The following is a 144,179-nucleotide window of genomic DNA, read 5'->3' on the forward strand; positions in this document are numbered from 1 at the left end:
TTTGCATCAGTACATTTGCAAACTCGCCCCCACGTTGTTTCACAACTCGGACAGCAGGACATAATGCATAGAGAATTTGTGTAATTTTTCCATCATCATGTAAAACTTTCATTAGCCAGTTTATCTTCAATGACGATAGAAAAACTCTCACGTTAACCATTTTAAGTCCCCCCTCTTCATATGCCTGATACATGGAGGTTCTTTTAATTTTGTCAATTTTCCCGTCCCAAACAAAATTAAACAGTAGTTTCTGTAGATTAGCTAGAAAATCCTCATCTGGGTCCGGCAAATTCATAAATAGGTAGGTAAGTTTGGACAATGCCAAAGTCTTAATGACTGTTATTTTTCCGAAAGGGGTTAAATTCCTTCTGGACCATGAGTTGAAAATTCTCTTAATCTCCACAAACTTATTTTCATATAGTTCATATTTAGATTTTAAAGTAATATGAGATACGTTGCCTTGACGTATAAAAACAGTTTTATACGTGATCACGCCCGTATCAGAAGCACGCACAGCGATCGACATTGGGAATACCCGCAGTGATAGGGGTGTAGTATGCACGTAACGTGGTATCTAACGCTCAAAAGTTGTCAAAAGGAAGGTCACAGTATTCACGTATTATCGAGACACCGACACATTTACACTAAAATCCATTCTAGGGGAGCTTTTCCATTATTTTTTCTACCGGAGGGATTGCATTCATTCCACTGAACAGATTTAACTACAAAATACATTTGAACGAGCGGTATTTTGCTTTCTGTGTCTGCTTTTCGAAGTGAATCGAGGCGAGCACACTCAGAGCGAGTTTTCGCGAGGAACAGGGTTGAGCTACGGTAGGGTCACTGCGCATGTCTGTTTTTTTTCTTCGCGGAAACGCTGTTGGGTTGTGTCCAGTCGCGTCCCTTGCAACAAGATGGCGACAAGCGCGTTACGGATTTACTGTTGTGGAGAGTTGATGGACGACGATGATGAACAAGCAGTACTGTTTTATTGTTGATGTGAATGTAATGCCAAAACATCGAACTATCGATTCGAACGTCAATGAAGAAGTGAGCGTGAAAATCGAGCGCAAAACAGCCGGGTAAAAGTTCAGGGCGCTAAAGTACATTTGAGCCGAAATCGCACCCAAACTCCTGTTGACCTCATTTCTTCCCAAAATAAACATCACTGCTAAAATAAAATGCATTAAAACCAAGACAGTATCCAACCCAGTATCCTTAATTTTTGAAAGGCTAAGTGATTTACAACAAATGTCTTCTCACAATCCGTAACTTTGTCAAAAAATATTTGCAGAAGTTTCTCACCTCGCCTTGGCAGCCATCTTGGAACTGGAGAGACCCTACGCAGGAAGCAAGGTTGAAAGTTGGTTAACCGGTGACGTCACTCCAGTCGTACCGGACCGAGTTTTTGCGACCTCCGGTTCGACTCGAGTCACCTTAGTTGACGCTAAAACTCGCTCACTATAGGCCCACAGAAGGATACGCGACGTAAGTCTCAGCGCCTTGTCGTTCGTGGGGTCATGCTCTTGACACATCGGCGACTACGATGTATACAAACCAGAATCAAGTTATGAAATATGGACTGAAGCGTGAAGGAAAGATTCCAGAAAATATTGAGCATCCTTACACCCTTCTCGGATGGTTGGACTTGATATAATCTGACATACGTTGCGCTGACGTATGGAAGGGTTTGCTACGTGAACACGTACCTATATAATCACCACACGCAGCGCGACCCGCATGTGAGATACGTGTCCTGGTAGGTGACGTAGCTGATAGGTGACGCAGTTTCTAAACCTTAATATCAATGACACGTGCAGCATTGACGCTGTGTGTGCGAACTCAGGTACACGTAGCACGCATGCATCATTACCTCAATAATCTGCATTGCGTGTGCGACCCTGCTGTCACAGTTACATAGGTGAGTGCCCCTTATCGTCCGCTGCGATCCGCAATGTCCGCACTTAACACGGCGTCTGCACGCGGCCGACTGAACGCAGTCATACGTTGGCAGATCGCCGCCATCCGCTGTTTGATCCGCGGTGTTATCCGCCATCAATCCACAGCGAATCCGCGGACAACACGGCAATACATGTAGCACGCAATCAGTGAAAACGCGGCTGTCTGCGGTTCACACGTGCTCCGTTGTTTATAGCCACGTCCGCAGTATTGTCACAGTTCCTGCGGAGGTCCGCGGATCGCCGTCCGCAACTGCCCGCCGTGCCGACTGCGTCAGTGCGAATGGTATGACGGCTTACTTGTGCCAAAACCTAGGGTTACCATTTTCACGTGAAAAATAGTAATTACGCAGTGGCTACACTTACGCCGCCCGTAACTTTTCCCTTCTTTGCTTTGATTACGCCACAAAGCATTTCCCCGCCAGGGCCGCGCTCTACTTCCGGTTTGATCCGGTTTGGGCGGCCATTTTAAAGCGTGGGTCGAGTGAGGACAGACGTGTTCAACAGTCCGCATTACTCACTAGTAGTGGTTGTGCGTTTCTACCCGTATGCAGGCCGGTTTACTTTAGTCATGGATAGAGGACTTCACAGCGAAGCAGTTTTGACAGTAGGAAGTACGTTCGAGTCCTTCGACAGGTTGCAAAAAGTTATCTCTGACTTTGAAACGAACGCGTTCGTCCAGCTCTTCGTCCGGTCGTCGCGAACCCTGCAGGTGCAGCGCAAACGAGCCCCCAGAAAGACTTTCAACGAAGCATTGCAGTTTGGCGAGTTGGACTATGCCTGCATCAATGGAGGACGAAACCATCTGATGCAAACAAACAACCACTACATTTTCCCTCCAATTAATTAACCTGTACGCATAGTACACATACGGGAACAATAACCCATAGTACATTCAGTACAGTACATCCTAGTAGCCTACACACCATGGAGGAAATTCCACCACAAATCATACACAAATGATTCCTTGTTTGGAGAAACAAAATAACGGGATGGGTTGAACAAACAACTACTTCACTCCCCACAGTCACCTGTACCATTAGTACAGATAAAAATACGGAATAAACCCGTTAAAGGAACAGTGAAATCTATAATCACTGAGCCTCATATAAGCCTCGAGAGGATATCTGGAAAATCAACCACCAGTACATACAAGTATGTCCTAACAAGGGACATGAATAATAGTGAGCGTGTTGCGACAGTAAAATGGCGTCATGTCGTAACTAGAGAATGTCCGGGTAGGATCACGCCGCCCCGTAATCAAAGTCGGGCCGAGTGACTCTACGACTCGTGGAAAAGGTGTAACCGAAGCCTGCAGTGAGCGGGTTACGACAGTAAAATGACGTCATGCCGTAACTATAGAATTTCTGAGTCGAATTACGACTTGAAAAAGGCGTAACAGTAGCCCCTATCTAGTAATTAGCAGTGTTAATTACTAATTTTCATTTTTGCCTCGTTTTCGGTCACAGTAGTCGGACTTTAAGAGTCCGCACTGAGAGGCTTCAACGTCCGGCAAACATCACTCTCACACTATTTCTGAAATATTTTTTAATAGAAGACCTTATCGAGCAAGTTATCCGACGGGGCGATGCATGTCACAGTTTTCTGCAATAGCGCTTGTTGTTCTGGGTATTTTAGAAAGCTGAATAATCGACCCAAAAAACTTTTGAATCGATGCTGTTTGTAGCAGACGGACTTTTGATCGGCTGTGGTCTCACACTTTCACAGATATCTTTCAATATAATTCCTTATTCGACAAGTTGTCGAGCAGACAGCCGTACCTCATATTTGTTTCCACTACCACACTCATAAATGTGCTTTGTAGTGTATTAGTGAAGGACAATCGGTCCGAATATGTTCGAACCGAGAGAGGAAAAATCAGTGGCGGCCTGCCGGACATGTGCTAAAGGGCCGACCACTAGCAGACGGATCTCTTCGGTCGAGACTCACACACTTTCACAAATATCTTTCGATAGAATTCGTTATTCAACAAGCTGTCGGACAGACAGCTGTATATCACGGTTATCTACACATGCGCTCAGCTCTCAAGTTATTGTTAATTTGCATCGGATTAAAGAACTATGGACCAGAAAAGTTTCGAATCGAAGGATGTTTCGCTCTGGCCGGTGTAACAGTCGCGCATGCGCATTGAGCCCCCACAGTCACGAGGCACATGAAAGTTGGTAATTAACGCGTGAAAATTACTAATTTTTAGTTTTGGCATTAGTAAGCCGTCGGGAAGCGAGCCAAAACTGAAAATTAGACATTAAACACTTGAAAATTAGTTATTAACACGTGAAAATTAGTAATTAACACGTGAAAATTAGTCATAATTGTAATTTTCTCGTGAAAATGAGTAACTTTCACGGGTTAATTACTAATTTTTAGTTTTGGCGCTAGTAATGGGCTCAGTTTAAGATCCATTCAAGTGATCTATGTCATTTAATGTTGTTGAGTGCTATTGCGAAAGGTTCCATCGTTCTGTAAACCTGTGAGGCGGAGTGGTGCTTTAAAAAACCAATTTATTTTGGTGCAAGAGCTCAAGAAACATGTCGTCACAGTCTTTTGATGCCGTCGTAAAGTTCAACGCGTCATACCCGCCAGCCAATCAGCGTTGACTGCAATAACGCAGTAATCTAGTGCCTAACGCAAAACCTCGCTGCCCGCAGCGCAAAAGAGTGCCTTTTTTTACGCTGGCTGTAATTCGCCGCGCGCAGCGTATCTTCGTGCAGGGCAACCTTACACAACACAAACACACACACGCCCGCCCGCACGGCCCCCTTTTGTCTCTCCATGTGTGTGTCTGTGTGCCTGTGTGCCAGTGCGGGTGTGAGTCTGTGTGTCGTGTGTGTAATTCCCATTTGCTTTCTATCGGTGTGTCTGATATATGTCTTGCGCCAAACCTCCCCTCTCGAAGCTGACCCGTCCTGTTACTGGGTCAAGACAACACCTCGTGGATCGATTCTGTGTTCTGTGTACTGTGTGTGTTTTCACCGCTGAGTCCAGGACAGGACGTAACGATATTCAATTCTATGTGTGTATGTGCCGGTGTTCTCTGCAGCTGCGATGACAACACAACCATACACATGTGCTCAGCACACCAGGTAAGTATTTCAGCCAAAGCCCAAATACTGCACGACAATATCAACCGTTCATAGTCCACATACTGCACGACAATAACAACCGTTCATAGTCCAAACTCTGCACGAGTGTGGACTATGAACGGTTTTTATTGCCGTGCAGTGGACTATGTACGGTCAGAGACTATAGAGTATACACAGTCTCTGGTACGGTTCTTATTGTCGTGCAGAGTGTGGACTGTGAACGGTTCTTATTGTCGTGCAGAGTGTGGACCATAAACGGTTCTTATTGTCGGACAGTATGAACTATGAACGGTTCTTATTGTCGTGCAGAGTGTGGACTATGAACGGTTCTTATTGTCGTGCAGTGTGTACTATGAACGGTTCTTATTGTCGTGCAGAGTGAAAACTATGAACGGTTCTTATTGTCGGGCAGTGTGCACATACTATGTACAGTGTACTATGCTGTGCAGTGTGTACTATCATAGACCTCTTATAGGTCCCTGGTACTATAAACGGTTCTTATTGTCGTGCAGTGTGAACTCTATGAACGGTTGTTATTGCCGTGCAGTGTGTTAACTATGAACGGTTGTTATTGTCGTGCAGTGTGTACTATGAACGGTTCTTATTGTCGGGCAGTGTGAACTATACCCCCCGCGGGTTAGGGGGAAGAATTTACCCGATGCTCCCCAGCATGTCGTAAGAGGCGACTAACGGATTCTGTTTCTCCTTTTACCCTTGTTAAGTGTTTCTTGTATAGAATATAGTCATTTTTTGTAAAGATTTTAGTCAAGCAGTATGTAAGAAATGTTAAGTCCTTTGTACTGGAAACTTGCATTCTCCCAGTAAGGTAATATATTGTGCTGCGTTGCAGGCCCCTGGAGCAGATTTTTGATTAGTGCTTTTGTGAACAAGAAACAATTGACAAGTGGCTCTATCCCATCTTCCCCCTTTCCCCGTCGCGATATAACCCTTCGTGGTTGAAAACGACGTTAAACACCAAATAAAGAAAGAAACGGTTCTTATTGTCGTGCAGAGTGTTGACTATGAACGGTTGTTATTGTCGTGCAGTGTGTACTATGAACGGTTCTTATTGTCAGGCAGTGTGTACTATGAACGGTTCTTATTGTCGGGCAGTGTGAACTATGAACTGTTCTTATTTTTGTGCAGAGTGTTGACTATGAACGGTTGTTATTGTCGTGCAGAGTGTTGACTATGAACGGTTGTTATTGTCGTGCAGTGTGTACTATGAACGGTTCTTATTGTCGGGCAGTGTGAACTATGAACTGTTCTTATTGCCGTGCAGAGTGTTGACTATGAACGGTTGTTATTGTCGTGCAGTGTGTACTATGAACGGTTCTTATTGTCCGGCAGTGTGAACTATGAACTGTTCTTATTGTCGTGCAGAGTGTTGACTATGAACGGTTATTATTGTCGTGCAGAGTGTTGACTACGAACGGTTGTTATTGTCGTGCAGAGTGTTGACTATGAACGGTTGTTATTGTCGTGCAGTGTGTACTATGAACGGTTCTTATTGTCGTGCAGTGTGTACTATGAACAGTTCTTATTGTCGTGCAGTGTGTACTATTAACGGTTGTTATTGTCGTGCAGTGTGTACTATGAACGGTTCTTATTGTCGAGCAGTGTGAACTATACCCCCCGCGGGTTAGGGGGAAGAATGTACCCGATGCTCCCCAGCATGTCGTAAGAGGCGACTAACGGATTCTGTTTCTCCTTTTACCCTTGTTAAGTGTTTCTTGTATAGAATATAGTCATTTTTTGTAAAGATTTTAGTCAAGCAGTATGTAAGAAATGTTAAGTCCTTTGTACTGGAAACTTGCATTCTCCCAGTTAGGTAATATATTGTACTACGTTGCAAGCCCCTGGAGCAAATTTTTGATTAGTGCTTTTGTGAACAAGAAACAATTGACAAGTGGCTCTATCCCATCTCCCCCCTTTCCCCGTCGCGATATATATAACCTTCGTGGTTGAAAACGAGGTTAAACACCAAATAAAGAAAGAAAGTGTGAACTATGAACTGTTCTTATTTTCGTGCAGAGTGTTGACTATGAACGGTTGTTATTGTCGTGCAGAGTGTTGACTATGAACGGTTGTTATTGTCGTGCAGTGTGTATTATGAATGGTTCTTATTGTCGGGCAGTGTGAACTATGAACTGTTCTTATTTTCGTGCAGCGTGTTGACTATGAACGGTTATTGTCGTGCAGAGTGTTGACTATGAACGGTTGTTATTGTCGTGCAGTGTGTACTATGAACGGTACTTATTGTCGGGCAGTGTGAACTATGAACTGTTGCCGTACAGTGTGTTGACCATAAACGGTTCTTATTGTTGTGCAGAGTGTGGACTATGAACGGTTGTTATTGCCGTGCAGTGTGTTGACCATAAACGGTTCTTATTGTCGTGCAGAGTGTTGACCATAAACGGTTCTTATTGTCGTGCAGAGTGTGGACTATGAACGGTTCTTATTGTCGTGCAGAGTGTGGACTATGAACGGTTCTTATTGTCATGCTGTATATATGTACAATGATCCGTTGATATTGTCGTGCAGTGTGTTTCCTATGAACAGTTCTTATTGTCGTGCAGAGTGTGGACTATGAACTGTTCTTATTGTCGTGCAGTGTCAGGCAGAGGACAGTGCCGGTGAATGTGGACTATGAACGGTTCTTTTCCAAGTCAGCCGCTAGGAGGTGCCCCGCTGCTCTACGCCAAACTGCTGGTAATCATGTTGTACACCGTCAGTTCGCTTGAGTGCATGCGTGCGTGAGTGCGTACTATCGTGCGTGCGTGCGTGTGTGTGTATTTGCTTGTGTAGTATAGTGTTGTGTAGTGTATGTGTAGTGTAATGTAATTTATTCCCCCCTCTGCTTCTTTACCTCTGTAAACTTGTAGGGGTAGTTATTTTTCGATAATGACCCAGCAACCAAACAAATAACGACCCAGCAACAGCCTGAATCCTCGATAGTGCAATGGGTTGAGAAGTTGTTCTGTTTCGGTACTACTTTTTGCGACTGAAAAGTTCCGAACGCTCTAACGTACGAAGTATACATCTCTGGAGCAAACAATACAAACATACCGCATTTAAATTAACAACTACAGGCCTGAACACATGAATCTTCATATAAAATCCATGAGTTCGGTTGTTTTCTGAATCTAGATTTGCCGTGCTCAAACGTTCATCACAAGCAATTTCCCGCAAGGCAAGTAACTCATACTTTGTCTAGCGACAAGAGTAGTTCCCCTTCTTTTCACTCAGTTTCTTCGACAACAGACTGCAATCCGACGGTCAGTTTTCAACAATATTTCATTTAATAAACAGATCACACGCAACCAAATGCATACATCTCATCAATTTAAACAACATAAAGCGGTTTCATACACTATTTTCCCCAGAAAACTGAACTTCATACAGTTTTTAACGTTGGAACACGGGTGCAAAAGTTCGTCTGCTAGTCCCATTTGACGAAAGAACATTATCCTAAGCGATACCAAAACATATACAGAAAACACAATATCTGCCTTTGCCGCCACAGCAGAATCACAGCATATCTGTGTACTTGATTTTAGTCCAAAATAGGAAAACTGACAAGAAGTGTTAACAGAATGGAATGATTTGCACGGAACTATACAACCGCGCATTAATCGATCGCCTGCGCAGGTTGACTGGTTGAGTGAATAGGATTCGATCAAACTTTCGCAAAAAACCTCCTCTTTTCTTTGAATAACTGAAGAAAGGAGGAATAAAGAGGTTACACACCTCGTCTCAGTGATTATAAAAAATAATGGTCTCAGTTCGCGGTCATGAAAAAGCTCGCTAAAGCTCGCATTTTTCATGATCCGCTAACTTCGACCATTATTTTTAATAATCACTGAGACTCGGCGTGTAACCTCTACCTAGTGTGGTGTTTATAGTGATAATAGGGGGTTTATTGCACAGGGTAGTAGGTTTGTTTTGTGAGTGTGCAGAACATGATTTTGTATAGTTAAGTTCAGGGGCAGATAATTTAACTAGCAGAACCGTTCAGAGCTTTACTGGGACGATTTATTTCGATGTTCCAAAAAGTGTGAGGAGCATCATTGCATTGCGTTGTCTGGTGTCAGTATACAGTTGTGTGCATCATACTATGTAGAGGTTACACGCCGAGTCTCAGTGATTATTAAAAATAATGGTCGAAGTTAGCGGATCATGAAAAATGCGAGCTTTAGCGAGCTTTTTCATGACCGCGAACTGAGACCATTATTTTTTATAATCACTGAGACGAGGTGTGTAACCTCTTTATTCCTCCTTTCTTCAGTTATTCAAAGAAAAGAGGAGGTTTTTTGCGAAAGTTTGATCGAATCCTATTCACTCAACCAGTCAACCTGCGCAGGCGATCGATTAATGCGCGGTTGTATAGTTCCGTGCAAATCATTCCATTCTGTTAACACTTCTTGTCAGTTTTCCTATTTTGGACTAAAATCAAGTACACAGATATGCTGTGATTCTGCTGTGGCGGCAAAGGCAGATATTGTGTTTTCTGTATATGTTTTGGTATCGCTTAGGATAATGTTCTTTCGTCAAATGGGACTAGCAGACGAACTTTTGCACCCGTGTTCCAACGTTAAAAACTGTATGAAGTTCAGTTTTCTGGGGAAAATAGTGTATGAAACCGCTTTATGTTGTTTAAATTGATGAGATGTATGCATTTGGTTGCGTGTGATCTGTTTATTAAATGAAATATTGTTGAAAACTGACCGTCGGATTGCAGTCTGTTGTCGAAGAAACTGAGTGAAAAGAAGGGGAACTACTCTTGTCGCTAGACAAAGTATGAGTTACTTGCCTTGCGGGAAATTGCTTGTGATGAACGTTTGAGCACGGCAAATCTAGATTCAGAAAACAACCGAACTCATGGATTTTATATGAAGATTCATGCGTTCAGGCCTGTAGTTGTTAATTTAAATGCGGTATGTTTGTATTGTTTGCTCCAGAGATGTATACTTCGTACGTTAGAGCGTTCGGAACTTTTCAGTCGCAAAAAGTAGTACCGAAACAGAACAACTTCTCAACCCATTGCACTATCGAGGATTCAGGCTGTTGCTGGGTCGTTATTTGTTTGGTTGCTGGGTCATTATCGAAAAATAACTACCCCTACAAGTTTACAGAGGTAAAGAAGCAGAGGGGGGAATAAGGGATGCTACTGTACAGTGCTATTCATAATTCACTCTGTGCTTCATGTATTATCTAACGTCACAAGTGAATGAAATACTACAAGAGTAGACATCACTGTTCATTGACTCTATCGACGCCCGGTTTTAACCGCTTGCTTCCCTTTGTATAATGAACCGTCCATAGATCGTCGTTCTCCCGAACTAAGTCCTTAGTATGTCATCGAGAATAGAGGATTTTGGGTAGGGAAATCCTTTCATGCAATGACGTCAGCACCTTTCGGCGATTGGTCAATGCATTTCGTAGCAATAATATCGGTCACGCTTGAAATTATCGCTATTTGATATTGCTTTCCAAACTTATACGAAGTGACCGGGAGCATAGGGTCAGTTATTAATTGAACTTGATTTGCCTCGAACAGTGAGATAAAGAGAACAGTACAGAAATACGAACGGAGAGACTCGGAAACTCGAGTCGTCGCCACACTCGAGAACTCAATTGTAATATATGAAGTTAAAATCTCCCTCGCCTACAGTGCGACAGAATAGCTCAGTTGGTAAAGCGCCCGATTGTTCGCTATTCCTTACTTTTGTGGTCCCGGGTTCGATCCGATTCGACGGCAATTTAAAAAAAAAAAAGTTTTTAACTCGTAATTCTTGTATATTATTATTGAGTCACTTGAGAAAAAGTGACTCTATGTAATCGGTCAGTGTTAGTCTGTCCGGCCGGCCGTAGACACCACCTTAACGTTGGACTTTTCTCGGAAACTATCAAAGCGATCGGGCTCATATTTTATTTAGTCGTGACCTCCAATGACCTCTACACTTTAACGATGGTTTCGTTGACCTTTGACCTTTTTCAAGGTCACAGGTCAGCGTCAAAGGAAAAATTAGACATTTTATATCTTTGACAAAGTTCATCGGATGTGATTGAAACTTTGTAGGATTATTCTTTACATCAAAGTATTTACATCTGTAGCCTTTTACGAACGTTATCAGAAAAACAAGGGAGATAACTAGCCTTTTCTGTTCGGCAACACACAACTTAACGTTGGGCTTTTCTCGGAAACTATAAAAGTGACCGGGCTCAAATTTTATGTGAACGTGACTCATTGTGTTGTGAATAGCAATTTCTTCCTGTCCATCTGATGCCTCATATAATATTCAGAACTGCGAAAGTGACTCGATCGAGCGTTTGCTCTTCTTGTTTTGCTTCATTCCAAACGGGTTGAATGATGTAATGAATCGAATTTTTTTTAAAGTTGCATAATTATTGAGTTCTTCCAGCGGGACAATTTCCCCAGAATGTCCCATACAATTTGTTTTAGTGACCTCAGCTTTGGTGAAAATGTAATGCCCCATAGGTAACACGTACCGCGACTACGTGTAATGATAACAAGAAAACGTACAAATCACAAATACGAACGGGGAAACCGACTAGTCGACTAATGCTCGATCGAGAACGTGACCCGGGCACGTGGAAGGTATGTTTTCAGTTCAAGAAGTAGTTTTCGCGCTTAAGAATCGTGAGCCTCCGTGGCGGCAGATCTGGCGGTCTCGAGTTCGAGTCCCATAATTGGCAAGTCTTCTGTAAAACATTTTTTCTCTATTTTTCAACTTTTTTTTCTTCATTTCTATACTCTATATACTTGTATTTTTACATTCAGTCAAGTTTTGACTAAATGTTTTAACGTAGAGGGGGAATCGAGACGAGGGTCGTGGTGTATGTGTGTGTGTGTGTGTGTGTGTGTGTGTGTGTCTGTCCGTGCGTGTGTGTGTGTAGAGCGATTCAGATCAAACTACTGGACCGATCTTTATGAAATTTGACGTGAGAGTTCCTGGGAATGATATCCCGGGACGTTTTTTTCTTTTTTTTTCGATAAATACCTTTGATGACGTCATATCCGGCTTTTTGTAAAAGTTGAGGCGGCACTGTCACACCCTCATTTTTCAATCAAATTGATTGAAATTTTGGCCAAGCAATCTTTGACAAAGGCCGGACTTCGGTATTGCATTTCAGCTTGGTGGCTTAAAAATTAATTAATGACTTTGGTCATTAAAAATCTGAAAATTGTAAACAAAATTATTTGTTTTGAAAACGATCCAAATTTACGTTCATCTTATTCTTCATCATTTTCTGATTCCAAAAACATATAAATATGTTATATTCGGATTAAAAACAAGCTCTAAAAATTAAAAATATAAAAATTATTATTAAAATAAAATTTCCGAAATCGATTTAAAAACAATTTCATCTTATTCCTTGTGGGTTCCTGATTCCAAAAACATATAGATGTGATATGTTTGGATTAAAAACACGCTCAGAAAGTTAAAAAGAATAGAGATAAAGAAAAGCGTGCTATATCCTTCTCAGCACAACTACTACCCCACTCTTCTTATCAATTTCACTGCCTTTGCATCGAGCGGTGGGACTGACGATGCTACGAGTATACGCTCTTGCTGTAAAAATGCAGTGAGTTCAGTTTCATTCTGTTAGTTCGACAGCTTGACTAAATGTTGTAATTTCGCCTTACGCGACTTGTTTCTATTTGATTTATCCCAAAGGTTTTGAGTCGTCTATTGAAAATCGAATATAGTGCGTAAGTGTCCTTGAACAGCTTTCCATGAAGCCTGTATTCTATTTTTAGTACGGGATATCCCCAAGAAAAGGTCAAAGGGCATATGTATCACCGCGTGTCCACTGCTGGCAATAGCAGTAAAGTACTTCTAGCATAATAGACCTCTGCTAACGTGTATACTACATTCGCTTGAAAGTTGTGTGTTGACTGTGTATTTATTATGAACATACATATGTAGTGCTTAAATACTACATTCTGAAGATGGTGCAGTCAGTGTTAGTGTCTGGACATTCTGCTCCAACGCAATACGTTCATTTCATAGCACATCAGTGTGTAAAGGGAATAGCTGTGTCCTCAGTGTACATGCACAAGGACGGGTACATCAAGATGGGTGGAGGATTCCCAAACCCCCTCACCTTCCCTGTCGTGGGGGCTGAGTTCAAACTCAGGTGAGTAGACACTAGGAGTGTGTGTGTGTGCGTGTGTGTGTGTGTACGTGTGTGTGTGTGTGCGTGCGGGGGAGATAGCGAGATAGAGAGAACGAGTGTATGAATGTATGTGTGTGTTGTTAAATGATATGATGTATGTGTAGTATGACACTCACACACATACACAACACTGTGAAGGCGTGTATAGTAATGATTACACTGGTGGGTTTTTTCGACATCATATTTTATGATTTTATCATAAATTAATTTATGTTCTAAATATTTTTTGGAGAAAGACCAGAGCACAGCTTATTGAAACACACCCCCAAGCCACTCGCATTACACAATTTAAATGCACAACTTACACGCATCTTGCACACCCTTGTTCTCATCACTTGTTCAAAACACATTCATAACACCTAAACATTGATGTTTCTGTCGCTGAAGTTTATTTTCAGCGACTACTGTTTTTGATAGAGCAAAAGCTCTACAACAGTAAAATCATAACCAAAGAACATATGTGTAAGTTTTAGTGTACGGGTTGACTAGATTTTAAAATGGACATATCAGGGCCTAATTTATCTTTCCCGTCACTAAAACACCAAAATACAAAGTAAGTTTTAGTGTACGGGTTGACTAGATTTCAAAATGGACATATCAGGCCCTAATTTATCATTCCCGTCACTAAAACACCAAAATACAAAAATACCTGTACATTGAGACCACGACATTGGCAGCCGTGGATGTTATCCATACATTTGTCAAGAGACAATATTCCAGTACACAAAAAAGAAGCATAAAACTGGTTCAAATGCGGCGGTAAAACGCCGCGTCCAGAATGGTTCAAATGTGGAACACAGCAAAAAGTATAAAAAACGGTTCAATTGCGCCCTGATCTCTCCCAAAAGATGCAAGAAAAAGAAATGTAACACTGTAAAACGCAAACAAAAATTTTGTTAATAAAATTTTGAACGGAAGGTGGGGTGGGAGGCGGAAATTTCGAAGAGCTGTATTTTCACTTGTTGCTGCTTTCGAGTAGTGGGCGGAAGTGCCTTTTATGATTTGCATCTTGGTTATTCAATGAAAACTTGGATTGGATATGGATTTAACATCTTACTGCTTTTCATCCTAGAATTTAAAACCCCCATCAGAAATAATTTTTCACATAAATTATTTTGATTTTCACCAAGGAAATAACAAATCGGATAACAATGTAAGCTTAAAATGTGAAAAAAATAGATAAATAAGGGCTAGGTATAAAAAAAACCTGAGAAACAAAACAGTTTACGATTTACGATGTTCATTCTCTATTGTATGCGCTTGCTACTTTCATCTCTCTACATGTCTCTATCGTTCTTTCCCCTGCTATAGTTCTGTCTTACTCTGTGTTTGGTTTACTTTGATCCTGTTTTTGACCAGATAATGACATAGTATATATTAGAATTTTTTCTGTCCGACATCACATTTGTATTATCCACCATTTGTGTATAGGGCATGTAATAATAAGCGTTCGCTTGAGTTCGTGTTCCTATTATTTCTTGTTTTACTACTGTACCATGTCTATAACTGAATAAAACCTAGTTTAAACCAGAAACAAAACCTTTAAAAAAAAAAGGAATAATCAAAGCTAAGAACCGATTTCGCAGACAATGTCCTTTTGTCTTCTACTGTCAGCGCAGTCATCGTGTGATCACTGTGTGCACTTCTGGCACTGTATCATGCCCTCAGGGGAGTTGGTGCCACACATGAAGCAGTACCACGAGATTTTGCAGCTTCGTTTGTACCCCTCTTCAGTTGACAAATATATAAAAGGGCTTCTTGCCCAATTGACTAAATGTACAAATCAATACGCATAAAGTCTGAAAGCAAATAACTAAGAACAGATTTAAGAACTGATTTCGCAAACAAACAAAATAACTAAGTACAGATTTCGCAGACAAAGTCCTTTTGTCCTCTGCTGTCAGCGCAGTCCTCGTGTGCCCACTGTGTGCACTTCTGGCACTGTATCATGTCCTCAGGGGAGTTGGTGCCACACATGAAGCAGTGCCAAGTGCTTGCCTCCAGGATAGAACGCATCATTAAGAATGTTCCCCTTTTCTTCCTCTGAGCAGAAGGTGTTCCCCTCTTGTTTTTCTGAGTAGAAGGTTTTGTAGCTTCCTTCTTTTCTCTCTTCCGTTGACCTGCATTCCCTTTTGCAAATGAAATCTACAGCTTTTGCTTGTAAGGAGAAGATTTGATGATTTCAGATTAGTTTTTTCTCGTGATGTTCTCTTCGACGAGTTTGTGGTTGTGCGTTGCAGGACATAAGCGGCAGGTAGGCTTACATTTGCTGCTGAAACCAAGCAATCATACTGACAGAATCTGACTGTTTCAAATCTTTGTCTCCGTTAAAATTATTGCAAATCCATGAAGGTTTATCACAGCAATCAACATTTTATGTGAACGTAATACTATATAGATAAAGAGTAATAATACGAATTGTAGACAGTAGAAATAAGAAGGGAGAAAAGTTTAAAAAACATACCACTTTTTTTGTTTTGCCGCAATAGCCATTTTTCTTGCTGGAATAACATCAAGGAAAGGCACTAGACATTTCTGCAAAACAATTCTTTTATTGAGGTGTTCCAAGTTTGCCGGCTGTTCCGGGATTGGCGACTTTCCCTTATACAAACACACACACATCTATCTATACATATAAATAAAAGAGAGTGTCTGTCTGTCTGTGTGTGTGTGTCTGTCTGTCTGTCTGTGGTCGCCATACCTCAGAGATGGCAAAAGATAAGCACAAGATATTTTGCATGCACACTGCCCTGGACCCACAAATGTGCACCTGGGTTTTAGTTTCTCCAGACATTGTTTCCTTCCTCGGATAATTACCCTCCCCATCTATCAATACAGTCTATATAGTGCAAGGGAGGTAAGTCATGCTTTGTCATCCACGGAAGGGAGGTAACTCTCATCAAACCAGTATACCGTGTCATTCTCAAGCGTTACCCCCCGCCCGCTATCATCCCGCCGCCCCCCCCCACACACACACACACACTAACCCTGCCCCCTGCTCCCCCTCCCTGCCTTCCAGATCATCGCGAATAATGTTTACGAAACGATCGCCTCAGTGAAAGATCACGAGAATTTACAGATTTCTCTCCCCTGTTCAAAAAGGTATGACGCGCTCACTCATGAGGTATGCGTGCTTTGATCAGACGGTAACTACAGTGGGTGTGAGAAGGGGTAAACAAATCACGAAGAACACGTTGAACCAAATAGAAACTTGCCTTGCCTATACATCCAAATGTATGAGCTCACACTGTCATTTTTCTTATCCACATTGGAATAAGATTCGAGAGGTTTCTGAGAGAGGGGAGAGCAGAAACACCCGGGCGAAGCCGGGCCTGACTGCTAGTATATAATGTTACAGGGAATAAGAACATTTAGGGAATAAGCTTAATCACTGAAATTTTAAGGGAATAGGCCTCTTCCCTGTTTCAACTGGGGAGTAAGCTTATTCCCTGAGAAAATCAGGGATTTAGCTTATTCCCTGAAATGGGAGGTCATTTTTTTGACTTATTCCCTGATTAGTTTGAAACACACAAACAGAAAGACGTGTACATTTTATCATAAATAAATTCGATATCAGTGAGCTTTGATCACTCTTTAAAACCATCTTTTGCTTGGAAATGAGTTCTTTCTTGACTTTTACTCACTCTCTTGATAAATACAGAATGATTTCATGAACTGTTGTCGGTGTTTGTGTTTTGATTTTTCCTCGGGCAGATTCAGTTCAATTGAAAAAGTCAGTCGAGTCTGTGATTCATATCAAGCAACATGGACGCGAAAGAACAAGTATTTCTTGAGGAAGTGCTAAAAAATAAGGACAAAGCAAATAGATTACTTATGACCAGAGATGAGTACCACAGAATTTTAGATGAAGTGAAGGAAGCAGCAGCGACAACAGCTACTAAAACCCAACATCAAAGGCACCTTCTAAGAAGGTATGAAATTCTTACCTGTGGGCAAGTATCCAAACTCGTTCTAAAGCGAAAGGACGAAACTGAGCAACCTAAACACTTCATATTTGTTGAGGAAATGTACGATGTTTTAAAGCGCATCCATGTTGTCACTGGCCATGGTGGCCGTGATAAAATGTTGAAAGAGGCTGGGAAAAAGTATGCAAACATAACAGAGGCCAGTGTCACTTTGTTCAAGTCTTTGTGCGTTCAGTGTCAGGAAAAAAAAAGAAGACCTACGATTAAAGGCATTGTTGTAAAGCCTCTCCTGTCAAAGTCGTTTGGATCAAGATCTCAAGTGGATTTAATTGACTATCAGTCACTTAAACAGGGAGGATACTCATGGGTTATGGTCTACCAGGAACATCTTACCAAGTTTTGCGTGCTTAGAGCCCTTACAACAAAACGAGCAGCAGAGGTGGCATACCAACTTTTAGACATTTTCCTTCTCTTCGGAGCCCCGCAAATTCTTCAAAGTGACAACGGTGCCGAGTTTTGTGCCAAAGTCATCACTGAGCTAAAAGAATTGTGGCCTGATTTGGTTCTTGTCCACGGGAAGCCCCGACATCCCCAGTCACAGGGGTCTGTTGAAAGAGCAAATTCCGACATTAAGGACATGATGACAACTTGGAACACCATTTGCTGCATTGTTCGGTGCTGATGCCAAAATCGGGCTTACTTCAAGCAGCATCCCAAATGAAGTTCTTCAACGACTGCAAAGTGAGGATGACCTGCAGGCTGCTCTGGGATCTCCAGAGGCTGGATCCTCAACGCTCATGCTGGGATCTCCAGAGGCTGCACCCTCAACGACCGTGCTGGGATCTCCAGAGGCTGCATCCTAAACAATCGTGCTGGGATCTCCAGAGGCTGCACCCTCAACGATCGTGCCTGGACTTCCAACGTCCTTACTACAGCATGAGGTAAGCTGCTTATTTACTCTCTCTCTCTCTCTCTCTCTCTCTCTCTCTCTCTCTCTCTCTCTCTCTCTCTCTCTCTCTCTCTCTCTCTCTCTCTCTCTCTCTCTCTGTTTCATTATTTTCCTCAGATATAAGAGAGGTTTGCCCTGAAATGGGGCAGGAGTCTGGGGGCAACGGCCACATTCAGTAACCGACGTAGAAAACAATGCAGTATGCCTGAAAAAAACACTAAGCATTTAGATTACAATATACATATTTTACAGAGAGAGAGAGAGAGAGGAGAGAGAGAGAGAGAGAGAGAGAGAGAGAGAGAGAGAGAGAGAGAGAGAGAGAGAGAGAGAGAGAGAGAGAGAGATGCATGAGACAGGAAGAGTTGCATGAGAGAGAGAGCGAGAGAGAGAGAGAGAGAGAGAGAGAGAGAGAGAGAGAGAGAGAGAGATGCATGAGACAGGAAGAGTTGCATGAGAGAGAGAGAGAGAGAGAGAGAGAGAGAGATTTGTGGGTTGGGGGGAGGGATGGGGGGGGGGGGGGGGGTCGCCTTTATTTCAGAAAAATGTTCGTCACCTTATAATTATATTCCATAATAATTTATTCGCCATAAAACAATGTATCCAAAATTAGTCTTTTGGCGTGTGTCATCATTTCCAAGTGAATAATTGTTATTTCAGGTCATGGACTTCGAGCCAGGATCTTCAACGCCACCATCGGGACGTTCAACCCCAGGACATTTAACGCCAGCATCAGGACGTTCAACCCCAGGACCTTCAACGTCAGCATCAGGACGTTCAACCCCGGGACCTTCAACGTCAGCATCGGGACGTTCAACCCCAGGACATTTAACGCCAGCATCAGGACGTTCAACCCCAGGACCTTCAACGCCAGCATCAGGACGTTCAACCACAGGATCTTCAACGCCAGCATCAGGACGTTCAACCCCAGGACCTTCAACGCCAGCATCAGGACGTTCAACCCCAGGATCTTCAACGCCAGCATCAGGACGTTCAACCCCAGGTCCTTCAATGTCAGGAATTGATAAGCATAAAAACAATATACTAGTCTCTCGTAAAAGGGCCTATCAGGCGCAAGAAAATCAGGCTGAAAGGATGGTGAAAAGAAGCAAGCGAATATTTCCTGAAGCTGAAGTTGGAGACTCAGTGACAGTCCCAATACCAGCAGTTGACCGTGGGAGATCTGACCCAAGAAACTTGATTGGCATAATCAAAGACAAAGACGACAAAGGCCTGTACACAATTGTGGTTAAAAGTGGGGTGCTCCAAGGCAAATATTCACGAAATCAATTTGATGTTTGCACATATTCCATGCACAATCTACAGGATATGAACGAGGAATGTTCTATTTCACTACGAGCAGCTGTGGGGGACAGGGGTACATAAAATGTAACTGCTCGGGATCAAAACGGTGCAAGACAAACCGATGCTCTTGCTTCAAGGCTCGCATGGCTTGCAACTCAAGATGCCATGCCCTCTTGACGTGCTCCAACAAAAATTGAAGATCACACTTTGAACGTGCTGTGGTAGATTGAAGAAATAAAAAAACAGAGCTTTGGACTTCAATTGTTTGCTTCAAGTCGCGGATAAAGTATGAAGTCAAGTCACTGTAGGTGATTTTCATGTTCAAATTTATACAATCTGTACTTTGCATGATTTGAATGTATACGTTCGTGTTCATATCAACCAGTCCGCAGAATATGTAAATGCTTTGACATGTTGCCCACTTCTTATTAGGGCTTTCATTGTTTGTGTGCAGCAATATTTTTATCTTGTATTTTGATCCTTGTGTATTCATGAATAAACCAATGTTTAAAGCAACAAATCTTGTATTAGTGTTTCTGTTTGTGTGCTTTAAACTAATCAGGGAATAAGCCAAAAAAATGATCTCCCATTTCAGGGTACAAGCTAAATCCCTGATTTTTTTAGGGAATAAGCTTACTCCCCAGTTGAAACAGGGAATAAGCCTATTCCCTTAAAATTTCAGTGATTAAGCTTATTCCCTAAATTTTGTTATTCCCTGTAACATATATACGGCTTCTCTGTGTGTGTGTGTGTGTGTGTGTGTGTTCGCGATGCACGGCCAAAGTTCTTGATGGATCTGCTTCAAATTTGGTGGGCATATTCAGGTAGACCCCGGACACAACCTGGTCGATGAGAATTTTCAACACGTGCTCTCAGCGCGCAGCGCTGAACCGATTTTGGTTTTTCTGTTCATCTTCCCAGATCCATTCCCAGTAACTCTTCCTTATCTTCTCCAGTGTTTTGCGTTTATCTCCCTTCCTTCGTGTGGCGTCAATCCATATTCCCGTTACTATTTTTAGGTCACTGTCCACAACGCTTTCATCCCGGCGAAGCCGGATATTCCCGTTACTATTTTTAGAAGGTCACTGTCCACAACGCTTTCATCCCGGCGAAGCCGGGTATTCGGCTCTACTTCTTCCCGGCGAAGCCGGGTATCATTCGGCTCTACTTCTTCCCGGCGAAGCCGGGTACCCGGCGAAGCGGGTATTTATTCTAGTACATCCATACACACACACATACATCACCACCCTCATCTCAATTCCCCTTCTATGTTAAAACATTTAGTCGAAACTTGACTAAATGTAAAAAAGAATATGAACTTAATTTGATTATCCACATCTCAAGAAAATCAAAAAGTATTGGTAGAATGTCAGAAATATCTTTTACTTCTAAAATTCAAGTGGTGTGTGTGTGTGTGTGTGTGTGTGTGTGTGTGTATAACGCGATTCTGAGAAACTACTGGACCGATCTTCATGAAACTTAACATGAGAGTTCCTGAGTATTATATCTCCAGAATTTTCTTTAGTTTTTGGATAAATATCTTTGATGACGTCATATCCGGCTTTTTGTGAAATTTGAGGCGGCACTGTCACGCTCTAATTTTTCAACCAATTTGGTTTAAATTTTGGTCAAGTAATCTTCGACGAAGCCCGGACTCTGGTATTGCATTTCAGCTTGGAGGCTTAAAAGTTAATTAATGAATTTGCTCATTAACTCTTACCAGTTCGCTCCCTTACCCATCGTAAGCAAGCTTACGATGCCCCCCCTGTAGTTTTCCACTGACCAATTCTCTAATTATCAAAAAAAAGAAGTGTTATTTTACATTGGATGGGTTGGACAGTGGATAAACTCATATGTTAGACACACTTTATGACAAAAACAAGCTGGGTTTTTGTTATAAGTTAGTTATAGGAATGCATTATTAGGCAAAACAAATTTAAAAAGTCTGTTAACGGTAACATAGGCCAATAAAATAGGGTCGGTAGGTCGGGACTTGTTTTGTTTTTTGTTTTTATTTTTGTTTTCCCCCAAAAAACATATTTTTAAGTTATTTTGCCAAAAAAACAGTCTAGGGTCGCGGGAAAAAATCGGATCGGTCGGGATACCGTAAACAGACTATTTTTTTTTGGGCCTTAGGCATGCGTATGTCATGAAACGTCCAACTTTGAAATTTGGGTGGGGGTATTCAGGTGACAATTACTTTTTTGTTTATCAGCAAAACTCAATAAAACTTTGCTATGTTATGTAAAATGAATGCCAAAACAGACTAGTTAGCAGCATATCTAAAATAAACTGAACACAAAGAAAATGTCTTCTTTGTGTTTGTCACGTGTTCCAAAAAATGGACGTACAAATTTCAACAAAAATCATGTTGTCACCCCCATAACATTTTTTACCTTTAAAGATAGCACAATTCTCTTTGCAAATATGAAAAGCTTATTCATTTTCCTTTCATTTGATATATAACTGTCTATATTTCATTTAGAATATGACCCCAGATAGCCACTCGGCAATTAGGCACCAACAGCACTGTAAAATATGCCCTAAAACCCCCGAACTGGTAAGAGTTAAAGTTGTCATTAATATCGATTTTTCGCAAACAGATTTAAAATTGATTGCATCGTATTCTTCATTAAATTTTGAATCTAAAAATATAATACATATGTCATGTTTACTCTTAAAATGTGATCACAATTAACAAAAATAGGTTAATTATTACTTCGATTATTATTTAAGAAATCGATAAAAAAAATGATTTCATCTTATTCCTTATCATTTCCTGATTTCAAAAACATATAAATATAATATGTTGTATTCGAAACAAGCTCAGAAAGTTAAAACGAATACAGAAAAGCGCGCTTCCCTGCTTACCGCAGTACGCTATTTTGCTATTCTTGCATGTCAGTTTTACTTCGTGTTGCACGGAAAAAATGAGCGACTTCTTTGCCGCGTGGATTGACGAAGCTGTTTTGTCTTGGTGAAAAAAAATGCAGTGCGTTCAGTTTTATTCTGTGGGTTCGACAGATCGACTAGATGTTGTAATTTCGCCTTACGCGACTTGTTGGCTCACGTAAGTGTAGCCTATGCGATGCTAACTTTTGTCTGTCTGTCTGTGCGTGCGTGCGTATGTCTGTGGTAGAAACTCTAACATTTGAAGACGTAAGAGGGTTTGACGTCACGCAAAGGAATTACTGAAAGTCTCGGTCATTGTTTTTTTGAGCGGGCCGAGACTAGTTGGCAGTCGTGTCCCTGTAAGTAGGCTACATGCAGACAGACAGATCTAGCTTTCTTGCACAGTTTCACCTATGCTCTTTCTGTGTGTGTGTGTGTGTGTGTGTGTGTGTGTTTGTGTGTGTGTGTGTGTGACGGAGTGATTGAGTTTGTGTTACTGTTTGTCGATTTCTTACGTGAGCCTTCACCCTTGAAGGCTTCGCCTCTTGTTTTCTTTTAACGACGATGCACTGAAATATACCTAACCTTTGCTTAAACTTGTTGCGGTGCCAGAGGTTTGAATTGTAAAACTGTTTAGAAATGGGAATTAAATGTTGCCATGAAGACATATCCTTTTTTTCCAGGGACGGTTCCGTTGTCCGTATGGACGAAACGCAGATGATGACATATCAACAGTACGCCATGTCTGAAGGGTAAGTAACAACTTCCTAACCCATGCCAACTCTCCCACAACTCCCACTTTCCCCACTATCCACCATCCATCCCCGTTCTCCCGCCGACCCCACCTCCACTCTCCCACCACCCCCACCCTCACTATCCACCACCCAACCCCGTACTCCCGCCACCCCCACTCTCCCGCCTCCCCCACTCTCCCACCACCTCCACTATCCAACCACCCCCACTCTCCCACCACCCCCACTCTCCCAACACCCCCACTCTCCCACCACCCCCACCCACACTCTCCCACCACCCCCACTCTCCCACCACCTCCACTCTCCCACCACCCCCGCTCTCCCACCACCCCCACTCTCCCACCACCCCCGCTCTCCCACCACCCCCACTCTCCCACCACCCCCACTCTCCCAACACCCCCACTCTCCCAACACCCCCACCCACACTCTCCCACCACCCCCACTCTCCCACCACCTCCACTCTCCCACCACCTCCACTCCCCCACCACCTCCACTATCCACCACGCCCACTCTCCCACCACCCCCACTATCCACCATCCCCACTCTCCCATCACCCCCACTGTCCCACCACCCCCACTATCCACCACCCCCACTTTCCCACCACCCCCATTATCCACCACCCCCACTCTCCCACCACCCCCATTATCCACCATCCCCACTCTCCCACCACCCCCACTCCCACTATCCACCACCCAACCCCGTTCTCCCGCCACCCCCACCACCCTCCCACCCCCTCTCTCCCGCCACCCCCACTCTCCCACCCCCACTCTCCCACCACCCCCAATCTCCCACCCCCACTCTCCCGACACCCCCACCCTCCCGCCACCCCCACTCTCCCTCCACCCCCACTCTCCCTCCACCCCCATTCTCCCACCACCCCCACTCTCCCACCCCCACTCTCCCACCACCCCCAATCTCCCGCCACCCCCACTCTCCTGCCACCCCCACTATCCCTCCACCCCCACTATCCCTCCACCCCCACTCTCCCACCCCCCCCCCACTCTCCCACCACCCCAACTCTCCCACCACCCCCACTCTCCCGCCACCTCCAGTCTCCCGCCACCTCCAGTCTCCCACCACCTCCACTCTCCCACCACCTCCACTCTCCCACCACCCCCACTCTCCCGCCACCTCCAGTCTCCCGCCACCCCCACTCTCCCGCCACCTCCAGTCTCCCGCCACCTCCAGTCTCCCACCACCTCCACTCTCCCACCACCTCCACGCTCCCGCCACCTCCAATCTCCCGCCACCCCCACTCTCCCGCCACCTCCAGTCTCCCGCCACCTCCAGTCTCCCACCACCCCCACTCTCCCACCCCCACTCTCCCACCACCCCCAATCTCCCGCCACCCCCACTCTCCTGCCACCCCCACTATCCCTCCACCCCCACTATCCCTCCACCCCCACCCAACCCCACTCTCCCACCCCCCCCCCACTCTCCCACCACCCCAACTCTCCCACCACCCCCACTCTCCCGCCACCTCCAGTCTCCCACCACCCCCACTCTCCCGCCACCTCTAGTCTCCCGCCACCTCCAGTCTCCCACCACCTCCACTCTCCCACCACCTCCACTCTCCCACCACCCCCACTCTCCCGCCACCTCCAGTCTCCCGCCACCTCCACTCTCCCACCACCTCCACTCTCCAGCCACCCCCACTCTCCCACCACCCCCACTCTCCCACCACCCCCACTCTCCCACCACCTCCACTCTCCCACCACCCCCACTCTTCCCCCACCCAACCCCACTCTCCCACCCCCCCACTCTCCCACCACCCCAACTCTCCCACCACCTCCAGTCTCCCGCCACCTCCACTCTCCCACCACCCCCACTCTCCCGCCACCTCCAGTCTCCCGCCACCTCCACTCTCCCACCACCTCCACTCTCCCACCACCTCAACTCTCCCACCACCCCCCCCCACTCTCCCACCACCCCCACCACCTCCACTCTCCCACCACCTCCACTCTCCAGCCACCTCCACTCTCCCACCACCTCCACTCTCCAGCCACCTCCACTCTCCCACCACCCCCACCACCTCCACTCTCCAGCCACCTCCACTCTCCCACCACCCCCACCACCCCCACTCTCCCACCACCTCCACTCTTCCACTACCCCCACCACCTACACACTCCCACCACCTCTCTTCTCTTTTCTTCAACCAATGAAACGTGGAACCTGCTTTGAATGTCGTGGTTAACGGGGGTTTACATTCAATAAAAACTCCAATATATTCTACTCTCTAAAACTAGAACAAACCAAAACAATACTATAGATCCCCACTCCAAAACTATACTCTAGAACTATACTCTAAATCCCCACTCTAGAACTATATACTCTAGATCCTCACTCTAGAACTATACTCCAGAACTATACTCTAGAACTATACTCTAGAACTATACTCTAGATCCTCACTCTAGAACTATACTCTAGATCCTCACTCTAAAACTATACTCCAGAACTATACTCTAGATCCTCACTCTAGAACTATAGTCTAACAAGGCTCACGTAAGAAATCGACAAACAGTAACACAAACTCAATCACTCCGTCACACATACACCCACAGACAGTAAGCATAGGTGACACGGTGCAAGAGTGCGAGACACTAGATCTAGATCTGTCTGTCTGTAGCCTACTTACGGGGACACGACTGCCAGATGGCCAGATCGACAGGCGCTTTCGACAGCGGTTCCTAGCGCAGACACTGGAAACACGCTGTGCAGATTTCGACAGCGCTTCCTCGCGCAGACACTGGAAACACGCTGTGCAGATTAACCTGTAGGAAATCTCCTTTGGTATCTTCTTTATCTATTTTTCTGGAGCTACGAAACCGAACAATGTGAAATCGTCTTCTCCGAATCGGCGAACTGCAGCTCGGTGATAACTGTATCTATACCACAATCCTTCATGCGATCTGACCTAACCTTGACCCCTGACCTGGTCTACATACCACACACGACACAAACCAGTCATCTGTTTTTACCCCCCCAAAACCCCCCACCACCCATTTTCTTTGGATACACACTTTAACTACATACGTGCCGACGAAATGTTGATCATTGCTTCAATATTTTGAAGCTGTTGCTTGGATAATAACCAGGTAAAATTAGTATTTCGGTGTTTAGTCAAATGTTAAAGTTTCTATCACACACATACACACACACACACACACACACACACACACACAAACACAGACAGACAAAGTTTAGCATCGCATAGGCTACACTTACGTGAGCCAGAAAACAAGAGACCCAATGAAACATAAAAAAACAAAGTCTAAAAAAACAATCTAACGAAACCAATATAACGAACCCCGTCTAACGAACATAATCTAACGAACATAATCTAACGAACCTAATCTAACATTCTACAGAAACCCCGTCGCACATTCCGCCTACTCTGTAAACCACAGAATGCACACCATCAGCATATATGGACAAACTAGAGGAATACCCGGCTTCGCCGGGGTGAATCGCGAGACAGAGACAGACAGCGTGGCGGTTCACCACAATCACCTTTGAAGGCGAAGTCCTCTCAAACGGGATTGAGAATTTTAGAGCTTATTTCTAAGCCCTATATTATCTGTTATGGCTTCTCAAATGCCAGAACATACAGACAGACAAAAGCCGCCAGACCCCATCACAAACAGAACTCTACAATCCACAGGTGTTGCCTCCACACACAGACACACACACACACACACACAGATGTAGAAGGGTGGAAGGAGGAGGAGAAAAATAAAGACGACAAAGAAGTCTCTAAGACGTTGCCATTTCTCTTGCTCTTTATTCCATATTTAACTTGACATAACCTCCGGTAAACTTGTAAACATACAAGCTAGAAGCTAGAAGCTAGAAGCTTGAAGTTTGAAGGGCCTGAAAACATACAAGAAACACTAGTAAGTATTTGTTCTAATAAAATTATACAAGAATCAAGTTCAAATAAAATTATAAAACAACCTTGAGTTGGAATGCCTGTGTTTTACAATTGCTTGAATGTGATCTGGCTGAGTGTCTGTATAAGTGCAAATGTTCAATGGAAATATTTCATAATGTTCCAAAAACGAATTTACAATTTGATTAACAATGTTATAAAGTCTCATAAAAAGAATCTAAGCTTTGATTGCTGACATTCAGAAATCAAACAGAACTGTTTACATTTTGAAAAAGGGGTTTCCCCAACTACACACATTTCTACGACATCACTACTCTATGAGTAAACTAATACACCATTTCCGGTGACGTCATGGGTCTGTGCATGGAAATCCTTTTTATGACATCACAGGTTACACGAGATCTATTGACGTCACAATCTAAAAATACGTCCAAAAAATAGCTAAAGTGGGGAAGAAGAAGGGAAAAAGGGGTTGTACTTGATCACTATGCCTAGCTTGGGAAAAGTCTTAAAAATCATCTGAAACTGTTTCCTGCTGATTTACGCACTTATCTCATATCGGAATAACCAAAGCATAAAAAAATCAATGCTAATTGCTGATTCCGTTTACAGTATACATTTTCATAGACCGGTTGAAAAAGCACATGTTTACTGCCTGACTTCACTTCAAATGGCTCTAACCGACAAACCATGAAGAAAAGCCTCAAATGAGCATACATCGTCAATAATGAAATAACAATGCATCATATTACATACCTTGGGACAAAGATCTTGCACACTCTTGCTTCGCTCTCCCTCTCCGTGGGAAAGCCACTCGGAAGGCGCAAGGATAAATTGTACGAATACTAAACATGAGGAGAAAGTAGGTGACAAGAAACTAGACCGGAGAAGAAAGTTATATTTATTTAGATTTCTGACTGAAACTATTGAGCTGTCGGAATAAAGGGACAGAAATATAGTTTTAGAGCAACACTCAATTTACTAATTTCAGGAAAGAGGTTGCATTAAGAAAACAAAAGGGACGCTAACTAAAATACTACGCAAAGAAAACTGGATCCCCATGAGCTCGAAGGTAGAAGTTTGATTCCGGATCTTCGGCAGCTCATAGGTACCAGTAGTTAGATTTTTGTCTGGTCACATAAATCTCCCCTGCTCAATATTCATGGTCCCCATGAATACAACCAAAAACTACAACAGCAAAAATCTATTGTCCGCACCCAAAAACCAGCGGATAAAATACACCAACAATTTCCTGAAAACGGTCTCCAAGTAAAACCATAACTAAAAACCACCGGCAAACATGTTTACAAGTTCTATACAGACATGTTGAAAATGTAACGTCAACTCAACTCTCCAGACTCCGCATGACACAATTTTAGGCAACGACAATCGGATAAAAATGGCGAAGAGCGTTAAAGCTAAACAAAGTTGGATTATCGTTACAGACAAATCAATGTCTATTGTCGCTACATACACATGTCTACTCAAACGGATATACCTGAACACCTCAGGTCTCCAGTCATGAGAAAATCAGTACGCAGCTATAATATTTACACCCAACAAAATCGACTAGCTAATCTTCCAATCGTTAAAGATTAAAGGTAATCTGTTGGTTTTTAAACCTGACAAGAATAAACCAGTGCATTTAAGCCAACTGACTCGAAATCGTCAAAACAGAAAAACCAAATCATCAGTATTTCACCGATGCCAGTACAACAAATCCGAAAACTTTACTAGAAGGACCACCTCAAAACGTCCTTTTGAAACATACTTACAAGAATTATTCTCACAAACAAAAACTTCAACGCATTTACATTATGCTCCCCAGCTCAAATGAAAACCAGGGTCTCATAAAAAATGAAATTACCTCCCCTGCTCAGTTAGGAGCAGAGGCAAAAAAAAAACAATTATAAAAAAACAAGACATGTAAGGCTGGAGATGTTCCTCAAATGCAATATCATACAAACATACATTTTAATTTCAAAAGCAAAAAAACCTGTGCAGCATATCGTCCTTGTCCGATTGAAACCTCGTAAATCGATTTTGAGCGTTTCGAGAAGAACACAAAAAACGTCTATAACTTGTCATCAAAATAAGCCAATTTTTTTCTGCACATGATCTACAAACACAAACAAATTACTGTGTGTAATTAAATAGTGTTGGTCACAATTAAAACGCACGATATTCAACAAAATTGCAAGATACGAGTTTTTCTTTTTTAAAACCCGACCAAACTTGAAGACTTACAAGGTTTTATAACATAGCCAAAGAACAAAAAAGACAAAAACAATGTTTAAAAAACGCAGTAAACACACAATCGTTCTTTTGTCACAATTTTCATTTGTTTTTTGATTGTACAAACCGATGTATACTCATTCTTGTGTAAAATGTCCTTGCAGTCTCCTTGCAACCTTGTCAATTAACACACAAACAAAACCAAGTGTAAACTGAAGCTTATCAGTACATAACATTCTTTGCTTGCAGGGAAGCGTAAACATCCATACAAGAGCCTTTTTGTATGCACAGAAAACAGGGTATTCCTTGAAAACAATGAGATATCTTAGTTTGAGTGCAATTGTCATCTAAATGTCCTCGAACAGCTAGTAGTTATGCAGGATGACCACTCATGAGAATGCAGAGCTTAACGACCATGGGGTAGACCATCATAGTATTGGCATGAATCTACTGGAAAAACCTCCTTGACATGCTGAAGATGCTGCCACTTTATGTCTTTGATGGTCAGCCGTACTCAGTAGAGCTGGGGGATGATATCGGGCTCACCATGTGCTCTCCTTCTTCTTTGTGAAAAAGGCCACCACTCCTCAGAATAGATGAGCTTGTAGCGACAAGTACCGTCAGGCAGGTACTTCGGACTGCGAATATCCACCAATTATGGATCCCCAGAAGTGTCTGAGATCAAGAAAGTTCTTGAAGAATGTGTTGGCTACCTGGACAACTTTGTAAGGTTGCCTTTTTCTTGCAGAGGTGATGACTTCCACGTATTCGGCAGGCCAGACTATCTGCCTTCTCCTTAGTTTGTTTTTGATAGCTGGGTGTACAGAGTCTACTTTCATCCAGGTATGACCTTTCTCAGGAAACTTTTGGAAAACGACTTTTCCTTGACTGACTGCAAAGTAAAGATGGGCGTTTCCCAAGACTATTAAACTGCGGTTCTGGTACCCACAGCCGTCATTGTAGATAATGATTGCCTTGGTTGTTTCGCCAACTGTTGCTTTTGACTTATCTTTTTTGACTCATCCTAAAAGTAGCAAGTAACCTCTGTGTCACTCAAGTTGTACAATGTGAAGACAGTAGTGGCAGCACAGCTTGGCCTTGAAGTATTTGTCATTTGCTTATATACATAGCCAACAAGTCGACCTGCAGATACATGGTGAAAACTTGGACATCACCATTCTCTTTAGCAACCCTCTTGTCAATGGTCTGTCATTTGCAAGCTTCGTCTTTGCGTTGAATGTGCATCTGGTACACATGCTATGGGATGTTTCCGTACTTGGATTCACAGCAAACGTTGCATTCATAGTTTTGGGGTTGGTGAATCACAATGTTTAGTTTGCTTCACTACTTCCATTACTCCTGGAAGATAGTGACTGTGTTTCCAAGCGAAAGCTGCACCATCAATTGACTCCTGCTCGCTCATGCGGAGCTTGCACCAGACAGAGCAAACATGACTCCTAATGCAAACAAGTCGAGCAGATGCAGTTTTTGTCATGCTTTACAGTTGTTGGGTCAATGCAGTCCACATGAAACTGACCATGATAATGGACACAGTACACCCACTAAACACAATTAGAGTCCATACGAACAGTGATGTCATCTATGATAAGTTCCGTTTCGAAATCCCATGGTATAGAACTTTTATTCAGGCACACACAGCACATCAACCTAAGATCTTCAAGCGAAGAGAATTGGCTTTCAGGTGTGAAGGACCCACTGCCAGACATGACGGACTGCATTCAGACACTAGAACACAACTTCAGTACGTGACATATGCATACCTGTACATCTTCAGCTAACAAATAAGATCAGAAGTTCAGGACTGAACTGTTACATAGTTAAGAGATATGTCAGAATACTTTAACTGCTTAATCTCTCTTTGTAGTTATGCTTTTGTACTCAGCAAAGGAAAATACTAACACTAAACTCATTTGAACAATAACTGATGTCGTAGAGTGTCATTTTACTACACAATACGTAATGTGGGCACTTCTAGCTTCATTAATGACGCTAATATTTAATTTTAGCTAAACTCTGAGCGTAAGGACATGTTACCGTAACCTCGTATCTAACGGAAACAGTTCATTTACCGCCGTGTTTAGATATTAGAAAACTTGTAAGTCGACATACGAGGTTTGCATCGGCCAAAACTGAAAAACACGCGAGCAAAAAAAGCTCGTAACTCAAGTTACGTGTAATTTTGGTTCGCGGTTTTGCCAAAATGATATACGAGGTATTTTTATACCCATTTTTAACTGACTTCCAGCGATCTTAGGCTTTCACCACAATAACCAAAAAATCGAGAAAAAATCGTAGATTATATTGATGTAAAAAAGTAGATTTCGCAAAAAATCGAGTTACGAGGTTTTAATCGGACAAGGACGATATATTCTTCATAACAAATGTGTGAGGAGTCTGAGTCATCAGTTCAGTCTAGCGACTACATATAGGTGACAAAAACAAACACTAGCTTGTATATCCACTTAGTGCAAAACTGACTGAAACCAGGTTTTTAAACCGAATGATCAGAAAGCCTAATACAAAGCTACACCATTTCCCGTTGAAGTACAGTACACTTGTACCTAAGTCTCATATTTAGGCGAGTAACACTAGCTATGTTTAGCTGACTGTTAACCCTAATACTGACAAAGCAACCTGTTAAGTTGAATAACTAAGTTTATTGTCTTTATCATCATTGCACATGATAGATCCTGTATCTATAGGCATCCATCCACACACACAAGAACAGTTTTTGTGACTACAGAATACTGAATGTCATTGTCACAAATGACTACAGCTGCTGAAATCTGACAGGGGGTTTACCCTTAGTCTCTCTGTGGGACCGTCTCTCTGGGTCAGGGGGAGGGGGCTGACATGCACGTGGACGACCACGTGGGATTTTGGGCCCTGAGGCTGGGAATCTTGTTGGTGGGGCCGGGGGAGGGAGTACCGGTGCGACCACGGGTACTGCAGGGATTGGAATCCTGGATGGTCTGAGAGGGGGAAGGGTCACCGTCCATTCTACATACACATCCGACTCTTTCTGAACTGGTTCGGACTCTGGCACTGCTGGCTCGGGGGTGCCCATGGGTTGGAGAAACAGGGGGGGAAAGTACGGTCGGAGTTCTGAACGTGTGACTGTGAACGCTTGGCCAGCTCCATCTTGCGGTTTGACTACATGGGGACCGCCACTTGCCGTTGGCGCCTCGACTACAATGAACACTCGTTCTCCCCACTGGTCTTGGATCTTGCTGCGCCCAGAGTAACGCCGTCGTAGCAACACAAAATCGCCCGGTCGCAGGTCCGAACTCGCCAGTCCACGGTCGTAGCGTTCCTTCCGTTTGTCTGCCTTGGCACCCGACCGCTTTGCAGCTGCATCATGCGCCCACTTCAATCTGTCGAGGTGGTTTCCCAACCACTCGTTCGGCATCACGGCTTGCCAAGCTTCTTGTTTCTCTCCCAAAAACAGGTCTAAAGGCATTCTGGGGTCTCTACCGAACATCAAGTAAAATGGGGAGAAACCGGTAGTGGCATGGGGGGTACAGTTGTACACGTGGCAAAGTTCCGGGAGGTAGGCGGGCCATTTCTTCTTCTGTTCTGATTCCAGAGTTCGCAGCAAACCGTGCATGGTGCGATTAAATCTCTCGCACTGGCCGTTCCCGGCTGGATGGTAAGCTGTAGTGCGAGATTTCATGATGCCGTAGTGTGCACAGAGCTCCTGCATGATGGACGACTCGAAGTTCCGGCCGCGATCGGAGTGGATGCGCTGGGGAATTGCATAGTGCGCGAACCAGTGTGTGATCAATGCCTTTGCCACTGTGGCTGCCGTCTGGTCCTTGGTGACGACTGTGATGGCGAATTTAGTGAACACGTCGGTGATGACTAAAACGTTTTCTTTCCCATCACTGGACGGTTCCAACACCGTGAAGTCAATGGAAACCACTTCGAGCGGCTTGGTCGCCAGGAGGTGTCCCATAGGTGTTCTAGGCGTCGTGCCTGGTTTCTTTGCTACTTGACATCTCTGGCAACGTCTGCACCACTCGTCTGCATCAAGGTGCATGTTCGGCCAGAATACACGACGGCGTAGCAGTTGGAGGGCTCGGTCTGGGCCCTGGTGACCAGCTTGCTGATGGACAAGGTCCAGCATCATAGGCCGCAGACTTTCTGGCACAACGATCTGTGAAATCGTGCCGTGCACGGGGTCTATAGCATCTTTGTAAATCACGTTGTCTTCTATCCTCATTTTGGCAAGATGACGGAGATACGGCTTTGCTCCACTTCCCAGGGTCACGGCTTCTTTCAACGAGGGTCTGTTCTTCTTTCGGATGAAAGGGGCGAGAGACATGAGGGAGGAGTCCGAAAGTGTAGCCTCGGCAAGTCTTGCTTTTCCGAGCGAGGGGAAGCAGGTCGCTAGGAGGTCGGGGTAGGTGTCCTCTTGCACTTTCAGGGGGTTCTTAGGACCGGTGATGTCGAATTGTTCCTCTCCGAGGCGGCTGATTGCGTTAAGCTCTTCAACCGATGCTCGATGAACAACCACTTCTATTTCAGGATCCCTCGTTTGCTGACTGCACGAAACCGCGATCAGTTCGTCGTCTTCACTGTCCGATTTGGTGTCGGGGGTGGGGAATCGACTTAACGCGTCGGCGTTAATGTTTTCCCTTCCCGAGCGGAACTTGATCGTGAAATCGAAACACGCCAACTCTGCTGCCCACCTTTGTTCGATCGCCCCCAACTTGGCCGTCTTCAAATGACTGAGTGGATTGTTGTCCGTGTACGCCAGTACAGTTGATCCCATCAGGTAATGTCTGAACTTTTCGCATATCGCCCACTTCAGGGCAAGTAACTCTAGCTTCAGGCTGCTGTAGTTACTCGTGTTCCGTTCTCCCTGTCGTAACGTACGACTGGCATATGCGATGACTCGGCGACCTTCTGGTTGGTCTTGGCTCAAAACGGCGCCTATGCCTTGGCTGCAGGCGTCTGTTTCAAGGATGAAGGGGCGGTCAAAAGATGCATAGCCCAACACCGGTGGTGAAATCAAAGCGGCCTTCAGGGTGTCGAACGCTTTTTGACAGTCAGGAGTCCAATTTGAGGCGATGTCGACGTTCTTGCTTTGTCGTTTCTTTGGTCCCTGCGTCTGATACGCCAACGAAACGAGGTTGTTGAGTGGGGCTGCAATCTTGGCGAAATTTCTCACGAAGCGTCGATAATAACTGGCGAAGCCAAGAAACGCCCTCAGTTCTCGCAGCGTGGTCGGCACTTTCCACGACGATACAGCCCTCGTTTTCTCTTTGGACGCTGCGATGCCGTCTGCAGAGACGGTGTGACCAAGGTACTCTACCGACTTCTGAGCAAATGTGCATTTCTTGGGGTTGACTTTCAGCCCGACTTGCTGCAATCTTGAGAGGACAATCTCTAGTCTCTCGAGGTGCTCTTCGAAGTTGCTGCTGTAGATTAACAGGTCGTCCAGGTACACCAGAAGAATCTTGAACGCCAAATCGGACATGGTGGAAGACATCATTCTTTGGAACGTGGCTCCTGAGTTAATTAAACCCATTGGCATTCTCAGATATTCGTACAACCCGAAGGGTGTGGTGAATGCGGTCTTCTGCCGGTCTCTTTCGTCCATGGCGACTTGATGGTACCCAGACGCCAAGTCCAAAGTGGTGAAAAGCTTTGCCTTGCCCAAAGCGTCCAGTGAATCATCTATTCTGGGAAGGGGAAAAGCATCAGGGATAGTTTTGGCGTTCAATTTCCTGTAATCTATGCACATTCTGATGTCTCCGTTTTTCTTTCGCACTATCACGATGGGCGACGCGTAAGGGCTAGTGCTTTTGGTGATGATGTTTTGGTCCAATAAACTCTCAATATGTTTCTTGACCTCTTGAATTTCATTCGGGGGAATTCTCCTGAAAGGGGAAGTGACTGGGACATCATCTGTCACATGGATACGGTGTTTGCTCACCTCTGTGTAACCGAGGCCGGTTTCAGGGGTGTAATACAGGTCGGGGAACTTGGAAAGAAGCGTTTCTAACTTCTTCTTATCTGAGGGGGCAACATCACATTCCGACAAATCAAAAGGGATGCTACAATGTTCCTCTGCTGCGTTCACTACCACCCTGTCACATTTCACTTCAAGCTCCACTGAGCTTCGAGGCGCTTCACCGCAAACAAAGTGGAAAGTGCCTATTCTTGTCTTTGGTTTCAAAATTATGTCTTCTACGTTCACATTCACCACTTGCACCCACACATCTCTCCCACGCACTTCACTCGCAGTCGGCAGTATAATCAAGCCATGGGGAGAAATGGGTAGGGGCTCAATCAAAACCTGAGACGGCCGGAGGTCAGTCTCACGCAACCCACCCACACGTACACGGACGGCGGATCCAGAAGGGATCAAAACAGAGTCTCTACCGGCTACTTTAGCTGTCCCTAGCAGCTCTGGGCACGACTCGAATTCTTTCAACTCGCTCAAAATGTTCATGCCTATAATAACGTCTTCGCTAGACTGACTGCTGGCCGACTCCTTTCCCACAAGAAAAACTTTTTTCCGGACCAACTGTCCCCACACAATCACATCAGATTCGAAATAACCATCATATGGGATTTCTGACCCATTTGCCGCTGTTACTTTCATGGTTAATGGCACTGATCTCACGTTGCGTGAAAATTTAGCAAACACGCGTTCGCTAACTAAACTAACTTGGGAACCCGTGTCAATCAACGCAGGAATCTTGTGGCCGCCAATGTCTACCACCGTTCTAGGGCTCTTCCCCACAGCTCTGGTGAGAAAGGAGTCACGGCTCAGTTCATCATCCTCCACGTGCCGACTCCTTAGTTGCGCCGTGGAGGCCCTCCGTTTAACTGTGGGCATGACCGCCGAATATGGCCCAGAACCCCACACTCCAGACAGTACGGCCGCCCATCCTTGGAGAAAGGTAACTTCTGGCCGGGGTCGCGCTGGCCGCCTTCACGGTCGTCAGGACGCCGATTCCTCTCCAACCGGTCGACTCGGGTGGTCAGCTTCTGCAGTCCCGACAGCACCTGTTGTTGAAGGTCCAACACCTTGGTCACCTTCGCTTCCAGCTCCAAGTTGGTGGAAACTTTCTGGCTGCTAGCGGACGTACTGCTAGAGTCTTCTTCTGCCCATCTTACTGCTTGGTCTCGTAGAGCGAGGAACGTGACGCCTTTTTTCCTCTCAATCTCCTCGCGCAACTGCTTGCGCAAGAAGTTGTTCGTCAGCACACCGACAAACCTGTCTCTCAATACATCCGCAGCCATGGCTGTCTGCTTCTCATCTTTCAGTTTCTGTTGCAACTTCATGAAAGCACTGTTCAGACGATGTGAGAATGATGTTATACTTTCACCCTCTACCTGTTTTACTAAGTAGAACTTTTCTAGCAAGTCGCTAACATTGTCTTTTTCTCCGAATGCATCTTGTAGTGTTTGAAGTAATGCTTCAGCCGTTCTATCAGGATTCCTACAGGCTACCTCATCTCTCACGTCTTGTGACACGTGTCTTATGATAAAATCATACTGTTCGTCTTCTTCCAAGCTTCTTTCAGACAGCAATCTCGCGATATCTTGTTGAAATTTATCAAAGTTTTGTCCGTAAAATTTTTTTACTTCTCTCTGTTCGGATGGTAGGATAATCAGCTTGGTTTGCTGCTTCTTAAGTTCCGCAACCTCTCGTTGCAGTGCCGCAACGGCTTCCGCGGCTTCGTCTGCCATGATCTCGTTCAGGATGTAGTTGTTGTCCTGCGCGGTGTTACTGCGCCCATCCTGCCCTCGAAGTTGCTGAGGTCGTTCAGGATGTTGTTGTCCTGCGCGGTGTTACTGCGCCCATCCTGCCCTCGAAGTTGCTGAGGTCGTTCAGGATGTTGTTGTCCTGCGCGGTGTTACTGCGCCCATCCTGCCCTCGAAGTTGTTGAAGTCGTTCAGGATGTTGTTGTCCTGCGCGGTGTTACTGCGCCCATCCTGCCCTCGAAGTTGCTGAAGTCGTTCAGGATGTTGTTGTCCTGCGCGGTGTTACTGCGCCCATCCTGCCCTCGAAGTTGTTGAGGTCGTTCCCGCGTCCACAAGGCCCTGTGTCCATCCTGTTGTCGGCGACGCCACTTGTAGAAGGGTGGAAGGAGGAGGAGGAAAATAAAGACGACAAAGAAGTCTCTAAGACGTTGCCATTTCTCTTGCTCTTTATTCCATATTTAACTTGACATAACCTCCGGTAAACTTGTAAACATACAAGCTAGAAGCTAGAAGCTAGAAGCTTGAAGTTTGAAGGGCCTGAAAACATACAAGAAACACTAGTAAGTATTTGTTCTAATAAAATTATACAAGAATCAAGTTCAAATAAAATTATAAAACAACCTTGAGTTGGAATGCCTGTGTTTTACAATTGCTTGAATGTGATCTGGCTGAGTGTCTGTATAAGTGCAAATGTTCAATGGAAATATTTCATAATGTTCCAAAAACGAATTTACAATTTGATTAACAATGTTATAAAGTCTCATAAAAAGAATCTAAGCTTTGATTGCTGACATTCAGAAATCAAACAGAACTGTTTACATTTTGAAAAAGGGGTTTCCCCAACTACACACATTTCTACGACATCACTACTCTATGAGTAAACTAATACACCATTTCCGGTGACGTCATGGGTCTGTGCATGGAAATCCTTTTTATGACATCACAGGTTACACGAGATCTATTGACGTCACAATCTAAAAATACGTCCAAAAAATAGCTAAAGTGGGGAAGAAGAAGGGAAAAAGGGGTTGTACTTGATCACTATGCCTAGCTTGGGAAAAGTCTTAAAAATCATCTGAAACTGTTTCCTGCTGATTTACGCACTTATCTCATATCGGAATAACCAAAGCATAAAAAAATCAATGCTAATTGCTGATTCCGTTTACAGTATACATTTTCATAGACCGGTTGAAAAAGCACATGTTTACTGCCTGACTTCACTTCAAATGGCTCTAACCGACAAACCATGAAGAAAAGCCTCAAATGAGCATACATCGTCAATAATGAAATAACAATGCATCATATTACATACCTTGGGACAAAGATCTTGCACACTCTTGCTTCGCTCTCCCTCTCCGTGGGAAAGCCACTCGGAAGGCGCAAGGATAAATTGTACGAATACTAAACATGAGGAGAAAGTAGGTGACAAGAAACTAGACCGGAGAAGAAAGTTATATTTATTTAGATTTCTGACTGAAACTATTGAGCTGTCGGAATAAAGGGACAGAAATATAGTTTTAGAGCAACACTCAATTTACTAATTTCAGGAAAGAGGTTGCATTAAGAAAACAAAAGGGACGCTAACTAAAATACTACGCAAAGAAAACTGGATCCCCATGAGAGAAAGGGGGAATGTACGTTCTGGCTCACCGATTCCGACAGACCCTAAATATTAACGCAAAATAGGCTTCTGGACTAAACTTTTACTAAAATGAAACATGCGACAAAATCAGAAAAATACTGCATAAATCCATACAAAAAAAATACAGTAAAGTAAGGTTGTTTTGAACCAATGCCGGGTCTGTCGGAATCAGTAACCCAGAACGTACATTCCCCCTTTCTCTTATACAACATTCTAAAGCTCAATACGCTCTCTCATTTACAAACTTTACTTCATGTGTTCTTTCACTTTTAGAATTATATCTGATACATGCAATGTGACTGTCTAAACGAATAGTTAACTCTTTACAAGTGATTCTATTTTTACTTTTTCTTCCCGTCCTATTTGAATCCCCTTTTTTAAAAACTGCTTTTTCAGATCTTCTATATCGATTGGCTTGTTATATTCAGCTCGTGTTTTTGTTTGAATACTTGCTTTCTTACTTTTGTAGTCATCAAAGTCTGTTTGTATCTGTTTGAATTCTTCGTCAGAAACTTTTGAATCTTCAAGTGCTTTACTGATAGACAGTTTTAGGCTAGACAATTTTGATGATGCAAGAGTGGAAATGGATTCGTGTTTTTCAAGCTTTTTCACAATTTTTTTCATTATAGCTGATGCTATAAATGATAAACCACCAACTGCTGCTGCGACACCACCTAGGATTAGAGAAACTGGAGTCCCTACTCCGGTAGCTAACAGAATTGTTCCCGTTACACCTGCAGCTGATGCAAGGATAGTAGAACCAGTGCTGGCATTAGAAAGGCTGTTGTAAGTTGTTGAGTACTTACGTCTAGCGCGAGAATATTTTTCTAATTCATCTTCTAGTTGTTTTTGTATATTACTAATGTGTGCCAGTCTGAATTGTTGACTTTCTGCTGCACTTTCATCAATATTAGGATAAAGCTTCACACTGCTAGTCATCTTTTAATGCAAAATATAAAATATTTATCTTAATTCTCACTGGCCAGTGTTTCTGCTAAGCTTTGAAGCTGTTCATTGCTTAACACCTTATCTGTATAGTAGAAAGCAATCAAATCAAGATAAGTAAGATTAATACTTCTTATTTCTGTTAAATTATTTATATCTGCGTTAACAACAACATTTTGGTTTGACGTCTGTTTTTTTATTGTGTTAGAATCCTTTTGAACAGCAATAAATACTCTGACTTCTTCAACATTTAATGGTCTCCAGTTGAGATTTATTCCTCTCATTAGAACAGTGTTTGTGGTTTCTTCCCTTTTCCTGACAACTATATCAAATATCATAGTTGCATTCTGCCCTATTGGAAGCTTGGGTATAAAATCGACAATGGTGTCAGCGTCCTTTTCAACACTTTGTTTTCTGTGAATGAGATAGTTGTTCTTATGGAAAGGTTTAACTGCAACTTCTCCCCTGCTGTTAAACGCAGGAACAAGGCTAACAATTAGTGGTTTAGCATTGATTGACTTACGGAATGTGTCGTCTTTTCCAACAAGAGTGTATGGACTCACAAATTCAAACTTCATTTCCCAGTCAATCTTTTTCATAACAGGACTAAGTACCCATTTTTTATTCTGATGTTTCCACATGTAGTATATGTCATCGACAATTGGATCAGGTACATTAACATCACGGATTTGACCTAGTTTGAGGAATCTTGGTTTCTTTTCATCGTCGATTTCCTTTCTCTTGTAATGACCAGTGTCTGTAAACTCGAATGCATACACTGCACCAACTTCAGCATTGCTCTCAAAGTCGATAGCGTCTGCTAAATCTTTCAACTCTATAGTTGAACATGCAACAGGATAAATTATTGTAGGTCCACTCGACATTTTAATACTCAATATTTTATGGAACTATTTCCAATGTAATGTTAAACAAACAATCAACTGGTTGTCCACTTTGATTTTTCAGATCAATGTGTAGGAATTCATGACACCCTTCCTCCAAGTCCTTGAACTGAAGTGTCTTAAATGTTGGCACGTGCATTTTACAAAAAGAGGCATCACTCGGTGGAAGAATCCTAAGCAGATCAGAACGCTGATCATTAAACAGATTATAGGATGTGTTAAGCTCTCTCATGTGAACAAACAGTACACTGTTAACATCCATGTCAATGGGACGTGTTCCCTTGTATATATTTGTAATTCCAAGCATATCAAGGAGTTTGGTTGGAAACTCAAATGATCTGTTTACTTCTCTAGTTTTGGGCATAGTAAGAGTAGCAATGAGACTTGCATGATTTAAACTCGCTGTAATACCTACTGGAGCAAACAATTCTTTCTCTAAAGTGCAGAAGTCATAGTAACCATCTTCTACAGAATGTGTTTTACCATTAATTCTAACCCAGTTGTTAGCCTTTTTTTTACTGATATTATACCAAGTAACCTTGTACATAATTTCATGCAGTGCAACTTTCATTCCTCCATTTTGATTGTTGATAGGGTTTGCAAGTTTAACTGGCACACCAGTCTTCACATTTGTTAGTGTGATAAACATTTTTTATTCAACAACAAAAATGATTCAGTATAAATTCAACAAAGACGTTAAATACAAAACTGGACCATATTACAATCCAAAGACTATTTCTTTCCATGAGTTGGACTTTGCTGTAACAGAAACAGAATCCATTCGCGTTAAAGTGCCTGACCCATTCCATTCTTACCTAAATCCCCCAATCAAAAATGATAGTGTTCCAAAGATGTGGAACTCTCACCCAATTCAGTTCTATCAGAATCAGTTAAACTTTGCAATATTCTGTGCAACCACAGGATGTGGAGTGTCCTATGCAGACCACATGAATAATTCAAACTTACTGACAAAGTGTGTGTACACATTTCACGTTTACTATCAGTGCAGGAGAATCTTGTCTGAACTTCAGGCACCAATGCCGCATGAAAAGAGCTGGAACCCATTCAACAATAGGATAAACATGAAAGTGTATGAGCGTCTCTGCAATGAATTCAATATAGATTTTAAGACCGACTTTAGGCAAAAGCAAGACAAAAACCATGGCATGGGAACACTATATTTATGGGGTGTCCACAGGAGGTATAATTTTGATTACTGGCCAGGTCATACATCTTTTTCTTCAAATGTGCAGGTACAGTTAGGATCAATAGAACAAGAGCACCACAATGCATGGACTACTTTTATATTAGACACCGGCAAAGGTTTCACTGGATCAGGTGTTGAAAGGATCAATGAATCTATCCGAACATATGCGTGGTGCTTGCTAGGCTCGCAGGCACAGACACGATCAAACATAATGAGAACAAGCACAGGGTTTGATGCACAGAAACAGTTGTTATCAAATTTAGAAGATGTCATAAACTCTGCAGTTGATCTGCCTTCCAGCATCAAAAGGTATCAAGACTCTCTCCGTTATGCAAGATCAAAAGTTGACTTTGCTGTTGGTAACGGCCTTTACATGTTACCTTCTGATCTCCAGCTGCAGATTGGAACAATAACAAATTATAACAATGAAATCATTATTGCTAGCGACACCCAGCCGCTTGGAAAGGGTGAAGAACTGAATTCAGAAATCAGAACGATGCTACAGCCATATCACAATGAACAGAAACAAAGCGTGACAAGTGAAGATCACGCTGCAGGTGAAGATCATTCTGTCACTAGTGATGATCAAGCTGTTAGTATTAGTGATGATCATGAATCGCAGAAGACTGCTCTAGTAATTGGTGGAGTGGGTGTAGGCTTACTTTTGCTTTATTCTCGTTAGCAGAACACCTGCAATTAAAACTATTAGAGTCCAGAGATGTTCAGCCATGAAACCAACAACTTTACCTGCAAAAGATAACAGCCAGCTAACAATTGAACCAATGATTCCTGGAAGTGCATCCAAAGCTTTTGCTGCTAGTTTCTTTAATAGTTCTGCAATGTGTTTGAGTTGTTTCTTTACCCATCCCGGATCAGATGGAGATGAAGGTGAAGGTGGAGGTGGAGGTGTGACAGTGCCACCTGTGAGTGTTAACACTAATGTGCTTATTGCAAATCCTAACGCAGTTAGTATACTAGCTATTGTGATTCCCTGCTCTCTGAAAAGCGTTCTAATTCTTTCAGCAAGAGTTGTGTCTTCGTAAAGGATTCTTTGAATTGTATTTTTTATTCTGCTGACCTGTGTTCTCAGTTGTTCTCTATTGTTACTTAGAACTTCTAACCTTATGGCTTTCTCCTCCTGCAAATCTTTTAAACGCTTAGAAATTCTGTTTTTTACTTCTTGTTCTAGGTTCAAATCATCAGCATCAGCAAGTTTTTGTTTTTCTTTGTTTATATCTTCATCCAGCTGACCTAGTTTTGACAGATTATTTGCTATTTCACCTCTGATGGTTTGTAGTGATTGATTAAGGGCTTCTATTTCTCTCATAGGTAATAGTTCATGTGGAGTCTTCAGTGAAGTTTCCTCAGAAAAAGAAGTCTCTATCTCTTGTATAAGTTGATCAGCCTCATCTGCAAGTTTATTAAGATCTTGCAATGGAACAGATTCTATTTGAGTAGCAGTTGGTAGTCCTAGTTCTGCTTGTTGAAGTAAGGAAACAACCTGGGAAGGTGATGACCGTGTGCTAGGCACAATATCTAATTGCCTAAGTCGATTAGCAGTAAGTTTTTGTTTTAGTGAAACTTTTGATAGAAACTTAGCAGGATTAGATTTATATGTAAGTTGGACTTTTTCTCCTTTATCGCTAGTTGTATATAAATGATTTGCTTCCATTTTGAACTGGTTTGGATCTAAAACATCAGGTTCTTCTCCTAAACTTTTGTAGAAATCTCTAACTTTACCTTCCAGAAGTTCATGTCGTGCCACCTCATAATGCAGTGAATGATGGTAGGGAACCAAAGGGATTGCTTCGCTCATGTCGTCCGCTGGCTCAAATAAATCTTCAAATCCACCTTCTGCCATTTGTAACTTATTTTTTATTTTGAAAATAAAAAAAGATGGCACAATCGTTCGGTTCTGTTCTTGATCCTTACAGAAGGCTGAAAGAACCTCTCGGGGTAAAAGGAATAAGGCAAACAGTTATAGTTACAAATAATCCTTCTACTATTGATCAGAATGAAATACTTACTGTTAGGTTTCCTAATCTAGGTAAGAACGATGTTATTGTACCGGGCACTGTAAGACTATCATTCAAATTAGAATTAGAATCTGGCTCAGATGAAAATAGGACTTTGGCTTATAATGTAGGAAGAGCAATTGTGAGGAAGATTACTGTCAAACTGGAAGGGCGGGAAGTGATGTCATTGAATAATGCAGATGTATTTTTAGTTTATGCAGATAATTGGTTGACTGACAATGAAAAGAAAAACAGAGTGTTTCAAGGGATTCAGTCAGACAATGGGATAAAAGTTAGAATAGGAGCAGGAGATAAAGCTGACAACAAAAAAGATAACGCTGTCAATGTTGCTTTTGGAAACAAATTTTGTATTCCACTTGACTTTGAACTCATAAATTCACATCCTCCCTTCTATCAAGGAGCATTGCGTGACAGGCTGTCATACGACCTGACTTTCAATAGTTATGATCGTGTTATGCTTTCACAAGACCCGGAAGCAAAGTATAAGGTGTCTGGAATTTCTTTAGAGTTTGATGTTGTAAACCATCCTGAACTGGCTAGACTTATAGAAAATCAGTACAGTTCTAAGCTGCCTATCTATTATGAAAGAGTGTTGAATCACAGTACACTTTCAAAAAGCCAGGCTGATCCAATCTGGAACATTAACTTGAATACACCAGCTAGGTCAATGAAGGGAATACTTATGTTGTTTGAGGAACCAAAAGATTCATATGAAAGGCAAATAGAAAAGTTTTACAATCCACTAATCAATAGAGTATATTGCACAATTGAAGGGCAGCCAAACCAAATATTTGCATCTGGCATGCTGCCATACCAACACTATGATGAAGCAAGAAAGTACTTTACTGGAGGAAGATTGAAAGACCCAACATCTGATCTTGTGGCTAAAGATCTACATTTACACGGTGTTGGCGTAGAAGATTTCTTGACAAATAAATATGCGTTATGGCTGGATCTCAGAACAACTGACGACAACAAACTGCATGGAAGTGGAAGGCGAATTGAAAACGGATCAGAAGGAATCACAATACAAATTGAAAAGGAAGTAGGGAGTAGTAGTAAATCAGTTAAGATCTACGTGTTTGTTGTGTCAGATGCGCAGTTAAACATCTCTGAAAGCAGATTACAGGATATTGTTTATTGAACGTGTTAAAATGAAGTATCTAGATTTTCTTCCAAAAGATCCACACTGTTCTTTGATTTGTGGGGCAACAGGTTGCGGCAAAACAAGATATGTTTTGGATTTATTACAGACTGTTTACATAAATCACTTTGAACACATAGTCATATTCTGTCCAACCATAAAGCATAACAGAACATACAAGGAGAGAAAATTCATATGGTCTGATCAAAATATATTTATTGTAAATCCTTCTGATCGTCTAAATGTTTGCTTGGAGCATTATTTCGATCTTTTTCAGAACACGCCAACACTGTTTATTATTGATGACTGTGCAGCAGAACGTGACATTGTTAGAAAGAAAAGTGCACTAGCAAAGCTTGCATTCAGTGGACGACATGCATTAATATCAGTTTGGATATTAACACAAAAATACAATGCAGTTCTGAAAGACTTTAGAGAGCAACTCAAAACAATAACATTGTTCTATTCAAAGGACCGTGACAGTTTTGAAGAGTGTCTTCGAGAAAATGATGTCATTGAAAACAAACAGGAGAGAGAAAGAATAAAGAATAATCTGAAATCTTCTAAGCACTCGAAACTGGTTTTAAAAACTGATCAACCAGTTCAGTATGTATGTTTGTAGAAATCCTTGCTAAGTTCTTACTCAAGTTTTTACTAAGTTCTTGTCAAGTTCTTACTCAAGTTCTTGTCAAGTTCTTGTCAAGTTCTTACTCAAGTTCTTGTCAAGTTCTTACTCAAGTGCTTGTTAAGTTCTTACTCAAGTTCTTGTCAAGTTCTTACTAAGTTCTTACTCAAGTTCTTACTCAAGTTCTTGTTAAGTTCCTACCTAAGTTCTTACTTAAGTTCCTACCTAAGTTCTTGTTAAGTTCCTACCCAAGTTCTTACTCAAGTTTAATTACTAGATTTTAATTTTATTCTGCATCAAAATAAAATGAACTGTGATGAATTGCTGATGCAGAATAAAATTAAAATCTAGTAATTAAACTTGAGTAAGAACTTAGGTAGGAACTTAACAAGAACTTAGGTAGGAACTTAAGTAAGAACTTAGGTAGGAACTTAACAAGAACTTGAGTAAGAACTTGAGTAAGAACTTAGGTAGGAACTTAACAAGAACTTGAGTAAGAACTTAACAAGAACTTGAGTAAGAACTTGACAAGAACTTGAGTAAGAACTTGACAAGAACTTGACAAGAACTTGAGTAAGAACTTGACAAGAACTTAGTAAAAACTTGAGTAAGAACTTAGCAAGGATTTCTACAAACATACATACTGAACTGGTTGATCAGTTTTTAAAACCAGTTTCGAGTGCTTAGAAGATTTCAGATTATTCTTTATTCTTTCTCTCTCCTGTTTGTTTTCAATGACATCATTTTCTCGAAGACACTCTTCAAAACTGTCACGGTCCTTTGAATAGAACAATGTTATTGTTTTGAGTTGCTCTCTAAAGTCTTTCAGAACTGCATTGTATTTTTGTGTTAATATCCAAACTGATATTAATGCATGTCGTCCACTGAATGCAAGCTTTGCTAGTGCACTTTTCTTTCTAACAATGTCACGTTCTGCTGCACAGTCATCAATAATAAACAGTGTTGGCGTGTTCTGAAAAAGATCGAAATAATGCTCCAAGCAAACATTTAGACGATCAGAAGGATTTACAATAAATATATTTTGATCAGACCATATGAATTTTCTCTCCTTGTATGTTCTGTTATGCTTTATGGTTGGACAGAATATGACTATGTGTTCAAAGTGATTTATGTAAACAGTCTGTAATAAATCCAAAACATATCTTGTTTTGCCGCAACCTGTTGCCCCACAAATCAAAGAACAGTGTGGATCTTTTGGAAGAAAATCTAGATACTTCATTTTAACACGTTCAATAAACAATATCCTGTAATCTGCTTTCAGAGATGTTTAACTGCGCATCTGACACAACAAACACGTAGATCTTAACTGATTTACTACTACTCCCTACTTCCTTTTCAATTTGTATTGTGATTCCTTCTGATCCGTTTTCAATTCGCCTTCCACTTCCATGCAGTTTGTTGTCGTCAGTTGTTCTGAGATCCAGCCATAACGCATATTTATTTGTCAAGAAATCTTCTACGCCAACACCGTGTAAATGTAGATCTTTAGCCACAAGATCAGATGTTGGGTCTTTCAATCTTCCTCCAGTAAAGTACTTTCTTGCTTCATCATAGTGTTGGTATGGCAGCATGCCAGATGCAAATATTTGGTTTGGCTGCCCTTCAATTGTGCAATATACTCTATTGATTAGTGGATTGTAAAACTTTTCTATTTGCCTTTCATATGAATCTTTTGGTTCCTCAAACAACATAAGTATTCCCTTCATTGACCTAGCTGGTGTATTCAAGTTAATGTTCCAGATTGGATCAGCCTGGCTTTTTGAAAGTGTACTGTGATTCAACACTCTTTCATAATAGATAGGCAGCTTAGAACTGTACTGATTTTCTATAAGTCTAGCCAGTTCAGGATGGTTTACAACATCAAACTCTAAAGAAATTCCAGACACCTTATACTTTGCTTCCGGGTCTTGTGAAAGCATAACACGATCATAACTATTGAAAGTCAGGTCGTATGACAGCCTGTCACGCAATGCTCCTTGATAGAAGGGAGGATGTGAATTTATGAGTTCAAAGTCAAGTGGAATACAAAATTTGTTTCCAAAAGCAACATTGACAGCGTTATCTTTTTTGTTGTCAGCTTTATCTCCTGCTCCTATTCTAACTTTTATCCCATTGTCTGACTGAATCCCTTGAAACACTCTGTTTTTCTTTTCATTGTCGGTCAACCAATTATCTGCGTAAACTAAAAATACATCTGCATTATTCAATGACATCACTTCCCGCCCTTCCAGTTTGACAGTAATCTTCCTCACAATTGCTCTTCCTACATTATAAGCCAAAGTCCTATTTTCATCTGAGCCAGATTCTAATTCTAATTTGAATGATAGTCTTACAGTGCCCGGTACAATAACATCGTTCTTACCTAGATTAGGAAACCTAACAGTAAGTATTTCATTCTGATCAATAGTAGAAGGATTATTTGTAACTATAACTGTTTGCCTTATTCCTTTTACCCCGAGAGGTTCTTTCAGCCTTCTGTAAGGATCAAGAACAGAACCGAACGATTGTGCCATCTTTTTTTATTTTCAAAATAAAAAATAAGTTACAAATGGCAGAAGGTGGATTTGAAGATTTATTTGAGCCAGCGGACGACATGAGCGAAGCAATCCCTTTGGTTCCCTACCATCATTCACTGCATTATGAGGTGGCACGACATGAACTTCTGGAAGGTAAAGTTAGAGATTTCTACAAAAGTTTAGGAGAAGAACCTGATGTTTTAGATCCAAACCAGTTCAAAATGGAAGCAAATCATTTATATACAACTAGCGATAAAGGAGAAAAAGTCCAACTTACATATAAATCTAATCCTGCTAAGTTTCTATCAAAAGTTTCACTAAAACAAAAACTTACTGCTAATCGACTTAGGCAATTAGATATTGTGCCTAGCACACGGTCATCATCTTCCCATGTTGTTTCCTTACTTCAACAAGCAGAACTAGGACTACCAACTGCTACTCAAATAGAATCTGTTCCATTGCAAGATCTTAATAAACTTGCAGATGAGGCTGATCAACTTATACAAGAGATAGAGACTTCTTTTTCTGAGGAAACTTCACTGAAGACTCCACATGAACTATTACCTATGAGAGAAATAGAAGCCCTTAATCAATCACTACAAACCATCAGAGGTGAAATAGCAAATAATCTGTCAAAACTAGGTCAGCTGGATGAAGATATAAACAAAGAGAAACAAAAACTTGCTGATGCTGATGATTTGAACCTAGAACAAGAAGTAAAAAACAGAATTTCTAAGCGTTTAAAAGATTTGCAGGAGGAGAAAGCCATAAGGTTAGAAGTTCTAAGTAACAATAGAGAACAACTGAGAACACAGGTCAGCAGAATAAAAAATACAATTCAAAGAATCCTTTACGAAGACACAACTCTTGCTGAAAGAATTAGAACGCTTTTCAGAGAGCAGGGAATCACAATAGCTAGTATACTAACTGCGTTAGGATTTGCAATAAGCACATTAGTGTTAACACTCACAGGTGGCACTGTCACACCTCCACCTCCACCTTCACCTTCATCTCCATCTGATCCGGGATGGGTAAAGAAACAACTCAAACACATTGCAGAACTATTAAAGAAACTAGCAGCAAAAGCTTTGGATGCACTTCCAGGAATCATTGGTTCAATTGTTAGCTGGCTGTTATCTTTTGCAGGTAAAGTTGTTGGTTTCATGGCTGAACATCTCTGGACTCTAATAGTTTTAATTGCAGGTGTTCTGCTAACGAGAATAAAGCAAAAGTAAGCCTACACCCACTCCACCAATTACTAGAGCAGTCTTCTGCGATTCATGATCATCACTAATACTAACAGCTTGATCATCACTAGTGACAGAATGATCTTCACCTGCAGCGTGATCTTCACTTGTCACGCTTTGTTTCTGTTCATTGTGATATGGCTGTAGCATCGTTCTGATTTCTGAATTCAGTTCTTCACCCTTTCCAAGCGGCTGGGTGTCACTAGCAATAATGATTTCATTGTTATAATTTGTTATTGTTCCAATCTGCAGCTGGAGATCAGAAGGTAACATGTAAAGGCCGTTACCAACAGCAAAGTCAACTTTTGATCTTGCATAACGGAGAGAGTCTTGATACCTTTTGATGCTGGAAGGCAGATCAACTGCAGAGTTTATGACATCTTCTAAATTTGATAACAACTGTTTCTGTGCATCAAACCCTGTGCTTGTTCTCATTATGTTTGATCGTGTCTGTGCCTGCGAGCCTAGCAAGCACCACGCATATGTTCGGATAGATTCATTGATCCTTTCAACACCTGATCCAGTGAAACCTTTGCCGGTGTCTAATATAAAAGTAGTCCATGCATTGTGGTGCTCTTGTTCTATTGATCCTAACTGTACCTGCACATTTGAAGAAAAAGATGTATGACCTGGCCAGTAATCAAAATTATACCTCCTGTGGACACCCCATAAATATAGTGTTCCCATGCCATGGTTTTTGTCTTGCTTTTGCCTAAAGTCGGTCTTAAAATCTATATTGAATTCATTGCAGAGACGCTCATACACTTTCATGTTTATCCTATTGTTGAATGGGTTCCAGCTCTTTTCATGCGGCATTGGTGCCTGAAGTTCAGACAAGATTCTCCTGCACTGATAGTAAACGTGAAATGTGTACACACACTTTGTCAGTAAGTTTGAATTATTCATGTGGTCTGCATAGGACACTCCACATCCTGTGGTTGCACAGAATATTGCAAAGTTTAACTGATTCTGATAGAACTGAATTGGGTGAGAGTTCCACATCTTTGGAACACTATCATTTTTGATTGGGGGATTTAGGTAAGAATGGAATGGGTCAGGCACTTTAACGCGAATGGATTGTGTTTCTGTTACAGCAAAGTCCAACTCATGGAAAGAAATAGTCTTTGGATTGTAATATGGTCCAGTTTTGTATTTAACGTCTTTGTTGAATTTATACTGAATCATTTTTGTTGTTGAATAAAAAATGTTTATCACACTAACAAATGTGAAGACTGGTGTGCCAGTTAAACTTGCAAACCCTATCAACAATCAAAATGGAGGAATGAAAGTTGCACTGCATGAAATTATGTACAAGGTTACTTGGTATAATATCAGTAAAAAAAAGGCTAACAACTGGGTTAGAATTAATGGTAAAACACATTCTGTAGAAGATGGTTACTATGACTTCTGCACTTTAGAGAAAGAATTGTTTGCTCCAGTAGGTATTACAGCGAGTTTAAATCATGCAAGTCTCATTGCTACTCTTACTATGCCCAAAACTAGAGAAGTAAACAGATCATTTGAGTTTCCAACCAAACTCCTTGATATGCTTGGAATTACAAATATATACAAGGGAACACGTCCCATTGACATGGATGTTAACAGTGTACTGTTTGTTCACATGAGAGAGCTTAACACATCCTATAATCTGTTTAATGATCAGCGTTCTGATCTGCTTAGGATTCTTCCACCGAGTGATGCCTCTTTTTGTAAAATGCACGTGCCAACATTTAAGACACTTCAGTTCAAGGACTTGGAGGAAGGGTGTCATGAATTCCTACACATTGATCTGAAAAATCAAAGTGGACAACCAGTTGATTGTTTGTTTAACATTACATTGGAAATAGTTCCATAAAATATTGAGTATTAAAATGTCGAGTGGACCTACAATAGCTTATCCTGTTGCATGTTCAACTATAGAGTTGAAAGATTTAGCAGACGCTATCGACTTTGAGAGCAATGCTGAAGTTGGTGCAGTGTATGCATTCGAGTTTACAGACACTGGTCATTACAAGAGAAAGGAAATCGACGATGAAAAGAAACCAAGATTCCTCAAACTAGGTCAAATCCGTGATGTTAATGTACCTGATCCAATTGTCGATGACATATACTACATGTGGAAACATCAGAATAAAAAATGGGTACTTAGTCCTGTTATGAAAAAGATTGACTGGGAAATGAAGTTTGAATTTGTGAGTCCATACACTCTTGTTGGAAAAGACGACACATTCCGTAAGTCAATCAATGCTAAACCACTAATTGTTAGCCTTGTTCCTGCGTTTAACAGCAGGGGAGAAGTTGCAGTTAAACCTTTCCATAAGAACAACTATCTCATTCACAGAAAACAAAGTGTTGAAAAGGACGCTGACACCATTGTCGATTTTATACCCAAGCTTCCAATAGGGCAGAATGCAACTATGATATTTGATATAGTTGTCAGGAAAAGGGAAGAAACCACAAACACTGTTCTAATGAGAGGAATAAATCTCAACTGGAGACCATTAAATGTTGAAGAAGTCAGAGTATTTATTGCTGTTCAAAAGGATTCTAACACAATAAAAAAACAGACGTCAAACCAAAATGTTGTTGTTAACGCAGATATAAATAATTTAACAGAAATAAGAAGTATTAATCTTACTTATCTTGATTTGATTGCTTTCTACTATACAGATAAGGTGTTAAGCAATGAACAGCTTCAAAGCTTAGCAGAAACACTGGCCAGTGAGAATTAAGATAAATATTTTATATTTTGCATTAAAAGATGACTAGCAGTGTGAAGCTTTATCCTAATATTGATGAAAGTGCAGCAGAAAGTCAACAATTCAGACTGGCACACATTAGTAATATACAAAAACAACTAGAAGATGAATTAGAAAAATATTCTCGCGCTAGACGTAAGTACTCAACAACTTACAACAGCCTTTCTAATGCCAGCACTGGTTCTACTATCCTTGCATCAGCTGCAGGTGTAACGGGAACAATTCTGTTAGCTACCGGAGTAGGGACTCCAGTTTCTCTAATCCTAGGTGGTGTCGCAGCAGCAGTTGGTGGTTTATCATTTATAGCATCAGCTATAATGAAAAAAATTGTGAAAAAGCTTGAAAAACACGAATCCATTTCCACTCTTGCATCATCAAAATTGTCTAGCCTAAAACTGTCTATCAGTAAAGCACTTGAAGATTCAAAAGTTTCTGACGAAGAATTCAAACAGATACAAACAGACTTTGATGACTACAAAAGTAAGAAAGCAAGTATTCAAACAAAAACACGAGCTGAATATAACAAGCCAATCGATATAGAAGATCTGAAAAAGCAGTTTTTAAAAAAGGGGATTCAAATAGGACGGGAAGAAAAAGTAAAAATAGAATCACTTGTAAAGAGTTAACTATTCGTTTAGACAGTCACATTGCATGTATCAGATATAATTCTAAAAGTGAAAGAACACATGAAGTAAAGTTTGTAAATGAGAGAGCGTATTGAGCTTAAGAATGTTGTATAAGAGAAAGGGGGAATGTACGTTCTGGGTTACCGATTCCGACAGACCCGGCATTGGTTCAAAACAACCTTACTTTACTGGTTTTTTTTTTGGTATGGATTTATGCAGTATTTTTCTGATTTTGTCGCATGTTTCATTTTAGTAAAAGTTTAGTCCAGAAGCCTATTTTGCGTTAATATTTAGGGTCTGTCGGAATCGGTGAGCCAGAACGTACATTCCCCCTTTCTCTCCATGAGCTCGAAGGTAGAAGTTTGATTCCGGATCTTCGGCAGCTCATAGGTACCAGTAGTTAGATTTTTGTCTGGTCACACAGAGAAGCCGTATATATATATGTATATCTATATATATAAATATATAGAGATAGATGACAGTGGATTTTTCGATAAATAGATTCGACCTTTGCACTTTTACAGTGAGGACAACTTACGGGTACATGCAAGGAAAGCCCACAACTTCTAAGGCGAACAACTCTGCAGAGTCTGCTGTGAAGGGCGACGGTAGTCTCCCTGTCACACTCGACCCCCTTTGAATGAACTTTGTCCCCAAAGTTCCGAACCATGGACCCGCCGCCCCCCCGCGGGTTAGGCGGAGTCCCATATTGGTTGGGACGAGAAAGAATTTACCCGATGCTCCCCAGCATGTCGTAAGGGGCGACTAATGGATTCTGTTTCTCCTTTTACCCTTGTTAAGTGTTTCTTGTATAGAATATAGTCAATGTTTGTAAAGATTTTAGTCAAGCAGTATGTAAGAAATGTTAAGTCCTTTGTACTGGAAACTTGCATTCTCCCAATAAGGTATTGTACTATGTTGCAAGCCCCTGGAGCAAATTTTTGATTCGTGCTTTTGTGAACAAGAAACAATTGACAAGTGGCTCTATCCCATCACCCCCCTTCCCTCCGTCGCGATATAACCTTGAACGGTTGAAAACGACGTTAAACACCAATTAAATTACATATTCTTACGCAACTCACATAGATAGCAATAACTTCGTTTGGTTGCTAAGACATTGAAGCACTCTTACATGGTAACATGGGGAGATAACTCTAAAACAAAAACCACCTGCCATATAAGGCATGATCCGTGGTAGTTATCTCCCCTACCGGTGCCCGCGCATGCGCAGGTCGTATACCGGTAATACTCATTCCTTTTTCTTCAACACGCGGAGCAGGACGTGTTGTTGCGCTCTGTCTTCATTTTCTATCTGTTGGTCTTCACGGCAGTGGTAGACCATCGGACCTTGGTAACACTTTTGTTGTCTCTTCATTTCTCCAAGCATTGGGTGAGACCTTTTATTTTTATTACCGAGACGCGTTTTCTTAACCGTTTGGAACGTTTTGCATCTCATGTTTTGGTTCGTGTTGTCATCCAATATGGCGGACAAACCGAAAGAGAAAGAGAGAGAGAGAACTCGGAGTTCAACCAGACAGGCGTGCTCTCCTAGCTCTCAATCAGGCAAAGCAACTCAATCCAAAGCTAAGGTGGCTACAACCACCCCGTCTCGGACTCAGAAAATTTCTCCTACCGATAACGTTTCTGTCTCTGTTTTCAATCCGGCGAACGATGAATCGTTTTCAGTTTCGATTGACAAACCAGCCGCGTCTGTTTCGGCCCCTTCAACTAAAGTGCAAGCGCCTAGCGCAGATTCATCTTTGTCTAAAGCTGATTTGCTAGCGATTTTATCGTCTTTCATAACAGAAGTGCATGAATTGATCTCGTCGGAAAGACAAATAGCCTAACATGCTGCTCTGTCTCTTCCCTCGGGTGTTGCTAATGTTTCCTCGCTTGCGCGGGTTCGCTCTGAACCGACTGCGATGGTCACGTCCGCTGGCGTGGTCGCAGATCCAACGACGGTGTTGGATATGTCGGACTCGTTTTTTGACAAGTTTTTGTCTGAGTCTGGGACATCAGCACCTCCGGGTGTTCTTGGCGAAGTACGCAAACCTTTGACGTCAGTTTCCGTTTCGGCGGAATTGCACACTGACCGAAAGGGTGTTTCCACAGACCAACCTGGCTCCGTTTTCACGGTCCTGGGCATGGGATGTGAAGGGCATGTGTCTGCTGGCTCCGTCAACTCCGTTAAGGTCGGGGCGGCTGCTGGTAGACAGGTTTACAGGATCTTCCGGTTCCAATTTATTGGGGCTGGTCGATGCTCATGCTATACAGTCCTCTGCTGGTTCCGCCAACTCCGTTAAGGTCGGGGCGGCTTCCGGTGGCAGGAGAGGTTTGACTTCCGCTGTTAGCAGCTTCGCTGTTGGCGGAAGTCATTCAGTCCTCTGCTGGTTCCGCCAACTCCGTTAAGGTCGGGGCGGCTTCCGGTGGCAGGAGAGGTTTGACTTCCGCTGTTAGCAGCTTCGCTGTTGGCGGAAGTCATTCATCAGCCTTTGGCTTCCGGTTCCGCTGTTGCGGCTTCCGCTAGCCTTTCTCAGGCTACATCCGCTTCCTTTCCCAGCCTTTCAGCTGGCATTGGGCAGCGGATGGTGGTCACATCCACGGATTTCCGGTTTCCGGAAATTTTTTCCACAACCGTTTCCGGTTTCGGCGCAAGTTGCCTTACCGGATGCCGGTTCCGCTGGACATCCCTCAGATGATCGTTATGATGCTTCTGTTGGGGATGAACAGGATATGGAGGAAGAAGGTGACCACCAACCGGAAGCTTCGTCTAGCTAGCACTGGCAGATCTTTGTTGTCTTCCTTTGCCATGCCATTAGCCAAGATGGCTTCGGCGGCTATCGCTTCCGGTAGCAGGATGGTTTTGCCTTCCGCCGTTAACACTTTGGTGTTGGCAGTCGGCAATCATCAGTCTTTGGCTTCCGGTTTCGCTTTTGCGGCTTCCTCTGCCTTTCCACGGGCTGCATCCGCTTCCTCTCCCAGCTTTGTGGCTGGCACAAGGCAGGTGGATGGTCCATCCGTTCGCGGAGTTCTGGCTTCCGGAAATTTGTTTTCCCCAACCTTTCCGTTTTCGGCATATGTTGCCTTGTCGGGATTGGTTTTCGGTTCTCATCTTTTCAACGATCGTTGGGATATTACTGAACAGGAAGCTGCCATCGTTTTGGCACTAGCAGCAGAGGTTAATATGCACTGTTTCCCTGAGGGGTTAGCAGTAGCATAGTCATCTGCGTTACTTCACCATCAGCTTTAGCTGATTTTGCTCCTTCTCAGGAACAATCTGCGAACTTTAAGTTTTAGAGTCTTTCGTGGCTTTTTCAACTTATAAAAGTTTTCTCACACGATGTTTTGCCCCACTTCTGCCTTTTACGGCATCATATGGGGAAGGCTCCTGCTTTAGGTTTGCTGTGGCTTGCGTCACATTCAGCTGATTTGAGCCTTATTTCAGGAAATTTTAGAACTTTAAGTTCTTAGATCCTCCCTCGGGGGCATTTGAACTTGTGGAAGTTTTTTCAAATGATTCTCCTTTGCCTCCACTTCCTTGTGGGCAGCGAGGCGGCGTTGTTTTCGCTTGCGTCACCCGCGCAAGTAACGCATCACTCGCTGAGCGCTATCTGTAGGCCTCGGTTACACCAAGCCTAAGAACTTAGCGTATTCTTTTCTTCTTAATACGGAACCGCTCCCGGCTACACCGGGCTTGACGATCATTCATCTTTATGTTCATAGCAAGGAGAAACTGTCTTTTTTCAAGATCATGATCTCCTGGCTGTGAAAGATTGTGGCCGCACTTCTTTCTATTTTCGTCTTTGAACAAGTCTTTGATTTGTTCTTTCCCTTGTGCGGTTACGTGCTCACGGGATGCCTTTGTGTCTGTTGGGACACATTTACAAAGGATTTAACTTTGCTGTTTACCGGAAAGAAGTCCTCGACCGACAGTATTGTTCTGTCGGTGAGACGTTATTCTCTTCCTTGCTTGAGGGTTCTCTTCGAATCCTCTTCTGTGCACGCAGACTCTTCTCTAACAAAGAGAACTCACAGCAAAATAAAAGCCCACGGCAGGCCTGGCTTTTCTTATCTATAAGAGCACTAATCTGGCTGTTCTCAGCTTTGCCCTTTACCTTCTCAGCATGGCGTTTTGCCAAATACCCATCACTTTATCCCCTCGGGGCGATTCAGAGGTCGGGTTTGTTTATCTTCTTCCCGGCATGGCGCTTTGCCAAATACCCACCGCAATTTAGCGTGGGGTTCAGTGGGCAAACAATAGCATGTTGTTATTCTTACTATTGACAGTTCTGTCAACTGGAGTCTTAGTGCTTGTCATCACTCTGCTTTCAGCCTTTGTGTTCTACCACAGCGGCTGGAGGGGGATTAGCTCCTTTCTTGGGTCACTTGCAAAGATCGTGCCGATGTTTACTCCCTCCTTTGGTACAAAATAGATCGTAAGTGGCTACTTTTTATGTTGATTCTAAGCAATCAAACAAAGAGCTGGATCATGTTAGTGTCTTTTCTCGACTGGTTCTCAGACACAACCAATCATTGGATTCTCACACCATTGCTCATGCAAGGCTTTTCCATTGATTCTCTCTCCATCAGCGAAGCAGTTCTTCTGTTTCTTGTGGAATTGTTTCCCCTTGTCAGGGGAGAACATGCGTTAATTCAATCAGGCAACACCTCAGTGGCCTTTTTATCTTAATAAGCAAAAGGGGGGAGGGGCATCTCGCTTCCCATCGCTGCCACATCGAGCATGCGAGATTTTGATGTGGTGTTACCACCACGAGATCTTATTAGCAGCGAAGTACCTTTCTGAGAGGTTTTTGTCTTGGCAGACTCTCAAAGTCATTCGAACAAGTATGTCCACACGGACTGGGCTCTATCTCTTTACGCGCTTCTACTCCTTCTGGTGAATTTGTAGAAGCCGCTGATAGAAGTTTTTTGCCTCTCGGTACTATCTCCTTCTGCTAAATGTTCGTCTCACCGTTCCCGGATATACTCTCGATTTTACTCGGAGCGGCCTGTCGGTCGCACATTATGGGCTCATTTTTCATTGGTTGCCAGCCCTTAAGGCCCTTAAAGCTGGCAAGAGGGCGCTGTTTTTTACACTCGATCCACACGGGTGTCTACCGTACGGGAATCATTGAGACGCTCAGGGGCTTCTGCCTCAACTCTGGATTTGGTCTAGAGATCCCATTAGGGTTCAGCGGCTTAGTTTCCATGTCACATTGACTGGCTTGGAACAAATGGCATATTATTAACGGAAAGAACTCCATTTCTCTCTGTTCATTGCAGGTGGCGAACCACTTATTCTGGCTTTCTGAATTTTCCCCACGTCTCTGTTTTAAGACGTTACGCGATATCAGTTGCACTGAAACAGCTAGGTCGCAAAAAGTTTTTCACTTGGGCTCGTTATAGCCATCGTGACTAAAGGAGCCTCCCTTTGGTTGGCTGAAAACAAATCTCCAGTCCCGACTTGGGATTTGCTCCTAGTTTTCGAGCTTTTGAGATCGGATTGTTTAATCCTTGACAAAATTAGCCTTATTAATCTAAACACGAGAAGCGGTCATTCTTACTCTAGTAGCTTCTGAGAGAAGCGGGAGTATATATAGGTGCATTTTCTATCTGGTTTTGCTATAGTCATCTCTTTGGAGAAAGACTGATCTATAGCGCTTAGGTTTGATTCAAATTTCTGGCAAATAATCAGAAACCTGAGGAACCAGCTCTGATAATACAATTCAATCCACGTGCAATAGATTGGCTCTGTTAGAGCCATATTAGCCTATTGAACATTTCGAGTTTTAAATATATTTCTAACTCGCACTGATCGGTTTAGTTCATCAGAACAAAGGCTTTTGTTTATTTCCATCAACTCTTGTAGAGGCAATGACTTAGTGAAGTCAACCTTAGCTAGATGGTCTGCCACATTGATTAGGCATGCCTACAGTGGTGGCAAGAAAAGGGGGGGGGGGGCAGTCAGTCCTCCCTCTTCAGGCAGCTCGGACTCTAGAAGTCAGAGTGTGAGCCTCTTCTTTACCTGTTCTCAAGGCTTAGAGACTTACATAAGTCTTGAATGCAGCTCATTGAACGTGCAAGAACGTAGTCATGAGTTTCTATCTGCGGGATATTTTAAGTACCCGCTATTTTAGTACACATCTACTAGACATCAGAAGATGCCTTTGTTTATGTTTTCCTACGGGACGTTTCTGGTTCCTGGAAGTACAGAACTTTCGGTCTGCTAGCTATTTTAGCGGCAGACCAGATACTGGCAAGATGTTAATTGTGAGTAAATTTACCCACCACCTAGATTAGCAATCTGCTATCTATGTGAGTTGCGTAAGAATATGTAATTTAATATAAAATTTCAAAAGTAAATTTTCATTTAATTAATATACTTACCAACTCACATATCGAATTCCCTCCCAGCCATCCCCGCAATTTGTTTAAAGGGATATGGGTTTCAGAACGGAATGAGTATTACCGGTATACGGCCTGCGCATGCGCGGGCACCGGTAGGGGAGATAACTACCACGGATCATGCCTTATATGGCAGGTGGTTTTTGTTTTAGAGTTATCTCCCCATGTTACCATGTAAGAGTGCTTCAATGTCTTAGCAACCAAACGAAGTTATTGCTATCTATGTGAGTCAATTGGTAAGTATATTAATTAAATGAAAATTTACTTTTGAAATTTTATAATAAAGAAAGAAATGGACCCGCCAAGCTTAGGTCCCTCCCAGGTGGAATGGGAACAGCACAAAAATGATTCAGTGGCCTGAACATTTCATGTCAAGTCCCATCGCTGTCGACGACGCCAAATGTAACTGAGTGCCGAAACACCACAATCACCTTTGAAGGCGAAGTCCACTCAAACGGGATTGAGAATAACTGTCATATAGGAAGGCCTGAACATATACAGACACACCAAAGCCGCCAGACCACATCACAAACAGAACTCTACAATCCACAGGTGTTGCCCACACACACACACACACACACACAGAGAAGCCGTGTATATATATGTATATCTATATCTATAAATATATAGAGATAGATGACAGTGTATTTTTCGCGTGGCTAGCTATAAATTGATTCGACCTTTTCACTTTTACAGTAACGACAACTTACGGGTGCAAGGAAAGCGTTCTGGACAGTGCAGTGACCTTCTAAAAATAGTAACGTAGTAACGGGAATATGGATTGACGCCACGCGAAGGGAAGGGAGATAAACGCTGAAAACACTGGAGAAGATAAGGAAGAGTTACTGGGAATGGATCCAGAGAAAAACCAAAATCGGCTCAGCGCTGCGCGCTGAGAGCACGTGTTGAAATATCTCATCGACCAGGTTGTGTCCGGGGTGTACCTGAATATGGCCACCAAATTTGAAAGAGATCCATCCAGAACTTTGGCCGTGCATCGCGGACACACACACACACACACACACACACACACACACACGTCGTATATATATATATAGATAGATAGAAGCAAATTCAAATATCCAAAGCTAAATTCTCTAACAACAAAAAAACACGTCATTCCTTCTTCAACAACACAATCCAGTTTTCTTAAACATTCAAAACAATTCAGTTCACAATACAGCCTTCTTGAACATTCAAAATAAATCCTCCCCAAGCATGCCACAACCAGCATACTCTTTTTACCACTGCTTACCCAATTGAACATAAAGAGGAAATTATATGAACAACATAACGCTCACATCTCAGTTTCCATCTTCCGCTTGTGACAGACACATCACGCAACACCAAACACAGCGCTATAAAAATCAGCCCGACAGAAAAATACGTCCGATCTCTAGAAGAATCGTCCGAAAAAGTAAAGCCCCAGAAAAAGTCTCGCGTGATACATCAAAATGAATTCGGCCTGAAGGGGTGTCATGACAAACAGACAGCAATTTTACCTATGCAAATAACAGAATCGGCTATTCCGCCAGACCATTTCAACACATAGAAAGAATAGTCTCGGAAACAGTAGTGAATCCACGATAGCTTAGGGGTACTGTGATGTCACAATAGTTGAATCCACGATAGCTTAGGGGTACTGTGTGGTAAAAATAAAAAGGTCAACCCACGATAGCACAAGGGTACCGTTTGTTCACATGGTCACAATAACATCATCGATTAAATTTCCATCTTTTTGGAACATGGCTGATCAGTAATCGATTTTGTTTCCTCTTCGTTCTTCCACACAGATATCCTGATTTGCGCCATTGGCTTATCGACTTTCAAAACAGAGTTCACACTCCTCCAACATTTGACCCCAAACATCCGGGTCAGTTTGATCTCATCATTACAAATGGTGCCAACGAAGGAATCAATCTGGTCAGTGCTATGTGTGTGTGTGCGTTTGTGTGTGTGTGTGTGTGTGTAAGTAGGTGCGTGAATGTGTCGATGAATGTCTTTGATGACATCATATCCAGTTTTTAGTGAAAGTTGAGGCTGTGCTAAGGGACGTAACCAATTTCTACCTCGTTTGACAGTTCGGTTCGATCGCATGTTTCGGGACTTTTGTTCTCATCTAGACATTTGAGAGAACGCTTAAATTTGTATCACAACGAGAGAGAAAAACAAAACACAGACAATAATTAAGTGATGGGGAAATGATCATGTCGAGTAAAAATGGGCGGAAACCGTGTACCACCCGAGTGATCTGTACTTTGTAAAACGGCTGTTGATTTCGAAATTGTTTTCTTCACCGCAAACCCCATCGCAATGAACTATCAGGTTTTAGCGATTAAACTTTCTGAGTTCTGGGCCCGTATTCTTGAACAAGCTGCAACTCATATACTGGCCTGTAGAACCACTTCCGCTCGATAAGTCCACTAAATGTTATTTATGAAACCCCGATAAGGCCTTACCGGGGTGTCACCGAGCTGTAAAGTTAGAGGACCCCTCCTCCTCCTCTAAAGTCGCTACCTGTCAGGTAACTTCACCAAAACTGTCCATGTCACACTTTTAAACTTCCGCTCCATGACGCACCCCCCCCCCTCACCTCCCCTCATCTTACCCGGTCCGCCCTTGTCAGTGGGCCACTCCCCATCCACACACACAATCACACTACGGCCACACACACACTCTCACCCCAGAGATGTACTCAGTGACTCTCCCTCCATTCTCTCGCAGACATTCCAAGAGATAACGACTGTTGACGAGTCTCGTACATTGGGCAAAACCAGGGGGGCCATTTACTTTCCTCTTGTTCATACAGGTCAACACACATACATACATTTGATATCACTTAACGGACATCAACAATACAGTTGTCTGTGGACTTCTCCCAACCAAGGAAGCCCTTCCTTTGCCCAATAGACGAGAATCGGTAATCAGTGTTTAGGTAATTTATCGGCGAAAAGAGATCTGTACTTGTCTATAATATTATTTGGTATTTGGTCTAAGTATCTTAAGTAACAGGTGCTAGCCCAGTCTCCTATGAGTTTAACAATTTCCCCCGGGACTCCGCAAGACATAGCCCACGTTGCGCCGCCCCTTCTAAAACTGTGACTACTAAAATTCCCCGCAGCAGCTGCAGTAACAAGACGCAAGCGTTTATTAAATTTGGAACCTTTGAGTGGAAAGGCTTGGGACTTCAAGGGTGCCGCGCCCAAGATCCGAAACATTGCAGTTACCTCGGTAACGGGGTACAGAGGATGATCCAATAACACAGGTAATCTGATAGCTAGTGTTTTTTCTTTGAGTTGGATCGTTTTACTCCAAGTCACCCCATTGTAACACAGTCATGTTCGGTCATAAGGAAGCTGTCTCTAGTCAGCTGTTTTGTCGGGTCAAAAGTGCCATCGTCTTGAAAGAGGTTTGACTTCCTCAACAGTCCAAAGAAAAGAACCAAGCAAGCCACCCAAAACACACAGTCTTCAACATGCAAAAAGGGGCAGTTCTTTGCGAATAGATAGTAGTACTTCAGGAGTAATCGGCGTCTTTCTCGTCTTTCTCCCCATGCATTTGTCAATTCCCTTCAAGGTGGTTTTGACATACCAAGAGTCTCTATATGGGTGCTGTTCGCCACATTCCAAATGAAGAATGCGAATTATGTTGAGGTACTGTTTCACTGACGCTGGTTTGATGCGCCTCGCAAGGAACGCAGCATACTGTGCCACAGTTTGCTCTGACGCTGGCACCGGAAGAATGTTCGAGTCACAGAACTGTAGGTAAGAATTTTAAGTGAGTCTGGTAAGTCTTTTTGGTACTGTCCGCAAAGTTCAGGGCGCGATAACCTGCCACCTCTCTCTTCAGCTCCGCACCCAGACTAGCCGTAGCCGCACGTGCAATCCAGGAAAGGCAAGCGTCGCACTTGACATATGATCTTCCAAAAAGATTGGGGGTCTGCGTCCGTGGTGGTACCATGATAACAAGTCCACTAATTGGTCCAACTTCCCTTCGTGGAGGCATGATATACTATTACAATTTATCTTAGCACATTCCCACGCCATTTTTCGTAACAGACAATTAACGTAAGTGTTCGTCGATCGTCCTTTGTTTATGACACCTTTTGTAACAGTACTATCAGTGTGGAAAACCACGCTTTTCCCTGCCCACAAGTGCGACCAGCGTTCAACTGCTTTCACGACTGCAATGATTTCCTTGAAATTTATGTGCAGGTTTTTTGCTGCGCGAATGTCATTTTCAAAACAAGAATAAACCCAGTCACTTTGGTAAAAGGCTCCTGCTGCTGTATTGCACGCATCGACATACACATGCTGCGTAGCATGTTGATAAAAATACACGGTACCATTGAACACTGTAAGAAAAGACAACCACCATTGCAAGTCCACATGAAAGTCTAGTTTTGTGCTTTTGCTGCTGCAAAGGTTTTTGTGCGTCAAGTATGCGACGGAGAAAAAATCTGCCTCCCCAAACCACACATGACGCCAAGTTGAGAGAGCCTGCGAGGCTCTGTATAGCTGCTGCTTGGTTGCGCGTTGTTTCCGCTGAAACTGCTGTAGCTTCTGTCGTAGCTGTTGTATCTTGTCGTTGCCCAACGACAGTGTGCAGGCCTGGGTGTCAATGTCCACCCCCAGGAAGGTGATGCGCTGGGTAGGCCCCACCACTTTCTTCCATCCAACTAATGTTAAACCCTAATTCTCTGAGTAATCTAATCAATGTAAAAAGCATTTTTTTCACACTCTTCTTTTGTTTCTGTTGCTAACAAAAAATCATCAATATAGGCCACTCCTCCACTCATTCCTCGTCTAATCATACACCGTCTCACAGCCTGTGAAATCCTATGGAAATGAGCGGGACCTACGTTACTGCCAAAAGGCAGTCTGCTGTCAAAAAGATAAGTAGGTGTTTTGTCATCACCAAAAACCCATTTGAGTCCAGTTACCTGATAGTTCTCTGAGTGGATACACACAGATCTGTATGCTGCTTGAAGATCAACCTTAGCGCATCAATATCCGCTCTTTACAGGCATCTCCTAATGTTTGAAATTTAACACTTTCCGGTATTGAGTAATCGTTCATTGCTGGCCCAAAAGGTCTGCTGCCATCGTGAATGAGTCTAATTTCTTTATCGTTTTTTGGTATAGCTGCCAAAGCACTAACTATGGTAGGCTTCTTTGAAGCAATAACGTAGTTTCCTTTATTTATCTGATCTACAAGTTCCTGCTCTACTGCTACTTTATGCTGTATCGCTGATCTGTGGTTCTTATGTTCTACTGGTGTTCCTAACACTGCCTCTTTCAATAATACGAAAACCGTGTTCTATGCCATCCAACAAAAAGGTCTTATCGCTATCATCTACAAGCTCATTTTACCAAATATGAAGTTTTGCGCTAATGGAAGAACTACCACAGAGAAAGTTACGATTGTCAGGGTTCTGTGCTGCATAAGGACTAGAGTGGTTGGGGCCTACCTTGGCCGTAGAGACAATTTGCTGTGCTGGATCCTATATCAGGGGGTGGCTGCCAGGGTTTGCTGAGTGCTGGGTTGTGGGATGGTCCTTGCCGCAGCTGCTGCACGCGTGCTCGTAGATACAACGTGGACCATAGGCACATGACCCTTTGTTGTACTGCAGGCACACCTCTTTGCCCCCCGGTCCTGTCGGTCGCTGTCAGTGCGCGCCACTGGCTCCGCCGTTGCCGCCAGACTTCTTGGTGGTTGGCGTAATCCGCTCCCGAAGCACAACTGTTGCCAGGTGTGGTGCTTCGGTCCCCCAGGACAATTTGTCAGCCGCCTGACGCTGACGATACTCATCATCAAAGATGAGCACAGACTGCCATGTAAAACGACAGCCTAGCTCCCCCACCATCTCGGTGTAGCGTAGATAGGCCGCTACATCAAAATCCTTATCACGGGACAGGAGTGTGGCCATGATTCTGGCATTTGCCACAATCCAGGCGGAGGGTGACACCCGATCTAACTTCGGCTTTGTATTGGGTAACTTGATTGTCACCCCTCCGCCTAGAGACACATCCTCCTCCACAGCCAACGAGGTTGAAACGAAGTCGATGATTTTCAATCCCTCACCTTTTGGTCTTGCCGGCGTCACTGGCGAACCCTCCATATTGAGTCGCCCCAGCAATTCCGCCAAACCACTGGCACCTCTGGCGGTGTCGTTGCTCATGGGGCCTCCCCCATCTTTTGCTTGCAGGGTTTTGATCCCTGCCCAAAGCAGGGCAAGATGCCCCCTTTTTATGTTGGCACTCAGAGATTCCAAATCCTCCGGCTCGACACATTTGTGGGCCGCCAGCGAATCGAACCCCTCTTTGACGAGGACGCTGATCACCGCTGAAGGAAGGTTTGACTCCTTACACCATTCTTCTATTTCGGACATGATCTTACAAATAATGTTCACTTGCTGACGCGCGCACTTCAATGCTGCTGCTGCTTTGCCGCTATAATGCAAGAGCGTATATCCTCTGGCACTCTCGCCAGAATCGTTTGGCGCCAAAACCTCCACTACAACACCCTCCCCCTCCCTCCTTACTTCTAGGTCCCGCCCACATCCGCTATCTCCATTCCTTCCCCCTTAATCTCTCCATCCTTGTCCAGTCCTAAATACCATCGCATCACCTTCAGTTTAAAAACAATTTATCGTTCCTCTAAACTGACACTTCATACGTTATTCAAACCGTCAATTGTGAATAGCCGTGTGGCGATTTGACGTACTGTTGTTCCTTTCTCTCGTTCCCTACCCCAATTATTCCCCTTGACCATGCGTGTATGTGTTTGTTCCGTGGTGTCGTGTATGTCGTTGTTCCGTGATGCGTGTATGTCTTTGTGCGTAGATGCTGCATTTTAATTGGTTAATCCCTTAACGGATGCGTGCGCATCCACCCCCGACAGTGCGAGTTCGGTCAGTCTGACCGGTGATTTCGAAGTGTGAAGACGTGTCAGTGCGCTTTAGCCTTGAGACCGGTGTTCTATTTGAAACAGTTCTTTGTGTTGGTGTGACATCTTTTAAAATACAGATAGCCTATGCTGGATTGTGAGTATCATCTTTGACCTGTGGTTTAATAGCTGATTTACCATCAGCGAGGTGAGTGATTCAGACCGGCGTAACTCTGTGTGTGTTTAGTTCTTCATTGAGGAGTGAACTGTAGTGTAAGTAGATGCTGTTTCTTTTGTTTATATTGAATTTTGCTTGTCTATAATATGTTCTGATCGTATGAATGATGCTATGGTGTGCACGTATGTATGTAGCTATTTTATCCTAGTGGCGTTATAGCGTCAGTGTCGTTGTTTCGCCGTTGAGACCCAGTTTTCCCGCGCTAGCCTAGTTCTTTGTCTTGTAATAGCGTGTCCTGTGTTGCGGGCGCGTCACATCCTGTGTGACGTTATAGATAGCGTAGCGCCCCCTGTAGTAACTTGTGAAGTTATCGGTCCTTGTCAGTGTGTCACGCTCCGATGGTTTAAGACCGTAAGGCGTTATGCGTATCCTCAGTTACCTATTGTGTAGGGAGTTAGTCCCGTCTCTCCCATTATTTCTGGTGTACGTTAAATAAATTAAGTCACGTTATCGCAACCTCTGTCTTGGCGTCTCATATATGCTTCCTGGCCTATTTTCCCCCTTCCACTCCACCCTATCACATCTTGTTAGTAGGTTTATGTCCCTCATGGTCACACAATGCATTGCGGACAAATACCAGATATTGCTTGCAAAAGATTTCAACCGATGCTCGATCATACCGGCTTTGTTGCGAAAGCGTGCAAGCGTCTTCTTTAATGCATTACAGTGTCGAGAATGTGTAAACTGATATCGTGGCCGAACGGTTATCGCATTTGCCTGATACGCGATTGAGTCGAGTTCAAATCACCATCTGGCCAATATTATTTTTTACTCTCTGTTATTTGTTTATTTTTGTTTATTCTCTTCATGTGCAAGAGAGTACGTTGTAAGGAATATCAAAATTGATTTTTAACATTAATTTTAGGCAGGAATTAGTTTTTTAAATCTTTGGTTAACATGATATTAGTTTATTGATAAAGTTTGTTAAATTAAAAATGTAAACATTTGATGGAGAAAAAATAAAGACCAATAAAGAAGGAGGCTCCCGGCTTGAAAATTATTTTTTAACAAAATTAGAGAGAAGGCAAAAAAAGTAACGGTAGCAGCAAACATGCAACTGAGGTTAGAAAAAAAAAAGATTCACCCCTTGTTTTTATTTCATTTAGTTTGTTTGGATATATATGAAGTCTTATATCGCGCGCATATCTCCAGACTCGGACTCAAGGCGCAGGGATCTATTTATGCCGTGTGAGATGGAATTTTTTACACAATACATCACGCATTCACATCGACCAGCAGATCGCAGCCATTTCGGCGCATATCCTACTTTTCACGGCCTATTATTCCAAGTCACACGGGTATTTTGGTGGACATTTTTTATCTATGCCTATACAATTTTGCCAGGAAAGACCCTTTTGTCAATCGTGGGATCTTTAACGTGCACACCCCAATGTAGTGTACATGAAGGGACCTCGGTTTTTCGTCTCATCTGAAAGACTAGCACTTGAACCCACCACCTAGGTTAGGAAAGGGGGGAGAAAATTGCTAACGCCCTGACCAAGGGTCGAACTCGCAACCTCTCGCTTCCGAGCGCAAGTGCGTTACCACTCGACTTTGAAACTGACACGCATGCGCAGATAAGAACAAGCATGGGGAATCTCCCATTCTAAAAATAACAAACACTGGTAGCTGCCGACCTTCTACCAGATCCACATGAATACCAGGGAAAAATAAACAATTACCGGGCGATATAAACAAATACCGGGCGGTTAAGTTACACGAGGGTTTGACTTTGACGGACACAATTTTGCAGACTTTTCAAGAATACGGGCCCTGATCTCTCTCTCTCTCTCTCTCTCTCTCTCTCTCTCTCTCTCTCTCTCTCTCTCTCTCTCTCTCTCTGTAGCAGTGTGCGTTATGTGTGTGTGTGATGTGTGTGACAGCGCGTGTGATGTGTGTGGCAGTGTGCGTTATGTGTGTCATGTGTGTGACAAGAGTGTGTGACAGTGTACATTATGTGTGTGACAGTGTGCGTTATGTGTGATTTGTGTGACAGTGTACGTTATGTGTGTGTGTGATGTGTGTGTGTGACAGTGTGTGTGATGTGTGTGACAGTGTATGTGCGTTATGTGTGTGATGTGTGTGTGATGTGTGTGACAGTGAATGTTATGTGTCATGTGTGTCTTATGTGTGTGACAGAGTGTGTGACAGTCTACGTTATGTGTGTGTGTGTGTGTGTCATGTGTGTGACAGTGTGCGTTATGTGTGTAACAGTGTGTGTGATGTGTGTGACAGTGTACGTTATGTGTGTGTGATGTGTGTGACAGTGTGTGTTATGTGAGCGACAGTGTGCGTTATGTGTGTGATGTGTGGGCCAGTGTGTTTGATGTGTGTGACAGTGTACGTTATGTGTGTGTGATGTGTGTGACAGTGTGCGTTATGTGAGCGACAGTGTGCGTTATGTGTGTGATGTGTGGGCCAGTGTGTGTGATGTGTGTGACAGTGTGTGTGATGTGTGTGACAGTGTGCATTATATGTGTGACAGTGTGTGTTCTGTGTGTCATGTGTGTGACAGTGTGTGATGTGTGTAACAGTGTAGTCGTTATGTGTGTGTGATGTGTGTGACAGTGTGTGTGATGTGTGTGACAGTGTACATTATGTGTGTGTGATGTGTGTGACAGTGTGTGTGTGTGATGTGTGTGACAGTGTACGTTATGTGTGTGATGTGTGTGACAGTGTACGTTATGTGTGTGTGATGAGTGTGACTGTGTGCGTTACGTGTGTGACAGTGTGCGTTATGTGTGTGATGTGTGTTACAGTGTGTGTGATGTATGTGACAGTGTGTGTTATGTGTGTGACATTGTGCATTATGTGTGTCATGTGTGTGACAGTGTGTGTGATGTGTGTGTGACAGTGTACATTATGTGTGTGTGTGATGTGTGTGACAGTGTGTGTGATGTGTGGGCGTTTTGTGTGACAGTGTGTGTGACAGTGTACATTATATGTGTGTGTGATGTGTGTGACAGTGTGTGTGATGTGTGTGTGTGTAATGTGTGTGACAGTGTACATTATGTGTGTGTGTGACAGTGTGTGTGATGTGTGGGCATTTTGTGTGACAGTGTGTGTGATGTGTGTGACAGTGTACATTATGTGTGTGTGTGATGTGTGTGACAGTGTGTGTGATGTGTGGGCGTTTTGTGTGTGACAGTGCATTATGTGCGTGACAGTGTGTGTGATGTGTGTGACAGTGTTTGCTATGTGTGTGTGTGATATGTGTGACAGTGTGTGTGACAGTGTGTGTGATGTGTGTGAAAGTGTACATTATGTGTGTGTGATGTGTGTGACAGTGTACGTGTGATGTGTGTGACAGTGAATGTTATGTGTGTGTGGTGTGTGTGACAGTGTGTGTGATGTGTATGACAGTGTACGTTATGTGTGCCATGTGTGTGACAGTGGGTGTGATGTGTGTGACAGTGTGTGTGGTGTGTGTGTGGTGTGTGTGATGTGTGTGTGATGTGTGTGACAGTGTGTGTGATGTGTGTGACAGTGTGTGTGATGTGTGTGATGTGTGTGTGATGTGTGTGACAGTGTGTGTGATGTGTGTGACAGTGAACGTTATGTGTGTGTGGTGTGTGTGATGTGTGTGACAGTGTGTGTGATGTGTGTGACAGTGTACGTTATGTGTGTGACAGTGTGTGTGATGTGTGCGACAGTGTGCGTTATGTGTGTCATGTGTGTGATCGTGTGCTGTGTGTGACAGTGTGTGTGATATGTGTGTGTAAGACAGTGTGTGTGATGTGTGGGACAGTGAGTGTGATGAGTGTGCCAGTGAACGTTATGTGTGTGACAGTGAGCGTTATGTGTGTCATGTGTGTGACAGGCACTGGAGATGCTGGTGGAGGAGGGGGACTGGGCGCTGTGTGAGGAAGCCACTTACTCCTCTGCACTCAGCATGGTGAGCACTCCACACGCTCGTTCTTGGTCTCGCCATGCCCACCTCTCTTGGGCGGCTTCATGGCCGCATTTTATATGATTGGGGCGTGTGTGGTGGGCACAGGCAAACAACGACCAGGACAATTAACAATTGAAATTTCACCATCCTGATCGTTACCGAAATGATGCGAAGAAAAACTGAGAATTTGTCACTGTGAGTGTGTACCTGTTCACCCATGAATCCAAAAGGATCATCAAATCCCCCCCCCCAACACACACACACACACACACACTCACACACACACACACACACTCACACACACCCACCCCATTCACGACCCTCCCCAATAATACTAAAGTAAAAAAGAATTAACTACTTGGTGAAATTACCATCGTCATGTGTGGGGAAAATAAGAAGCTTTGTACTAACACCACTAGCTAATGTTGACGTTGACTAGATAACACCCCTAGCTAAGAGTCTACAGTTGAAGTCCCTGAGTATATTTCAACAGTTGACGCCGCACGCTGCCAGGTTTCACGGCATCACGGCGGACGAAGGGGGAATGGTCACTGAGGATCTTGTCAGAGTCCTCGCGTCATGGAGCGACCTACATCCGGGCTCCAAGAAACCCAAGGTACTCTATGCCGTCACTTCCGGTGGAAACCCGACAGGAGTCACGTGGTCATTGGAACGACGACGGGAAGTGTATGACGTGGCAAGGTCACATGACTTGATTATTCTGGAAGACGACGCCTACTACTTCCTGCAGTTTTCCAGGGTCTGTATAGCTGTCTTTTAAAGTACTGTTTCTGTTGGTTTTGTTTTCCTTTTTATGGAATGTGTGCGCATTATTGATACAGTTCTGCAAGGAAATGATTGAGTATTATTGTTGTTGTTACACCGTACCTCACGTTGATGTTGAACACGATCCTTGTGTTTCCTATTAAATAACATATTCTTACTACAACTCACATAAATAGCATTAACTTCAGTTTGATGCGTAAGACATTGAAGTACTAACCCTGGAAACAGGGAGAGGTAACCCCCAAATCAAAACAAAACCTTGACAACAAGGCCCTGGTAGTTACCTCCCCTCACCGGTAGCCCGCGCATGCGCGGCACATATCACCGGCAAACTTATTCCCTTCTTCAACACCGTGCTGTACAGACGTGTTGGTACTTGCTGGGCTTTTCAGCCTTGGGTCTCCTGTGAGGACGACCTTTTGACCCTGGTTCATCTTGCTAGCTGTTGGTGAGATCTTTCTTGTTTACAACGTTTGTTTATGGTAACTGTTCACTTGTGAAAATGTCTTTCTCCGTTTCTCGGAGTTTGTTTTGGTTTTCACTTGGGCGGGAGAGAGCTGTTGCTCTCTCAGACATGTTTTGTCTCTCCCGCTGAGCAGTTATTTTGTTGTTCAAGCCTAGTCTAGTGACTTATCTGTAACGTTTTCTTGTTATAGCTTGTGCCGCCATTTGCATTTGTTGGTAAATGGCGTCGTACTTTGTGCTCCGTCTTACGGAGTCGTTCTGTTTACACGGATTTTACTGTAGTGCTGCCAGGCGGGTGACTTTCGTTTTCCCGCCTAGCAGTTATTTTGTTGTTCAAGCTTAGTCTAGTGACTTATCTGTAACGTTTTCTTGTTATAGCTTGTGCCGCCATTTGCATTTGTTGGTAAATGGCTTTGTACTTCGTGCTCCGTCTTACGGAGTTGTACTTTTAACACGGCGACTATTACTGTAGTGCTGCCAGACAGGCGACTTTCGTTTTCCTGCTGAGCAGTGTGTTCTTTCGTTAAGCTTAAGTCTAGTGACTTACTCCTTACAGGCTTGGTTGAGCTTGCGCCGCCTTTGTTCGTGTTATGTTTAAGCTTGTTCTCCGTTCTCGGAGTTGTAGTTTCAACATGGCGGTCTTTAGCGTTAGCTCTGTCGGGCAGGGTACTTTGTTACCTGCTGAGCAGTTTGTTCTGTTGTAAGCTTAGGTCTTATGACTTATCTTTTACAGATTATTTTGTCTTTACCTGTGCCGACCTTTGTGTGTTGGTATTCTGTTTTTTACTACATGTCTCCGTCTTGACGGAGTTCTAGTCGTCAACATGGCGGACTTGCGTTGTGACGTGCCGCCATTTGCATTATTTTTTCTGCCGGTTGTTGAACTTTTGGCTCCGTTTTCTGGAGTTTTTTGTTGCTTCAACCTAGTGTAGGCAGTGCCCGGTGTTACGGGTGCATGCCGCCATTTGCATTTTAGTATTTTGTAATTATTTTTGCGAAATTTTCGATCCGGTGAGCAAGGAGTCGTTGCGTGTTTCGATTGATCCTCCTGCTAGCTTGCCCGTTTTGTCGCCGCAGGAGAAAGAGACCCAGGCGGTCTCGCGCGATGAATTGTTTGCTCTTTTTTTTCTACTTTCAAGGATCAAATGAGGGAGATGCTGGCAACTGACAGGGGTGTGTCTTAATTACTCCACCATTCCAGCTTTGCCTCCAGGGGTTGGCAACGCTGCCTCTTTGTCGAGGATTGTTCATTCTGCTACGATTACGTCGGCGGACGTTGCTGTTCCTCAGCTTTCGGCTTCGGCCGATCAGGTACGTGTTCGTGGAAGTTCGGGGTGTTCGGCGCAAATGCGTGCTGCTCATCTCGACGGTTATTCCACCCTTGACGCTGGGGCCGGTACGTCCGGTCCCTCGTACTCGGGTTCAACTGCTTCGGCAAAGGGATTTCCGGCCACAGGATTTCTTCCGAGAGATCGTGGCACTTTCATTTCGTTACCATCGACTTCCGGTTCACAGCCTACGGGGGTTCCGGTCGTTGGTGGTAACGGCAATTCGTTTCCTGCCTACGCTTCCGCTGAGGCGGTTGCGGACGGTGGGGGACAGGTTGGGTCAGCTTCCGGGTAAAGCACAGGTGTGTTCCGGTCGCCTTCCCTTCCGGATTGCCAGCTACCGCTGGTTCCGGTCCGCCGGTTCCGGGGTAGACTTTTGGAAGTTCGGGGCACTCAGCACACGAGCGTGTTGTTTGTCTCGACGGTTATTCCACCCTTGACGCTGGAACTGGTACGTCCGGTCCCTCGTACTCGGGTTCAACTGCTTCGGCAAAGGGATTTCCGGCCACAGGGTTTCTTTCGGGAGATCTTGGCACTTTCAAATCGTTACCATCGACTTCCGGTTCACAGCCTACGGGGGTTCCGGTCGTTGGTGGTAATGGCATTCCGTTTCCTGCCTACGCTTCCGCTCAGGCGGTTGCGTACGGTGGGGGACAGGATGGGTCAGCTTCCGGGCGAAGCACAGGTGTGTTTCCGGTCGCCTTCCCTTCCGGATTGCCAGCTACCTCTGGTTCCGGGCAATGGTAGCAGCTCGGCTTTGCCGGTCCTCCTTGGTGTGGTTACTCAGGGTTCCGGTACGGCGAGTTCATCAGTTCCGTTGCGGGGCAATGATGGTTCCGGTCATGATCGGGCTTCATCGGACATCTTTGTTGATGATGTGGATGTTGACGAGGATTGTGATGACTCTTCCGAGGCGGAACACAACTTTCGAGTTGAGAGGAGGTTCTTGCAGAAGGGGTAACAACTTCGTCTTCTCGTTTAGCGGCACCACCTTTCGCATTTGGCGATTTTCAGGGTGACAATGAGACTAGCGTTCACTTCCGGTTTCGGGAGTCGCCCTCTGTAGCCTATGAGATGGCTAAGGTGTTGAGTTCCGGTGCTGTTAGCATCTTTCCTCTGTTCACTGCTCATGGGGATGCGTCGGAGTCTGTTCAGCCATGGCTGGCTTCTCCGAGCAATTGTTCTCGCACGTCGTCTTTCATGCTTCGTAAACCAAAGCTGAACGGGAAGTCCAATCATTCTATTGATTCTTTTGCATTTCCGAGTTCCCCGCTTCAGGTCACTCCTGCGTTGGGGGACAATCTTTTACGGCTTCGGCCAATGATGGTTCTGGGAACAAGGACTCTTTGCCAAGTAGGCTTCCAATGTCAACCCTTTGGGTTTCAGGTTGTTGGTGGTTTTGGTATCCCGTCTCTCACTTCTGTTTTCGGAGTGAAGGACTGTACGCATTAGCATCAGCCCACACTGTCAAGGTGTTGCGGGTGTTTTGTACTAGGGATTTTGCCTATTTCTGGTTCGTTTTTTTTTGACGTTCCAGGTAATCGTAGCACTTTGTTCTTGCCTGTCCGCAACTTCTGATGTCAACCCTTTGGGGTCCAGGTTGTTGGGAGCAGTGATGCCGTGTATCTTACTTCCTGTTCTGCTGCGGCTGTTTAGGATGGTAAGGTTTTGTACGTGATGGCATCTATGATTACTGCTTGCGTAGGTCCCCGCGTCTGACTTTTAGTCTCTCAGCGGATCAGACGCGTTCTGGGTTTTCGGCCATATTCAGGGTGTTTCTTGATTGGCGGCGAAATTTATTCCGGATTTTTCTTAAGGATGCTCCTTAGTTCACGACAGCTGTCGGTTTTTGAGCGTTCATCGTTTTTGTCCTCTCGAGGAGGTTGTTCGGACTTTCTTTTGACTTCCTCTGTTTTGACAAGAAGCGTCTGAAGTCAGTTTGGGGGCAACATGACGGCCGGTTTCGGCGACTTTGTCTTACCTACGGGTAGCGACGGTCCAGTTCATAGTCATAGTCATTCATTGGTGCTTTCTGCCACGACCCACGAAGTTATGAGTGCTTGTCTTTGCTAGACTTGGACTCTTAACGCAGGAAGTTTTACTGCGTCATTCGCTCGGTCTTGATTGGGTAGTTGCTCAAGCAGGTCATGCACCAGCAGTAGCCTACTTTTGGCTAACCGTTTGGATCATGTTGGGTTCACAGCTTGGTTCATTAGAGGGTGAGTGTTCTGGTAGTTTGGGTACTTCAGGAACACGTTTGCTCGTTCTTGAGATTTTTCTCACCGATGAGGGCTTGATATCTTTTTCTCAGGTATCACTTGTTTTCGGTAGGAGATCGGTCACGAACTGACGTCATCTCCTAGGCCTGGCGGGCTTCACACCCTCCCAGGGTGTAACATAGCGACTTTATGTTTTAACGGTCGCTACAGGGTTTGTCCTATTCAGTTCTGTGTTGACAAACTTAGGCTCTGATCGTTCCACGTTCGGCACTACAGCTAGCTCCCACTGTATGCTTGCTTCCTTTCTTGTCGATTAAATTTCATAGCTTATTGCTAGTGAGTATTGAGTTAGACTTTTGCCGCTTTCGATTAAAGTCGCTTTGGTTTTGATGAGCAATCTCGGTTCATCTCTTGATGAGAGGTTGCATTCTCGCCGACCTGCAAATTGTTGCCTTTGTTTTCGGCTTTAAGTCATTCGACTCTTTTGTGGGAGAGTCTAGCAAGGCCAGATGTTTTCCGACATTTGTCTTGCTCTATCCTTTGAACAAGGGGCAAGTTATTGTCTCTGGTTCATTGCGAACATTTAGCGTTTCCCCTTGGACTATGGTGCTGTGGTTTACTCAAGCCATATCTTTTAGTGCTTCACTCCGTGGAGGGTGTTTCACTTGTGGTCGTTTGGAACTTCTTGTTCTCTTCAAGGGGAGACGCAAAGGTTCGTTTTTATTACTCGCTCGCCTCGGAGGACATATCTGTTTGTCTTCCGAACTTGCACGGCTCTTTTTTTGAGTTAAGAGCTGTCTTTCTGGTCTAGCCGTTTGTAAGAGATTGTTTTCTCTTTTCGTCAGTCACGACCAAGACAGCGTATTTTAGGCCTTTTCACTTAGCTTAGGTCTCAACAGGCTTTACGTGTAAGGGGTTATTTATGTGAAAACATCCATCCAAAGGGTCACAAGACACCAATTCAAGTCCAGTAGTTTATTACCTCAGTAACCAAAAAACCTGTAACATAATACAATGCAAATAAGTCATGACAGCAAGTAACCATCATTATAATTATACAAAGAAAGTGTCAAACAATGAATGCTTCTTCTTCTTCTTCTGCGTTCAATGTTGATGGTCGAAACAATGAATGCAAAAATAGCATGTAGTCTTATCAGAATACAGGAAAAATGGATCATCAATGGTGATGACTAACACATCACCAGTGAAATTACACAACTGCATGAAAATGCAATCAAGTACTGCATAAAAACGGGTTTAATAACAGATCTAAGTAGTAAACAATGAATGCACAAATAGCATGTAGTCTTATCAGAATACAGGAAAAATGGATCATCAATGGTGATGACTAACACATCACCAGTGAAATTACACAACTGCATGAAAATGCAATCAAGTACAGCATAAAAACGGGTTTAATAACAGATCTAAGTTCAGAGGCATGTAACTCAATAATAAAGTAAACATGTTACCATCAAAGTGCACATCATACTAAACGTCAGACTGAAACACACCTCAAGGCAATTTAGGCAACACCAGCCTGGTCAGCTATGCACTCCGCCACATGACCGCAATTGACAACAGTACAGCTGAAAATATACATTGTAATGTCAATAAACATACTACATTGCTAGACAGCAAGCATTCCTTAACCATTCTTTCATGCACTCAACTCTTAAGGTTGAAGCAAAACGAACAACCACAAGAAAATAACCTAAGTTCAAAACCAAGAAAATCTTCCAATAAAATAATATCAAACATCAGAAAAACTACAAATTACACAAGAATAACACACCACATATGTGCATTCCACTCAAAGGTAGGAGAAACCACACCAGAAAAAGTGACAAAGATTGAATAGAACATTTTCTGAATCTGTTGTCGTCTGCTTTGTTTACACCGGAAACACTCTTACAACCTTGACCCGGCAATGCTAAAACCGGTCTACTTATGAGTCTAAAAATAGACACAGCTCTATGGCGGGAAATCTTCCTCTTCCAGACAGCCATAGAATTCTCAGTAAACTCAAAATTCACCACATAATTTGCCAAACAATACAATCCTTCCAAAGAAAATGTTTCTGTTCATAATAGGAATAAAAGAGACCATAGTTTGTGAACAAAATAACTTTGTCCACTTTCTGTTGTCTGGAAACTACCAAGCATGCAAACCTTCTAGAAAACCTAGACAAATACATTATTAAAATCCTAAAAACACAGTCCTAAACAACAATTTCATACATAATTACCAGAATGAATAAAATTAAAAGCACACAAACATACCTTCATCACTAATTGACTAAACCACGCTTCTCTCTTGGAGTCGAATGGAACAATGGCCGAAAATGGAGGGAAAACAGTTGTAGAACTGCAGGATAAGCACTGTCTTATCCTGTAGCCAGAAGAAACTAGTTCCTTACACTCAACTACTTTCAGTGCCTCAAAATACTATAATTATTCATTAATAACATAGGAGAAGGTTCCAAAATATTAACTTTAAATGTTTTAATACAAAAAGTACATTATTGCTTATAAATTGTTTGTATCCCTACACAAGACAGGCATTTTCAGGGCAGGGGAAGACAAGAACACTGGTCACACCAGAGTTATCCTCAACACAGAAGTCTAGACTAAGGAGTAGTGCAGGGGAGATAATCAAAATTTGTATTTTAGGGACTCTCTTTGCAAAGTGACTGCACCACTGGAATAAATGAAAATACATCTCAAGATTTAAACAGTATCATGTACACATGTAAATGTGAACCTCTTACATTTATCTAGGTTGATTTTTTCTGGTGGTTTCTTTGCCATCATTAACTTTCTATGAGTGCAAATAAAAGGGGGGGGGGGGGGCAGTCAGCCCTTCCTCCAGCACCTGCATTAGTGCAAGTTCTAGATTCTGGGCATCGGCTTTAGCATTCTCCAGTTCAGGAGGATGTTAAGACTTTCCACGAACTGTTGTTATCGTAGGAAGTCTATGTTTCGTTATTCTGGAGGAACGTCGTCAGGTCTTGACAAGACTTTTCTCTTTCTACGCCCTGCGTGGTAAGGGCCCTGCGTCCAAGCTTTTGTCTTTTGAAAATTAATTCCAACTTGGGATTTCTTTTTGTTTTTTAAGCTCTTTTTTAAGAGCCATAGATTTTGAGACATGCTAGCCTTTCTTTATAGGAAGGCTCTCAGACTCCTTTTTGTCAGTGTTCACTTCCCCTTAAGGGTGTAGCGTTTTACATACTTCTGGGTCTCGCTCAAGGTTTTGACTCATTTGAGTATTTGACATACTTGTCTTGCATGGCTCCTTTTGGTTCTTGCGTTTCAACGGATAGAACCAAATTATTGCTAGGCAGCCCTGACTAGATGGGCTTTTACACTCATTAACAGGCTTATGAGTGCGGCAGTCAAATGGGGGGGGAGCTTTCTTTCTTCCTCTGGGTTGTCTAGAATTCATGGGGCCTGAGCTTGGACCCTTTATCTGGTGGTTCTGTTGCCAGACAATTCTCGTATGGCACCTCAGTGGTGTTTGGACGTCATGTTTAGACGTCTTTCTTTACTACTTTTGTGCGTGTTTTAGTACCCACTGCAATGGTAGTAGTTGCTTACCAATTATGGTTGAAGCAGGCTGGTTTCTTATCTTTTTTAGTGAGATTCCCGCCACCTTATGTAGCAATCTGCTATTTATGTGAGTTGTAGTAAGAATATGTTATTTAATCGAAAATTTCTTAATAAATTTTCATTTAATTAATATACTTACCAACTCACATAGTTAATGCCCTCCCATCCTACCCCGCAATCGTTTTTTTGTTAATGGTTGAAGGTGGTGTTTCATTGGGAATGAGTTTGCCGGTGATATGTGCCGCGCATGCGCGGGCTACCGGTGAGGGGAGGTAACTACCAGGGCCTTGTTGTCAAGGTTTTGTTTTGATTTGGGGGTTACCTCCCCCTGTTTCCAGGGTTAGTACTTCAATGTCTTACGCATCAAACTGAAGTTAATGCTATTTATGTGAGTTGGTAAGTATATTAATTAAATGAAAATTTATTAAGAAATTTTCGATTTTGTCACTATACACGATGGTTGGTTTGTATCCCATTGTGGCAGTCTCGCTCTGTGTACAATGAGAACTGCCTTTTTAAAGTCCCTGCTTTCATGCATTCCACTGTTTTAACATACCCTGCTATCAGTCCAAACTGTGCTGTGGCAGTCTGTGTACAGTAAGACCTGTGTTATGACAGTCTGTGTACAGTAAGAACCGTGTTATGACGGTCTGCGTACAGTCAGAACTGTGTTATGACGGTCTGTGTACAGTCAGAACCGTGTTATGACGGTCTGTGTACGGTAAGACCTGTGTTATGACGGTCTGTGTACAGTAAAACCTGTTATGACGGTCTGTGTACAGTAAGACCTGTGTAATGACGGTCTGTGTACAGTAAGACCTGTGTTATGACGGTCTGTGTACAGTAAGACCTGTGTTATGACGGTCTGTGTACAGTAAGACCTGTGTTATGACGGTCTGTGTACAGTAAGACCTGTGTTATGACGGTCTGTGTACAGTAAGACCTGTGATATGACGGTCTGTGTACAGTCAGAACCATGTTATGACGGTCTGCGTACAGTCAGAACTGTGTTATGACGGTCTGTGTACAGTCAGAACCGTGTTATGACGGTCTGTGTACAGTAAGACCTGTGTTATGACGGTCTGTGTACATACAGTAAGACCTGTGTTATGACTGTCTGTGTACAGTAAGACCTGTGTTATGACGGTCTGTGTACAGTAAGACCTGTGTTATGACGGTCTGTGTACAGTAAGACCTGTGTTATGACGGTCTGTGTACAGTAAGACCTGTGTTATGACGGTCTGTGTACAGTAAGACCTGTGTTATGACGGTCTGTGTAGAGTCAGGACTGTGTTATGACTGTCTGTGTACAGTCAGAACTGTGTTATGACTGTCTGTGTACAGTAAGACCTGTGTTATGACGGTCTGTGTACAGTAAGACCTGTGATATGACGGTCTGTGTACAGTCAGAACTGTGTTATGACTGTCTGTGTACAGTAAGACCTGTGTTATGACGGTCTGTGTACAGTCAGAACTGTGTTATGACTGTCTGTGTACAGTAAGACCTGTGTTATGACGGTCTGTGTACAGTAAGACCTGTGATATGACGGTCTGTGTACAGTCAGAACTGTGATATGACGGTCTGTGTACAGTCAGAACTGTGATATGACGGTCTGTGTACAGTCAGAGCTGTGTTATGAGGGTCTGTGCACAGTCAGAACTGTGTTATGACGGTCTGTGTACAGTCAGAGCTGTGTTATGAGGGTCTGTGTACAGTCAGAACTGTGTTATGACTGTCTGTGTACAGTCAAAACAGTGTAATGACGGTCTCTGTTCACTCAGAACTGTGTTATGACTGTCTGTGTACAGTCAGAACAGTATTATGATGGTCTCTGTTCACTCAGATCTGTGTTATGATGGTCTTGTGCACAGTCAGAACTGAATTATGACAGTCTGTTTACACGCAGAACTGTGTTAGAACGGTCTGTACACTCAGAACTGTGTTAATATGGTTTGTGTAGAGTCAGAACTGTGATATGACGGTCTGTGTACTGTCAGAACTGTGTTATGACGGTCGGTGTACATGCAGTCAGAACTACATGTGTTATGATGATCTGTGTACTCTCAGAACTGTGTTATGACGGTCGGTGTACAGTCAGAACTGTGTTATGATGGTCGGAACTGTGTTATGACGGTCTTGTGTACAGTCCGAACTGTGTTATGACTGTCTGTGTACAGTCAAAACAGTATTATGACGGTCTCTGTTCACTCGAAACTGTGTTATGACTGTCTGTGTACAGTCAGAACAGTATTATGACGGTCTCTGATCACTCAGAACTGTGTTATGACGGTCTTGTGCACAGTCAGAACTGAATTATGACGGTCTGTTTACACGCAGAACTGTGTTAGAACGGTCTGTGTACACTTAGAACTGTGTTATGATGGTTTGTAAACACTCAGAACTGTGCTATGATGATCTGTGTACTCTCAGAACCATGATATGACGGTCTGTGTACAACGCAGAACTGTGTTAAGATGTTATGTGTACAGTCAGAACTGTGTTATGCTGTTCTGTGTACAGTCAGAACTGTGTTATGATGTTCTGTGTACAGTCAGAACTGTGTTATGCTGTTCTGTGTACAGTCATAACTGGTATAAGGCGGTCTGTGTAAAGGTATGTAACTCTTTTTACAGCCACTGATGCCCAGCCTCCTGTCCATTGATGTTGACGGGCGCGTATTACGATTCGATACCTTTACCAAACTGGTGGCGCCGGGGTCTGTGCACTCACGTGTGTGTGTGTCTGTGTGTTTTGTGTGTGTGTGTTTGTGTGCGTGTCGGTCTGTGTGTCTATGTGTTTTGGTGTCTGTGTGTTTGTTGTGAATCGACTGCTTCAAATTTGGTAGGTGTATTCAGGTGGACCCTGGGCACAAACTGGTCGATGAACATTTTCAACACGTGCTCTAAGCGCGGAGCGGCGCGGTGGCGCGGTGAACCGCGAATACGGCTTCTGTGCCAAGGGAAACAATCTACGCAATTCAACAACGTTAGGTTGCTGAAGCAGTAGCTTCCCTTCTACTTGAAACCTGCCGAGTTTTCAATGTTGGTTCAGATCTAAGTATAGCAATTCGTGTACAAAATCCCTCCCATCTTCAAAATATTGCCACTAATACTACCCCTCCCATCGTAAATATTCATTGCAACATTAATAGTCAGGAGCTTTGCCGGTGTTTCTGTGTCTGTCTTAAAAAAGATCAAATCACTTTCAACACTGTGCTCTTTTCTCTTTCAGCAACAACATGGCTTACCAACCACCACCGCATTGTACGCAACCAAGACACTGGTTTCGGCTTTTATTTTGTCGAGACTGGATTACTGCAACTCGCTCCTAGCCGGCCTCCCAGACGCCAAGCTAGACCGCCTACAGCGCATCATGAACAATGCAGCACGTCTTGTGCTGCGCAAGCGCAAGCGCGACCATGTCACCCCTCTCCTCATGACCCTTCACTGGCTACCAATCAAAGCACGCATTACATATAAAATAGCTACCCTGTGTTACCGTAGCCTTCAAGACTCTGCCCCTTCTTACCTGTCTTCGCTCTTAAAGCCACACGTCCCCACACGCAACCTCAGATCCGCTGACGCAGGGCACCTTGTTGTCCCACGCGTCAAACTGAACGCTTTCGGCAAGCGCGCCTTTACCTACACAGCTCCCTCTATTTGGAACTCTCTGCCCATGTCTGTCCGCCTTTCTACCTCTCTCCCTTCCTTCAAGTCCTCTCTAAAAACACACCTCTTCCGGGAATACTTCAACCCCTAGCCTGTGCGAGTGATTCGATGTTGTCCGTGTGTGTGTTTGTGTGTGTGTGCGAGTGAGCGACACGAGTATATGCGAGTAATTGGTTGTGTGCACTGTTCAGTATTTGCCACATTAAGGAGAGGGGTCGCTTGCCATCGTAGCGCGCTGTGGGCCGGCTGGGGGCGGGTTGCTTGCGAGGGCTGTATTTTGTACATTGATTATTTGATACATGTATAATTATTAAATGCGTCTCCAGGAATATGTTTAGTTTAAATCTTGTGTCGATACTATTTAATTCTGCCTCGCTATTAGCCATTGAGTAAAACTGTTTTATCACCATTGCTTTATTGTTGTTAATTCGTCTCCAGAAATATGTTTTGTTTTAATCTTGTGTCGATACTATTTAACTCTGCCTCGTTATTAGCCATTGAGTATAACTGTTTTATCACCATTGTTTTATTGTTGTTCTTTGGCCATTTACGTTGAATGACTTGTTATACATTGACATTGATAGTTTTATTCTTCTTCTTCTTCGTCGTTCGCTAGATAGTTTTATTATAAGAACCTTTTTTTTTAATTCCTATTAACTCGATGTTCTTTAACTATGTTTGTAAATTGTTAGAGGATCTTTTAGTAGAAGTGTTTAACTGTTGAAGCTGCTTTTACCTAAGAGACCGACTGTATATTGTGCTGTTGTACTTGTCAGACTTGATTGTACCAAGTCCTTCACATGTTGTAATGCGCTTAGAGCCAAATATTTTTGTTTTTTGTAAGGGATAGGCGCAATATAAATACACTTTATTATTATTATTATTATTACTCTCTTGCGAGTCATTCCAACTTGTCGATGAAAGTTTTTGAACACGTGCTATAAGCGCGGCGCGGTGAACCGCGGTGAATACTCTGTTTCGCAATACGAATTACGAAACTAAACACTTTTTTTTTCGGCTCTACTTCTTCACTTCTTTCACTTCCGCCACACAACGAAAACGAATCTAAGCAGCGCTTTTCTGCACAGGTAGTACATCTAAGTATTGCATTTCGTGTACAAAATCCCTCCCATCTTCAAAATATTGCTACTAATACTACCCCTCCCATCGTAAATATTCATTAAATTACATATCTTATCCCAACTCACATATAGCAATTTACTTCAGTCTAGTGCTAGGACGCTGCATCGCGTCACCTTGGTAACAAGGGGAGGCAACCCTAAAAAAAGAGCTACCTTGACCCTATAACAGGACAAAGTCACGTGACTTTCCGACCTTGCCGCCATCTTTGAATCATTCTTTCCTCAGCGATCCGTGGGTATGGACGTGTTTGCATTTCGCTCAGGCTTTTCAGCCGTTTGTCAGACTCTTACTTTGAGTTGACTTCACCTTGGTTTCCCGTGCACGTTCCTCTGCTCCTTTGTGTGTTTGGGGTGAGCTTTTTTGCTATTTTCGTTGTTGTTTGACTTAGGTTTTGCCAGGTTTAGAAATTTTTGTTGTTGTTTACTTGTTCATCCGCCATGTCGGAGAGCGGTAAAAAGAAAGTTTCTAAGTCAGCTGCGGAGCCTTCTCCTGTCAAAAGCCAGTGCGCAAGTCTAAAGTTCCTTCTAGTCATGCGGTGGTTAAGGTGTTAGACCCTTCATCAAAACATTCGTTTGACGTTACTATTGATTTGCCAAAATCTCCATCTATGCCTAAACTGCCTGCTCAGGCTTTGCCGGATGTGTCCGCGGGTTCTAGCGTTGTTAGCGATAAGCAAGATGTTACTGCTATTCTTCGCTCTCTGAGCGCACAGATTTCTTCACTTTCAGCGGATCTTACGTCCACCATAGCAGAGCTTTTGTCTTTGCCTTCGGGTGTCTCGGATGCACGTCGCCTTGGCAGGGTGCGTGTTCCTCCCTCGGCGACTGTGACGACGGCCGATGTTCATGCGGGCTTTGATGACGGTGATGGAGATGCGCTGCTGCGTACCCAGGCTTCGTCTGCGTGTCGGCCTGATGACGCTCAAGGTATTTATCCTTTGCTAGTAGCTGGGTTCTCCGGCCAACGCGAAGGGCGTATACTGGGTCACGTAGCCGCTCCGAGTTGCGGGGCGGTGAGTGAAAGCTTTTCTCCCCTTACTGGGCCGTCTCGAATGCGTGGGCGGCAGGTTCGGGGGGAAAGTCCAGATACGCGGGATAGGCTGTCGTTGGCACCCTCCGTACCTGGGTACGAGGACAGATCGGCACAGCCTTCCCCGCTTCCGCCCGGTGGGCAGGAAGCAGTCCTCAGGGATACACTGCTTGGGTATAAATTCCCTCGGGTGTTTTCCCTTCCGGTCGTCTCTTCGCCTGGCTATCATTGCCTGGGCGGTAGTGGACTTCCGGATGGCACGGAAGTGCAGGAGGACTGTTCGGAGTTTGGTAGCGCACTTCCGCTCATTTCGATGATGAAGACACCGGCTTCCGTGTTTCCATTGCAGCTTCCGCTAGCTCTGAGCTTGGCAGCGGAAGTCGCTTCAAGGTACTTTGAGGAGGGTGTGGCAACGCCGTCAGGCTTGTGTGCTCAACCTCCTTCCGCCTTGGGGGATTTTGGTTCTACGAAAGACGAGAGGCAGCACTTCCGTTTCCGTGAGTCGCCTTCGTAGAACTTTGAAGAAGGTGTGGCAACGCCGGCAGGTTTGTCTGCCTCACCTTCTTTCCGTCCGGTTAAGGACGTATTTTCCGGAAAGCTTCACCAGACTATAGTAGTCAGTGTGGTAGCGTGATTCCGGCATGCACGAATGTGCAGGGCTAAGGATTTGATTACGGTGCTTCCGTTCAGGGAGAAGACACCGGTTTTCGGCTACTATCCGAGTTTACCCATGCTTTAGCATAGGCAACGGAAGTAGTTTCGCTCACATTGAGTAAGCTGCGGTTGCTTATGCAACTTGGCCTTACCAACACCTTCAGCTTTGGTTGACTTTCGCTCAGTTCGGGAAAATCGCGTTCCTTTTGGATCCGTATTTCTCCCTCTGTTGCCTCTTTTATGGCAATGATTCTGAGCTTAACCTACGGCAAGGTCAACTCACCGACTGTCACAGTGCCTCTTTTGGCAGCTTACAGTACGGTTTTTGGGCTTAGTCTTTCTGTGGTTTGCTCTTGTGAAGCATTCCACTCCTCTCTCTCGGGTTATCTGACAGAGGTTCGCTTCAACAGCCATTTTCATTACCTCTTTGACACTTGTCCTCCTGCGTGCTGCGCTTCTGTATACAACGGAGCTGGTTACACTTAGGGAGACGGCTGCGGTAGAACAGAGCTGTTCTTTATACTGAGCCTCTCTTTTGTCTCTGAGGGAATAAGCACATGATCTTGTCGAGTTATCCTCTCTTTCGGAAACTTCGCGAAGATCTCTCTCGTGCTCCATCCCCTCTGCTCTCGTCAAACTTTGAGTTTCGTTGTGACGCGGGGGAGACGGATATTATGACGCCGCTAGCCACTTTGGCTAAAATCTGCTGAGCAGCTGAGCCTCCCAGCGCTTCTCTTAAATTTGCACATTCTGTGCACGCGCACAGGTTCTTCTTTGGCTAGGATTCAAGATAAAGCACCTTTGGGACGGTTTGCTTGCTTGGTCAGCCTTCGCTTGGCTCTAGGTACAAGTAAGAGGCGGATTTACTCCGGCACTTTTCACTTTTTGTTTTTCGCCAGGGGAGTGTTCGCACGTCTACGCTACGTTGTGTTACTCCCAATATTCTGGCAAGATTCCGGGAACTGCTTCAGCTTGCCACATGCTACCTCACTTTAGGCAGGATATGGAAGCTAAGCAAGCACACATATAGGGTTAGTCCCTCTGGCTTAGGAGGACTTTGCGGTATGTACGCCCATCTACGGTGAAGCTGCATACCTCTTCTTCTCCGCCCTCTCGGATGAAGCTGCTAAGGCCACTATTTTTTCGCCTTAGCAGTGGAAGCAAGTCAAGCCATTAAGGCATGCTCAGCTTTTATGGTTTACGGAATCGCCCGCTTTCTCATAAGAGTCATAAGCTTTGGTTTTTCGACAGCTCGCCAGAATATGTCCATACTTGCTGGTCACTTTCTGACTCGGAAGTCTTTAGGGCCTCTGAGTCACTGTCCGTAACCTCTCAGACGGAACTTTTCCGGTGAAGCCTACCTCTTATGGTAGTGGCTTCTGTTATTGACTTTCACTGCGCAACACAAAGGACTTGCAGAAAGTCCTTAGTTTCAGCGTTTTCATTTTAAGAGGTTACGGAAAGAACTATGGACACCATCTTGTGGCTAAACTTAGGTTTGGCACAGAAGTTTTTAGCATTGGGTTTGTTTTTTTCCCATATGCAAAAGACAGTGAACTTTTATGTTTTTGCCAGTAATAATTAGAATCACAGTTCCTTGAGGTTCAGTGATTCAACTTTGGCGTTACGCCTCTCAGGGCTTTCTCCCGCGAGTTGAAAAGGCTACACTCTTTTTGTAGCCTTCACGCGGCGGCCCCTGGATTTTTCTTGAATTTGCAATGCGCTAGGAGTTTTTTCTCCCACATCGCAGAATAGTACGCATTTGTTCGCCCTGTTGCATTCTTTAGCCGTCTCGGCTAAGCCATTTGAAGTGACGTCACACTTGTCACAGTATGATGGTACAGGCTTCAGGCTTTACCGCGCCTATTCCTCGTTTTATCTGGGGGCTGAATCATGGTATTCCGCTGCAGGTATTCAGCTTGGGATAATTTATCAGGTCTTTCTGCACGCGTTTTTAAGCGGCAAGTTAGCCCGAGCCAATTTTGCTCTAAGGGCAGAGGGAGGTTACATCTTACCTTTCCCTCAGCGGTGACCCAACTTTCGGTTTCTAGCACTTGCGTTACTGACTAGTTACAGAAACCTTGGTTGTAGAGGCCTTATCTTTCCCTAGGCTGGTTCTTTTACCTTGAGGTTTTTTCTCACGGCTTCTGAACTAACTTCATGTAAGGCCTCTAGCGTTACGGTCATCGGGAAACTGAAATTTTAAAAGACGCTCACGCACCCCTCTCTTGGCTCGGGGAGCGATAGGAGCATAGTTTGAGAGCGGATCAAGTTACTGATACACTCACGTGTCTTTCCCAATTGCGGGCTGGGCTAACTTAGTACTCGCACGCAATCAGGTTTTCAATACTCCTGGCTTTTCACTCCTGATTTTGCAGAAGGGAAAGATTACCCTCATCTTTGCAGCCTAGGCATAGTCTTTATCGTTGCTCAGCAAAAGGCCGCAACACGGTCTCGTTCCTACCACCGAGGTTAAGCGGCATCGGTCTCGGTTACTACCGGGATTTGTGACCGTTTTTGGTATATGGGCCTGTCAGGCATTCTTTCTAAGTTTCAAGCTGCGGCCTTATGGCTTCAGCTATCGTACAGCCGTTTACTCACACTCATATTCAGCAGTATTTCGCTCCTGCGAGGGCTTCATTTCCGGTTAACAGAAGTTCGCCCTCTTTATTTCAAGCCAGTGTGTAGGGAGATGGGGATTTGGCTCTCACTGTTACCACTCCCTTAGCTATTGAGGACAACAGTTGTCTTCTCTGGTGCTTGATTTCCTCTCAGAACTTCTGCCTTTCTTTGAAAGATCAGTGGCATTATGTCACATTCTCGCAAACGGGTCCTTCCTCCTCACTCTTTCGCCTTTTGAGATAAGGCAGTAATTAAGGGAAAGAAAGGGGGGGGGGGGGGGGGTGTTTTTGTATCTTGGACAATTCTTTGGGCTCTGTCCAGACGGTGTGGATAGAACATGGGCCTACTTCTAGGCCTTATGTGAATCAGGCTATGCTTCTCCCTAATCTTGTCAGTGTGACTTGTTTAGCTCGCATTGTAAGATGGCAGGTCTCCTTTCACAGGGAGACCGTTATACCGGATAGGGTTCAATACAAAAGATCGCAGCAGAACAAGTCTGAGCCTTTTGGTATCGGAGTGTCTATGCTCCACAGGTTCTGAACTGTTGCATTCTGCCAATCTTCATAAACATTATGTGAAACGTTCTCCGTTTTACTTCTAGCCGCAGCGTGCAGAGGTAGCGAGATTCACACACTCTTTGGCTTTTGGGGATATGTCGGTTTCAATAGAGGCTCCCTACCTCACTCTGTTTCTGGCCAGACTTCTTAGTTAGGCTTCAACAGTGGGGATAGCCATGCATGCATCTCTGATGGTTGTATAGTTTTCCTCTTTATAAGATTCTCACCATAGGCGATCCTTTGTTATGAATCTGACCAGTTGTATCACTGCTCCATCCTGTTTTTACAGGTGGTTTAGGGTCATAAGTAAAACTACTCTTATCATCTCTGGACACAATGGTAGATAGGGTCATATCTACTTTGGCGTTAGAATCGGTAGGATATTCTGAAGTCCTTGACTCCGCCTGTCGGAGATCGTAGGAGCTCTCTATCAACCTTTACCTGTGTTACTTTTACAGGGCGCGCAGTATGGTTCTATTGCGCTTTCGGCAACGGTAGTTGCGGGGCAAATTATTGCCTAGCTCATAGTTTGAGCATCCCACCGCCTTCATTAGCAATCTGCTATATGTGAGTTGGGATAAGATATGTAATTTAATCGAAAATTTTAGTAATAAATTTTCATTTGATTAATATACTTACCCAACTCACATAGTTAATACCCTCCCTCCTTCCCCGCTAGTGGGTTGTTCTAAAAAAAGAGGGTAGTTTTTGGATACGCTTTCGGGCGAATGATTCAAAGATGGCGGCAAGGTCGGAAAGTCACGTGACTTTGTCCTGTTATAGGGTCAAGGTAGCTCTCTTTTTAGGGTTGCCTCCCCTTGTTACCAAGGTGACGCGATGCAGCGTCCTAGCACTAGACTGAAGTAAATTGCTATATGTGAGTTGGGTAAGTATATTAATCAAATGAAAATTTATTACTAAAATTTTCGATTGCAACATTAATAGTCAGGAGCTTTGCCGGTGTTTCTGTGTCTGTCTTAAAAAAGATCAAATCACTTTCAACACTGTGCCCTTTTCTCTTTCAGCAACAAACATGGCTTACCAACCACCACCGCATTGTACTCTCTTGCGAGTCATTCAAACTGGTCGATGAAAATTTTCAACACGTGCTCTAAGCCGGCGAACGGCCACGCTGCATACTCTGTCTCACGATCCACCCGGCAAAGCCGGGTATTCATCTAGTACCATATAATATATAGCATGACTTTCCTTCTTTGTCTCTGTTCAACTTATTCTAGTGAGAAAATATCCAGCGATATTGCTCCGTAGGCCTAAAGTTCAGCCATGACCTAGGCAAATAACTTGCGCAGCCGCAGAAACAAGAAAAAGGAAATCTTTTATGAAATGATTGGGAGCCACACAAATTTGACCTCTTAATTCCGACCATGAACCCGCTGTTGATAATCTGGAAGGTCGTACCAGAGATGCAGATCTATCTCAGGTCGTGCCGATTCATAGATTCAACCTACAAACTGCGACTTCATTTGTGATCAGATTGCCAAGCAATGCGTGGAATCTTTTATTTTAAAGCCTTATGGCTCGTTTCGACAAGCATTAAACGGATGAAATTAACCACATGCAGTTTATTTCTTCAGAAAATTGCAAACGCATCAATGCCTCCTGTTGGGTTCGGTGTTTTGTACAGAAATGTCTCCCACACGACAGATTTGCTGATTTGTCTAACGAAGCCGTCATCAACACGAACACAACGACTGCAGAAGCAAACTTTGTACCTACACGACTGAGACACAAGACAGATTATTTCACAGCTGCAATGCGAACAGAGAACAAAGACGTTTTGGGTACTCACGTCAAGTCTGCACTGACTTGTAAGCTAGGAACAGACGGCAAAGTCCGAACAAAAGTAAATGACGTCAAAGTCTCTTTCGTTTTGCGTGTAACTAATTGTCATGAGGTCTTTTTGTGACAGTGTGCACGACATTTTTTTTAGACTGCGGAAAAAAGCAACTGAAGTAGCTAAGCGTTTTTCAAATATCAGTTGATAATACTTTTTGAGATATAAGCAAAACATTTTCCACCCCAAAATGGTGCCATGTCAGTGACGTTTTGGGTAGAAAATGTTTTTGTGGCGATGAACGGATTGGTTTATTTATTTTTTTTTTTTGAGTTTTCTTAGCTTTTAAATGGAGGAGTCCAACTATGTGATTTGTGTTTGTTTGTCTCCATTTTGTTGTGCACAAAGTGCGTCACTGACGTGGCACTGTTTTGTAACGTCTATGGCACTTTGGAACCATGTGTAGGGGAAGGGCTCCTAATATGGACCACTTTTTGTTTCATGCTGATAACTAGCTTGTTTTCTTGCAAATAAGTTTAATTTTGTGTTTGGTAGTCCTTCTCTCTTAGGTTAACAGTTAGGCCTAATTAGAGTAAAATAGCTTTGTGCCAGTAAAAATTAAATACAGACAAAATCACAAATGGTCCATATTAGGAGCATATGGACCAGTTAAGCGGCCTTCACGAATCACTGTAAAAAGCCCCCTATACTTCAAAATAACATGATGCAACTTAGTGTACAAGTCAGATTAATCAAAATATGCTTTAGATTTATCTGTTTCGGTTTGATGAGAGCATTATTTGAAGCACACCAGGAAACTAAAGAAGCTTATCAAAAACAGAGTAAAAATAAGTGAAATTATCAACTTCCACAAAAAGAAGACTTTTTATTATATTTTTTTTTAAATCTCGAGGGCTTGTTATAGGTTATTTCCAGCAAGCTTCTTAGTGAAATAATGAAAATAGCCTTTAGCTTTTATTTTCTTCCATTTGTTGAAGGTGGTCCATATCAGGGGACTCCCACATACTTTGAGATGTTGCTATTATGTTTTGTTTGCTGTAGAAACTCGGGGTCAACAGTCAACACTGCTAAAATGTAACAAATACGGTCTTAGCTGTCATATATATAGCAATTTTTGTGTGATAAAAGCTTTGTGTGACTGTTGCAGATTGTGTGTTGTGACTGTTGCACACAGTGTGTTGTGACTGTTGCACACAGTATGTTGTGACTGTTGCACACAGTATGTTGTGACTGTTGCACACAGTAAGTTGTAACTGATGCAGACTGTGTGATGTGACTGTATGTTGTGACTGTTGCACACATTATGTTGTGACTGTTGCAGATTGTGTGTTGTGACTGTTGCACACAGTATGTTGTGACTGTTGCAGACTGTGTGTTGTGACTGTTGCACACAGTGTGTTGTGACTGTTGCACACAGTATGTTGTGACTGTTGCACACAGTATGTTGTGACTGTTGCACACAGTATGTTGTGACTGTTGCACACAGTATGTTGTGACTGTTGCAGACTGTGTGATGTGACTGAATATGTTGTGGCTGTGTGTTGTGACTGTTGCAGACTGTGTGTTGTGTCTGTGTGTTGTGACTGTTGCAGACTGTATGTTGTGACTGTTGCAGACTGTGTGTTGTGACTCTTGCAGGCTGTGTGTTGTGACTGTTGCAGACTGTATGTTGTGACTGTTGCAAACTGTATGTTGTGACTGCTGCAGACTGTGTGTTGTGGCTGTTGCAGACAGTATGTTGTGACTGTTGTAGACTGTGTGTTGTGACTGTTGCAGACTGTATGTTGTGACTGTTGCACACATTATGTTGTGACAGTTGCAGACTGTGTGTTGTGGCTGTTGCAGACAGTATGTTGTGACTGTTGCACACAGTATATTGTGACTGTTGCACACAGTATGTTGTGACGGTTTCAGACTGTGTGTTGTGACTGTTGCAGACTGTGTGTTGTGACTGTTGCACACAATATGTTGTGACTGTTGCAGACTATGTGTCGTGACTGTTGCACACAGTATGTTGTGACTGTTGCGTACTGTGTGTTGTGACTGCTGCAGGCTGTGTGTTGTGACTGTTGCACACAGTATGTTGTGACTGCTGCAGTCTGTGTGTTGTGACTGCTGCAGACTGTGTGTTGTGACTGTTGCACCCAGTATGACGTGACCGTTGCAGACTGTGTGTTGTGACCCTGTGTTATGACTATGTGTTGTGACTGTTGCAGTTGGTATGTTGTGATAGTTGCAGACTGTGTATTGTGACTGTTGCAGAGTGTGTGATTTGACTGTGTTGTGACTGTTGCAGACTGTGTGATGTGACTGTGTGTTATAACTGTTGAGGACTGCATGTTGTGACTGTTGCAGACTGTATGTTGTGACTGTTGCAGGCTGTGTGTTGTGACTATGTGTTGTAACAGTTGAGGACTGTGTGTTGTGACTGGTGTTGACTGTGTGTTGTGACTGCTGCAGGTTGTGTTGTGACTGTGTGTTGTAACTGTTGTTGTGATTGTTGTTGACTGTGTGTTGCGACTGTTGCAGGCTGTGTGTTGTGACTGTTGAGGACTGTGTGTTGTGACTGTTGTTAACTGTATGTTGTGACTGTTGTTGACTGTATGTTGTGACTGTTGTTGACTGTGTGTTGTGACTGTTGCAGGCTGTGTGTTGTGACTGTTGTTGACTGTGTGTTGTGACTGTTGCAGGTTGTGTGTTGTGACTGTGTGTTGTAAATGTTGAGGACTGTGTGTTGTGACTGTTGCAGGCTGTGTGTTGTGACTGTATGTTGTAACTGTTGAGGACTGTGTGTTGTGACTTTTGTTGACTGTGTGTTGTGATAGTTGCAGACTGTGTATTGTGACTGTTGCAGAGTGTGTGATTTGACTGTGTTGTGACTGTTGCAGACTGTGTGATGTGACTGTGTGTTATAACTGTTGAGGACTGCATGTTGTGACTGTTGCAGACTGTATGTTGTGACTGTTGCAGGCTGTGTGTTGTAACAGTTGAAGACTGTGTGTTGTGACTGGTGTTGACTGTGTGTTGTGACTGTTGCAGGCTGTGTTGTGACTGTGTGTTGAAACTGTTGAGGAATGTGTGTTGTGACTGTTGTTGACTGTGTGTTGTGACTGTTGCAGGCTGTGTGTTGTGACTGTTGAGGACTGTGTGTTGTGACTGTTGTTGACTGTATGTTGTGACTGTTGTTGACTGTGTGTTGTGACTGTTGCAGGCTGTGTGTTGTGACTGTTGTTGACTGTGTGTTGTGAGTGCTGCAGGTTGAGTGTTGTGACTGTCTGTTGTAACTGTTGAGGACTGTGTGTTGTGACTGTTGCAGGCTGTGTGTTGTGACTGTATGTTGTAACTGTTGAGGACTGTGTGTTGTGAATGTTGTTGAATGTGTGTTGTGGCTGTTGCAGGCTGTGTGTTGTGACTGTGTGTTGTGACTGTTGAGGACTATGTGTTGTGACTGTTGCAGACTGTGTGTTGTGACTGTGTGTTTTAACTGTTGAGGACTGTGTGTTGTGACTTTTGCTGACTGTGTATTATGACTGTTGAGGACTGTGTGTTGTGACTGTTGTTAACTGTATGTTATGACTGTTGTTGACTGTATGTTGTGACTGTTGTTGACTGTGTGTTGTGAATCTTGCAGGCTGTGTGTTGTGACTGTTGTTGACTGTGTGTTGTGACTGTTGCAGGTTGTGTGTTGTGACTGTGTGTTGTAAATGTTGAGGACTGTGTGTTGTGACTGTTGCAGGCTGTGTGTTGTGACTGTATATTGTAACTGTTGAGGACTGTGTGTTGTGACTGTTGTTGACTGTGTGTTGTGATAGTTGCAGACTGTGTATTGTGACTGTTGCAGAGTGTGTGATTTGACTGTGTTGTGACTGTTGCAGACTGTGTGATGTGACTGTGTGTTATAACTGTTGAGGACTGCATGTTGTGACTGGTGCAGACTGTATGTTGTGACTGTTGCAGGCTGTGTGTTGTGACTGTGTGTTGTAACAGTTGAGGACTGTGTGTTGTGACAGGTGTTGACTGTGTGTTGTGACTGTTGCAGGCTGTGTTGTGACTGTGTGTTGTAACTGTTGAGGAATGTGTGTTGTGACTGTTGTTGACTGTGTGTTGTGACTGTTGCAGGCTGTGTGTTGTGACTGTTGAGGACTGTGTGTTGTGACTGTTGTTGACTGTATGTTGTGACTGTTGTTGACTGTATGTTGTGACTGTGTGTTGTGACTGTTGCAGGCTGTGTGTTGTGACTGTGTGTTGTGACTGTTGCAGGTTGTGTGTTGTGACTGTGTGTTGTAACTGTTGAGGACTGTGTGTTGTGACTGTTGCAGGCTGTGTGTTGTGACTGTGTGTTGTAACTGTTGAGGACTGTGTGTTGTGACTGTTGCAGGCTGTGTGTTGTGACTATGTGTTGTGACTGTGTGTTGTGACTGTGTGTTGTGACTGTTGAGGTCTATATGTTGTGACTGTTGCAGACTGTGTGTTGTGACTGTGTGTTGTAACTGTTGAGGAGTGTGTGTTGTGACTTTTGCTGACTGTGTGTTATGACTGTTGAGGACTGTGTGCTGTGACTGTTGTTGACTGTATGTTGTGACTGTTGTTGACTGTGTGTTGTGACTGTTGCAGGCTGTGTGTTGTGACTGTTGTTGACTGTGTGTTGTGACTGTTGCAGGTTGTTTGTTGTGACTGTGTGTTGTAAATGTTGAGGACTGTGTGTTGTGACTGTTGCAGGCTGTGTGTTGTGACTGTATGTTGTAACTGTTGAGGACTGTGTGTTGTGACTGTTGTTGTGATAGTTGCAGACTGTGTATTGTGACTGTTGCAGAGTGTGTGATTTGACTGTGTTGTGACTGTTGCAGACTGTGTGATGTGACTGTGTGTTATAACTGTTGAGGACTGCATGTTGTGACTGTTGCAGACTGTATGTTGTGACTGTTGCAGGCTGTGTGTTGTAACAGTTGAAGACTGTGTGTTGTGACTGGTGTTGACTGTGTGTTGTGACTGTTGCAGGCTGTGTTGTGACTGTGTGTTGAAACTGTTGAGGAATGTGTGTTGTGACTGTTGTTGACTGTGTGTTGTGACTGTTGCAGGCTGTGTGTTGTGACTGTTGAGGACTATGTGTTGTGACTGTTGCAGACTGTGTGTTGTGACTGTTGTTGACTGTGTGTTGTGACTGTTGCAGGCTGTGTGTTGTGACTGTTGTTGACTGTGTGTTGTGAGTGCTGCAGGTTGAGTGTTGTGACTGTCTGTTGTAACTGTTGAGGACTGTGTGTTGTGACTGTTGCAGGCTGTGTGTTGTGACTGTATGTTGTAACTGTTGAGGACTGTGTTGTTACTGTTGTTGACTGTGTGTTGTGGCTGTTGCAGGCTGTGTGTTGTGACTGTGTGTTGTGACTGTTGAGGACTATGTGTTGTGACTGTTGCAGACTGTGTGTTGTGACTGTGTGTTTTAACTGTTGAGGACTGTGTGTTGTGACTTTTGCTGACTGTGTATTATGACTGTTGAGGACTGTGTGTTGTGACTGTTGTTAACTGTATGTTATGACTGTTGTTGACTGTATGTTGTGACTGTTGTTGACTGTGTGTTGTGAATCTTGCAGGCTGTGTGTTGTGACTGTTGTTGACTGTGTGTTGTGACTGTTGCAGGTTGTGTGTTGTGACTGTGTGTTGTAAATGTTGAGGACTGTGTGTTGTGACTGTTGCAGGCTGTGTGTTGTGACTGTATATTGTAACTGTTGAGGACTGTGTGTTGTGACTGTTGTTGACTGTGTGTTGTGATAGTTGCAGACTGTGTATTGTGACTGTTGCAGAGTGTGTGATTTGACTGTGTTGTGACTGTTGCAGACTGTGTGATGTGACTGTGTGTTATAACTGTTGAGGACTGCATGTTGTGACTGGTGCAGACTGTATGTTGTGACTGTTGCAGGCTGTGTGTTGTGACTGTGTGTTGTAACAGTTGAGGACTGTGTGTTGTAACTGGTGTTGTGACTGTTGCAGGCTGTGTTGTGACTGTGTGTTGTTACTGTTGAGGAATGTGTGTTGTGACTGCTGTTGACTGTGTGTTGTGACTGTTGCAGGCTGTGTGTTGTGACTGTTGCAGGCTGTGTGTTGTGACTGTTGTTGACTGTATGTTGTGACTGTTGTTGACTGTATGTTGTGACTGTGTGTTGTGACTGTTGCAGGCTGTGTGTTGTGACTGTGTGTTGTGACTGTTGCAGGTTGTGTGTTGTGACTGTGTGTTGTAACTGTTGAGGACTGTGTGTTGTGACTGTTGCAGGCTGTGTGTTGTGACTGTATGTTGTAACTGTTGAGGACTGTGTGTTGTGACTGTTGTTGACTGTGTGTTGTGGCTGTTGCAGGCTGTGTGTTGTGACTGTGTTTTGTGACTGTGTGTTGTGACTGTGTGTTGTGACTGTTGAGGACTATGTGTTGGGACTGTTGCAGACTGTGTGTTGTGACTGTGTGTTGTAACTGTTGAGGACTGTGTGTTGTAACTGTTGCAGACTGTGTGTTGTGACTGTGTGTTGTAACTGTTGAGGACTGTGTGTTGTGACTTTTGCTGACTGTGTGTTATGACTGTTGAGGACTGTGTGCTGTGACTGTTGTTGACTGTATGTTGTGACTGTTGTTGACTGTGTGTTGTGACTGTTGCAGGCTGTGTGTTGTGACTGTTGTTGACTGTGTGTTGTGACTGTTGCAGGTTGTGTGTTGTGACTGTGTGTTGTAAATGTTGAGGACTGTGTGTTGTGACTGTTGCAGGCTGTGTGTTGTGACTGTATGTTGTAACTGTTGAGGACTGTGTTGTGACTGTTGTTTACTGTGTGTTGTTGCTGTTGCAGGCTGTGTGTTGTGACATTGTGTTGTGACTGTGTGTTGTGACTGTTGAGGACTATGTGTTGTGACTGTGTGTTGTGACTGTGTGTTGTGACATTGTGTTGTGACTGTGTGTTGTGACTGTTGAGGACTATGTGTTGTGACTGTTGCAGACTGTGTGTTGTGACTGTGTGTTGTAACTGTTGAGGACTGTGTGTTGTGACTTTTGCTGACTGTGTGTTATGACTGTTGTAGACTGTGTGTTGTGACTGTTGCTGACTGCGTATTATGACTGGTGTAGACTGTATGTTTTTACTTTTGCAGACTGTGTGTTGTAACTGTTGGGGACTGTGTGTTGTGACTGTTGTTGACTATGTGTTGTGACTGTTGCAGACTTCGTGTAGCGATGGTCAGTGGTCCGGCACCACTGCTGTGCAAGATGAGGTTACAGAAAGATGTGGGTTCCCTGACAGCAAGCGGTCTGTCACAGGTGTGTGTGTGTGTGTTTGTGTGTGCGTGCGTGCGTTCTAGCATGTTTGTGTGTGTGTTTGTGAGTGTGTGCGCGCTTGGCCGTGTTGTGTATGCGTGCGCGCGCGCGTGTGTGTGCGTAGGTGTGTGGGTTTGTGTGTGCGCTTGTGTGTGTTGTGTATGCGTGCGTGCGATCAAGCGTGTGTGTGTGTGTGCGTTGGTGTGTGTGTATGTGTTTGTGTGCTTCTGTTTATGTTGTGTGCGTCTGCGTGCTACAAGCGTATGTGTACGTGCGTGCGTGTGTGTATGTGTGTGGGCGTGTGTGTTTGTGTTTTGACATTTAGTCATGTTTTGACTAAATGTTTTTACATAAACGGGGAATCGAGACGAGGGTGGTCATTTATGTGTGTGTGTGTGTGTGTGTGTGTGTGTGTGTGTGTGTGTGTGTGTGTGTGTGTGTGTGTGTGTGTGTGTGTGTGTGTAGAATGATTCAGAGACAACTCCTGGACCGATCTTCATGAAGTTTCACATGAGAGTTTCTGGGTATGATATCCCCAGATGTTTTTTTTTAATTGTTTCGATAAATGTCTTTGATGACGTCATATCCGGATTGTTGAGAAAATTGAGGCAGCACTGTCACGCCCTCATTTTTCAATCAAATTGAAATTTTGGTCAAACAATTTTTGACGAAGTCTGGACTATGGGATGGAATTTCAGCTTGGCAGCATACAAATTAGTTAATTTGTTTGCTCATTAAAGTTATTAAAATCGAATTTTCACTTACAGATTTGAATTTGATTGCATCGTATTCCTCAATTTCTCCTGAATTTAAAAATATATACAGATGTCATGTTTACTCTAACAAGAGGCGAAGCCTTCAAGGCTCACGTAAGAAATCGACAAACAGTAACACAAACTCAATCACTCCGTCACACACACACACACAGACAGAAAGAGCATAGGTGAAACTGTGCAAGAAAGCGAGACACTAGATCTAGATCTGTCTGTCTGCATGTAGCCTACTTACAGGGACACGACTGCCAACTAGTCTCGGCCCGCTCAAAAAAACAATGACCGAGACTTTCAGTAATTACTTCGCGTGACGTCAAACCCTCTTACGTCATAATGTGACGTCAATGTAATGTGACGTCTTAAAATGTTAGAGTTTCTACCACATACATACATACGCACAGACAGACAAAAGTTAGCATCACGTAGGCTACACTTACGTGAGCCAAAAATGTGCTCAGAATTACATGAATTAGGTTAAGTAAGTACTGCGTTAACACGCTACGCGGAGACAAGCTTGACCCGTCTCGGTCTTTGGTTGTGGTTAGTCGAGACTATATCTTAATATATTCTCGGCGATGACTGTTTTTTTGGTGTTAATCTGTTACTTTGATGCCGACAGCTTGACTAAATGTTTTTATATCGCTTCACGCGACTTCTTATTTTGTCACTAGGAAAGACGTTTTTTCCCAAACCCAAGTTTAAGATAGTTATTTCACTATATGTTATCTTAGTGTGTTGATGTAAACCTCTTCTTTGTATTTGCATTCTCTTCAAGTGTTCAGTGTAAGCTCGAGACAATAGTTCAGTCAAGTATGTCAGACAAAGATATCAGTGTCTGACATGACTGCTTGCAGGGCATGCTGGTGCAACTGTTACGTCACTGGGGGCATGACGGGTTCTTACGTCACGTGGACGGCGTGATGGAGTTCTACAGACAGAGAGCACAGAGCGCCACACGCTGCGCGGAGCGACACCTGGCGGGTAAGCCGTGTTGATGGTGGAACGCACACATGTGAGACAGCCTGTCGGAACATATCCTTGGCACAAAGGGTCAAAAATCCCCAAAATAAGGCCTTAAAAAAATAAGCCCTTATTTTCAAAATAAGGCCTTATTTTGGGAAATAATTAAGCCCTTATTTTCGAGAAATAAGACCTTATTTTGAAAATGAGGCCTTAAAATCTCTGTAGTCATAAACAATTCGCGTAAGGCGAAAATACAATATTTAGTCAAGTAGCTGCCATTTTTCAGCAAGACCGTATACTCGTAGCATCGTCAGTCCACCGCTCATGGCAAAGGCAGTGAAATTGACAAGAAGAGCGGGGTAGTAGTTGCGCTAAGAAGGATAGCACGCTTTTCTGTACCTCTCTTTGTTTTAACTTTCTGAGCGTGTTTTTAATCCAAACATATCATATCTATATGTTTTTGGAATCAGGAACCGACAAGGAATAAGATGAAAGTGTTTTTAAATTGATTTGGACAATTTAATTTTGATAATAATTTTTATATATTTAATTTTCAGAGCTTGTTTTTAATCTGAATATAACATATTTATATGTTTTTGGAATCAGCAAATGATGGAGAATAAGATAAACGTAAATTTGGATCGTTTTATAAATTTTTATTTTTTTTTACAATTTTCCGATTTTTAATGACCAAAGTCATTAATTAATTTTTAAGCCACCAAGCTGAAATGCAATACCGAAGTCCGGGCTTCGTCGAAGAGTACTTGACCAAAATTTCAACCAATTTGGTTGAAAAATGAGGGCGTGACAGTGCCGCCTCAACTTTCACGAAAAGCCGGATATGACGTCATCAAAGACATTTATCAAAAAAATGAAAAAAACGTTCGGGGATATCAATCCCAGGAACTCTCATGTAAAATTTCATAAAGATCGGTCCAGTAGTTTGGTCTGAATCGCTCTACACACACACACAGACAGACAGACAGACACACACACACACACATACACCACGACCCTCGTCTCGATTCCCCCCTCTACGTTAAAATATTTAGTCAAAACTTGACTAAATATAAAAATGAGGGCGTAAAGAAATAAGGCCTTATTTATTTTAAGACCTTAATAAAATAAGGCCTTATTTTCAATAAGGCCTTAAGGAAAATAAGCCCGTAAAAAAATAAGGCCTTGAAAAAATAAGGCCTTATTTTTCTGCGCATCACTACTGCTCACCCTAATAGCAACACACAATAACTAAATGACACATATAGACGACAACACACACACACACATACACTCATACGCACGCGCAAACTCACGAACGCATATATGCGCGTGAGCGCGAACAAAGAGATAATAAATGGAACAAGAGAAAACATTTTCAAACGATAAACATTATGACACTGGTTGAAATCGGTTGTCGCACTTGGACTCTCCTGTACACCTGTACCTACCCTAACACATTTGCAAACACACACACACACACACACACACACACACACACACACACACACACACACACACACACACACATACACGCACGCGTACATGCACTCACACACACAAACACACAAACGTAGACACACAGATACGTAAAGACATTACAAAACAAACACACAAACACGCACGCACGCACACACACACACACACACACTCACACACACACACACTCTCTCTCTCTCCCTCTTTCTCTCTTTCTATCTTTCTCTCTTTGTCTGTCAGTCCGTCCGTCAGTTCGTTTGTCAGTCCGTCTGTCTATCTGTCTGTCAGTCCGTCTGTTTGTCTGTGTCACTCCTCTCTCTCTCTCTAACGCCGCTCTCTCTGTGTACCACCATACAACTGAGAGGCGCAAAAATAAGGCCTTATTTCTGGTAAGGCCTTATTTTAAAATAAGGCCTTAAAAACATAAGGCCTTAAAAAATAAGCCCATAGAAAAATAAGCCCTTATTTTAGAAATAAGGCCTTATTTCTTGAAAATAAGCCCATATTTCCTTAAATAAGGCCTTATTCATTTAAAGCCTTATTTTTTGGATTTTTGACCCTTTGTGCCAAGGAAAGGAACAGTAGGTAGCACCGCTTAAGGGCATTTCACAGTTAACACTATTGTGACTAGCTCTGCCACGGCGTTGACGTCCTGCCTGCCCAAGCTTGCCACCAAGAAACTTACCAAAAATCAGTAACTGTAAAGAAATCTGTCTAGCAAGCTTGAATTAAGTCCAATCACCACCAAATTTTTTGTACTAATTAAAAAATGGATGCCCAGTTCAGTCGTGCTATTTATAAGTTTGTCACGCGATTTCTTTTAGCCAAGGGGGGGTGAAAGGGGGATAATTTGTATTTTTTAACGTTTTTTTTGTGTGTGTTTTCTTTTCCACTGCTTTTTTAAAAGTTATTTTTTAACAGAAAGTATTATAAATAATTTTATAACCAAACAAGGTGTAAAACCTATGAATTAGCTGAAATATTGTTAAAATTCTACACAGAAATAAGGAGACGGTACAAAGAAAAAAACAAGCAAATCCCGCATTCACTCACAGCATCCTGACTCAAATGAAACAAAACTGTGACACTCACCAAATGATGTCTAGGTAATCCATATTGAATATAAGTCACATTTTCACAACAAAGTCCCAACTGTACACCTATGAACATTTCCAAAAAGATTAGGACGCTCCAGCCATCCATTGTTATCAGTGCTGCCACGCCCCCCTTGCAACTACACATTCGAAGATTCATGCAGTGCCACCCTAACACGTGTAGTTTGCCGACTCATACTAGCAACACTGAACAGGACTGTTTCTTCCTCAATATCAGTGCTATTATCGCTTTCTTGAGGTGAAAACAACACGTCGGAATCATGATCTACAGGGTCCTCAAGATCCAACATCCGGAGAATCTCCTCCCGTGACAAGGCTCGCCTTCGATTCATTCTTTTTCTCGAAAAAAACACACAAATCAGGCTAATTTTACATATGGCGGAAGGGCACGCAAAGTGTGTCAAGGGAAACAACTCAATTTACTGCAAGCTTCAAAAACCGGGAAGCAATCACGAGTCGTGTACCCTGTATGGCTGTTACTGATTTATAAGCGTCCCGTCCATGGGCGTGTCAGCGCTGTTACTGATTTATCAGTGTCCCATCGCGAAAGTGTCAAGACACGAAAGTAACATCGCCGATAAGCTGTTCGGCTGTACGAGACACCAAAAGACGTACAGTACACAGCTTTAAGGTTTACAATGGACTGTTGAGTATGCTGCTAGTATGGTTACTTGGTGTCCCATCACTCATGTACATGTGCAGAGCAGCAGAGCGGGTCGACATAGACACTCCAGGTTTGGCCAGTTCTTTTCATGGCACAATTTCACGTTAACAACAAGCAGGAAAGGGCAGTGTCTCGGTGCACAGTTTAATATTTGCAACAGGTCGATGTGGACCATGCAACTAATGCCACCATTTCATCAGCACGGAGTTAACCATTGTGGCCCTGCACGGAATGCCATTTCATGATCAGCTACACGACTCTACGCCTGTCACACTTGACCTATTGTCTCCAGGTCTTGCCGAGTGGACAGCCCCCAGTGGAGGCATGTTTCTATGGTTACGTGTTCTCGGGGTCAAGGACACTGAGGTCATCGTTCACAAAGCTCTTCAACGTCATGTGATCTTTGTGGCTGGAACTCACTTCACACCGGCCAATCAGAAGAGCGCTTGCATCCGCATCAGTTTTGGCACAACCAGTGAAGAGGATTGCGAGAAGGTTACGTGTGTGTGTGCGTGTGTGCATGCGTGCGTGCGTGCGCGCGTGCGTGCGTGCGCGCGCGTGTATAAGTGTGTGTGGGTGTGTGTCCGAGTTCAGTAGATTGGTGTATCCAGTTGACATTTTCAAACACATACGCCTCATTTTACAGAGCTGCATGGGTACCATTCTGTGTCATTCTCAGCTCTTTGAATGATTATAATGTATATTCACTGGCAACTAACATGTATTCGCTTTACTTTTGTCTTCAAAACTGCAAATCGATAATGATAAAGACATTCAACAAAACTAAAGTATACATTTTTTTTTTTTTTAACATTTAAAATGTTGGTATTTAAATCTGTGTCACATCCTCTGGTTTCCATGTAACGCGAGTGATGTATTTTGAAATGCTTGTAATGTACCAAACGTAGACAATCAAAAATGCAAGTTCTAATTCTTTCTCTGCAGGCCAAGGATATATATTTGAAAACAATAAATATTAATGAAATCAATTTGAATGGTTAAAATGTCTCAGTTAAATAAAGAAATAGCACTCGCGTACCATGGTTTCCACTGGTACCCAGCTCTGGAGATTAACCAATATACCTGTCACAGGACAAACGAGTATCCAGGACAATCCAGAATTGTCCTAGGACAAACGCGGATCCTTGTTTTTCCTAGGAGAAACAAGGATCCCTGTTCTTCCTGGAAAATATCAAGTACAAATGCAGATCCTTGTTCTTCCTAGGAGAAATGAGGATCCTCATTCTTCCTAGCGGCCAGTAGAAACCAAGAATTAGTACAAATCCGGATTGTCCTATTTACATATTGCTTACAGTGGGAAACTTCGGGAAGTGAGTTGTATTTGAATACTTGCTGTGCAATGCATGGAACAGGACTTTTCTTCGGGAAGTGAGTTGTATTGAATACCTGCTGTGCAATGTATGGAACAGGACTTTTCTTCGGGAAGTGAGTTGTATTCGAATACCTGTTGACATTGAAATTGACATTGAGCTGTAAGGTTCACAACGTTTTTGCTGGTCGATGATAAATTATTGTGATCTGACTTTAGTGCAGTTGTTGAAGTGTCAAAATGGCTCAAAAGGACACTTTTTACAGCCTTTTGAAAGAACATATTGAAACAATGAAGTGTAAACAGGAACCCTTCAGCATATTCACAGATAAATACAACAAGATCGTCCAAGCTTTGCGCTTGCAGAGAGGAGAATTGTGTGAAGACGGGCCAACATTTAAAATGTGGTGCAAGAAATAGTTTAAACTTGAGCACATTGGATCGATGCAGATTGTGTACCAAGGCGTCTTATCCTGTTGTAACATACGAGGAAATGTTTGAAACAATAAGTAAATGTCATGAAAAAGTGGGACACTCTGGAAGAGATAAGACTTGGAGTGAGGTTCGAGCAAACTATGCGGGTATTAAGCATTCGGTTCTCGATATTTTTCTGAAAACTTGTACAGCATGTACCCAACGACAGCCCTCAACGAGTCCTCCAGCAGGAAGACCGATGATAAACCTGGAGTTTCTTCTGCGGCTGCAGATCGATCTCGTAGACATGCGTAGCCAACCTGACGGCGAGTTCAAGTGGATCCTTCACGCTAGAGACCATTTCACAAAGTTTAGCGGGCTGTATCCAATGAAAACCAAAATGGCCGCAGAAGTAGCTGACCATCTGATAACTCAGTTTTGTGTGTTTGGATCTCCCAGAATCATGCAGTCCGACACTGGAAAGGAGTTTAATAAGGTATAATAAAGAACTGGTTCAGACCAGAGGAATTGATTAATATGAACAACGTACATTTTCCAACTCTAAATCACGTGGAACCCAGCAGTCTCATAGAGATCAGTCTGATACAAGCCTCACTGGCGTGCACTGGATGGCATGCATCTTCCAGCTCTTCTGCGTCAAACGTCAGCAAGTGCATATATGTTGTTGTAAGAAAGCTGGGATCATGTGTGGGACAAAATGTCACCCATCAAATTCTTGCTGCAAGAACTGAGTTTGGTGTGCACATGTTGCATTGGGCAGACCCAAAGGGTAACTTGAGGCGAACAATTACACTAATGACACTGTCAATTTATTCAGTTCATTTTCGATCTCAGACTTTTTATTATTCTCCCTACTATTAGTCCGGGCAGGAGGCCTTGATCATGGGCTTGCTTATTGGTGTTGATCAAACCTTTAATTAATTTAGTTAATTATGTTTTCCATGCAGATGATTTTCACACTTTACTGCTTGAGCACGTTCTGTATGGATCAATATCAAATGTAGAAAATGTATTTAAATGTAAATGTAAATGTAAAATGTAAATGTATAGTTTCTAAGCAAAGTTTATTTAATCAACATTACACGCTGTTTTATTTTGTCGATTATTAAACCCTTGATTTATTGTTCTAGTGTTTTCCCTCTGTAAGATTCCAGTTTGCACTAGGACAATCTTGGATTGTACCAGATCTCAGTTTCTACTGGCCGCTAGGAAGAATAGGGATCCTCATTTCTCCTAGGAAGAACAAGGATCTGCATTTGTACTTGATATTTTCCAGGAAGAACAGGGATCCTTGTTTCTCCTAGGAAAAACAAGGATCCGCGTTTGTCCTAGGACAATTCTGGATTGTCCTGGATACTCGTTTGTCCTGTGACATACATATATTAACGAAATCAATTTGAATGGTTAAAATGTCTCAGTTAAATAAAGAAATAGCACTCGCGTACCATGGTTTCAACTGGTACCCAGCTCTGGAGATTTACCAATATACAGTGCAAAAGATGTCTAATTCCGCACACATGCCCACCAAGTTGCATTGATTTCGTAGATCTCTTTCAAGCACTCACAAATACACATTCATTTCAAAATGATAAATCTGTTCACTTGCTTTAGATTTGGAGATGCTGTCTTCTTCCTGTGAAATTAAATTATGTGTTGTTTCAGGGTCTCAGTGTCTTGGCCGACGTGATACGAGAAGAAGTGTCCCACCAACAGCAACATACTGTGTGAACACACAGTGGGAAGAACTCTCCAACAAGCAGCTCATTAGCAGTGTACTTTGCGAAGAATCTGTATAGTCTGGCTTAGGGTGGGCTGGGTTTTTGTGAGTGTGTGTGTTTAAGAAAAAAATCTCAGCAACAACTTTTATATCATGCTTGAACGTTGTTGAAGACGATTAGTACCATCTTGTGTTAAAAGTGTTAAGTGCTATTTTTAATCGTTTTTGCTCCTGGTAAGTTGTTGAGACAAACGAACAAAAATGGGTACCTTTCAACTCAGGGGAAGCACCAACACTGACCTCTCCAGCCAGCCAGGTGTGCCGTGTGCAGGTTCTGAAGCACTGGAGTTCAAACGAAAAATGATTTTTTTGCCTGGTTTATTAAAATCAAACGTTGAGCGTGGGGCTCTTTTGGGTATAAATTTGACGGTGCTAATCGTACTGAGCAACTTTTCTTCTAAAGCAATTTATGAGTTTTTAGTCGCGTGATGCGTTATAAAATCATTTTGTTAATCTGTCAGCATCAAACTAAAAGATCAACACACACAAAAACAGTCATCATTGAGACTATATTTAGATAGTCTCGACTGACAACACCCGAAGATCGAGACGGGCACGCTCGTCTCCGCGAAGCGTGCGAACGTTGTACTGTACTTACTTTAACCTATTTTCCGTAATTCTGAGCATATTTTTAGAGTAAACATGACATATCTATATATTTTTAAATTCAGGAGAAGATGAGTAATATGTCTGTCGGTAAAAATTTGATTTTAATGATAACTTTAATGAGCAAACCTATTAACTAATTTTTAAGCTTCCAAGCTAAAATTCAATACCATAGTCCGGACTTCGTCGAAGATTGCTTGACCAAACTTTCAAGCAATTTGATTGATAAATGAGGGCGTGATAGTGATATCAATTTTCACAAAAAGCCGGATATGACGTCATCAAAGACATTTATCAAAAAAATGAAAAATACGTCTCGGGATATCATACCCAGGAACTCTCATGTGAAGTTTCACGAAGATCGGTCAAGTAGTTTTCTCTGAATCGCTCTACACATACACACACACACCCTCGTCTCGATTCCCCGTCAATGTTAAAACATTTAGTCAAAACTTAACTAAATGTAACAAGTCGCGTAAGGCGAAAATACAATATTTAGTCAAGTAGCTGTCGAACTCACAGAATGAAACTGAACGCAATGCCATTTTTCAGCAAGACCGTATACTCGTAGCATCGTCAGTCCACCGCTCATGGCAAAGGCAGTGAAATTGACAAGAAGAGCGGGGTAGTAGTTGCGCTAAGAATGATAGCACGCTTTTCTGTACCTCTCTTTGTTTTAACTTTCTGAGCGTGTTTTTAATCCAAACATATCATATCTATATGTTTTTGGAATCAGGAACCGACAAGGAATAAGATGAAAGTGTTTTTAAATTGATTTCGAAAATTTAATTTTGATCATAATTTTTATATATTTAATTTTCAGAGCTTGTTTTTAATCCGAATATAACATATTTATATGTTTTTGGAATCAGCAAATGATGGAGAATAAGATAAACGTAAATTTGGATCGTTTTATAAATTTTTATTTTTTTTTACAATTTTCAGATTTTTAATGACCAAAGTCATTAATTAATTTTTAAGCCACCAAGCTGAAATGCAATACCGAAGTCCGGGCTTCGTCGAAGATTACTTGATCAAAATTTCAACCAATTTGGTTGAAAAATGAGGGCGTGACAGTGCCGCCTCAACTTTCACGAAAAGCCGGATATGACGTCATCAAAGACATTTATCAAAAAAATGAAAAAAACGTTCGGGGATTTCATACCCAGGAACTCTCATGTCAAATTTCATAAAGATCGGTCCAGTAGTTTAGTCTGAATCGCTCTACACACACACACAGACACACACACACACACACGCACGCACATACACCACGACCCTCGTTTCGATTCCCCCTCGATGTTAAAATATTTAGTCAAAACTTGACTAAATATAAAAAGAGACACACACAAAACACAGAAAGTGACAAACAGACAGGAATATGAGCAGACAGTCAAGTTACACGAAGAAAAATGTGCTTCATAACGCTTAATTTCTTCATGTATCTGTTACCTGCCTGTTTTGCTCATATAACACTGTCATCAGCAAAAAAGCATTCACACACACATGCACACACGCACACACACACACACACACATGCGCGCACGTGTGCGCGAGCGCCTCTTCATAATGCTCACTCTTTATCCCATCCCGCATTGATACAGTCCCACGTACGTTTTTCAAGAAACTTAACTCTATTTTTTTTAAATGCTGGAAATAGACGAAGAAGAAAGGGTAACGAGAAAAACTGATTGAAGTGCCATGATGTATCCATCCCCTTCGCGGGCTGAGACAAACTGAGGTAGGCTAAACACTGCACGGCCAGACACAAGAGATGACAAGATATCGGCAAAGCTGACTGTGCAGACGGGATGACAAGACAGACATGTATGCGTGCTTCTTGAATCAAAACACTCCTACCCGGCCTCGGTTTGCACAAAACAAACTCAACATTTCTCAATCGTTAGGCACTATTTATAGTAACAGGGAGTGTTTTCACACCAAACGACGACAGGTAAGTTTTCAAATTCGTCACAACCACACTGTGAACACTTTTCAATGGTTAGGCCGTTTCTGGTTCAAAAATTGGCATAACATTGTGGTCAACACTGTTTCCGCAGATCCTTTCCGACTCTTTGTCAGTTTGTCCGTCTTTGGGTAAATAGTGTTGTCAATGTAGACACAATATTCTACCTCCTAAATCATTAGGCTGCGTGCATTTTAACAACAGAGGTCAAATTGAGGGGCTATGGGGGAAGATGCAGGAGGGGAGCTACAAAGTTGGTTTTAGGCGGTTCGTCAAGAAGACATTTCAACAACAACAACAACAACAACAACAACAACAACAACAACAACAACAGAAAACAAGTCGTTTCAAGAGATATGAAAACTATTCAGTCAACCTGTCGGCCTGAAACCAAGGGTGCGTATCGCTAGCGCTACGTGTCATTTATGCTACGTGTCAATTGTCCTACGTGTCATTTGTGCTACGTGCCGCTATCGCTACGTTGATTAGTGCTACAAATAATTTGTCTATGAGGCGCTATCATTCGTTCATTATCACTACGTGTCGACAGCACTACATCTTTTAGCGCTACGTGTCATTATCGCTACGTGTCAATACCACTACTTACTGACGACTCTCGATCTCTTTCATTTTTGAGTCACTTGAGAAAAAGTGACTCTATGTAATCGGTCAGTGTTAGTCTGTCCGGCCGGCCGTCCGGCCGGCCGTCCGTAGACACCACCTTAACGTTGGACTTTTCTCGGAAACTATCAAAGCGATCGGGCTCATATTTTGTTTAGTCGTGACCTCCAATGACCTCTACACTTTAACGATGGTTTCGTTGACCTTTGACCTTTTTCAAGGTCACAGGTCAGCGTCAAAGGAAAAATTAGACATTTTATATCTTTGACAAAGTTCATCGGATGTGATTGAAACTTTGTAGGATTATTCTTTACATCAAAGTATTTACATCTGTAGCCTTTTACGAACGTTATCAGAAAAACAAGGGAGATAACTAGCCTTTTCTGTTCGGCAACACACAACTTAACGTTGGGCTTTTCTCGGAAACTACAAAAGTGACCGGGCTCAAATTTTATGTGAACGTGACTCATTGTGTTGTGAATAGCAATTTCTTCCTGTCCATCTGATGCCTCATATAATATTCAGAACTGCGAAAGTGACTCGATCGAGCGTTTGCTCTTCTTGTTTCTCTCGCTCTCACTCCTGATTTGTGTGTGTATATGTATGTCTGTTTCAGTGTGTGTGTGTGTATGTGTGTGTGTGACTCTATCTCTTTCTCTCTCTTGCTCACTCGCTTGTTCACTCACTCTGTCTCTCTCTGTCTCTGTCTCTCTCTCTCTCTCTTGCTCACTCGCTTGTTCACTCACTCTGTCTCTGTCTGTCTCTCTCTCTCTCTGTCTGTCTGTCTGTCTCTCTCTCTCTGGCCTTAATATCATAAACCATTCAGTTCTGAGTACTCTCTCTCTCTCTCTCTCTCTCTCTCTCTCTCTCTCTCTCTCTCTCTCTCTCTCTCTCTTACTCACTCTTTCTCTGTACCTCTTTAAAATCGCTCTCTCCTTGTCTCTCCCGCTCTCCTCCCCCTCTCTCTCCCCATCTGTCTTTCTTTCTCGCTCGCTCTTTCCCCCTCCCCACTCTCTCCTCTCTCTCTCTCTCCTCTCTCTCTCTCTCTCTCTTAACTCTCTCTCTCTCTCTCTCTTACTCTCTTACTCTCTCTCTCTCTCTCTCTCTCTCTCTCTCTCTCTCTCTCTCTCTCTCTCTCTCTTGCATTATACCGTATATATATATACATACTCGGATGTTTTTCTGTGTGTGAGTTTGTGTGTACGATATCGTGTGTACGTACGCGTTTGTGTGTGTGCGTGTGTGTGTGTGTGAGAGAGAGGGAGAGAGAGAGAGAAAAAGAGACAGAGAGAGAGCTCAGAATGGTTTATTGACGAGCCGCACCAGCGGGTCGTCTTTGGCGAGGGGTAAGTAGCGTGCAGGAGGAGAAATTTGTGTTCATGGGCGAACACGTGACAGGAAGTCGCCGTTTGTAGTCTGTGGTGAAATACCTCACAATGTGCTCAAACAAATCACAGGCACAGGAAATGAACAAGAAGAAGTGTGTCACAAGAATTTGAATTCTAACAAAATCACTGAGCAACACAGGAAGTTGTGGAATACGTCACCCTATGGGAGGGGTGACGGCAAAATTGTTGAACAAAAACATCATAGGTCGATTTGTGCAGGGTCAACCGCAACAAACTCAAACCGAGCCATTCATGCATTGCTGTATTTGAGTGACTTATATACCGACATTTTTACATTTAGTCAAGTTTTGACTAAATGTTTTAACATCGAGGGGGAATCGAAACGAGGGTCGTGGTGTATGTGCGTGCGTGCGTGTGTGTAGAGCGATTCAGACCAAACTACTGGACCGATCTTTATGAAATTTCACATGAGAGTTCCTGGGTATGATATCCCCATACGTTTTTTTCATTTTTTTGATAAATGTATTTGATGTTCATATCCGGCTTTTCGTGAAAGTTGAGGCGGCACTGTCACGCCCTCATTTTTCAACCAAATTGGTTGAAATTTTGGTCAAGTAATCTTCGACGAAGCCCGGACTTCGGTATTTCATTTCAGCTTGGTGGCTCAAAAATTAATTAATGACTTTGGTCATTAAAAATCTGAAAATTGTAAAAAAAATATTTTTTTATAAAACGATCCAAATTTACGTTCATCTTATTCTCCATCATTTTCTGATTCCAAAAACATATAAATATGTTATATTTGAATTAAAAACAAGCTCTGAAAATTAAATATATAAAAATTATTATCAAAATTAAATTGTCCAAATCAATTTAAAAACACTTTCATCTTATTCCTTGTCGGTTCCTGATTCCAAAAACATATAGATATGATATGTTTGGATTAAAAACACGCTCAGAAAGTTAAAACGAAGAGAGGTACAGAAAAGCGTGCTATCATTCTCAGCGCAACTACTACCCCGCTCTTCTTGTCAATTTCACTGCCTTTGCCGTGAGCAGTGGACTGACGATGCTACGAGTATACGGTCTTGCTGCGTTGCATTGCGTTCAGTTTCATTCTGTGAGTTCGACAGCTACTTGACTAAATGTTGTATTTTCGCCTTACGCGACTTGTTATTTCTTTTTTTCAGCACAGGTGTAGGAAAAATCATGAACCAAAATGTTATTTATTTTCTAATTTAAAATTTTTTTTTACAAATGTGACCATGGTCTTTTAAACAAACAATGACATTAAACATTGTTATGTTAAAAAAAAGAAAAAAGCTTTTGTGCACAAATCAGAAAATACATTGTACATTTTACCTACAGGCCAAACCGTGAGTGTCGTGGCAAAGCCAGACCGAGGAAATTGCACTGGTTTTTATTTTTAGATCAGTCGCAAGTTGTCAAGAACAGGCGCTTGTATTTGGATGTGTCCACTGATAGTAGGTTTGGTTGTGATCAATCAGAATGATGTGGGAATAAAAATGTATGACAGTTTGGTATGATGACATGTAATTCACATATGCTGAAATGTAATATTATACATGATATAATATTATTAAGGCTGTTGCCATGACCATGAACCCCATGGGACTGGGTGGCCGAGTGGTAACGCACTTGCGCTCGGAATCGAGAGGTTGCGTGTTCGACCCTGGGTCAGGCCGCTATTTTCTCCCCCCTTTCCTAACCTAGATGGTGGGTTCAAGTGCTAGTCTTTCGGATGAGACGAAAAACCGAGGTCCCTTCGTGTACACTATATTGGGGTGTGCACGTTAAAGATCCCACGATTGACAAAAGGGTCTTTCCTGGCAAAATTGTATAGGCACAGATAAAAATGTCCATCAAATACCCGTGTGACTTGGAATAAAAGCCGCGAAAGGTGAATGCTCGCCTAACAGGCTTGAGGTTTGCTGGTCGATGTGAATGCGTTATATATTGTGTGTAAAAAATGTTTGTTTGTCTGTCTGTCTGTAAACAAATTCCATTTCACACGGCAGAAATTAATATGTAAAGCTATATAAGCTCACCATAATAATAATAAGAAAGGTTTAATGTTATGTAAAATCAAAATACCAAAATCAAGCACCTATTAATCTGATCTACGGCGCGGGAGTGTGTGTGTCTCTGCTCTCTCTCATCTCACTCTTGGCACACAGGTCAAAGCAGAGGTTAACTTGTATGCACGTGATTTCTTGAATTAGCTGAGGGCGGTGTCGTTGTTTGCCGTTGTCATGAGAACAGTTACTTTTGTTTTGTTTCGTTTTTACCTCCAAATTTTTGCATTTTCACAACAGGCTTTTCTGTTTCATCTCTCATACATGGTGTCAATTGGAGAGAAAAACCGGAACAAAACAGAAGTAACTTATCTCGTGAGAACGGTAGTGCACTAGGTTTGGGAAAAACACGACAGTGCAAGAAAGTCAGGTTTTAGCAGTGTGAAAATCCGCTGAAAACGGTCTTATATCCCGACAGACTGACAAATGCACCGAACCCATTTCGTTCTTCGAGAGACTTTTTCCGTGAAAACCTTTTCAGTGCCTCAGGGTCAGCTCAGGGTCAGTGTCATAAGAGCCTACATGTATGGCCGGACGAAGCCATGTTAACGGAAGGGATATAAGACCGTTTTCAGCGGATTTTCACACTGCTAAAACCTGACTTTCTTGCAGTTGCTTTTTCTGCAATGCCTTAGAACTCTACAAATAGTTAACATCGTACATAGTAAAGTTAATCGACTTTGCTACAATTTGTAAAAACTAGGGCATTACCTGATACCAAAATATATATATATATAAATCCCATGCTGTTTTCAAATACAGCGTTTTGCTATTCACTTCAATATAATAGTAAATAACAATCAAGAAGTAACGAAGTCTTTTAACCACAATTTCCCAGATATTTAAATATAATAAAGTGTTCCTTTTGAAGAAGTATTATACAGGAAAGTTATCATGCTGTTCACCCTCGTGACGAATAGACTTCAATTCTATGCAAACGCCACTCTGCATGACTAAGCACTCACTTTAGTATTATAATATTGTATCTATTTTGTTACATCTAGTCAGCATTTGTTAACCTTGACGACAGATATCATTGTAGGTAATATCAATACAATGTCCTATATTGATGCTATATTATTTGTATGCCAGTGTCTTTGGGTATTTATGGCAACAGCTACCGAAAGCTACGAAGTAAGCTTACATTTTTTGTTGGAGTGAAACTGTAAATCTCTTTCATAAACCATTTTGCCATTTACAACAGGCAATGTCATATATTGGTGCTACATTACTAGCATTCAAATGTGTATTCATGGCAACAGCATTTTGCCATTTGCAACAGTTTCACTAACACTGTATTCTTTCTTGCTTTATTATTTTGTGACTCAGTGATAATTTTAAATAAAGTTATTTGCATCATACACTTTGATTTCATTCATTTCTATTTATAACTACTTTTACTACTTTCCCTTCTTCACTGTGACATGCCACTGTATCACGCTCATTCAGACCAAAAACAATACCATTCCTACCTGTTGCAACGTCTATCGCTCGCTCTGTCTTTTGGTTCCTTGGTTGATCGATCGGTTTCTTGGTGGAAAACATATTTCTGTCACCAATACCAGTATTATTGCATCACTTCCATAAAGGTAGAGTAGCCTTCTTCCTTTCTGTTAAGCCAATAGGTCTTATTCATGATTGAGCTCTTATTCATTATTGCATTACTTTCACAACAATCTTCTTCCTTGATATTGCGATAGTTGTTTTATCCCACATACGTGAGAGAGACACCCGTGAGATAATAATCGTTCAAATCACACGTGTGTATATCATGTAAATGAGGTCATGTCAAGCAAGTCTGGCAGGGACCTGTTTTTCCACTGCTTATGATGCCAAAGTCACCGAGACAAACGTCATTATAGAAACACAAATTGCGCTCGCTAATTACCCTCGATGAATCTTTAGAACTAACACGTCACGCCACACTTTCAGAGTGACGTTTCTTTGCTTTGACGTAATAGATTGCACGAGGCTTTAGAAGAGATCGAGGTTCTAAAACAAGCGTCTTCAATTTAGCTGCCTCGAATGCAGGACATTTTCAGTAAAATACACGTAAGTACAGTATGTAGGATAAACAGAATACTACATGGCTTGCTGTTCCGTACCAGATTTACACTCGTTGCTTTTTCAAATAGTGAACAGCTCGCTTTCGCTCGCAGTTCAATATTTAAAAAAACAACTCGTGTAAATCTGGTACGACACAGCAAGCCATGTAGTATTCTCTATATCTCCCATTTATGTACAAACGCCGAAAAGACAATTTAACAGGACACATCAACACTATTATTTTGTTTACCTGTACCAACAGGTGTAGAACTCCCTGTTTCTTTGATATTGTCAATGTTTCGGCTCGTGTTGATCCTGGGATCAACTAAATTTCTTGTTATACTAAGGCCACAGACTCATATACAAACCACGGAGGATGGGGGAAGAACAAAATAAAATAAAAACACACACACACCAACAACATCCATGAAATAAATACGTGGTGAAGAGAGAGAGACACACACACACACACACACACAGACAACACACACACACAGACAGACATACATATCCGACAGACAGCCATGCAGACATATATATACACACTCACACGCACACACAAAGGGAAGTGTCTGCCGTTTGAACATGTAGTAGTGCTATCGACACGTAGCGCTATCGACACGTAGCGCTACAGTACATTGGTTTTTCAAAAATAGTGATATCGACACGTAGTTCTATTGAGACGTAGTGATAATGGCATGTGTGTATTGTGGCAATAGCACTACGTGCCGATAGCACTACTGTTTTTGGCAATTTGTGTCGATAGCACTACAGAAAATAGCGCAAACGATACGTAGCACAAATGACACGTAGCGCTAGCGGGACGCACCGGAAACCAATAGATCGACAAAATAAATCCAAAAACAAAGAGACTGCCAACGTTCCAAAATTCAGAATAAAACAACAAGAAAGGTAGGTTGTTGGAACGTTTGTTATTGACAAAACAATACATTCACAAATATATCGACCCAACGGTCTTTTAAGTGCACAGACAACAATAACGAAAACTTATCTGGCTGATTAATTTTTCCTTCCGCCTGCCACGAAGTCGCAAGCGAATGAATGGGGGATTGCTCTTTGGGCCCCCATCTCATTGGGGCCCCATCTCATTGGGCCTCCACACTTTTTTGTAGCAAATAACAAAACGTGTCATGGGGTCCCCGTCTCTTTGGGTCCCCGTCCCATTTTAACCCCCATCTCATTCCTCGTATCACTGGGCCCCTACACTTTTCTGTAGTAATAAGAAATCGTGTCATTGGGCCACCGTCTCTTTGGACCCCCAGCATAATAAACAAGCCTGGGTCCGGTAATATGTAGCTAGTCATCGGTCGGCTGACCGTGAAACTGACGGTGGGTCGACGTTGAACCGCAAAAGTCAGTAATATGAGCGCGAACAACTGCCGGTCCAACTGAAAACAGTCGCCCGACTGCGGTTGGGCTTACAGGCACCTTTTTCGGTCGATCGACCGCAGTGTCTCTACTTGTTTTAACTTTCTGAGCGTGTTTTTAATCCAAACATATCATATCTATATGTTTTTAGAATCAGGAACCGACAAGGAATAAGATGAAAGTGTTTTTAAATTGATTCCGATAATTTAATTTTGATAATAATTTTTTTATATTTAATTTTCAGAGCTTGTTTTTAATTCAAATATAACATATTTATATGTTTTTGGAATCAGCAAATGATGGAGAATAAGATGAACGTAAATTTGGATCGTTTTCTAAAAACAATATTTTTTTTACATTTTTCAGATTTTTAATGATCAAATTTTCTCACCCTGTCCTTTACCACCCCCCAAAAAAAAAAAAAAATTTGAGTTTGGAAAAAAAAAGTTTAGGGTCGGCGCCGAAATTTAGATACCGGTACCGCCAAAACAGGACCGATGTTTACATCGGAAGTTGTAATGTTCTAAAAATACCACTGAGCGGCTGACTGTCTAGTCAGCCGACTGTCAGTGCTACCGCGCTGCACATATTACCCGTCAAAACACGGCCGGTCAGCAGACTGCAGTCAACTGACTTGACAGTCAGTCGACTGTGGTTGCTCGACCGTCCAAAATACGCTGTTCATATTACCGGCCCCTGAACGGTATATTCTGTATTTCAGCAATGCAAACCAAAGGTACAACCCCTAAACGTTAATTTAACGTGACAGGATGCTAGTTAGATCTGGTTGGACAGTTTCAAGAAGGCAGTCTGGGCGCCGGTTCTCGTGCGCGATCGGAGATCTAGCCTGTGCCGCTCTAAGAATATATTTACTTGGGACTTTGGCACGTGATCGTGCCTGAAGTTCAAACGCGGGTCAAATCGACTCCCGCTACGTGCGCGATCGGGGATCTAGCCTATCCCCGATGCCTAAATCCCCCTTTGACCTTCAAATGACATTGACCCCGAAAGGTCATAATATCTATACTTGGGGGCCCAATGAGACGGGGGCCCAAAGAGACAGGGGCCCAATGAGACGGGGGCCCAAAGAGAAGGGGGCCCAATGAGACGGAGGCCCAATGAGACAGGGGCTCAAAGACATCATCCCGATGAATGATTATATGATCATAATCATATAAAAAAATAATCATTCATTCGCTTGCGGCTTCGTGGCAGGCGGAAGGAAAAATCAGCCAGATAAGTTTTCGTTATTGTTTGTCTGTGCACTTAAAAGACCGTTGGGTCGATATATTTGTGAATGTATTGTTTTGTCAATAACAAACGTTCCAACAACCTACCTTTCTTGTTTTTTGATTCTCAATAGATCGACAGTCAACCCGGTAGCAGTCATCACAGAAAATACCAAGGACATGTATCCCCCCCCCCCCCCAAAAAAAAGGATTTCTTGGGGTACATCTGAAATAATTATCATGTTAAGTTTAAGATAGGTCCATAAATATATGAAAATCACTATACACACACACATTCTCTCCCTCTCTCACACACAAACACTCACTTCCCTCTCTCACACACACTCACACACACACACACACACACACACACACACACAAACACACTTACACACACACACATCTGTACGAATAGAAAAAATCGCAACCATATCCTTATTTTCTGTTCACACCGTTATTGTTCTATTGGTTCGCTCTCTCACTCAACTGATTGTTCTCGTGGCTAAAGGATTTTTTTCTTTTGCTCACTAACTTCACTGAGTGATAAGTCTTTGAGGCCGAGAGATTTACTCAATGTTTTTATTACGCTCAACGCGATTTTTTTTAAGATACAGACGATGCTTTCAGAAGCTTGGGTATATATTCTTTGGGGTGAAAGAAAGGAACGAAGTATGACAGAAAAGTTCTTGTTATATTAACATGACTACATCTGCATGCGAATTATAAAAAAAACCGGCTGCAGTAAAGATGTTTTGGATAATAATGATCATTTTGTTGTTGTTGACACATAGGAATACAAATTGTCATGGAAACTTTCGTTTTTTTGGTTTAATTAAAGGCACAGTAAGCCTCCCGTAAACCATCACAGATACGGTCAGGCTTTTACACACAATACAAACACCCTTTCATTTAAACACTCACCGATTGAGAACATCCTAGGTGCCCTCCGTAAAGAGCGAACAATTTTCAAAGAATTTATTTTTGCGTGGTTTATCTTACCCCTGAGCCATCGTGAATCCGTGTGATCCAGTTTCCCTTTTTCACAATGTAGTCGTCAGTTAGTTATTTGAATGCGACTCGATGTGAGCTTATTTACAATAGCACGTTTTTATGCACGAAACAAACGGCTGTGGTTCACAAGAACTCTAGCGATGGCTTTTGACTGTTGAGAGGAACGGCGATATGCATGATAAACCGTCGTCTGCTACGACCCTTGCGTGACCCGGCTTCCGGGCTTTTCTTTTTTTAAACTTTCACAACTTCGAATTGTATTGATCTTGTCTTGATGAAAAAAGAATTATTTTATGATTAAAGAATGTTTGTGTAACAAGCTGTCAATTTATTATTTAGATTTTAAAAGTTAGGTCTAGCGCAAAAACGCACCACGGTCCAAAAACATTTTGATAATCATCGATTCACGGCTATCGCCAGTTTACATCGATAGAATGAGACCCGAAGGGAAGTAACTCATGTTTGACCTGAGTTCAGGATGGTCCAAATTAAAAGTGTTCGAGACAATCTGCAAAATTAATTCTTTAAAAATTGCTCGCTCTTTACGTAGGGCACCTAGGATGTTCCCGTTTGGTGAGCGTTCAAATGGAAGGGTGTTTGTACTGTGTGTAAAAGCCTGACAGTATCTGTGATGGTTTACGGGAGGCTTACTGTCCGGGCGTGATTTCCGGTATCATAACAGCCGTCCAGCACCAAAACGAGGCGCCATTGTTGTTGCAGCCCAAGTCCACGAAAATAAATTCTTTGAAAATTTCTCACGCTCGACAGAAAGCAGCCAAGATGTTCCCGTTCGGTGAGCGTTCAAATGGAAGTATGCTTGTACTGTATGTAGACGCTCAGGGAGCTCTGTGATGGTTTACGGGAGGCTTACTGTGCCTTTAACCTCTTAACACCAAACGCGAAATATATCTTTTTCAAAATAAATAAAAGAAGAGAAAACTGAGATTGTTTCTTAAATCTGGTTTTAATAAACATATTTATCATACCTTACAATTGCCTAGCCCGGGGGTATTAGGTTGGCCGCACCCGTGATTAAAAAAGATACCTGTCCGTATTGTGCCGGATTCCGGTAAATAGTCAAACCGACGGTCACGTGCTTCCGTACCGACAAATGCAACAACCTCATTCTTTGTTTGGGTGAATAGTCTCCGTGGAAACTACCACCCTACCACACTACCATAAAGAGGAGAGGCGGGTGGGCATCCGTGTTAGTAATGAAATCCAAAGAAATCCGGAAAGAAGTAGAGGCGAATACCCGGCTTCGCCGGGTGAGTGGCGCACCGTACGTGCGAAATTTTTTTCACACGTCAGTTGCGGGCTTTCAATCCCGAAGGCTGGTTCCGAGTAACTACGAACGTAATCGGAAGTTCCGATGTTTACCAAATCAAAGAGCCGAGTCGAACACTATCCTTGCGTCATCCAGAGATATTGTACAGATCTCTGCGTCATCTTTGCAAGAAGCTTCGGAGATTTCAAAATGTTTGCTGTGTGCAACACATGTTCAACGACAACATCTTATTCGAATATTTTGGATGTTTTGAAGGAAAGAACTTCTTTTTCTTGTCGTAAAACTAAAATACACCCTCTAATTAAAAAGCATGCACGCGTATGGGAGCCACAAACCGCATGCATACTGGCACACGCTGCTGCTGGTGATTCTGACTGTAGGCTTACACTGTTACAACTTAGATCTAACTGAACATGATCACGTTACTCGTTAGATCATCAGTGCTATTATTTTGTAGAAACTAAAAAGGCACTCGGAGTCCAGTAACAACATATTGAAGTATCTGTGAATGTGTTTCTGGCAATTAAATAGGAACTCTGGTGTACACGAGGTCTTCTGCTGCAGGGCATGGTGTCTAGATCTGGGTTTTGAAGGTTTCCACCGAGGCTGATGATACTGCCTGTGGTGGGAGGGCGTTCCATTCGCCAATGGTGCGAGGAAAGAAAGACTGCTGTCTGTATGATGTTCTGCAAGCTGGGAGTTTATGAGCCTCAGCATGGATTGAGCGAGTGCTGAGTGCAATTCTTTTCGCTCTATCCTATTAATTCACACATTGACCCTGCAGCAGTGACGATCATTTCTAGATTGCAATCGGCAAAGTTCGTAGCTCGGATTGCACTCATTCCAGCGCTACCGTGTACTGGGTCAGCGAGACACGAACGACAACTCAAATCGATAAGCATCCGAACACATCGGAACTTCCGTTTACGTTCGTAGCTACTCGGAAATAGCCTTCGGGATTGAAAGCCTGTAACTGACGTGTGAAAAAAATTTTCGCGCACCGTACGCCGGCTTCGCCGGGGGCGAGTGGCGCACCGTACGCGATTGACGCCACACGAAGGAAGGGAGATAAACGCGCAAAACACTGGAGAAGATAAGGAAGAGTTACTGGGTATGGATGTACAGAAAAACCATAAAAACCAAAATCGGTTCAGCGCTGCGCGCTGAGAGCACGTGTTAAAAATTGTCATCGACCAGATTGTGTCCGGGGTCTACCTGAATATGCCCACCAAATTTGAAGCAGATCCATCAAGAACTTTGGCCGTGCATAGCGAACACAGACAGACAGACAGACAGACAGACAGACAGACAGACAGACACAAGCTGTATATAGATATAGAAGCGGTCTTTTAAGTGCACAGGCAAACACAAATTAGACAACACTCTCAACATTTTCGGCCACTCGCAGGGAAGACACAAGCACACTGTGGACACTTTTCAATGGATGTTAATTTTTATGTTCAGTTATGTCCCCGTGAAACAAAATTAGCTGATGATCATGAGGATTAGAAGATGATATTACCGAATGTCCAGTTCAAGAGACGACAGGTCAGTTGGAACAAGGTACTTACTATATCCGGAGAATGAGCTGGCTTTGCCGTGAATATTAAGGGAGGCTTCCTTGAGGTGTTTGCAAAGCGAGCTGAGAATCTGTCGTCTGACGTAACGATTCATTCGCTTTGGCCAATTAGCAAGCGAACTAGCGGCATACGACTGTACTGTAGACATGCTGTCTACCGAAACTGTCTGGGCTCTTCGTTTGGGGCAAGAGGTGACACTTCTTTATGTTTGCGTGGTTAGGCGTTTAATACGCTTCACGAGAATTTGAGGAAGCCAAAGAACGAGTACCAGTACCAGCTCTGAAGCTGGATAAAAACAAGATGGCCACCGCTAGTGCTTGCTTTTAGTTTTAACAGGCACCTGCTTTGGTGCAGGCTTGAGACTAGCTTACTGCTTGCAAGACAGCGTAGAGTGTACATAAAACGGTTGATAGCTTGTAGAACGGGCAGATAGCTAAACAGTTTCCAAGCGAACACATCATGAGAGATGAAGAAAGAGCTGCTGGATGAGCTGGCGGAGTTCACAAGCTCAATCTACGGGAGACATCGGTTTCACAGTGTTGATGGAGTACGCCACCAGATGCTGGCGGAGAAATGTGATTCAGATGGAGTCATCCGAGCGGATCTGAACATTGACCTGGCCACATTTCCACCCTGCCACAAAAGCCTCAAACAACATGCAAGAAGGGCCAACTACCTGACAGTCACAGGGAAGCGCGCTCACCTGCCACTCCCAGAGATTCCCAACCCCACTGATGGTCATGGATGGATGCTGAACAATGGAATCCTTGAGCCTCTGTGGACCGGCACGGTTGGCCGAGTGGTAAGGCGTCCGCCCCGTGATCGGGAGGTCGTGGGTTCGAACACCGGCCGGGTCATACCTAAGACTTTAAAATTGGCAATCTAGTGGCTGCTCCGCCTGGCGTCTGGCATTATGGGGTTAGTGCTAGGAATGGTTGGTCCGGTGTCAGAATAATGTGACTGGGTGAGACATGAAGCCTGTGCTGCGACTTCTGTCTTGTGTGTGGCGCACGTTAAATGTCAAAGCAGCACCGCCCTGATATGGCCCTTCGTGGTCGGCTGGGCGTTAAGCAAACAAACAAGCCTCTGTGGACTGAAGAAAGGGAAGCGTTGGTACTCTCACAGACAGTTATTGATGGCCTGCTCAATTAGGTTCACGAGGAAGGAGAGGAGGAGGAGGAGGCACCACTGTTCTTAAATGGACTGGACGATTTCCTTGAATCTGAATCTGACTGTGAATCGGACTAACTTGTCCTGTGACCTTGACTTTATTGCTCCAAAAACAGTCTAAAGATTTGTGTGTGTGTGTGTGTGTGTGTGTGTGTGTGTGTGTGTGTGTGTGTGTGTGTGTGTGTGTGTGTGTGTGTGTGTGTGTGTTGATGGCCTGCTCAATAAGGATCACGAGGAAGGAGAGGAGGAGGAGGCAACACTGTTCCTAAATGGACTGGACGATTCACTTCAATCTGAATCTGACTGTGAATCGGACCAAAGAGTGTATCCCTACGGAAAGAGGGTTCACTCCCTTCTTCACGCCACTTGCAAAAGTGATGCGAAGAGCCGGCGCCGAATCTACAACAGCGTTACGGCTTGACCGAGGAAAACGTTGCCACCGAGCAAGGAGGAATAGAAGAGTGACGGACTGTTTTTGTTTTCGGCTACTTATATAACTATCGAAAAGACTGTTTTATTTAGTTTTTGTAAAGAAAACACACTGGTCGTACTGTTACCAGCATCTGAAAACTATTTCACAGGCGCTCATGCAGTATTTGAAGAGATACAGACAGAAAATAAGACACTGAATACATGTAGACAGAAACTCACAGACTTATCTTCATACATTTGCTTTATGAACATATTATTAGTGAATCTATTGAAAGTAATGGGATTTGTCAGTTCTCTACACATTCTTTACAGCAATGAAAATCAGTGTTCTCTCTCTCTCTCTCTCTCTCTCTCTCTCTCTCTCTCTCTCTCTCTCTCTCTCTCTCTCTCTCTCTCTCTCTCTCTCTCTTATAAACATAACATATATTTCTGTGTTATATATAGTGTTCAAACATTGCTAAAACAAAATCTAAATGCATCTTGAAATGTCTTATTGGTTGCTTGACATTTTATTTCTGTCATTTATACTGTATTCAACTTCTATTTAACTTTATTTATTCTTGTAATGGTGTTACCTCTCAATGGGCGAGGGCCGGATGAAAAAAAACCCGCCATGTATACTTTGCTTATTCCGTCATCCTCAAAAAATAATTTAAAATTTCGAAATTAAATTTCGCTTCAAAAATTAATTTCATATTCAATTTAATTAATTTAATTTTCTCTCCCTCTCTCTTTCTCTCTCTCTCTCTCTCTGTCGGTCGTCTGTCTGTCTGTCTCTCTCTCTCTCTCTCTCTCTCTCTCTCTCTCTCTCTCTCTCTCTCTCTCTCTCTCTCTCTCTCTCTCTCTCTCTCTCTCTCTCTCTCTCTCTCTCTCTCTCTCTCTGTGTGTCTAGTTCTGTCGTCGCGATATAACCTTCGTGGTTGAAAACGACGTTAAACACCAAATAAAGAAAGAAAGAAAGTCTAGTTCTGTTTGTTTGTCTTGTTTCATTTTGTTGTCTCAGTCTCTCAGTGTTAACCTCTTGCTCAAAACCACAACGAAATTGCACTGGTTTGGTGTGATACAAGACAAACCGTATTCCTCTAACATTCATTTATACATTTCAATTATAGATTTAATAATTGATAAAATAAGGCGAACAGTATAATCTGCATCCCCATGAAAAGACAAAAAACGGAATTTTTTTTTCGAGAATGATAACCATTAGAAGCTGCACATTAGTTAGCTTTTGTCTTGCTTGCCAATGTTTCCGAGGTGCCAGTGAAAAGGTTTTACTCGGTCAGTGCTGGGACGGCGGGCTGGAATGCGGGAAGGTCTGGCATCACTTTTAGGCCGAAGTGCTCCCTCTTTCCGAAGGGATACACTCTTTGATCGGACTAACTTGTCCTGAGACCATGACTTTCTTGCTCCATAAACAGTCTAAAGATTGTGTGTGTGTGTGTGTGTGTGTGTGTGTGTGTGTGTGTGTGTGTGTGTGTGTATGTTTGAAAGAAAAAGTTTACAGAGTTCTTTGCAATGACTTTTTCATGTTATTCTGTATATAAAGCTGAAATTGATTCATAAGACATTTGCATTTATGAGCAAACAGTGTGCACTTAGCCTACATGAAGAAACATTGGTTTTTAGATTGTCTTTCTTATGTTAATTTATCTTTAATGTGGAAACCATGAAGCAAAAGCATCATATGAAAGGGACAGTTAGAATAGATGTCTATATCTAAAAATGTTGTTTTATGTTTTACATTTTAGTCTTGAGAAGAGAATAATAATGATTTAGTTCTGTTAAAAGATGGACAAAAGAACTTCATGTTTTTGGTCGTCAATGTGATTACTTTTGTTATTTGATTGAAGAACAGTGAGAAGTTATAGTGAAATTTTGATGAGAAATGTTTTTTGACGTTTTCGTAAAATTTCACGTTTAAGGGGTAGGGGAGAAATATCTCATCTGGTGTCGTTACAAATCCTCTCAGGAATTCCAAATGTGGCTTGAACATATCCAAAGGCATTGTAGTTTCTAAAAAAATGAAACAGAAAACCCAAATTTGTTGAAACATTTTACTCATCAAAGTTGACAAGCTTTGCGCACTGTGAAAATGACGGTTTGAGCCTATCAAGCGTCACTACAGCCAACCTATCAAACATTAAACACCGTAACAGGTATTTTTCACAAGATTTATGATCAACTTAACTGTTTTGATCTAAAAAAAAAACAAAAAAAAACCAAGTGGTTCTCTGTTCATTCATTGCAGCTGTGCATTGATGTGATTTTACAAATACATTTAGGGGCATAAGTAGTAGTGGGAATGAGTTTTTCGTGGCGAACTTAATAAAACGTGTTTAGTAGACCCCAATGAATATCTCTAGCCTACTGAAGCTAGATCCTGAGGGGGGTCAATGAGGTTATCGCATTTGCTGGTCTGGAACCACGTGACCGTCGGTATAACTATTTACCGGAATCCGGCATAATACGGACAGGTATCTTTTAATCGCGGGTGCGACCAACCTAATCCCCCCCCGGGCTAGGCAATTGTAAGGCATGGTACAGTATGTGCAATTAGAAAGGGATACAGCTAATTTGAATTCTTCCAAATCGGGGCCACCTTTCGATGCATGGGCATTACGATGAAAGCCGTCGTCGTGCTCTAGCAATGTGTTGTGTTTCATCTGTATTTGCCTTACCTGCATTTTACCCGTATTTACCTTTGCACCTTGGAGTGTCCCTTTGTTGCGGCAAAGGAAAAGATGCTCGCTCTTGTCGCCTCTCAACACTGAAAGTAGCGACACCCAGTGCTGGCGGTTAAAGAGAGACACGGACAAGTAGCACCGAGCTTTGTTACAGCTACTTAAAGACCTTTATCCCTGAGTACGCAGTACTAGGGTCCAACAGACTTTAATTGTGTGTCTGTCTGTCTGTCTCGACTTAACAGCTTATTGCTGGGAAACTACTGGGCGCAGTTCGTTCAAAAGTTGATACACTAACTTTTTTTTTTTTCTCTTCACTACAGTTACTCTAACGTTACAGCTATTTCATTCACCTTTGCTATGTCTAGTAGTTTGTGCGTTTGTTTGCATGTATGTGCGTGTGTGTGTGTGAGTGCGTGTGTGTGTGTGTGTGTGTGTGTGTGTGTGTTGTTGTTGTTGTTGTTCCCATATTTCTGTTAAATAATACCATTTTCAGCGGGACAATACATAACATGTTAATTAATCCAACGCTCGATGGACAAAAGGCGAGAATTTACAAATTACCAATTACAGTACTAGTTTTCAGCACAGCATCATACGGCGCATATATAAATAACTTTACATTAACAGCACTATACTACTATTTATCTATATTCTTATACACAGTTCAATTTTACTAGTGATTTCGAAGTCGAGCTTGGTTCTGAAATAAGACCTTCATGTTAGTTTTTGGATTTCCGTACTTAAACTGGCTTATGCACATTTTCGGTGATTAATTATGAAGGTTTTCTCTCTGGGGATATCACGTGTGAAATACCCCAAAAGAGCCTCTTCGCAGCTTAACTTTATATTTTTGCCTGTACATTTAAATATGTACCCTTGACATTCCTGCCATATGGGTTGCACTGCTCTACACTGCCAGAAAAAGTGCTCGATGAAGTCGGTTTCGTTACAATACTGACAGAGATTTGTTTGACGAATTCCCATCTTATGTAGCAAAATGTTGGTGGGATATATATTGTGTAAAATTTTCCAATGCAATAGACAAAGACGGGTTTCTGTCGAGCATTCGTTAGCTAATTTCCAGTGTTTATCTTCTAATGTAATATTTAATTTGTTCGACCAAAATCCAGCTGAGCTTGGCTCCTTTATCTCATAATTTAACATCTTTAGGCGAATTTCGCGTGGAGATAATTGTATAAATGGCATATGATCAGACCGGGCCTGACCCGTATCACGCAATAATAGAGCTTTGATGGCAGTCTGTATTGCATTATATTCAAATAGGCGAGACTGTTTATATCCAGTTCGTTCACATATTTCCTCAAAAGAGCACATGTCGTTATCGTTAAAGACATCTTTAACAACGCATATTTTAGCCTTTATCCAGTCATTCATGTATAGCGTTTGCTTCCTGTACCTTATATTTGTATTATTCCATAAGGTTTGATTGCGTACACTTATCTGCTGTTCATTACTGCTTATTTCTTTGATCTTGTGTTTATTGTTTAGCCCACCTTGTTTCCAGAAATATTGCTTTATGGAACCTAGTCCTTTAAAATGTTCTGCACTCACATTTGAGCGCAAACAGCATAGGCGTTCGCCCAGATTTAAAAAGGATGCTAATGGAATCTGTTGCCACTTTGCGTTACTTCCGTCCAGCAGCCTCATAATCCATGAAATTAGAAATGATGTTTGTACATCTTTGACATTAATCATTTTCAGACCTCCATGATTTGTCTCTTGGCACATTACTTTTCTATTAACTTTTTCATAAGCTCTTTTGTTTGAATATTTTTTCTTCCAGATAAATCGGAATAGAGATGAATTTAGCTTATTGAGGAAGTTTTCTGTGGCACATAGAGATTGCAGTACGTAAGTAAACTGTGACAACATTAATGTTTTGACTATACATATTTTCCCCATTATACTTAGGTTTCTTTTCGACCATGTTGCTATTAATGCATTTACTTTATGTTGTTTAGGTTCCCAGTTTTCTTCTAGGTTGGAGGCTGAGACAGAGTTGTTGAAATGAATTCCTAAGATTTTGATTTGTTTTTTCCAAATAATATTACATGGTCGGTCAGCAGAAAATTTATTTATACCAAGCCACATTGCTTGATACACTAACTTGATAATAGGTCCGATTGATCGTATTAAAACTTCATAATGTTACCTGGGACCTAAATGCGAAATAATCCACAAAAACGACTCTTGGCGGTGGGCGCAATTCACGGTGGGATAGAACTGCTGTTCGGCTAATAGAACAGCCAGCGACTTTGCGTGCGTGTGCCACTCACAGTTCGCGTGCTACGCGACCTGAACGAGCAAAGTTAGCACACTAGGCATTTGAGTTCACTGGCATAATTGCCAGAGTTGGTGGCTTGGTGGAAAGCACGTCCGCCTATGGCCAAAGTGATCCGGGTTCGATTCCCGGCATGAGCGGTCTATTTTTTTTTTAATTCTTGTTTACTATTGTTTATTATGAACGTTTTAATGTTTTATTTTACTCTAATAATTTTTTTAATTGTGTAAAATAAATGAATAATTTTTTATTTTATTTTTTTAATCCACGTGCACAAGACAAAAACTTTTATACTGGGGGAGCGAGCCAGTCTGAAGAGTACTCGGGTCCAGCGCGAGCGTTTTTTATAAGTGACATTTGAAAAAACCCACATTTGAAAACTCGCCTCTTTCACTTTGTGCAATGTGAGAATGGGGGCTGTGCACTGCACACTGCACACCGAGCTGTCAATCCGCACACGTCTTCAATCAGAATGGCAAACATAGACTGTGTCCGGTTGTGTGTGTGTGTGTGTGTGTGTGTGTGTGTGTGTGTGTGTGTGTGTGTGTGTGTGTGTGTGTGTGTGTGTGTGTGTGTATGAGATGTGCAAGTGTGTGTGTGCGTTTGCGTTTGTGTTAATTGGGAGCTTTAGATATTGCGTCACGTACCCCGACCTCACCTATCCCTATCGAGATAAGTCACGCAAAGGAATGTTGTAAAATCTGCTCGTTAAACCTGTCTTAAACTGTGCCGAATATCCTTACGAATATGAAAATGTTGTATTCGGCCAAAAAAGAGACGAATGGACAGGAAAAAACAGAGAAAAATCGAAGGCTTACGAATGCGAATGTCGTACGAATGGTTGCGAATGTCTACCGATCATTGCGATTGTATACGAATCCATATACGGATCTATTACGAACGTTGCGAGTGGCCTTGCGAGTGTTTGCAAACATTTTTACGAATAAAACGAGTATGCAATTCGCATTGTTCGTAATGTTGCTCTTACACTCTGGCGAATAGAATTCGCCAATAACTCGTAATGATCGGGACATGGTCGCAAGACATTCGTAAATGTTCTTAACCATTCGCCACCATTCGTCTCTGTTTGCGAACATTAGCAACATGCTCCTAATATTCACAAGGAAGTCATATTCTGAATGTTTCGCAACGTACTCGTAAGTATTCGCAAACCATTCGTAATCATCGTAAAGGTATGCGTAGCGCTCGCAAGCATTCGTAAGGACTCTTTACTCTGCTTTGTTTTGTTTATTTTACTTCATTCATTTTTATTCCAATGCATTATTGGTGATCAACTGCAATACTGACCAACGCTCGCCAGGTACTGATTTGGTATTGATCACTGCGGAATTCGTTGCGGCCAAGCACTGAAGCAACATGAATCACTGGACCCCATTTTTAAGACCTCCAAACATCTGAGAAGTTCAGGTCTTAAAAAGAAGGGAGTCTTAAAAGGAGGTTATGTTTACAGAAGGTATGAACAGAAAGTCTACAAAACTGAGCAAGCCTTTAAAAGGGAGAGGCCTTAAATTGGGGGTGGGGTTGGGTGTCTTAAAGGGGATGTTTAATTGTACACAAAAACATGGAAACAAACACAAAATAATGTGTTTTAAATGTTGCAAAACATAAGTCTGCAGGGTTAGCATCGAATTACTTCGAAAAAATCTCGTGACACTGTACTTACGAACCGCATATCTCGTTACGTGATTGAGTCGCTCATCAGTCATCGTGCTGTTGCCGAAATACAAGTCTTTCTGAGTCTAAGCCTGATCTAGATGGACATATTTCACCAGATGTTATTAAAATTAAAAAAAAGTTGACACAATGCCAAGGCATGTTTTATAACTGAAAACTTTAACAGCTAGGGAGTTGAGAATAATCCAATCCGGAGTTTACGAAACCAAAACTATGCACAGACACACTTTTTGAAAATGTCTCTCATAAAACCTCTTTGACATTGTGTTTAATACTGTACCTTAACTCAACAGTAAAAGCAATGAGAATTTACGGCTTGTAAGTGAATTAACTATGCCAGTGAATAATCGCACGCGAAGCCAGTTCAAATTGTTGCACAAGAAAATTGGTTGGTTAAAATCAACAAGGGCCCACGCTGTGTTTTAATAAACGAAGGGGTACGGAAACATGTTTTGTTTGGGATACATGTATTGCAAAATATGTGTTTGTTTGTTTGTTCGTTCATGGGCTTTAAACTCCCACGGCTTTTACGTGTATGGCCGTTTTTACCCCGCCATTTGGCAGCGGCATACGCCGTTTTCGGGGGAAGCATGCTGGGTATTTTCGTGTTTCTACAACCCACCGAACTCTGACATGGATTACAGGATCTTTTCCGTGCTTACGTGTACATTAGTGGGAGTACGTCTGCACATTAGTGGGAGATCGGAAAAATCTACTTCTTTTACCGACACGGTTGCTGCAGCCGGGATTTGACATCGACCTTCCGATTAGGAGGCCGATATCTTATCCACAAGGCCACTGCGCCCGTCTGCAAAGTATTTGAAACGCCGGTATTTTCGTATTTACAGTGGTGCCTGTGTTAAAGGGGGAATACCATTTGGACCAGCCATGAGTGTTGAACCATTGCACGCAGTGTGTCTTTCGACACATTTAAGAAGAAATGATAATGAAAAAAACAACAAAAGGTTTTTTTCAAGCGAGTAGTCCGCAATTTGCACGGAAGAGTATACCTCTTCATTTATTTACAGCGCTTGATCTGTTCCCTTATTTTATTGAGTGTGTGTGTGTGTGTGTGTGTGTGTGTGTGTGTGTGTGTGTGTGTGTGTGTGTGTGTGTGTGTGTGTTAATGCGTCCTTGTAAAATAAAGTGCAGTGCAGTTCACTTCAGCTCGCGCGCGGGTTTTGTGTGGTATTGTGTAATTTTTTTCCTCGTTCCTCTATGCTCCTGCGCAAATGTTGGCAGGATTTATCTTCTTAAATTCTTCACATAAATAGGAAGCCTTCGTGGTGTAACAGATATTAACATTGCGCTTCAGCACCAGTTGTCCCAGGTTCGAGACGCACAATGAACTTCATTTTTACATTTAGTCAAGTTATGACTAAATGTTTTAACATCGAGACGGGGAATCGAGACGGCGAAGGTCGTGGTGTGTGTGTGTGTGTATAAAGTCATTCCGAGAAAACTACTGGACCGATCTTCACGAAACTTTCCAAATCTCGTCACCTCAAAACGATTTGCGTGAAGCGATATTACTACATTTAGTCAACCCTTCGAACTGACATAATGAAATTGACCACACATATACTCAACAGCTGTGTCACAGGCATTCATGCCTTGCGGTCTTGCCGACACGTTCACACAACAGAGATCGTTCAGAAAGTGACAAGCCAGTATAGCGGATTAGTGTACAGCACTTTTACAGTTAAACACGCGTTTTGATATTCTTTATAATTTTCAGACCTTGCTTTCAATCCAAACATAACATATCTATATATATATGTTGTTGGAATCACGATACCAAAAAGAATCAGATGGAATTGTTTTTAAAATACTGAACCGATCTTCATGAAACTTTACATGAGAGTTCCTTGGTATGAAGATCGGTCCAGTAGTTTACTCTGTATCGCTCTACACACACACACACACACACACACACACACACACACACACACACACACTGACACCCACACACAACGACCCTTGTCTCGACTCCCCATCTATGTTAAGACATGTACTCTAAAATTGACAAAATGTATAAAATAACACAACACAGACTGATAAAAGACTGTTTCATCTTTTTACATTTAGTCAAGTTTTGACTAAATGTTTTAACATAGAGGGGGGAATCGAGACGAGGGTCGTGGTGTATGTGTGTGTGTCTGTCTGTCTGTCTGTCTGTCTGTCTGTGTGTGTGTGTAGAGCGATTCAGACTAAACTACTGGGCCGATCTTTATGAAATTTGACATGAGAGTTCCTGGGTATGATATCCCCGGACGTTTTTTTCATTTTTTCGATAAATACATTTGATGACGTCATATCCGGCTTTTTGTAAAAGTTGAGGCGGCACTGTCACACCCTCATTTTTCAATCAAATTGATTGAAATTTTGGCAAAGCAATCTTCGACGAAGCCCGGGGTTTGGTATTGCATTTCAGCTTGGTGGCTTAAAGCCATATGTACTCGATGACTATACACGCTAATTGCTTTACCAACAGCTGGAGACATGCTAAATTAAGTTCCCTGCAAAATATTGTGGTCTAGGACCCCTTCAATGTTGAGATATGTTAATTTTCATTTTGATCTGGATCGTCCTATTTATAGATTTGCCAACAGAGGTAGCGTTGACGCAAGGGAAATAACTCCGCGTCTTTGTTTACATCCAAAGTTTTTGAGACTCTAAAACAAGCTGTAATGCATGTATATGGTCCGCGCATGGCGACATATCGTCATTACATGGTCTTATGGTGCGTTTGACATCGATTATGGGCAAACTACACTTTGTAAACACGGGAGCGCGTACATATGCCTTTAAAAACTAATGAGTGAGTTTGGTCATTAAAAATCGGAAACTTGTAATTAAAATTATTTTTTTATTAAACGATCCAAAAACAATTTCATCTTATTCTTCGTCATTTTCTGATTCCAAAAACATATACATATGTTATATTTGGATTAAAAAAAAGCTCTGAAAATTAAAAATATAAACATTATGATCAAAATTAAATTTCCGAAATCGATTCAAAAACTATTTCATCTTATTCCTTGTTGGTTCCTGATTCCAAAAACATTTAGATATGATATGTTTGGGTTAAAAACACGCTCAGAAAGTTAAAACGAAGAGAGGTACAGTAAAGCGTGCTATGAAGCACAGCGCAATCGCTACCGCGCCAAACAGGCTCGTCACTTTCACTGCCTTTTGCGCTAGCGGCGGACTACGTTCAGTTTCATTCTGTGAGTTCCACAGCTTGACTAAATGTAGTAATTTCGCCTTACGCGACTTGTTTTTCTTTACTGTAACGACCGAAATGGGGGATGTGCGTTTACTACAGGTATTGTCCCGTGTGCGCGGAATTTGACCAAAAATAGGGGTTGGGCGTTTACTTGATACTAGGCGTATATACAAGGTATTTGACGGTTTATTTTTTTTATGAAATACGTAGTTTATATATATATATATATATATATATATATATATATATATATATATAGTACTCCCCGGTTAACGTCACTACCGTTTAAGGTCACACCTCTGATAACATCAATCAGGGTGTTGGTCCCGACCTAAAGCCTTCTTTGTATGACTAAGAAAACCTCGCTTAGCGTGACCTCGGATACGGGAACACCTCTTTTTAGGTGACCCCCGTTCTGGTCTCTAAATGCAGAAGACTACCGTTTAAGATCAAGCGAAACTGAAACGGGAAAAAATCTCCCAATTTTGCGGCCTTGACAGAGGTTTTTTTCCATATGACGTCAAAAGAGAAGTGACGCACAAATGTAAACGTCATCAGATTATTTGGCCCGATTATTTTACCCCAAAGAGGATGAGGATGAGGAAATCTTTCGCAAATAAAACTTGGAAAATAGTTCCCGCCAAAAAAGTCGCTGAACCAATCAAAATTGCCAACGGAAACCACTTTGACAGAGTGAGACCCGTGGATAATGACAGATGTAGGGGAAGGGCCCCTAATATGGACCACTTTTTGTTTATTGCTGATAACTAGCTTGTTTTCGTGCAAAGAAGTTTCATTTTGTGCTTGGTAGTCCTTCTTTCTTAGGTTAACCGTTACGCCTAATTAGAGTAAAATAGCTTTGATACACATTCAGCAAAATTTAAATACAGAAAAAATCACAAAGGGTCCATATTAGGAGCCTGGGCGCCTAATATGGACCAGTGAAGCGGCCTTCACGAATCACTGTAAAAAGCCACCTATATTTCAAAATAACATGATACAACTTAGTGTACAAGTCAGCCTAATTAAAATATGCTCTAGATTTATCTGTTTCGGGTTGATGAGAGCATTATTTGAAGCACACCAGGAAACTAAAGAAGCTTATCAAAAACAGAGTGAAAATAAGTGAAATTATCAACTTCCACGAACAGAAGACTTTTCGTTGCATTTTTTTTTTAAATCTCGAGGGCTAGTTATAGGTTATTGCCAGCAAGCTTCTTAATGAATTAATGAAAATAGCCTTTAGCTTTTATTTTCTTCGATTTGTTGAAGGTGGTCCATATTAGGGGACTCGCACATACTTTGAGATTTTGCTATTATTTTTTGTGTGCAGTAGAAACTCGGGGTCAACACTGCTAAAATGTAACAAATACGGTTTTAGCTGTCATATATAGCCATTTCTGTTTGATAAAAGCTTTGGCTGTAGACAGAAACGTGTCCGTTTTTGGCGGCAAATTTAGAGTGAACGCTGCCAAAAGTGAAAAAAGAGAAAAAGCCTAACGGTTTTGAGATTTGTGTTTCTGCAACTGTTTTGACATGTGCAAGTTATCCAATAAAACTTTTTTGAGCGCTCTAGCGCCGTTAGTTGGTGGTGGTCCATATTAGGAGCCGGTCCATATTAGGAGCCCTTCCCCTAACTGCAGTGTGTCCGCTCCCCTTCTGCAGAGGTGCATGAGGCTAGAATTGACCTCATGTTGTAATGAATGCCATAAGCGATATTTGAGTAGTGCCAATTTTAGGCCAAAATAAAAGACATTGTTGAAGATTTGAGATATTTGGAAGCTCTCTCTCTCTCTCTCTCTCTCTCTTTCGTTCCCCCTCTCTCTCTTCTCTCATGGTCTCTGTTTCTGTCTGGTCTGTCTGTCTCTCTCTCACTCTCAGTCTTCGACCCCTCTCCTCTCTCTCTTTCTCTCTATCTTTGCCCCCCTGGCCATCTCTCTCTTCTATCATGTCTCTTTCTCTCTCTCAGCCTCCAATCTCTCTCTCTCTCTCTCTTCCTTTCAATTTCCTCCCCCCTGCCCCCCTACTCTCTCTCTCTCTCGATCTCCCTCTTTTTAACTCTATGTCTCTCTCTCCGTCTGCTCTCTTTATCTCTGTCTGTCATGATCAGTTTGTCTGTGTCTCTCCTCTCTTTCTATGTCTGTCTGTCTTACCTCACCTCCTCTCTCTCTCTCTCTCTCTCTCTCTCTCTCTCTCTCTGATGCAGCTGATGGTCTATGTGTCAGTACAGTGTCAGTATGTATGTCAGTGTGTCTCTCTCTGGATCTGCCCATTATTACGTCATTGACTTTCAATTGGCGGGAAGTCTTTTATGAGGCCTCAAACTAAACTCTGATCTCCTCGGATAAGATCAATTTTTTCTACTGAAATTGATCTTATCCGAGGATCGGTTAACGTGTCCCTCGGATAAGATCACGATTTTTTTTGGTCCCAAGGGGGGTCACCTTATCCGAGGAGTAAACATCAGAAATTGTGAAAGAAACAATTGAAAGTCAGCAGAGCCTTTCTTCCGAGATTTGTTAAAATCTCTTAGCAGAGAAAGAGAGAGAGAAAATAGTATCCCTTCACAGACAGCCTATTGGGAGCATCAGACCCTCCTCAAGGGGGACCGAGATTTACAATGCAAAGTCCCTTTGTGGGGGATGTATCACAAGGTAATCTAGTCCTGAGGAGGACCATTGTTTTTGTACCTATACCAGACACGTGTTTCGACACTATTGTTTCTCATCAGTGGTAATGACGAGAGTTGTCAACCCATGGTATCCAACTAAGAAGCAAACCACTCTCTGAATGGTAGCTTCTGTTGGCATGGGAGACTACCCTCATCTGACAACCCCAAGGGGATATCTGTGAAGGGAAACCCTTTGATTTAAGGCCAAAGTGTGGAATTGATATTTATTAAGAAAGAATTTAGAAATTTAGACAAGTTTTAACCAAGAAATTAGGTTTAAAATAAGGGAAATTTGAAAAAGCCTAAAGGGAGGTAACTCTGTACCAGCCTGCAGATCCAGAAATGGATACGCGAACAAGTTAGATCTAATTTTGAAAAGCGGTCAACTTTTCACAGAAGAAGTTTTCTGCAAGACTTGTTCAATTGGATCGCTTTAAAGGCGATGCAACTTTCACGGTGACCACATTATACATCAGAAATTGTGAAAGAAACAATTGAAAGTCAGCAGAGACTTTCTTCCGAGATTTGTTAAAATCTCTTGGCAGAGACAGAGAGAGAGAAAAAAGTATCCCTTCACAGACAGCCCATTAGGAGCATCAGACCCTCATCAAGGGGGACCGATATTTTCATTGCAAAGTCCCCTTGTGGGGGACGTATCACAAGGAAATCTAGTCCTGCGGAGAACCATTGACACGTGTTTCGACACTATTGTGTCTCATCAGTGGTCATGTGGTACAGTGTTTGGTGGTACTGAAGGCGAGAGTCCTGAGGAGAACCATTGACACGTGTTTCGACACTATTGTGTCTCAGCAGTGGTCAGGTGGTCCAGTGTTTGGTGGTACTGAAGGCGAGTGTAGTCAACCCATGGTATCCAACTAAGAAGCAAACCACTCTCTGAATGGTAGCTTCTGTTGGCATGGGAGACTACCCTCTTCTGACAACCCCAAGGGGATATCTGTGAAGGAAAACACTTTGATTTAAGGCCAAAATGTGGAATTGATATTTATTAAGAAAGAATTTAGAAATTTAGACAAGTTTTAACCAAGAAATTAGGTTAAAACAAGGGAAATTTGAAAAAGCCTAAAGAGAGGTAACTCTGTACCAGCCTGCAGATCCAGAAATGGATACGCGAACAAGTTAGATCTAATTTTGAAAAGGTTAAACAGGAAAAGCGGTCAACTTTTCATTGCTGTTCAACACAGGACTTGGTAAAGAAGAAGTTTTCTGCAAGACTTGTTCAATTGGATCGCTTTAAAGGTGACCTCATTATAAAACATCAGAAATTGTGAAAGAAACAATTGAAAGTCAGCAGAGACATATATATGTACGACGTAAGTGCTATTAATTTTTCACAAGGTATCTGCTAATCTTTGAGGCAATATCACTTTTAACAACAACAACAACAACAACAACAACAACAAACAGCCAGAGCACACAAGTGTTTTTCAGTCTTGAGAGAGCACGGCAAACCACAACCAGTCGCGCTGCACCGAGCTAGTGACTAAGACAGCGAAAGCTTTGACACAGTTTGAACACTGGCTGAGATTAAACAAGTCGCGTAAGGCGAAAATACAACATTTAGTCAAGCTGTCGAACTCACAGAATGAAACTGAACGCAATGCAATTTTTCAGCAAGACCGTATACTCGTAGCATCGTCAGTCCACCGCTCGTGGCAAAGGCAGTGAAATTGACAAGAAGAGCGGGGTAGTAGTTGCGCTGAGAAGGATAGCACGCTTTTCTGTACCTCTCTTCGTTTGAACTTTCTGAGCGTGTTTTTAATCCAAACATATCATATCTATATGTTTTTGGAATCAGGAACCAACAAGGAATAAGATGAAAGTGTTTTTAAATTGATTTTGAAAATTTAATTTTGATCATAGTTTTTATATTTTTAATTTTCAGAGCTTGTTTTTAATCCAAATATAACATATTTATATATAGCTATTCTGATGAACACGTGGGGGAATTCGGGGGCTGTGATGTAGAGGTTACATGCCGAGTCTCAGTGATTATCAAAAATAATCGTCGAAGTTAGCGGATCATGAAAAATGCGAGCTTCAGCGAGCTTTTTCATGACCGCGAACTGAGACCATTATTTTTGATAATCACTGAGACGAGGTATGTAACCTCTTTATCCCTCCTTTCTTCAGTTATTCAAAGAAAAGAGGAGTTTTTGTGCGAAAGTTTGATCAAATCATATTCACCCAACCAGTCTACCTGCGCAGGCGATCGATTAATGCGCGGTTGTATAGTTCCGTGCAAATCATTCAAATTTGTTCACACTTCTTGTCAGTTTCCATGTTTTGAACTAAAATCAAGTACACAGTTATGTTGTCATTCTGCTGTGGCGGTAAAGGCAGATAGTGTGTGTTCTGTACATGTTTTGGTATCGCTCAGGAAATGTTCTTTCCTCGAATGTGACTAGCAGACGAAGTTTTACACCCGTGTTCCAACGCTAAAAACTGTATGAAGTTTAGTTTTCTGGGGCAAAATAGTGTATGAAACCGCTGCATGTTCTTCAAGTTGATTAAATGTTTGCAATTGATTGCGTGTGATCTGTTTGTAAAATGAAATATTGTTGAAAACTGACCGTCGGATTGCAGTCTTGTCACGATGCAGCCGAAATCTGGAAGGGGAACTACTCGTGTCGCTAGACAAAGTATGAGAGTTACTTTTCCTTGGAATCTTGCTAGTGATAAACGATTGTGCACGGCAGATCTGAATTCAGAAAACAACCAAACTCATGGATTTTATATTGAGATTCATGTGTTCAAGCCTGTAGTTGCTGGTTTAAATGCGGTATGGTTGTATTGTTTGCTCCAGAAATGTATATTTTGTACGTTAGAGTGTTCTGAACTTTTGAGTCGCAAAAAGTAGATCCACAATGTGTACAGTCTCTACCCATGAGCTATCGAGGATTCAGGCCCGTTGTTGGGTAAGTGATTTTGGTTGTTGGGTAAGTTACCGAAAAATAACTAGCCCTACAAGTTTACAGAGAGAAAGAAGCAGAGGGGGGGGATAACGGATGGTCTCTTCCGATCATCAAAGCATAATGCTACGGAATTCGGCCATTTTACTCAATATCCAAAAGCATATTGTCGTAAACAAAGACGCATGGTTCCGGTTTCTTCCACGTGTATAAAGTACACGCATACCTCGCCAGGTTTGTTTCTGTGACTAGTCGACAGACGATGCCATTTGCTTAGTGTGTGTTTTTGTTGTTGCTTACTGTACATGACATACATTACGTGTAAAATCCAGTTCTTTAACAGGCAACAAACCTTGCACATTTCCAGAAGCTGCAATCTGAAGCGACCTATCTCTGATTCTAGCAGACGATATCTCCAATGTTTAACACAAAATCAGCAAACTCTTGTCACATAGAACGTCCATTGTTTTGTGCAATGTTGAAAGGAAGTTACCGGTCTGAAACATTTAGTCGTTTCTTCTGAGACAATCCTTGTTCTCTTATCATCTACAGATTTACCGCAGTCTTCACCACGCGAATTCCTAACAGAAGTCAGACTTTCGAACATACAATATACGTAGGCAAGCATGATACGTCATGACGTCATATGATTCCTAGCATATTGACGTAATGCCAAACATCCGGTTATCTCGAGTTTTCTCCGTAATACATGTCCGAGGGTTTTTCAATGTTCGGTTATTTCCGTGGCTTCATGCGGAAAGGGAACCGTCGTCTGCAATCAACGACATGGACCATTCTGGTACTTGTTGCTAACAAAAACATGATTTTAACACAGAATTTAATGTCAGAATAGCTATATAAACGCTGTTGTGTTTTCATCGTAGCAATAGGGTCCGATATTTAGACTCGAACAAGTATAATGCGACTCGTCTTCGACTCGTCGGCATTATACTTGTCTCGTCTAAATATCGGGCCCTATTGCTACGCTGAAAACACAATAGCTGGTAATGTTTTTGGAATCAGAACATGATAAAGAATAAGATGAACGTAAATTTGGATCGTTTTCAGATTTTTAATGACCAAAGTCATTCATTAATTAATTTTAAGCCACCAAGCTGAAATGCAATACCGAAGTCCGGCCTTCGTCGAAGATTGCTTGGCCAAAATTTCAATCAATTTGATTGAGAGAGAGAAAGAGAGAGAAAAAAGTATCCCTTCACAGACAGCCTATTTGGAGCATCAGACCCTCCTCAAGGGGGACCGAGATTTACAATGCAAAGTCCCTTTGTGGGACAGTGCCGCCTCAACTTTTACAAAAAGCCGGATATGACGTCATCAAAGGTATTTATCGAAAAAAAGAAAAAACGGTCCGGGGATATCATTCCCAGGAACTCTCATGTAAAATGTCATAAAGATCGGTCCAGTAATTTGGTCTGAATCGCTCTACACACACACACGCACAGACACACACACACACACACACACACACACACACACACACACACACACACACACACACACATACACCACGACCCTCGTCTCGATTCCCCCCTCTACGTTAAAACATTTATTCAAAACTTGACTAAATGTAAACAAGTCGCTAAAGGCGAAAATACAATATTTAGTCAAGTAGCTGCCATTTTTCAGCAAGAGCGTATACTCGTAGCATCGTCAGTCCACCGCTCATGGCAAAGGCAGTGAAATTGACAAGAAGAGCGGGGTAGTAGTTGCGCTAAGAAGGATAGCACGCTTTTCTGTACCTCTCTTTGTTTTAACTTTCTGAGCGTGTTTTTAATCCAAACATATCATATCTATATGTTTTTGGAATCAGGAACCGACAAGGAATAAGATGAAAGTGTTTTTAAATTGATTTGGACAATTTAATTTTGATAATAATTTTTATATATTTAATTTTCAGAGCTTGTTTTTAATCCGAATATAACATATTTATATGTTTTTGGAATCAGCAAATGATGGAGAATAAGATAAACGTAAATTTGGATCGTTTTATAAATTTTTATTTTTTTTTACAATTTTCAGATTTTTAATGACCAAAGTCATTAATTAATTTTTAAGCCACCAAGCTGAAATGCAATACCGAACCCCGGGCTTCGTCGAAGATTACTTGACCAAAATTTCAACCAATTTGGTTGAAAAATGAGGGCGTGACAGTGCCGCCTCAACTTTCACGAAAAGCCGGATATGACGTCATCAAAGACATTTATCAAAAAAATGAAAAAAACGTTCGGGGATATCATACCCAGGAACTCTCATGTCAAATTTCATAAAGATCGGTCCAGTAGTTTGGTCTGAATCGCTCTACACGCACGCACACACGCACGCACGCACACACGCACGCACACACATACACCACGACCCTCGTTTCGATTCCCCCTCGATGTTAAAATATTTAGTCAAAACTTGACTAAATATAAAAAGAAAGAAAAATCTGTACGCTACACCGGCTGACACGTGGGGGGCGATCGAGGTCACAGGGCCCTGTAATGTTATGTCGATATTCGGCGTTTTGCACGAGAAACAAAATGGCTGTCCAGTTAACGCTCGTTATCATATGCGTTGCGAAAAAAATAGCAATATGACTTCCTTGCGAATATTAGGTGCAAGTTGCTATGCTCAAAACAAGAGACGAATTGTAAGGAATAGTTAAGAACATTTACGAAAGTCTTGCGACCATGTCCCGATCATTGTGAATTATTGGAAAATGCTATTCGCAAGGGCAATTCGGCACAGTGTAAGAGTAGCTTTAGATACCACGTCACGTATCACAGTAGGGCAAAACTCCTTTCGAACATCATGCATTTCGTGCTTTAAAAAATCGTGGACAGCGCGCTAAAGTCCGCAACAATACCCAGTGTTGAAACTGCTGCTGTCATTGTGTGGGTGTCGCTGTGTGCTGCACGTGGAAGTTATGTTCCACTGACCCAGATCATACCTTGTGTTAACCAGCAGGTAAAGTCAATGATTTTTATTTTTTTAAAGGAAACAGAAAAGAAAAGTAGGGCAATCGAACTTCGAGCGTTGGTTTGTGTTCGTTCTGGGTCACTGGCCACCACGCTTTCACCCCCGCTTATAAGGGTGTGTGTAAGTGGGCGTGGTTGTGTTTCTGACTGTCGTGTGCGTGTGCGAATGTGTGTTTGTATGTCTGTCTGCTTGTCTGTCTGTCTGTCTGTGTAAATGGGCGACGCCATGTGTGTGCGAGTGTGTTTGTGTGTGTGTGTGTGTGTGTGTGTGTGTGTGTGTGTGTGTGTATGTGTGTGTCTGTGTCTGTGTTTGTGGGTGTGCGTGTGCGTGTGTGCGTGCGTACGCGCATGCCTTTATGTGTGTACCCAAACCTAGCCTTAAATTCAAATGAATTGGACGGAACATTACTTTAGGGTCGTTTACAAAGTCTTTATGAAAGAAAACATTCTTGCTAGGCAGTTTTACTACCCAAACTAAACAACACCCCCCCCCCCCACCACCACACACACATGATACACGTGTGCATTGGGTTACCTAGCAGACTTGATCTGTTCCTGGGAAAAGGTTACTGTTATGCTGAATGTTCAGTCTTTTTTTGTAGATGTATTTACATTTTCGTGTGCATTATTTTATGTGATTGTAAGATCTCTCATGTTATGGTGGATTGAATTTAATGTTTAATGACGCAGAGAGTGAAGAGTCTCTTCAGTGATAGATAATACAGAGTGGGTACAATCACTACGGGCTTGTAGAATGTGTCAGCACGACACAAAGTCACACCCTGTTTGTTTATCATGACACCTTCGTGCAAGCATTTTGCAGGACAAACCTCATGATCAAATGCCTTCTTATAATGTGAATGTATGTGAGTGCGCTGCCCGCTGAATCACACCGTTCTAATCCCTCAATGACGACGACATTCCGACAAGTTAAATAGTTTTAGTTGGCCGGTGAAAGTCCCACTCGTGCACACCCTCGCTTTCCAAGCTCAGAAGTGTTTGAACAAACTTTCAACAAAATCAAACCAACTGCACTGCAACCACGACCTGCCGCGTTCAGAAACACAGCCGTCTGTTAAACTGACGCCCCGCGGTTTGTGTGTTTGGGGTGTCAACACTGTGCCCGGGCGGCTGGTCCAGCGAACGCATCGCGACGTAACATCACAGGGAGAATGGCGAGCAGTGTGTTTTAAGCTCCATCCCTTGGACACCGCGTCACGCGGAGCGAAGGAGGGGGAGGGACGGAAGAGGGGAGGGCCCTTTTCAGCTTATCCTCCTATATAGCAAGCTGTTTTTCCTGGTTTTACGCAGAGAGAGTCGTTTTTACCTGTAGAAACAAAGTGTGATAGTTAAAACTGTTAAAAAAACCGTAGGTACAAAGTTAAGAACTTCAAAGCAATACTTGGACAATAACAGTGAGAACAAATTTGAATAACGAAGCAAACGAGAACTTATTTGTGAAACAAAGAAGAAGATATTTCTACAAGACAAGCATTTTCAACGGATTCGAAATCTGAGGTTTTCTGCTCATCAAGTGGACTTCATCAGTGACAAGACATAGTTGTGTGAAAGGGGAGAGTGCTGGGAGTGTTGAGATTGCCAATTACGCGCCGGAAGAATTTCACTCAGTATTAAAAGGTTAAAGAACGGATTTAACAAGAAAGACTATCATGTGAATATCATTCTTGGTGCGTCGGTGCTAACACAGTGACCTTATTACTGGGTAAAAACACAAAAACCGTTAGCTTCCCAGAAAACGTGAGACGTCAAGCCTGTGATATTGACCAGCACTTTGTGAGACTTCAAGCCAAGTGTTGCTCATCGCGTGTTGTGTAAAAGAGTGTGTGTGTACTAATCATGAGAGGGATGTATCACAGTCCACGGTCCAGAATGAAGTTGGGCACACTTAGCGGTATCACGTGCATACTGCTTCTCGTGGCGCTACAGGTCAGTATATGTCACCTTCAATTGCACCGTGTCGCCCACTAGGACACACGTCTCCCCATGTGTGTGTGTGTGTGTGTGTGTGTGTGTGTGTGTGTGTGTGTGTGTGTGTTGTTAGTTGTCTGGTGGGTTCGATGGCTGGTTGATTCAGTTGAGACGTGAAGCAAAGATCTGCCTAAGGTTTATTTATATTAAGTAATTGAGTACAAGATCGAAAGACGTTTACATTTATGAGGAAATGTAATTACTTTGGATGACATTGGTCAATGTACTACGATGCAGAAATCAAAAACGGCCAACGCTGATCTTTGCGATCAAATCGACTGCACGGACACATTTGTCCGAGGAAAATGTTGACAGAGGGCATGTGTCGCACACAACAGCTACTGGAGTCTTGTGGCCAAAGCCCAATTGACAAGACGTGTCCCAAACCAGACGTAATAATGAATAGCCGCCAACGCCCAACTTTTTCAGCATTAAAGTCCAACATGACTCGGTTATCCTCGGACTCTGGGATGCTGTCTTTAGAAAAAGCGAGGCATGTACCAAGATTATTTATCGAGAGAAATTAGTTTAGTTTTGATGTAATAACCGCAACATTTAAATGTCAGAAATCATAATCGCTTGCAAAACAGACAAACCGTTTGCAGGAGAACTCTTCATGGTGAATTTGTAATTATCAATCCTGTCGTGAGCTTAAAATGAAAATGGATAGCTTAAATAACATGTTCTTTGTTTTTAGAAACCCCCAGGATCTTAAAATTTGGTTGCATATGATTTTGCCTGTGTTATTTTCAGAGTGTGTTGAAACACAAAATAGAGTAATCAATCGGACAGACTTAATGATACAACATTTGGAATTTGATGACATGCCAAAAATCAGATAAGCGAGGGTTGGGTTATTGAATGGGATGACCGATCAGTTACAATCTATTTATAAGCCTATTTTGTAAATAGTAATAATCTCTGGTTTACGCTTGTTGTAATGATGTGTTTCTGTTTCTATTATTGTAACGTGTCTTTCCGATATGGCTGAAAAATACAGAGGGGTGACACAAATTTTGCATATTCGAGGTAAAAAAAACTACAAACTAAAATTTGGAGCGTCGCGCGAAACTTCGCTTCGTCGAAACTAAACAACGGAGCGTCACACAGTTCCACATGGTGACAGCACATGTATGAGGATTTGACCTTTT

The 144,179-nt window shown here is 42.6% G+C and overlaps 2 protein-coding genes across 2 annotated transcripts in view; both read left to right on the forward strand.

Moving 5' to 3' along the window:
• Positions 1 to 4,724: 4,724 nt before the first annotated feature.
• On the forward strand, positions 4,725 to 107,198 carry LOC138966251 (kynurenine/alpha-aminoadipate aminotransferase, mitochondrial-like). The gene is made up of 12 exons (XM_070338390.1): positions 4,725 to 5,062; positions 7,677 to 7,774; positions 13,138 to 13,228; positions 23,020 to 23,088; positions 60,824 to 60,953; positions 69,976 to 70,050; positions 70,541 to 70,807; positions 81,088 to 81,170; positions 97,138 to 97,234; positions 98,859 to 98,985; positions 102,515 to 102,717; positions 105,650 to 107,198. The coding sequence occupies exons 1-12, from the start codon at positions 5,025 to 5,027 to the stop codon at positions 105,713 to 105,715; spliced, it is 1,344 nt and encodes a 447-aa protein (XP_070194491.1). The 5' UTR covers positions 4,725 to 5,024; the 3' UTR covers positions 105,716 to 107,198.
• A 35,153-nt stretch (positions 107,199 to 142,351) lies between these two features.
• LOC138966252 (fibrillin-1-like) overlaps positions 142,352 to 144,179 on the forward strand; it is an 87,421-nt gene continuing 85,593 nt past the window's right edge. The window contains exon 1 of the mRNA XM_070338391.1: positions 142,352 to 142,986. Coding sequence (XP_070194492.1) covers positions 142,897 to 142,986 — 90 coding nt within the window. The 5' untranslated portion in view covers positions 142,352 to 142,896. The remainder of the gene's footprint in view (positions 142,987 to 144,179) is intronic.

The sequence above is a fragment of the Littorina saxatilis genome, linkage group LG5 (assembly GCF_037325665.1).
Source record: "Littorina saxatilis isolate snail1 linkage group LG5, US_GU_Lsax_2.0, whole genome shotgun sequence".
Taxonomy (NCBI): domain Eukaryota; kingdom Metazoa; phylum Mollusca; class Gastropoda; order Littorinimorpha; family Littorinidae; genus Littorina; species Littorina saxatilis.

Excerpts from the sequence above, each read along its gene's own strand:
- LOC138966251 (XM_070338390.1), top strand. The coding sequence starts at position 5,025 with ATGACAACACAACCATACACATGTGCTCAGCACACCAG. Across the intron at positions 60,954-69,975 it reads CCAACGAAGGAATCAATCTG|GCACTGGAGATGCTGGTGGA; the intron begins GTCAGTGCTATG and ends TGTGTGTGACAG. Across the intron at positions 70,808-81,087 it reads ACTTCCTGCAGTTTTCCAGG|CCACTGATGCCCAGCCTCCT; the intron begins GTCTGTATAGCT and ends CTCTTTTTACAG.